Here is a 142,500-nt window from a genome sequence, read left to right on the forward strand (position 1 = left end):
TGTGTGTACGATATGGCTTTCCCTTGCCTCTTAATTCTATGGATTACAATCTTTCTAGTTAATTTGGGCACATTATGAACAGTGCTCTGGTGTACATGGGGGGGGGGATTATAAAATCAGATGGCTTATGAATATAAATTGGGTCTACACTGTTTGTCAAAAGCAGACGTTGATAAATGTGTGCAAGCTAATGATTTAGCAAATTCCTGGAGAGAGCTAGGATTCTCTTAGTATTCTGATTTATCACGATGGCCCAGGTATTAAGATCATGGCTTATTATAGCATAAATCATGTCTCTTTTCTGAATTATGTAGTAGAAAACCAACGGAAGATTTACATTTTTAAAAAGAATGCACATTTTTTTGGGAGGTGGGGAAGAGGTGACTCATGTCCTCTACTCTTTCCAGTGTATGAGCCACCAAAGGCCAATCTCCAGAGGTATCTGTCCTGGGCCCTTTTTTCTACTTGTCCCCAGGTGTAACCCATCTTTGTGATGTCTGCCTCAAGGTCGCATCACCAGGTTTCTTGGACGGCCTCTCTTCCGCTTCCCTTTGGGGTTTCTTCTGAGGGCCTTTCTGGTGATGCTAGTTGGTGGTTTGCGTAGCGTGTGCCTTATCCAACCTCAAGTTCTCTTCCAAGTGTGTGCTTCTATTGGAGGTTGACTGGTCTTTTCTCATAGGTTGGTGTTACTGATCGTGACAAGCCAGCAAATGTGGAGATTCTTTCTGAGACGGGTGTTAATGAACACCTTTCAGGTTACGGGCCACCAAAGGTCGATCTCCAGAGGTGTCTGTCCTGGGCCATTCTTTCTACTTTTCCCCAGATGTAACCTATCTTTGTGATGTCTGCCTCAAGGTCGCATCACCAGGTGTTTCTTGGATGGCCTCTCTTCTGCTTCCATTTGGGGTTCCATCTGAGGGCCTTTTTGCTGATGCTAGTTGGTGGTTTGCGAAGGGTGTGCCCTATCCAACCCCATCTTCTCTTCCAATTGTGTGCTTCTATTGGAGGTTGACAGGTTTTTTCTCATAGGTTGGTATTACTGATCGTGTCGGGCCAGCGAATGTGGAAAATATTTCTGAGACAGGTGTTGATGAACCCCTTCCAGGTTATGGGCCACCAAAGGTCAATCTCCAGAGGTGTCTGTCCTTGGCCATTCATTGTACTTGTCTCGAGGTGTAACCCATCCTTGTGATGTCTGCCTCAAGATCGCATCACCAGGTGTTTCTTGGACGGCCTCTCTTCCACTTCCATTTGGGGTTCCATCTAAGGGCCTTTCTGGTGATGCTAGTTGGTGATTTGCAAAGGGTGTGCCCTTTCCAACCCCATCTTCTTTTCCAGATTTCTGCTTCTATTGGAGGTTAACAGGTCCTTACTCATAGGTTTGTGTTCCTGATCTTGTCAGGCCAGCGAATGTGCAGAATCTTTCTGAGACCAGTGTTGATGAACCCCTTCCGGGGTATGTGCCACCAAAGGTCAATCTTCAGAGGTGTCTGTCTTGGGCCATTCTTTCTACTTGTCTCCAGGTGTAACCCTTACTTATGATGTCTGCCTCGAAGTTGTGTCGTCAGGTGTTTCTTGGACTGTCTCTCTTTTGCTTCCCTTCGAATCTTCTTTTCCAGAATTCTGCTTCTATTGGAGGTTGACAGGTTCTTCCTCATAGGTTGGTTTTATTGATCATGTCGGGTCAGCGAATGTGGAGAATTTTTAATGAACTCTCCTGCCGTCAGTTTTCTCTGCCCATCTTGTGTCCACCTGATTTCACTGATGCCCAGGATGACTAGGTTGTTCTTTTTCATCTCGGCAGCTACCTGTGCTGTCTTTTCAGTCTTGATCGTACATGATCCTGACATTCCATGTGCCTATGAGGATTTTACTGATCGAAACAGTTTATTCGGCTCGTCAGCTTCTTTTTGGCTTTCACCATCTAGCGTTATACATCTCCGGTTGGACAGAGGTCTCTGTTTTACAACAACATGGTTTAGTTGTAGACATTTGGTTGTAGATTTGTTTAAGCATACTTCATTACATTAAGTTATATCAAGGCAAACAAGTCTTAATACTCAGGGTTCCCTTTAAAGGGTTAGTTCTCCCCAAAATGAAAATGTTGTTATTAATTACCCACCCTCATGTCATTCCAATCCCCTGAGAACTTTGTTTTATCTTCAGAACACAAATATTTTAGATGAAATTCGGTGGCTCCTTTATACTTCATAAACACCAATGATTCCGAAAAGTTCAAAGTCCAGAAAAGGAACCAAAAACCCTCCAAAAATTCCATGTGACTTCAGTGGTTCATTTATTATCATACAAAACTTTTGAAACACTTTTGTGCACCAAAAACTGTTAATACGACTCTGTTTACCATGTCTTCTCTCCTATATCAGTTTTTAGGATGAGCGTTTCCTATAAGCAGTACAATGTCTAGTAAACATGCATTTTGTTGTGAAATGGAAGACATTTTTAAGCAAAGTTGTTTTTACAGTTTTTTTTTTTTTTTGGCTTCACAAAAGTGTTTATGGAGCTTTGTATAATAACATTTGAGTCGCCACCGAAGTCACATTTTGATAATGTTTTGGGTTCTTTGGTCGGGGCCATCGTTGTCTATAGAGGATAAGGGAGCTCTTAGATTTATTCTTAAATAGCTTAATTTGTGTTCTGAGGATAAATGAATGTCTCGGGATTGCAATAACATGAGGGCTAGCAATTCATTACATAATTTTACATATTGGTTGGTTAAAAAGATAGTACTCAAATGTCCTATAAAATAGTATTGAATTGTACGTTAAAGCTAATAAAGTTCTATCCACCTTATTACAATTAACAGTAAATCTACAGGGGATAAATAGTTTGGATTGATGCATGGGTTTAATGCTTAGCTGATGAAACTGTTTAGTTGTGTAAAGAAACATATTAGGATTGTCATAATTTTTAAATTAATTTAACCACAATTTATTCAACAAGGTAGACATGAAAGCATATAATGCCCTAGGTTTTATAAAGGCAAGGAGGTATATGAGCATCGATACTGGAAAGGGACAACTATTCCAAGAGGACATCAAGACAGCACGTTTAATGATATGATGGAGCACTCGGCTGATGAGCTGTGATGAAGGCGGGACTCCATCGAAGTTTCATCCGTCTAACATTTCTTTCAATTTAGCAGAGAGACGCAGGTCGTAAAACACATATTGATTATGTTTCAGGATGACTGAAGACGTGATGTTTCTACGCTTCTACCCCTCCAATTCTCTCTGGCAAACTTCACCTGACACCAGCTCATCCCTTTGCTGGTGCTGGCTGTGCGTCTTCACTGGAGTCTCTCTATCAGAATGATGGACGGTAGCTAATCGTTTCAGCGGCCTTGTTTGAATCCGTTAAGGTTCAAAAGTGCCGACTGCAGTTAAACGGTGCATTTGGTTGGTGATATAAGACTACAGGACCTCAGGGAGGTGCTTGGTCCAGTGGTTTGAGAGAGCTAGTGATGAGCTAGCAGCACCTGACGCCATTTAGCTGTATTTCCATGTGTTCAGCAGCTTGAGAGGGTGAAGACAGCTGTCAGGAGAAAGCTCCCACTGCTCTAGGGCAAAGGGACTCTGAAAATAGCCGGCACTCGCAACAGCAATGGAAACCCCCTGTTAGTGGCCAGTGTTTGGAAAAGTTCCGGGGTGAACTCCAGGAAAAGGCCAAGCTGCCAACGCTAGCACAGAACCACTATGGCAACTGGTGATTTTAACCCTCCTGCTCTGTGTAACACGTAACAGCTATGCAAGTGGCTGATATGAATAGAAGACAAAGAAAGAGGCCGGCACAAAGGATTATATATGATCTTGGAGATACATTTAGCTTTTATCCATTTATATGGGGCATTCGTGAAATTCACTTCACAATAGATGCAGATTCGCATCAGGGAAAGGGTGTCTGTCTGACTGGTGACACCAGTTTGTTGCTAAATGGCTGACATGGATAATATTGAGAGCATAGCTGTGCTTGATGTGCTTTAGGAAGAATGAAAAATGGCGTTCGCCGCCATCTCTGGGTCCCCCTGCTAAAAAATCCAGCTTAAACCACCCTAGGCTGGTTGGCTGGTTTTAGCTGGACGACCAGGCTGGTTTTAGAGGGGTTTTGGCCACTTCCAGGCTGGTTTCCAGCCATTTTCAGCCTGGTCTTAGCTGGTCAGGCTGGGAGATGACCAGCTAAAACCAGCCTGACCAGCCTAGCCAAGCTGGGAGTCCAGCCAAAACCAGCTATATCCAGCTTAAAACAGGATGGTCAAGCTGGTTTTAGCTGAATTTGGCTGGTCATTTTCCAGCCCGACCAGCTTAGACCAGGCTGGAAATGGCTGGAAACCAACCTGGAAATGGCCAAAACCCCTCTAAAACCAGGCTGGTCAACCAGCTAAAACCAGCCAACCAGCCTAGGCTGGTTTAAGCTGGATTTTTCAGCAGGGCCATCAGATCCTTCAGAGGCGCACCCAGCATTGTCAGTTCATCAACTCCTCCAGGAACTGCACCTGGATGACGAATGCTTTCAGCGATACTTCCATCTGAGCCGGTCCCAGTTTGATGAGCTGTTGTCTCCTGTCGGTAGGAGGATTTCCCTCGAGGACACCAACTACAGGCGCGATTTCATAATCATGCCCCTACTAGAGCAGGCTCCTGATTTGTTAACGTGGTGCGAATGCCCGGCAAGTTTAGCTTGGTTAGATTAGTTAAGCATTAAACGCATCAAACTGCTGAAGAACCATGCCATTCGCTCAAATCGCATCATTCGCACTGCCTCATTTACACAAATAGTGTTGCAAGCTGTCTAATTGCCTCTTTGCTTTGACTTAACATGTAAATTACGTGTGCTTGATGCTTCATTCGCATCTGGTTTGAGTGTACCATTACACAAACACACACACCTGGAGCAGTGGACTGCCCAGAGAGCAGTTGCCTTCAGTCATTTGCTCAAGGGACTCACCTCAGGCGGTGGTATTGAGTGCTGGTATTCACTCACAACCTACAAACTATGATGGAGCCATGACTTGAACCAACAACTTTTTGGCTAGATCATTGCCCTGTAAATGAAGCCTCAATTGAAGGAATAAGTCTCCAGGGGTCCGTTCTTCGTACGTGGATTACTCAGTTAGCTGGATTTGGATGTTGACGATTTGACACGATCCAGGATCGTTTCGTTCTTCAAAGCTGATCCGAGAGTTGTTGTCATGGCAACAGTTCTGCTAGCTTAAACCTGATCGGGAGCAGGTTCAAATTATATAAACAGGATTAGATCGGCTCAGTTCAAGCAAAGATAATACAGAAAGTATGTTCCGAATTCTGATATTTTCTTACAGTAGTAGTTATATACACTTGGGAAAATAATACATAATTTATATATATATATATATATATATATATATATATATATATATATATATATATATATATATATATATATATATATATATATATAAAGTTATAGTCATTAATAAAATAAATAAAGTTATACACATTAATAAAACGTATGCAATCTGCACCCTCGAAATTAAAGTACAAAGACTGCCACCTGGTGCAAAGAGAAAACTTATTGATATGAACTTTTTAGATCGCTTTAGAACAAATTGTGTATAATAGAAATGCACAATATGTGACTTTTTTTTAAAGCAATAATACATTTATGCAGTCATAAACATGTTTTGATAGTTAATATGTCAGTGATTTGATGCCTCATAAAAGTTGCAGACACCTTTACCAATATGAAAATGCTTTTGTAAACAACCAGTTATTCTTTATACACCGATTAAAAAATGGCTACTATAATAAAGCAAATCTTTTCTAAATGTAGAACTAAATAGCCTACATTGATTTGCATTGAAATACATGATAAATACTCTTGACACATGAAAGTGTAAAGCCTGCAGCTCACAACAAATGTGGAAGGTTATTGCGTGTCATATTTAACAAGCCGTTTACTGCTAATTTGACGTAATTTTGCTCACATGGATAATTGAATATTAATCAGATGATGTCATTACGCTGCTGTGCCGTCAGCCAATCGTTGCATTGCTGATCATGATTTCGAGGATCGATAGATCTGTCCTTCACAACACACGCAGCGATCTCAGATCAGTTTATCCAGACATTCTAATCTGATTCGCGAACTTGTTTGAAGAACCAAATTAGCGAGAGATCAGTTATCAAGATGAACAGATCCAGGATCTGCCAAATAATCTTAGATCATTTAAGCGAGGTACGAAGAACGGACCCCAGGTCAATCCCCCAATAACAAAACCAATCAAACCTTCCATCAGTGGTAGATCATTCATTTCTATAGCACTTTTCTGGCCACTCAATGTCCTTTACAGACTTAGGAAGAAATATCCTCAAACCGCCACCAGTGTGCAGCATATCCACCTTGATGATATGATGGCAGTCATTCTGCGCCAGACCACACTCTAGCTTATTTTGGAGAGGAGACAGAGTGATGAAGCCAATTAGATGATGTATGGATGGAAGGCTAGGAGGCCATGATGGACAGAGGCCAGTGGGCAAGTTTGGCCAGGATGCTGTGGACACAACCCTACACTTTTCCAAGATATCCTAGGATGACCACAGAAATTCAGGACCAAGTTTAAAGTCCCATCCGAAGGACGATGCTCATTGCCAGTATAGTGTAAGTAGTAACTGTTGTGAGATGATAAGTGAAACATGAGCACTGTTTGCATTTCCTTACAAAGATCAGCGGAAATGGAAAAGGTGAAGGGAAATCGGTCTTAAAATCTTTGTGTTGAATCACGTTGTATATAATAATGCCAATAGTTCAGCTCGATCGAAGCATTCCCATGGAGATGGTTTGGCCAGAGGGGTAATGAAGAAGTACAGAGATCTTGAAAAGATAATGGAGTCTATAATTTTCATCCATGGGTGATCTACAACAACATCTGTTTCTCCCTTTAAAAGGCAGCTTGTATTATGCATGCATGTTGTGTCCCGGGGTTTAATTTGCTTCATTTCAGAACTGAGGATTAATGGTTTGTTTTTTCCAACAGATGTCAATTTGTTAAATGATGGAGCCCATTTATCTTCAAACCAGGGCTTTCGGTTTAACACATTCATTTAGTGTGTCTAATTATAAAAATAAATAATGAAGTTAAAATGAACTCAATTAATCATACCTCCTGACCCTTATGTAAATCCTTACGAAATGAATTTTCTTTGGAGCAGTTCTATGGAGTGCACTGTAATGACCCAGCGTCTTGGGAATGGTCTGAGTCTCCGGGGCTTTGGTCCCTCTCTCCTACTCAGTAATCCAGTCTTGGTGCCAAAGAATGTTGGTTGCGTCAAAACCCTCGTCAGATTCGCTCTGCTTTCGCATCATTGCCCGACCAGGTCACAGGAAGTGGAACAAGCTTGTCTGAGGCAGTCTGTCAGATTTCTGAAATCCATGAGTTTGTGACATGTCCCCTGTTAACCTTTATTGTGGGAATGAAGTCACCACAGCCAACATTGCAGTGTTTGACAAACTGCGACTCGGAAAGCACATTGATTTCATTGATTAGGCTGTAGAAACAATATCTTATCAGTGTGATTGGATTCCGCACATCTGTTCAACCTCTAATGATTCATTGACCCTGAGCTTGCACTTGTATTTGAGTACAGCTGTTAACATGAGTGATAGTATGTTGGTGTTACAGAAGCTTTAAAGCTTTTAACCCACCCCGCCTCCTCCTAACATAATCAATACTGACACATCCCGTCAATTATCTCAGCACGCCCATCAGGACGTCTCTCTCCAATCCCGAATATTTGCTCCAGTTAGACGCATGTCAGCCACCTTTGTTTGAACTTCAGTTCTCACTTTTGTTAATGCTAATTCAGCCTGCAGGAAGGAAAGGGAGGGAAGCGTCTCCTGAGATGTGCTCCTGCAAATTCACCATCCTTGAGCATTCGAGGACGATTGACTCAGGCCCCGTTAACACTAGTGCGTTTTATTTTTAAAACGGCGTTTTAGATCAAAAACGATCTGCGTCCACACTAGCGTTTCACCTAGCGTTTCTAAACATATCTCCGTCCACACTACGCCACCAAAAACGTATATCACGTGACCATTCGCGCACTCTAGGCATGCGCGTTTTAGTATAAACAGAAAGCATGCATCTCGCTCAGCATGTGGTTATTGTTAGTCAACAATTGCCGGTTGTACATAAACGCGATGGCAAAGAAAGCAAGAAAGGTATTTTTGTGGACAGACAAGGAGGTCAAGTTGTTACTAAATGTATCAAATGAATAACTGCACAATGGCGCCTAAAACAGACAATAGTGCAAACAACGCTCCCATTTCTGTGTCCATGTTGTTGTTTACAGTACTGTCTTCCGGTAGCGATAAAGCCATGTGTTATAGGCTGCGTCTGAAACCGCATACTTCCATACTATATAGTACGCTAAAATCAGTATGCGAGCCGAGTAGCATGTCCGAATTCATAGAATTCGAAAATCAGTAGGCGAGAAGTACCCGGATGACTTACTACTTCCGGCAAGATTCTGAAGTGCGGATCCCATGCACGCTGCGCTTTCCCATAATGTCCCGTGAGAGAATTCATGAATGGAAGTGAAACGACGCAACTGACGCAGGTACGTCACGTGACCGTGACAAAATGGCGGATGTAGTACGTCCGAATTCCATTCATACTTTTCACATTCATACTGTATAGAACGTACTTTTCTAATGGCCGAGTAGTACGTTTAAATTCAAATGCAGTACCTACTGAGTAGTAGGCGGTTTCGGACGCAGCCATAGTCATGTTATAGGGACTTGACGAATAAGGGAAGGATACGCAATGACACAAAAGCCCCAATCAGGTAGGGAATCTCAGCAGTCCCGCCTCCGTTTTCAGATGTCTTTGTTTTTCCCCATCCACACTGAGACAGAGTAGCAGCGTTATAGAATGAAAATGGCCTCTCCAGCGTTTCCAAAATGCTCAGTTTTCGGCGCTCGAGAACTCCGCCGTAGTGTGGACGGATGGCGTAACCGTAGCAAAACTTATGCGTTTTAAAACGAAAAAAAAAGTGTGTGTTTTGACTCTGAAACTCGCGCGTGCCCAAATAGACACTCCCACACCATCCCACTTTAGTTCCTCCAACACTCCCCCCTATACAGAGCTGGACACGCCCACTTTTCTGACTTTTTCCAAAGTAGAGGTGTGAAAACACCCTGCTGAAACAAGGGGGTTTCATGGCCCTTTAAGACACCCCTCAGTGGAGGATAAGAAAATCTTACTAATATCTACCAATGAGATTAATACGAATTAGTCAATAAATCACAAACTTGCCGTGAGATTTTTTCTGGAAAATATGCAATGTGTTTTTATCGTTAGGTAACTTCCTTTACAGTATGTGCAAACATACTTTGATTCTCCATTTCATGAACCCAGCGACACATTTAATTCAGTCAGTGACAGTCTTTATATGCTAGTATATCATTTGAACCAGTGCAGTTTTCTCCGAGGAGACCTGAGCTCGGACTCACTGAACCTACAGAATCCCAGCGTCAGCAGCTCCGGCTCTATTGATCTCTCGTTTGGATTGAAAAGTTAATTGCACCTAACACTTTTTCACCGAGAATGTAATTTGCTCCGGTTTGCCGCAGGCACTGAAATTAATTGATTAAATGAAACTCAGAATAGGCATAGTCTGGGATTTGCGTTCCGCTGCAGAGAGAGAAAAATAAATAAATAAAAATAACACATACGCATCTGTTATGGGTAGATGGGTTCGTTTTCTTTGCCATTTTTTTTACTGAATGCTTTCAAAATAGTGTCTGAAAAGCCAGCGTGACTCATTTGAAATGCGGTCCTGCCTCAGGCTGTGTGTACGCTGAACTAAGATCAGCTTTCGCCTTTCATATCCCAACATGTAAGACTTATTTAGACCACAGAAAACTGATGCTAAATCAGGCCAAATCTCACATTATGTATGCTGAAAGATTACGAATATAAGCCTTTTTTTGTGTAGAATCTCTCAGAGGAGATTATATGGCTAAAGGGGAACATACTCCAGATTTGTACATCATATTTTTTCTGTGCACATACATCCTACATTCATCTGGGATTAGAGAGACTAAACACTTTAACCATCATAATGCATCATCAACATCTAACTCTGTTTGTATTCTGGCTCCGTTTAGACCTTGAGAGTCTAAAATGTGTATCATACACTCAAAAACAGTGTTGGGCAAGCTACTCGGAAAACATTGTGAGCTAAGCTAGTTACTCTGCTTGAAATGTAGCTTAACTACACTTAAAGCTACTCTAAAAGCTACATGGCAAAAGTAGCTTAGCTACATCTAAGCAATTTTTTTTATTATTATTTTCATATTTAAATCAAAGCAACTTCAATCCAAGTCAGTTCTATAGTGATAAATAAATTAAACATATGAGGCATAATTATTAAGTTCGGTTATTTACTGATTAATATGCTGTTCATTTAATATGCTGTTGCAAACGGAAACAAATGTTACTGTACAGCAAAAACAAATCAAGAAATCAGCTATTGACATTTAAAATACTGTGGTAATGTATAGCAAGTATATAGGAAAGTGTATTATAGAGAGTGTGTGTGTGTGTGTGTGTGTGTGTGTATACTCGCCGGCCACTTTATTAGGTACACCTGTCCAACTGCTCATTAACGAAAATTTCTAATCAGCCAATCAAATGGCATGTAATCATGGTCAAACCGAGTATCAGAATAGGGAAGAAAGGTGATATAAGTGACTTTGAACGTGGCATGGTTGTTAGTGCCAGACAGGCTGGTCCGAGTATTTCAGAAACTGCTGATCTACTGGGATTTTCACACACAACCATCTCTAGGTTTTACAAAGAGTAATCCGAAAAGAGATGATATCCATTGAGCGGCAGTTCTGTGAGCACAAATGCCTTGTTGATGCTAGAGGTCAGAGGAGAATGGCCAGACTGGTTCGAGCTGATAGAAAGGCAAAAGTAACACAAATAACCACTTGTTACAACTGAGGTATGCAGAAGAATATCTCTGAAAGCACAACATGTCTAACCTTGAGGCAGATGGGCTACAGCATCAGAAAACCACACTGGGTGCCACTCCTGTCAGCTAAGAACAGGAAACTGTGGCTAAAATATGCACAGGTTCACCAAAATTGACCAATAGAAGATTGGAAAAATGTTGGCTGGTCTGATGAGTGTTGATTTCTCCTGTGACATTCAGATGGCAGGGTCAGAATTTGGTGTCAACAACAGGAAATCATGGATCCATCCTGTCTTGTATCAATGGTTCAGGCTGGCGGTGGTGGTGTAATGGTGTTCGAGATATTTTCTTGGCACACTTTGAGCCCATTAGTCACAGTTGAGCATTGTGTCAACACCACAGCTTACCTGAGTATTGTTGCTGACCATGTCCATCTCTTTATGACCACAGTGTACCCATCTTCTGATGGCTACTTCCAGCAGGATAACACACCATGTCATAAAACACCAATCATCTCAGACTGGTTTCTTGAACATGACAATGAGTTCACTGTACTCAAATGGCCTCCACAGTCACCAGATCTCAATCCAATAGAGCACCTTTGGAATGTGGTGGAACAGGAGATTCGCATCATGGATGTGCAAATCTGCAGCATCTGCCTGATGCTTTCATGTCAATATGGACCAAAATCTGGGAGGAATATTTCCCGTACCTTGTTGAGTCTATGCCACAAAGGATTAAAGCAGCTCTGAAAGCAAAAGTGGATTCAAACCATAACTAGTAAGGTATACCTAATAAAGTGGCCAGCAAGTGTGTGTGTGTGTGTGTGTGTGTGTGTGTGTGTGTGTGTGTGTGTGTGTGTATATATATATATATATATATATATATATATATATATATATATATATATATATATATATATATATATATTATATTATTATTAATGTTTTCATGTAAGTGCACTTGGGCATATTTGCAGAACAAGTTGAATAACTATAAAACCAATTCTACTCTAACAAGAGCACAGCATCAGAATTAATTTTGAGTCGTGTACTTCAAGGTATGGTCCTGCTTCAGAAATAATTCCTCTACAGCAGGGGTGCTCAATCCTGTTCCTGGAGATCTACCTTCCTGCAGATTTCAGTTGCTACCCATATCAAACACACCTGCCTGTAATTATCAAGTGGTGTTCAGGTCCTAATTAATTGGTTCAGGTGTGTTTGATATTGGTAGCTGAAATCTGCAGGAAGGTAGATCTCCAGGAACAGGTTTGAGCACCCCTGCTCAAACAGTCTTTCCATCAGGCAAGTTTCTTGTGTCAGCCCAATGATTGATTGGCGATGACACCAACCAGAGCGAGAGGTTTGTTTGTTGAATTCACTATTCTCGCTATCATATGGATTTACAGTACTTTCATTAGCCAAACACTTGGTTTACAGCTCTGTGAACTGCTGTTGGGTCACTTAATGATCCGCGGTCGGTAAATGTAGCTTGTGTGGACGCTACTGCACTACTTGCTTAAAGTAATAGCTTCACCTCTGAAAAGCTATTTGATTTAGAAAGTAGCGACGCTTCCCCCACGCTACTGAGAAATGTAGCGTCACTACTTGTAGCCACGCTACTGCCCAACACTGTCATACAAATATTTTTGCTGCAGGTTCAAATTCCTTATTTAAAATGAGCTGAATCAACACAATTCTTGAGGGTTTTTGGGACAGCTTAATTGTTTTAAGTTCAATCAACTTAAAATTGTAAAAAAACTATAAAGTTAACTCAATCGATTTGTGTTGGGACGGCGTGAAGGAATTGTGTGGAGCCCAGCATTTCTTACACTCTTACTTATTCATTTTGGTGTACAGTAGATGCCAAAGCAAGTTCTAGCACTAATATTTCCTCTCTCTTTCTTTTTCTCTTTACAGAAAATCCTGGAAGTTGCGGAGACCTGAAATACGTGGATTGAGTGAGCTGTAACAGCATGACGGAAGTCCTCAATGTGTGGACATGCTGTAAAACATCTAGAGTTATATTTAACTGACTTTAAATATGCACTCCTTGCCAGGCTATTCAAAACAAATGGCTTGATTATATTCAGGACATGACAGGGTTATTTTAATATACATTTTTCCTGGTATTAGTTGCATGCATTGCTTTATGATTTCTCGGTCAATACAAATGTTACTGGTATAATGAGAGACGGGTGGGAATGTAGGAATCCGATCGTTGCATGTGTATTAAGGGTTGATACATGTATTGTCAAATGACTGGGTTGATTTGTTTATCAAAGTACACGGATATTTATTCTCGTCTAAAGCTGTAAAAGTATGTTGTATAAGACGTGTTTGGAAGGTTTTTAGTTTTCATTCACACCAACCAAAGATAGAGCAGTGCCTTTACACATCACTGTATCGCGTTCAAATGCTTTTGTTTACAGATGACAAGCCTGACTTTGCTCTGTACTGTACTTGAATTAAGCATATTCGTTATCTTGTACCTGAATATAAACATTTTAAATATACAGATCGCACGTTATTTGTTTTCGTCACGTCCTTTTGCACATCTTTACTTGGTTTTACCAAAACATGATGGTAATGCTGTACCTGTTATAGGTGTGGTTTTAGCCAAGTACGATGCAATCCTGGATTAACTTCTATGTTGATCCTGGAACATCAGTTTAACTCATCCTTATTTCCATAGCGCTTTTACAATGTAGATTCAATGTACCTGAAGAGCGGTGTGGGTGAGTTACGTGCGACGTACTTGAAGAGCTGGGAGGGATACAATAGAGAGGGGTGTGCACTTATTTAAGGACCAGGCGGGACACGCGCAAACTTCCAGGAGACTTGGGATGTCTGTTTTATTGAACAAAGTGAAGGAATTAAATATATTATACAAAATATTTATCAAAAATAATGTTAATTATGACAATTAGAACGGTCTCATGATCGTCATGTTTATGACAGATTTATGACAGTTATGTTATCTTAGTAATGACAGATTATAATGTATTTGTTTACTCCCAAGTTGTCATATTGGTAAATCAAACAAGGTCACCTTTGCATTTTAAATGCTATTACTGATGACATTTGATGTCATAAGCATGCTTAAAATATCCTTCATATTCATGACACATCATAATTATAAAGCTGCCATGACAGTCTTATGAACACCCCATCTTCAAGTTAAGTGTAACCCTCCATATACAGTTGAAGGCAGAATTATTAGCCCCCCTGTTTATTTTTATCCCCAATCTCTGTTTGACAGATTTTTCAACACAATTTCTAAACATAATCGTTTTAATAACTCATTTCTAATAACTGATTTATTTTATCTTTGTCATGATGACAGTAAATAATATTTAACTAGATATTTTAAGACACTTCTATACAGCTTAAAGTGACATTTAAAGGCTTAACTAGGTTAATTAGGTTAACTAGGCAGGTTAGGGTAATTAGGCAAGTTATTGTATAATGATGGTTTGTTTTGTAGACTATCGAAAACAAATGTAGCTTGAAGGAACTAATAATTTTGACATTAAAATGTTTTAAAAACATTTATTAAAATTAAAAACTTCTTTCATTCTAGCCGAAATAAAACAAATAAGACTTTCTCCACAAGAAAAAATATTATCAGACAGACTGTGAAAATGTCCTTGCTCTGTTAAACATCATCTGGGAAATATATATAAAAAAAAAATTAAATCAAAGGGGGGCTAAATAATTCTAACTTCAACTATATATTGTGAACCAAACATCTCATCACTTCACACTTGACATTTCCTGAAGACACAGACTTAAGGCAGTGTGACTATTCAACTTACAGTTCAGTCTAATTAAAGAACGGCTCGTCACACTTTCTGACACTGAAGTCATCTCAGCAGTTTCCACTGACCAGCGATGACACTGACAATATGCAGTGTCTGTGTGCTCGCAAGGTGCACAACACATACAGCCTGTTTGACCATTTGGCTCATATACTAGACATGTACTTGGATGAGAAGTGTGTGCTTGAGATACCCCTGAAAAGCTCTTGGTTACTGGAGACACCTTGGCAGCACAAGCAGGCAGTAAATTAGGAGCAAATGCCTTTCAGCAGCAGCAGCTAGTGGGAAGCGGTACTCTTATCAAGTTTAGCTTCTTTCTACTATATAGTGCTGGAGAAAAGACATTCATTGGACACATTGGCTGTATGTAAAACTGCCCCTTATACCTTTAGAGGTGCATTGATTCATTGATTCATTCATTTTCTTTTCGGCTTAGTCCCTTTATCAACCTGGGGTCGCCACTACGGAATGAACCCCCAACTTATCTAGCATGTTTTTATGCAGTGGATGCCCTTCTAGCCACAATCAATCTCTGGGAAGCATCCACACACACTCATTCACACTCATACACCACGGACAATTTAGCTTACCCAATTCACCTGTACTGCATGTCTTTGGACTTTGGAGAAAACCTGAAGCATTTGGAGGAAACCCACGCAAACGCAGGGAGAGCATGCAAACTCCACAGAGAAACGCCAACTGACCCAGCCGAGGCTCGAACCAGCAACTTTCTTGCTGTGAGGAGACAGCACTACCTACTGCGTCACCCCGTGCATTGATTCAACAAGTTCAATTGTTCTAATCTGATATTTACATGTAGCTTATAGCCCGCTTCCACTGAGTGGTACAGTGCGGTACACTTTTATGGCCGTTTCCACTGTCAAAAGGTACCAAAAAGCAAACAGTACCAAACCACTTTTTTGGTACCATTTCAATGGGGTACCTATCACAACAAAAGTGTACCAAAAGGCAAAGCTAGATGCGCAACATACCACTATTGGTTTACAGCGAAACGTCACTAGCTCGTGCACAAGCTACAAGAATGAAAACAAAGAAAGTGGCATTTCATCGTAATAATATATACATATAATAACAAGCCATAGTCGACTCGAGCTTAAACAAACCTTGTCGTCGTCTTGATGAACAGCCACAAAGCCAAGAAGAAGAGCAGAATCTACCCTGTGCACCGTGGTTGTTTACAAGGCCGTCTAAAGCATGAGCGGTTTCGCTTTCTTCAGAGAGCTCACGATCGCTCGCCGTATGTCTATATTTGAAATAACGAACTTCCTGAGCTGATGACAATAATGTGCGCGTGATTATTGAAGCACTTCTGATCTTCTGATCCTTTCAGAAACGGATAAAGGCGAGAGTGAAGTGCGAAAAAACAAAAGGAGAGGCCCGACAAAACAAAGGAGCAAATGATTCTTTCAGCAACCTAAACCATGAACAAACTGCCATGTTTAACTCTTATCATCACCTTTTAGACTATCATGAACTCGGAATGACGGAATTAAGGCTGATTTATACTTCTGACAAGAAGTACTTCCGTCAAGTGCACGCACATGCTATGGAGCAGCCTACGTGTGGACGCATAGCTCTCGCCGTGGCCGTGGCTGACACGCACCTCTCAAAAACTGTAACGACGTGTACAGCAAGCTCTGTGATTGGTCGGCTTGGTAGCGCTGACGAGTGTAAGCGGAACAGAGAGCCACGCAATCGATTGTTTACAAGTGTGGAGTCCCGTAAAGGATCTCCAGATGAAACGTTTTGTTTTGTGTTTACTCTATGGTTAAAGTTGTTCCACGTCCACCGGTTACTGCCTCAAAATGAGCGAGTTTAATATGCTTGGACATTAAGGAAGCATTCAGATAAAACAAAACACCAGCGAAGAAACTTGACATAGAGGAACGTAAACACTTCACTGCCAGCTAACGTGTCGGAAGTGTTATTGCAGAACAACAGAAACAGTGGGCAGAAGGATGAATGCACAGCTGCGCGCGTTCCATGCGCCGTGGGTCACGCCGATTACTTGACGCAGAAGTATAAACCAGGCTTTACTCTCTAACAGAGGTTGCATTTGCTGGTGACGATTAAAGATACAGTTGAGAGGTCTGCACTGATTGTAGGCTTTATGTTGAGTGTTGTTTTTGAACCCAAATAAGGACTAAATGTAAGCTGTGTGTAGTTTTTCAGTAATTGTTAACATATTGGAGACCGTAAGGGGCTGTATGTGTTTATATATGTTAAGTTTATTTATTTTATATAATTGCAGACGATACAGTAGGCTAGATCATTGGTCTGCAGTTACAAGCAAATTATGTTCATACGGTTAGTAATGAACATTTATACAGACGTATTTGTGTGTATAAAGCTTCTGTTTTGTGAGAAGTGCTTCTCATATAATGTGAATGACATGTCCCCTAGGGATGGCTGACGTGAAACTGACGTTTCGAGATCCCGAAGAGCAAGTGTTTCGAAACTGCACCGAAGCATGATCTGAAACGCCCAAGTGACTAAAGTGTTTTGAAACACCTGGTCACGTGACTAAAGCGATCCAAACTTAAAGCATCGATCAGTTTAGAAGTGTTACGGGACCTGGCGAATTTGCATGCGACTGCCAGGGTCAGAAATCTACTTCTGTTTCATATGGCCTAGTGGACTGTGTGTGTGCACGCTGATTCTGTGCTTCAACTGTCTTTTGGGTTCGAATCCCGACTTGTACAAATATTCCGAAATCATGATTTTCTGTATTTTAATCACGTTTCTGTTTTATGGTGTAGTGTAGATAGGATACAGCTGCGGATACACCATCAATTTAGCATTATTTTTGTAACACTGTAAAACAATAATTAATATTTCCACAGTACTGTGCTGGTTGAGTTAAGGGTTTGGGTAGACGTTAATAAAATACAATAAATGGGAAATTTAATTAATAATACAAATAATTGTTGTTAACTTCTGGCCACAACCACGTCTGATCTAGCAACAACCCTGTTTTATGACCAAAACAAGATAAATTTATTCACAGTGTTTCAAGAGTTCACACTTAACTGATGATTAATTATAAAAGCTGGTTTGGCATGCTGTCCCGGGAGAGAACCCTGAGCTCCTAAGATCCTCGAGCCCAGGGCTCCCTCCCGTTGCAAGGCTGGAGGGGAGTTTGAGCTCAGGTAGATCTCGAGAACTCCCCTGCTGTAGTAACCAATGAACAGTAAGTGATTGCTTTTGGAGATAACTACGTACTAGAAGCAATATCTATGGTGCCAATTTGGATTAGTCAATTAACTTAATTGCATGTTTTCAGGAGGTGGGAGGAAACCGGGGAACCCGGGGGAAACCCACTTGAGCACGGGGAGAAGTGCAAACTCCACACAGAAATGTCTGCTGGTTTGGTAAAGCCTGGAACCAGAGACATTCTTGCTGTGAGGCAACAGTCCTACGCACTGGGCCACCGTGTCACCCATCTAAGAAGGAGGAGTAGGGGTGGAAGGGGGGATCTTCAAAACGAAGATAGCAGTGGAATGAAACCCAGGGTATTTATAGTAGTTTAGGAGTCATCTGATTGGAGCGTAGTAAATTGTATAATGCGGATCGAGCTGCTAGCAATCATAAACACGTGATCCTCTCGAAATTAGTTTATACATAAACTTCACTTATTTGGATGTCAGACCAATGTTGAAACAAAACGATACAAGAACAAAGCATTACCAACTGGTATAATAGCATTTCAAAATGGCTTTATTAACCTGGATTTGAACCCATTATCCCCACATGGTAGTCAGGAACCCTAACCGCTCCACTAAATCACTTCAAAGTTTATATCACAAAGTGGGCTTTAATACCTCAATTTGTTCAACTGTTCTTTGCTGAAGCTGTTTCAGTGCAATCCATAAAAAATGACCTCTAGGTGTCACCGTAGAGTGGGGTTTCGAAACGTTTCGAAGCTTCGACACATTTGCTTCGACTGTTTCAGGGTTTCATGAAGCCTCGCTTTGCCCATCACTAATTTCCTCGAGCGAGAATGACGTTGACTGAAACATTCTGTTGTACACCTTGACCATTGTTCCATCAGTACCGTTTTGGCAGTGGAAACGCAAGCCTGATAAAAGTGACCCGTACCATACCACTCAGTGGAAATGTGCCAATATAGGCAAGTACAAAAAAATAAATAAATAAATAAAATATAAAACAGAAACTGTTATATACTTTTAATTTTAACATAAACGTAGATAAACAAAAATAAGGGAGAAAAATGATCATTGTTGTAATCTTGCTAAGAAACATTGCGGCCAATCAGACTCTGCCTGGGGAATGCATATTAATGATCCAATGTGCAACATATCAGTCGGTGTTTGAGAAGTGTGTATAAATGGAGGTTGAAGCCAGCTCCAAGTGGGCTGTATAAACCTGGATGTTTTTATTTGTTTAATGTCTGTACATTAGACGCAGTCCAATGATGTGCTTTATGAATGTCTACAGTAGGGCTGCTCAACCTTCTTCCTGGAGATCTACCTTCCTGCTGAGTTCAATATGAAGGTAATTCAATAGCAAAATTTGAGAGCTTGCAAATCTAAATGTGAGCACTTGTGATAATAATATTTGTATGTGTTGAAATGTACACTCACAGCTCTGATGTGAACAGCTGACTCCCTCGATTTGCACACACACACAACAATCAACACACTTTTGTTAAATATCATTAATTCTACGGAAATGTACATACCAGTAAAAGAGCAGCAAAGCCAGTTTATTGGCTAGAGCCAGTCAATAAGATGGGACGTTTCTGTACGTCAGGACACAAGGCAGCTCTCGTTGTTGCAGGAATCAAGCAATCGGAGGGTAAGTTATCATTTTTAATAATTATCTATGTTCAATACTGTCAGCTAAGCTAAGGACTGTGCTAGGTGCTTCTGTAGTTTTTTTATATATATATAAGAAACGGTTATGAGTTATTTAGGAGCTGCTTTCAGTGATGTTATATGGTTCTAAAGATACGATTCAACCCACATAAAATAAGTTGTAATATTATTTATAGTAAATAATATTACGTTTTTGAACCATACTTTAGTAAACTGTATTATACTGCATATGTTGCAGTATCTATAACTTTGTTAATGAATGCAACAGCACAATGTAGTATTAAATATCATGAACTTAGATTTGCAAGCTCTCGAGTTTTGCTACTGAATTACCTTCATAGAACAAACACACCTAAACAAATTAATTAGGACCTGAACAGCACTCGATATTTACTGGCAGGTGTGTTTGACAAGGGTGCAAGTGAAATCTGCTGGAAGGTAGATCTACAGGAAGAGGGTTGAGCACAACAGGTTACTTTGAGGTCACGTTTAAGGATGACCTTAAACCCAACCTCACAGTAACCTGTTGTTTTGTTCTACTCCACCTGTACCACCTAAACTCAGCCTACTTGTGGCTAAAGTACCTCCCATTTGGAGGTCAACCAACCAACTTGCTGTGTAACCCCTCCCACCTAGAGGTATCCGAGATGCAGCGATACCAACTTGCTTTGTTTTGCCTCCCTGCTGAAAAATCCAGCTTAAACCAGCCTAGGATGGTTGGCTGGTTTAAGCTGTTCAACCAGCCTGGTTTTAGAGGTGTTTTGGCCACTTCCAGGCTGGTTTCCAGCCATTTCCAGCCTGGTCTTAGCTGGTCAGGCTGGAAAATGACCAGCCAAAACCATCTAAAACCAGCTTGACCATCCTGGTTTAAGCTGGAAATAGTTGGTTTTGGCTGGGCTCCCAGCCTGGCTAGGCTGGTCAAGCTGGTTTTAGCTGGTCATCTCCCAGCCTGACTAACTAAAACCAGCCCGGAAGTGGCCAAAACCCCTCTAAAACCAGGCTGGTCAAACAGCTAAAACCAGCCAACCATGCTAGGCTGGTTTAAGCTGGATTTTTCAGCAAGGGCTGCTGAAGGTCTGATGACACGGCTGGTCATGCAGGTCCAACCAATGTAAAATGTGACCTAGAACATGCATGCTAATGATTAATGCAATCCTTTATATTGTGTTCTTATTGGGCCTTTTTTCTTCTGGAGGTTTACACTTGAGAATAAAAATAAATAAAAAATGGTGTTTGGCTCACGGTACGGCCATTTCCATTTACTGAACTCTTATTATTGGACTATACCTAGGCATACCTATATTTTCTTTATAGGACACTATTAAATGGTCGACTATTTGAGGGAGCAGTAATGTCCAAAACTTCAATCAATCCCCCAACGCATTGCAGTAACGAGTGCACAATCACCGCAAGACTCCACATCTAGATCAGGGGTGGCCAACTTTGTTCCTGGAGAGCCACCATCCTGCAGATTTCAGTTGCTACCCATATCAAACACACCTGAACCAATTAATTAGGACCTGAACACCACGTGATAATTACAGGCAGGTGTGTTTGATATGGGTTGCAACTGAAACCTGCAGGAAGGTGGCTCTCCAGGAACAGAGTTGGCTACCCCTGATCTAGAATACACCTACAATACTCTGTAGAGTTCACATGTCAAATAAACTCTGCATATGACCACAAGATGGCATCTACGGCAGAATCTTATCAGCATACGTTTCCCATAATAGATTTCTGAAGTGCAAATTATGAATCGAGTGAACCATATTGCCAATTTACTCCTTTAAGTAGACTGTATTAGTGGACAAATGTAGGGAATAGTGAATGAGGGTATAAGGGGTGATTCAGATACAGCCATTAATAAATGACCTGTTTTGATGAGTGTCTCTTTAAATTTTAATGAACAACTCTCTCTTCAAGGCTGACTCAAAGACTCAATTTTACCAAGAAACATCATCACTATTTTGTAATTACGTGGAAACAGAGCTTCGTAAACATACCGTAGGTCAGGGGTTCTCAACCACAGTCCTGGATAGCTGATGTCCTGCAGATTTTAGCTCTGACTTGCCTCAACACACCTGCAAGGAAGCTTCTAGAAAGCCTAGTGAGAGCTTGATTAGTTAGCCCAGGTGTGTCTGATTGTTTTCACTCCAAGTGCCATTTAGAGGATGATGTATTCAGTTTAAAACCGATCAATAGGGTATATGCCGAGCTAGTGCTGTTCCCATGCTGATACACTTCCGGTGACCTGTTATTGTGAATTTTTTTCCATTTTATACGGTTCCTTATACCGCATCGATGCTGTAATGTCATTAAAATACATTCAGTTCAATAAACTTTAGCATTTATTTGGTTGCTCAAGCGTAAAACGAGACAAAAAGCTGTTTACTCGCACGCGCCCGTCAGAATCGGCAGGCTAACGCAGAAGCTCCATTGAATATACTGGAGTAAAATTAATGCTCATATAATAAAGATATGGCGGGGGAAATGTAATTTAATGCAGTGCTTCTTATACAATCTGAGACCCACTTTAAATCGGATATCACTCAGCTAGTGGAGATCGCTGATTTTTAAAGAAAACAGCCCTTAAACGCACCGGATTTTACATTGGCATTCAATTCGCCGGAAGCGCTTAACCCAGGTTACTGGCAAATTAAAAGTCCTATTAGCATGCTTTGGCATATACCCCATTAATTCAATTAAGGCTGTGATGTGATTGTTTTCAAGTCACATGCGATCTTAGTTGGCTGTCATTGCTTAACTTTATGATTTGTTTTTCTTTGTGTTGAAGCCCTTACAGTAACAGCAGCCTAATATTTCTATTTTATATTTAAGTACTTGCTGATATAAAATTCTGTTGTTAAGAACCAATTTATTTCTAATTCAGATTGATTTAGGGTTTCATTTACAATTTAATTAAGCACCATCTGTATAGTTCCCGTACAGCCTTTAGGCTACTTTTGAATTCTAAACAATAGGAAACATTTTTGTATTCAGTTGAAGTCAGAATTATTAATTATAATAATAATAATAATAATAGATTTATAGATATATAAATCTATAAAATCTATAGATATATAAATAATATAATAATAGAATTATAATAATAATTATTATTGATTTTGTTTTTATTTTTTACATATTTCCCAATTGATGTTTAACAGAGCAAGGACATTTTTACAGTATATCTGATGAGATTTCTTTTCTTCTGGTGAAAGTCTTATTTTTATTTTTTTTGGCTAGAATTAAAGAAGTTTGAATTTTTTTTAACACCATTTTAAGGACAAAATTATTAGCCCCTTTAGGCTATATATATTCCGATAGCCTACAGAACAAACCATCATTATACAATAACTTGCCCAATTACCCTAACCTGCCTAGTTAACCTAATTAACCTAGTTAAGCCTTTAAATGTCACTTTAAGCTGTATAGAAGTGTCTTGAAAAATATCTAGTGTCATATTTATATAATATATAAAAATCTAATATTATTGACTGTCATCATGGCAGATGAAATAAATCAGTTATTAGAGATGAGTTATTAAAACTGTTATGTTTAAAAATGTGTTGAAAAAAATCTCAACTAAACAGAGATTGGGGAAAAAAATAAACTAATAATTCTGACTTCAACTGTGCGTCTTCTTGTTTGCATTCTTGTTCTCATTTTTAAAACTAACACATAATACTTCATCCCCATCTCCGGTGTCTAATGAAAGTAATAATAGTTTTACTTTCAGAACAAGATATTCGCAGAGACAAAAACGACAAAAGGACGATAAAAAAAAGTCCAGGTTTAAAGACAACATATTTCACATTTAATTTCGGACATCACCATAGCTATATGTAACTTTTAAAGACAAGTTTCAGCAACAGAACATTTATCCATTTTGCTTCTTCAAAGGTGTTTTTTTTTTCTTTTTCTTTTAACGTCAGTACATGGTTTGGTCCTGTAACATTTTTGTGGTGGTTCTTCTCCTCTGAACGAACGTGGATCAGTAATGTCAAACGCACAACACATGCACATGTCGTTTAGCTGTTTACATTAGGGTAGGACAAAGTCAGAGACTAACATTATGCATACAGCACTGGGTTTTTTTTTTTCCTTTTAAACCTGCTCTGTATTTGACACTCATATCTAATAAGGCTATATCACAGCTATGAACAAGAAGTCCAACACTGCATTTCTAAGTGTAGAGCACCATATTTACACCAATATTTACACACTTTTATTTTTAAAAACGAAAAAGACAAAAACAAACAGAAATACTTAAGATAAATTTGGGTCAAGTGAGCCATTTGAAGGATGTACAGGCTTGAAATATAAAAACAAAAACAAAACTGATATTTACATATAGCTGCAACTTATAGCTTAGCTTATTGCAAATGCCCTTAAAATCTCACAACCGATCACCTTTCACACTCGCAGTCCTGAAGAGCTTTATTTCTATGCCAAGTTGATGGTCACCCGACGGCCAACTCTTGAATAAAAAGACTGACCATCCGCTGAATAGAAGATAATCCATTTATGTTGTCAAAAAAAAAAAAAAAGCCCCGTTTCATTCCATCTAACGAGCCGGTTTAAGGCTCACATCCAAAACAGCATTTTAAAACAGCAGTCCTTTAAAAAAAATAAACTTTTAAAAAAATATATGTACATACTTATAAACAGACCCTAAGGCCAGTCGATTCTGAGACTGGTATATACAGTAACTCGAAGCTGAATTGTACAAGAACAACAGTGGTGAGAGAATAAACAACAACGATTTCTCAAGCCAAGGAATCACTTCTCTCCATTCAGATTTTATCTGTAATAACGACGTTAAGAAATAGGGCCACTGGCTTAACGATTCCCATTAAAATATTCAGAACTACACCAGCTGAATACTATCACTGTCTGCGGGTTTGATTTTACTCCGGCAGAGACAGCATTGTAAGGCTAATTACCCCCACTGAGCTTTGAATGGTGTTTAAAGTATCCTAATTGCAGACTCTACTTGCACCGTAGTGAATTTGTAAGTTTATAATTCGATAAGAACGCATTGCATTTACGTGTGGGTGTATCCACAGTGCTGTCTGGGATGCAAGTTTGGCAAAACATTATTACTTAAGAGGGCATTTCGCATGTGGGCTTGTTAAATTGACCAGCTTGACTATAAATTGCACTTAAATCCCAAACGTTTCCTCAAATATACAACCAAACCAAACCGTGATGTAGATTAAGAACATGTGGAACGTGTGAATGTCGTGATATTTTAAGAAACAAATACAAGATATCGGCAATAATCATAACCTCCTTTTGGAAATTCCCTATTAAACATTTCCCTTGTTATTGCAACTGATTGTCACGAACCTCAATGTTCATCTATACCAGGGGTCGCCAATCTCGGTTCTGGAGGGCAGGTGTCGCTGCAGGGTTTAGCTCCAACTTGCCTCAACACACCTGCCTGGATGTTTCAAGTACACCTAGCAAGACCTTGATTAGCTCGTTCGGGTGTGTTTGATTAGGGTTGGAGCTAAAATCTGCAGGACACCGGCCCTCCAGGAACAAGTTTGGTGACCACTGATCTATACTAAAGATTATCAACGGAAACAGTCAATAGCACTTTAAAAATGGTGAAGCAATCCCAAAATGGTCGTTGACTTTAAGACTGATCAGACAGCACTATGAATTAAAACAAGTTTCGTTCTCTACTCTCACTATTGCTTTTACTGTATAACCATGTCATTACATTCATATCGGGGCTTCCATTTACAAAATGACTTGTGGTATTTATAGGCTGAACTTCTTTTAAGTGCTTGTTTTAAAAATCGCCACATCTTGCTCGAACATCCTATTGGTCTTATTTAAATTCCAGTTTATTAAGGGTCATTTTACACACACGGCTTCCGCAAATCTTGATTGATTGAGTGGCGTTGGAAACATGGAATTCATGTTCAGAGCATTTCATTTCAAGGGCTATAAAAGGACAATAACCAGAAATAAATACCAAATTACACTAAAGTCTAATTGGGCAAAACAATAAAGACACAAAAAAAGTTCAGACTAGCAGCGTGCACTTCATTAAAAACCAATGGGTCCAAGAGAAGAAACTTAATAAATAAGTTGTGAGAATGATTAAGACAACATAGAAGGCAGGTTTAAAGGTCAAGTTGGGATCAAGAGAGGTCATATACAGCTACTGGTGGAGAACTCAAGTCATCATATGCTACAAATGTGGCAATAGGAACGATCCGACTCTGTGAACCAGCCGTGAGCCGTGCCGTCATATGACCTGGCAGCAGCTGGCCTGGGCTGAGGCACAGAGTAGCCCATCCCTGGGGCTTCGCTGGATGTTCACCGAGATGGTCTTTTCACACAGAGGTAGCTGGAGAACATTATTTTTCAAGTTCAGATTGTTCTCTTTGACCAGGCCAAGTTCATTTAACATGACTGCTGTTTGGTCTTGATAATGCTCCATTGCACCAACGCCACCATTCAAGGCAGGGTTGATAACTTTATCTAGACTGTTGTTGGAGCCAATGCACATCTTCCAGGAGGACTTCTCCTGGACTTTAACGCTGGACAGGCTCTGAGGATCAAGGATGAACCGTCCGCCACCACCTCCTCCAGAGCTGCGATGCTGAAACTGAGAACTTAAGCAGAGACTCATGAGTTTTAGACTCTCTACTAGTTCCCCTGCGCTTCGAGCTGCACTACGTGATGAGCCAGATGAAGCGTTGTTGTTGTTGCTGCTGCTGCGGGAGCAGCTGGAAGGGCCTCCCTGTCCTTTTGTACTTCCACCACCTCCACCGCCCCCTCCTGCACTACCACCACTGCCTCCCCCTGGAGGACTGCCCTTGTCTGGTCCTGAGTTACCTTCCCCAGGTGGTTTGCTTTGGCCTCCGCTACTGCCACCCCCATTACCCCCAGAGTTTCCAGGCGGACCCTCACTACTGTCCCTGCGGTTCCAGCTGTAGGTGAACCCCGTGTCTTTGTCTAGTCGTCGACGATGACTCTCTGAATCATCATCACTGGTTTCGGAGCTTGAGCAGCTGGAACCACGGCCCTGACTTTTGCGCCGGGGGTAGCGCTTCTGTGCTGTACCTGGAGATGTCATGTTCATCTTCAACCGGCTGAGCTTAGGTGGAAGACTCTCGTCCATGTCAAAGTCATCATCTGATTCTCCTTCCTCCTCAAAGATCTGATTAAGCACTGGGGCACTTTTTCTAGATGTCAGCCGGTTGGTGATGGACAGTGGTTTGCGCCGCAATACGACCTGTGTGGGCAACGGTGAAGGCTCCTGTTCTTCTTCCTCCTCCTCATCTTCTTCCACTCGAAAGAGGCAGGTTCGTTGCTTGGCTGAAGCAGATGCAAGTGGGGCCATGACCCCAGGCTTAAGGGGGTTTGGTGGCAGAGAAGCAGGTGCAGGAGAGCTGCTGGAAGCTTCGCAGATCTCCTCTCTGCGGCTCACTTCCAAAAGTCCTTTATTGCGATGACCATTCAGCAGGTTCTCTGCACTGCGAGCTGGAGACTGTGGACCCCCAGCATGACAAATAGATGAAGAAGCTAAGCTGTCCTCAATGTCCTGGTGCAAGTCATTTTTAGTTGGCCATGACTGCCTGCAAAATAGAAAGACATGCATATTAAAAACTTGCCTTAAATTTACTCCATTAGAGTAAGAAACCTAAAGTTTTAAATAAGAGCTGGTGAATATTAAGTCAAAGCCTTTAAAGCAGGGGTCACCAAATTGTTCCTAGATAGCTAGTATCCTAAAGAGTTTAGCTTCAACCCTAATTATACACACCTGAACATGCTAATCAAGCCCTTACTAGGTATAGGTAAAACTTCCAGGCAGGTGTCTTTGATTAAAGTTGGAGCTGAACTCTGCAGGGATACTAGGCCTCCAGGACTGGGGATTGGGGACTGCTGCTTTAAACTTCAAACTTGATTCCTGGAGGGCCACAGTTACGCACAGTTTAGCTTAAACCCTTATCTAACACACCTGGTCTAACTAATTAGGTGTTCAAGACTACTAGAAAATATTAAGGAGGTGTGAGTAGGAGCTGGTTGGAGCTAAACTCTGAATAGCTGTGGCCCTCCAGGAATTTTAAGACTGGTACTCTAAAGAATACCATAGGAACACAACTCAAATGTTAAAGGCAGCCAAACTTGCTTCGCAAGCCAAGCACTCAAATAAAGAACATAAGGTGATTCAAAATATCTCTGAATGAAGGTCTCTTGACCTTCCTGCTAGAGTATTATGTACGCAGTACAGTGTACTTTTATACAAGTCACTTTGGAATGACGTTCTCTAATAAGACGCTACTTGAAGCTTTTGAAAGAAAGCCAATTTGTGAAGCTCTGTTGGTCATGAATGGTTGTCATAACCACATTAACACTCCATAAACTTCATGTTGGTATGACGACACGCCAAACAGCGCAAACACAAATGTAGCAAATGCCTTGTCTGAATAAACAAAGGTATAATCACACTTCTGCGCAAACAAAATAGCAAAGACAATCAAGTTTAGTAAAATACTGTACAGCAAAGTCCGTTTATTTTTGGTAAATACTTTGTTACGATTTCAAGGAGACAACATAATAAACTTAGACCAAGTCTGGTTTATGAAACTATTGTCATATTTACAGGCTGGCTGAGAAAGAACTTTAAACATCTCCATATCTCTTCATCATTGAGAAATGAGAATTTCTAAAATTGCCTAAAAAAGCTGTAGCAAATAATGCTGTCAACATGTGAAAAATCACAGCATAGCTTCAAGATTTAACCTCATATACTGAAACAATGTTCTTCTAGACAGAATTCATAGTCTACTAAACTATATTCTCCATTAAGATCAATAATTACTATTCCATGTACATTTAACCTTTAAAATCTTTCTGTTTATAAAGGGTGTACTAATAAACGAGAACTAAAACAGTGAATCGGTTTACCTAAGGTTATAGTCAAATTACACAATTCTGTAAAGAATCTGAGAGGCTCAGTTTGTTATTAGATTCTTATTCCCACAAAAACACATGTCACCCTCTTAAGATCCTGATTGCATCCTGAGGACTCTTTCCCTTACATCTTCCCCACTACATCCTCTCATTTCTTCCACTCCCTGCTCCTATCAAAAAGCATCCACAGCCTCACTGCTTTTCTAGGTCAATCCAAAACAATTTCTTTTAAACACATTTGTCACCCGGTGCGGTGCTCAGAGGATGTGCCGGCTGTCCACACACAGAACAGACAGGGATCCTGACATTCAGCAGATCTGACCTCTCAAAACCTCTTACAATGAATCCTGCCCCTCTCTGAGCACAGAAACCTCATGAGAGACAACAAACCTGCAGTTAACCTGTCTGTGTACACTTGTAAACTGATTTGAAATATATTTGAACATTCAACAAAAACATGTATTCAAACTGTAAAGAATGACTTTTTCAAAGACTAATTAAAGCTGTACCCTATTGGGAGAGTATGTACTGTAAATTACATGGTTGTCTGGTACCAAACAATACAAGTTCGTTACCAGTATCAATATGCAAATGTTACGTTTTTACATTCTATTTGTTTTGTTACCATGTAACCATGCACCTGCATTCCTAAAGGTTCACTAGCACAACAGGATTCAGTCTGACCTTTCGAGAAATATAAATCTAACTAAAAGACCATGAGAATCTGCACCAAACGAAATCCAAATCTCATTTACTCCACCAATTTATTTTACATCCTGCTACAAAGAAAAAAAAAATGTGCCATGTCAAAATAGAATGCAAAATCAATTTTGGGGAACGGGTACATAAGTGACTAAAACAACTCAGTTTCCATTTTGCCTGTTGGCCTGGGTAACCCAGGAGGACTTAAATCTTAGTTCATAACAAAATTATATTAATAATTACTCCTCTCATGATGTTCCAATCCCCCTGAATCCTTTGATCATCTTCGTAAGATGAATTTAGATATTTTAGATGAAATCCTAGAGCTCTCTCTTCAATAAACAGTGACATCAAAACGTTCAAAGTCCTAAAACGGAACCAAAAACAGTCAATGTGACTTCAGTGGTTCATATGCAAGCAATCTTCCGTGTCAGAATAGGGTGCACATTCGCAATATGTTGTACCAAAAATGCAGGGTGAATGTGCGCCATAACCAGATGCAAAAATCAAAGATGAGCAAAGTCGTTTTTTAGGATAAACAAAACATTCTTGGAAGTAGAGGTCTGCACAGGACAATTTTTTTAGTCCTGCTCCCGTAAGGTTTTATTCCGCACCCGACTGTTCCTGCTGTTTATTTAGTCTTTGTTCACCCGCTGCCTGCTTAGAATAATTTTTTACCCAGCCTAACATTCATTCATTCATTCTCTATGTCGGCTTAGTCCCTTTATTATTCCGGGGTCACCACAGCGGAATGAACCATAAACTTAACCAGCAAGTTTTTACGCAGCGGATGCCCTTCCAGCCGCAACTCATCTCTGGGAAACATACACACACACATTCTCACAGACACAGTCACACAATATGGACAATTTATGCTACCCAATTCACCTGTACCACAAACCGGGAAACCGGAACACCCGGAGGATACCCAAGCAAACGGAGGGAGAACATGCAAACTCCACACAGAAACGCCAACTCAGACGAGGCTCGAATGACCTTCTTGCTGTGAGGCGACAGCACTACCTACTGCGCCACTGCTTCACCCCAGCCCAACATTTCCCGCTAAATTTAGATCTGGTTTCCAAATCTCACGTTGAAATTGGGTACTACCAAAAGAGAGAGACAACAGATAAAACCGTAGGTTGTGCATGGATTGTATGGATTGACTGAAATCACATTGAATGTTTCAACAATGTTTTTGGTTCCTTTTCTGGTGACCATTGCTGTCTATGGAGGATGAGGGAGCTCTAGAAATTCATCTAAAATATCTTAACTTGTGTTCCAAAGATGAACGAATATTTCATGGGGTTAAATTGACATGAGGGTGAGTAATTAATAACAAAATGTTTATTTGGGGTGAACTATCCTTTTAACAATACAATAAGGAACTAATGCCGAGTTCAGACTGCATGATCTTAGCCCCGATTTTGACTCGCTGACAGGTTTGGAGAAATTGCAGACAAATACCTGAAATCACAGGCAAAACTGTGCTCGTTCACGCGAGTCACAATCACACAGTATGAAGTTTCAAAGACGCGATCTGAGAAAAACGCTGATGAGTCGCCGAGGCCCGTGGGATATGTCATCAAATCACCAGGCTTTCTCTGATCATGCTGTGCGAATGAGTTTTGACTAAAAATAACATTAGCGATTACATACAGCCAACGAGAGAGAAGCATCCACAAGTGTGGGTATCTGCAAGTCAGCTGGAGCTTGGGGGAGAAGTTAAAAGTGCTTATTTTCAGATTATTTGGCCTCACGAAATTAGGGAAAAACTAGTGTAAATTTGGCAGGAGCACCCGTGTCTGTTTGACGTGTCATTTTAGCAATACCACAACTGGGTCAAAACAAAAAGTTAAGGAGAAATTGCTAATTCCCCTGAAAAGCCAAATGAGCAAATATGTCCATTTTCTACCTCATTAAAGGCTTCTTTCTCATTATGTAGGTAATATCAAAATATATACCATGTGTTTTTGGTTGTGGGATGTAGTTTGGACAAAGTTGTTAGCATATCTCCCTATTGTAAAGTCACGCAGTGTGAAACCCCTTTGTCGGTGATCGATCTTGCAGTTTAAACAAAGCAGTGACAAAACGCTAGCTCAGACAGTCATGCAGTATGAAAACATCCGTGACACGATTACTTTGAAAATCATGCAGTCTGAACTCGGCATAAGTAACATTAAATGGAGTTGCAGAGGAGAAATGGAAGTACCTGAATTGGGCCTTGATGTTGCTGGGACTGGAAGAACGAGGTTGCACCTCTTTCTCCTGCTTTTCCCTCAGGATCCGTTCAGCCAACAAGAAGTAAGTAGCAGTGATGTGGTTGTACTTGTTTGTCTCCAGGGCTCTGGGGGGGGGCGGTAAAGAAAAGTGAACGGACAAGTGAGGAGGGGATACAGGCAGTGTGTGAGAGAGAAACAGCTGTTTAGGTTTTGGTAGCTTGTAGAACTCCAGGATTCTAACTAGAGAGCCATGTTCAAAAGGTCTTGAGTAGTGCCCTACATTTTGAATACCTGAAACTAAAATAACTATGAAGAATCTCAGAAAGCACACTGCAGGTGGGACTATCGCCGTCCAACTTTTCGAGACGGTGAGTCTGGACATGTTAGGATAGACTACATTGCTTCTTAAGGGATTACAGGCAAGTTTAAAAAATGAGTTAATATCACACCAACAGTGTTGGGTATGTTACTTAAAAAAAATTATTACATCATTTAAATTGTATTAGAATTATGTTCTAATTGCTGAAAAGTATACAAATTAAACCCTTATAAGTATTGAACAGCCTTGTAGATTTATTAAAAAAACATGAACAGGGCAAACATCATTTGTTCTGAAACCAATTGAGAGTTTCCTTGGCTGTTTTGGATAATTGTCTTGCTGATAAGTCCACCATTTTGGTGTCTTCATCATCTAGTAATGTATATGTTTGGACTAAAGCAGCTAATATTAATCTACATTGAGAAGGGGCAGAATTTCAAAAAACTACTAAGATATTTCAGCTGCTGTCTGAGCTTTCCATGCCTTTTTACACCTCCCTTTCTTCATGTGTTCAATGCTTTTTAGCCCCATCATTTCATTTCATTACATCTAACTTCATTTCTAAACTAATTAGTTTTGTTCTCTTTGTATGACCCGTGCTCATTGATTGGTTCAGCACTTTATATACTGTACATATACACTAACGCCCCATTTACACGGGGCTTCAGCGTCAACGCTTGACTGAAGGCGTCTTCATAGCAGCGTCAGCCAATAAAATTCTGTCAGCAATAGGCCACTGTCTAGCTGGTGTATTTGCATACAGAGATTTGATTGGCTGACGGATTCACAATGCTGTTCAGCAACGCCTGACCTCACCCATTCAAAGTGAATGGGAAGCGTTGACGCCCCGTATGAATGGGGCGTAAGGATTTAACATGAGCTTCTGTTTTGAGTTAACTAACTTTTTTTGTTTGTGAATCGAGAACATTTTGAAATATGAAATCTCTATTTTAATGCAATCAGCCGGTACACCATCGTGAGGGTCTCTTTAAGGTGAATCGACTGCAGTTTCTCATAGTGGGGTTCCTCAGCTGCCGGGGAGCGCGATATAAAGACATAAAGCAAAGACTGATGGCGGCTTTATACTGTCACCCAGCATGATTCTTTCTACAAGACTGTACAGCAGAGTCTTACTATATTGGCTTCGTGCTTACTATATTGGCTTTGTGACAGTGGGATGAACTTCTTTTTGTACCCTGCTAATAATAAAATCATTTTATTTTACAATAGCCTACATGGTCACAAGACAGCAATATGAAACATTAAGTTTGAGATTAAAGATTGCAGTGTTACACATTTTACTGATATATTGAAATAAATTTAACCTCATCCAAAACTTTTAACCTTAAACCAAATGTTTAATTCAGTCAAAATCTCCTAAGGTCGGTGATTAAATCAAAACAAGAAATAGAGTTGTTTAAAAGTTCAGATTAAATGATTATACATGTATTTTTGCACCCGAATCTTAAAGTATTTTGTTAGATTAGTTTCGGGTTTAACTTTGGCACTGACTAATCTATGGTATATGCATATTAAATATAATATTGTTAAGCATCCTATAGAAAAAATTCATTTAAAAGAGAGATCTGCGAGAGGTGTACTGTACTAAAATCATAGCTTTAATCAAAAATGTGTATTTATTTAGGGGTCTAAGAGTTTCTGAAATGTAAATGCATCACTAACCTTACAATATCCTTTATACATCATTATTAAGCTCTCAGTTTACTGTATTCAAGTTATAATTCTATTCACATTTTTATGCTTTAGTGCCCTTTGTTGCAATGCTGAAAAATGTAAGAATTCATAGCATAACTGTGCTGCATAATTAACTGCATCTTGACATGTTTTAGTCAATGCGAAAATGTGTGGAATAAACTTGCTTCGAAGTTTTCATTTTTGACATATGTAAAGTATTTCTCAGGCCTAAGATTTTGGCTAAGAAATATTATTCGAGAGTTGTAAACTGCATTAACTCATGTTGACTTCTACAATTGTCCCATCTAGCTTCCAGCAAAGAGATTGGAAACCTTTTACACCAAAATCTTAAATCTGATTACATAAGCCAAAAATACTAGTCTGTGAATTTTCTTTTCTTTTTCCAATATTTCTAAAATGATCAGCAAAATAAAGTCCAAGGCACTCGAAAATTTTGAAAAAAAAAATTAAAAAGCCTTTGTTTGACATGGCTATTCCTTAAAACTGTGCCTACGCGTTTCGGCAAACACTTGCTTTCATTAACGATTACGATGGTTACCTGGATGAAGGCAAGTGTTTGCTAAAACGCGTAAGAACAGTCTTAAGGAATCAATAGCCTTTTCCCTTAGATGAATCCCTTATCCAAAAAGCACCGATACATTAATTAGGCTAACCCTGAGTACTTTTTGTTTGATTTCAGATTTTCACAAATGATGTTTAACAGATTTTTCACAGTATTTCCTACAATATTCTTTCTTGTAGAGAAAGTTAAATTTGTTTTCCTTCGGGTAGAATAAAAGCAGTTTTTTGTATATACATTTTATTTATAAAATATATTTTTAAAATCCTATTTCAAAATGACTTATAATATTGACCTTAAAATAGAAGTCTGTATTTTAATGCAATCAGTCAGCACACCATTATGAGGGTCCATTTAAGGTGAATCGACTGCAGTTTCTCATAGTGGGGTTACTCAGCTGCTGTGGAGCGCGATCAAAGACATGAAGCAAAGACTGATGGGTGCTTTATGATGTCACCCAGCATGATACTTTCTACAAGACTGTACAGCAGCACAATCTTACAAAAGTGTTTGCCGAAACAAGTAGGCAGTTTTACGGAATAAACATGTCAGTAAAGGCTTTTTAATATTTTTTCTAATTTTTCGAGTGTCTTGGACTTTCTTTTGCTGTTTATTTAGATGAATCCCTTACCCAAAGAGCATTGATACATTAATTAAGCTACCCCTGAGCACTCTTTGATTGATTTCGGATTTCCCAAATGATGTTTAACAGAGCAAGAAATGTTTCACAGTATTTCCTGCTATATTCTTTTTTCTACAGAAGTTTTATTTGTTTTATTTCGACTAAATTAAAAGCATTTTTTTAAAAACCATTTTAATGCCAATATTTTTAGCCCTCCTAAAGGTTCATGAAACCCTCGAGAACTTTTTTTGAGATTTTAACAGATTTGTATGTGTTGAGAATTAGTTAGGACAACGTTAGCACCTTTTAGCTTTAATTGTGAGGAAAACTGGATAATTTTGAGCTTTTGTCAGCTAATTTCAGCTTCCGGGTTTAAAATGATTTTTAGGACGGGATCAAAATGATGTGTCAGTTTCTCATTGTTATTCATAGTGAAGTTTTCTTATCCTATAAGAAGACCCGACTTCTTAATTATTCATGAGAGCATGTGCTTTCTGAAGGCAAGGCAGACCTGCCAAGCTGTGAGACCCAATGACTGGGTGAGACCTCGTCCACGGACTCCACATGCGGTTTCCATGATCCACGGGGTTTGTTGCATGTTTTTTCCCGCGATGCTGTCAGGGCCGACACAGCAAAGCTGTTTGTCTGCAGCAAGCATTTTTGTTGGGAGATCAGTACGAAGAATGGCGGACTGTCTTTATTAGTTGAGTTTATTACCATTTACACATCGCCTATCCGTGCTGCTGTGTTCGCCTATGTTTAAAACCCTCCAGATTACCGGCAGGGTTAGCGGTTGGAATAGACAGGGCAAGAGACCTGCTACACTGCTGTCCACGGTGTCTACATTCAGACCTGGGGATTTAGGAGGAGAGAAGTCCTCATTTATAGTGTTTATATAAACACACTTATCTTTATAATGATATAAATTGTGGTTATCTGTATATGAAATTACGCATAACATATGTAGCAGGACATTAAACTACTGTTTATTTCTTTGCATTTTAACTTTGTAAACTATAAAATTCATGGGTCTCCTCACGGTTTCTGTCTCATTTTGTGAGCTAACTGACAACAGTTGTTCGCCACCCTCTTTCTCCCCTGCTCTGCCAGCCATGCTCAGTCCTCCCTCTGCTCGCAGTGCTTCACGCTCATCATGATGCATCTTTTGAAAATATTCGGAGGTAGATTTAAACTGAAAGAGGAAGGTTTCATGACCTTTCAAGCTATATTTCTTTCTCGATAGTCTACAGAACAAACTATCGCTATACAATAACTTGTCCAACTACCCTAGTTCATACCTGTCAACCCTCCTGTTTTTCCCGGGATTCTCTCGTATTTTACTGTTCTATCCCGCGATCATCCCGTAAAAATATTTTCTCGTATTTTCAGTTCTTATCTAAACAGCCGAGCCTCTTTATACGCAACCCATACCGCCGAACCACCAGGGGTCGCCCCATGCTCTAAAACGTGAGTCTTCTGTGCTTTCGCTTTGTTTAGGAATGAAAACACTTATAAATAAATAATAAAAACAGCGTGATTCCATTTCCTTTTGATTACAGGTGCCGTCGCCCATCCTATACAATCCTCAAAACTGTCATATAATGGTGCATGACTGTCAGCTGACGTGCACCACAGTGATAAACAGATGCTGTTTCCCAAACGGATTCTATACACGCGATTTGAAGCAGAGAGAAAAAAAGTCTGGCTTTCGGGTGCGTGTTTAAACAGACATACAAAGATAATTAATAATTATAAAAACATATTAGGATACCGATGGTGTTTTTTTTTTTTCAAACACAACTAATTTCGTCTTAAATGAGCATAAAATGTAAGGAAAGCAGTCGAATGCTTTTATTATAACATTAGATGTGTGCATTTTTAAAGTGACACCTGTTATTTAATGTAATAAAAATCTTAATAAATGAGATTCATTCTTTGCTCTTTAATCAGAATGTATAAGTTATACAGTGGAGAAATGGCTAATGAGATTTGATAGCTTGATTCCATGTCATAATAGCTATTAATTTCAATAAGCTGAACTGTTTGCTAATGTATTTGCTGCTAATCTATATATTTATTTTTCTTTTGTTAATAATAATTTTAAAACATATTACTGACTATTTAACTGTTTATTTACAATGAAACAGCTCCAAATAAACTTTAGTAATTTGGGTATTTTTTTTAAAAGGGTCACAAAACACCAAAACACATTTTTTATATTTCGCACATTCACTTATATTTCGCTAAGAAAGTGTAACTTGGTTGTTTTTGCGTTATTTCAAGCAAATTCGTACTTTCGGTTTGAAACAAATTTTTAATGCTGCGTCATGGTCATGACATAATAGCATATATTTCAGTGTGCAGACTGGACGTCTGTGCCAGAGTATGTCTTATTACGTCTTACAGTGTGATGCATTAATGCATGAGTAAGGCTTGGTTCAAACCAATCAGCGCGCTCTATTGTGCAACTTCATTAATATTCATTACTGTCATAGTGTTAGACGACAGAGACGCCACATTGTGTTGGCAAAACAAGCGTGAAGTGTTGCTTTTATAGTTTGCTGCAGTTAAGTTTTGTTTTCATTTTCTCTCAGTGAGAGCTCAGAGTCACGTGTGGATTAACAGAGTACGCGACGCTCGACAACAATAACTTACGTGTCTAAGGAGGATTATTGTTTACCTGAGAGCTGTTCTCATCTGCAAACGCTGAGATCCGGATTCGCTTGTAGTCTTCTCTTAATAAAGACGCGGCTCTAGTTGCTGGTGATTGTCCTGTCTCTACAGATTTGGTAAGTGAGCGACCAGTGCTCTTTGTTTTTTTCAGTTTGTTCGTATCGAACTAAGTTAACTATTGCACCGAGTGTAAACATGTTAGCACTACAACCATACTTTAACCTCGTGTAGGATTTTCTCCCGTGTTTGTGTGTGTGTGTGTGTGTGTTTTGACTCTGAAACTCGCGCATCCAAATAGACACTCCCACACCATCCCACTTTAGTTCCTCCGACACTCCCCCCTAAACAGAGCTGGACACGCCCACTTTTCTGACTTTTTCCAAAGTAGAGGTGTGAAAACATCCTGCTGAAAAAAGGGGGTTTCATGGCCCTTTAAGGAGGGAGGGGGGGATCCCTTATTATGGTGGGCATATCCCTTATTTTCACACCCCAATGTTGACAGGTATGCCCTAGTTAACTGAATTAACCCAGTTAAGCCTCTAAATTGCACTTAAAAGCTGAATACTAGTATCTGGTAAAATATCAAGTAAAATATTGTGTACTGTCTTCAAGGCAAAGATAAAAGAAATCAGTTATTAGAAATGAGTTATTAAAACTTATGTTTAGAAATATAAAAAAATATTCCTTCCGTTAAACAGAATTTGGAGAGAAAAATATACAGGGGGCTAATAATTCTGATTTCAACTGTAAATCTGAAGACCCTTTCTTTAATTTCAGTAAAGTCTTGCTCAAGTAATATAAAAAAATAACAAAAAGCTATTGTATCTGCAAAACATTGGCCCTAGGGCATCAGAAATCTGTTTCATAAATCTGGATCGCAATACTACAACAATTCCTTACTCGACGATGGCTTCTCTATCTGCGATATCTCCCAGGACCATGCGCTGGATGATGCTGTTGTGTTCCTCTTCAGACAGATTCTTATGAGACACCAGAGGAGTGTTGTATTTGGTGGCTGGAGATGGATCCACCCCTTGAAGCCACGCGTGGCTCTCGATCTCCTCCAGCGATGCTCGCCTCTTTGGATCCCTTTGAAGCATTCGGTTTATCAGGCTGTGAAGAGACGAGGATGCACATTAGTTTGAGTTATTATGAAGGTGAAGATTTGATTACATCACCATTTTTCCTGATAAATACATTTCTAAAGATACTGCTAACATGAAATCACACCAGATAATTATAAAAACAAACTATCCGAACTGGAGATTGGTGATGATAATAGTGATGATAATAGTTAAAAATGGCAGTCTGTTCATGTTTAGGCTGCAGACGCATCATTTGCTGCTGTTTTTTCCGACTTCCCTTTTGTTTTTTTCGCGATTCACTCTCGCGTTTGTTCTTTTCTGACAGGATCAGATATCAAATCGCTTCAATGATCACAAGCAGGTTATTAATATGAGCTCAAGTAGTTTGTTATTTCAAGTATACACAAGACCGCGAGCTCTTTAAACAAAGCGAAACCGCTCGCACATTTAGACGGGCTCATAAAACAACAACAGGGCACAGCAGATTTTGAGCTCGGGTCGACCATGCGATTTCGATTTCGGCTTCTAACGATTATGAAAAACCATTAATCGAGATAAACGATTATTGCATCATATACCAAAAGCGCGAAAGACTGGGTGCTTATGTGTGTGTGCAACATGCGCACACGCATAAGCACAAGGTCAGCATTCGGTCTCATTCGCACACTGAGGGCCTACTCACACTATGCCATCTGTACCGTGCCCCGGCCCGTTTCCCGGATCGTTAGAGAAGTGTGAGTGCGCTGAATTGGGCTCAAGCACGGTTCACTTGGCCGGCCCTGGCCCGGTTGAAAAAGGTGTGCCTGAGCGCGGATCACTTGGGCTTTGGCGCAGTACGCTTGTGTGTGAGTGCAAAACGCGCCAAAGCCCAAAACTGAAAGCGAGACATGACTTTTAAGGGGTTGTTTCATATGGATTTTTTAATCATTCTTACTGTTCAGTGAACGCAAACTGCTGTAGTTTATTAAAGACGCAAACTCCTCACAGCACGCCAGCTGCGCGCCTTCAGCAGACCTCCTCATTCCTGCAGCACGAGAGCTTTATGATCGTTTATGAGCGCAAAAAGTGGCGGATCTGTTCGGCGAAATATCTGACTGCATGTCACCGCATCCCTAAGGACTGTTTGGCGAAATATCTGACTGCATGTCAATGCATGACAAACGACTGAAAGGACATAACTAGAGAAATCTCCACTGTGCTACTGGGTGAGAGCGTATGGTAAGCCGTTTTAGCATTTAAACCTTGTTCTGACTATCCATAAATATATTTAGAGATATCTCTAATTATATTTTGACTATTCATAATTTTAATTCGACTAGTCAGAATGACAATTAGAGATATCTGCAATTACAATTGTACTAGTACGAATTCAGATTGGAGATATCTGCAAATATATTATGACTAGTCATATTCCTCCATTGACTTCCATTGAAAAATATTTGCAGATATCTCTAAATGAATTTACAGTAGCTAACAGTATGTAGTACAGTATGACAGTAGCTAAAAGACCAGCCTCCTTCAACCTCCTGGTATCTGAACGTGTAGAAAGAACTTTTTATAATAGTTTTCTTTACTATTGATTTGTAAGCAATCAGCATTATTCTTTACATCCTATTGTGAACCTTTATTTCATTATTATTTGCACAGGCCTACGCTCTTTTGATGTATGTTTTTGTTTCATTTAAATAATATTGTTATTTGAGGATTAATATATCCTAATTGAGTAAACACCTACAATTTAGTACGTCTGTGTTTTTTTTCTTTCATGGTTATTGGACATTAATAGTGTTAATATACATACTGAGACGATTGGCACCGTAACAGTTACCAGTGCAACCCAGTTCTTCATAACACCTTTTATGAATTTTTATTACTTATTATTGAATATGGTTGATGAATATCATGATTATTATTATTATTATTATAATTGATATCAGCTGTATGTACCAGCAATAGACAGTTGTATTGCTTGATTAGTATGGTGTATGGATCTTTTATTGGTACCTTCTCTTGTCGATTAGCACCACACTTGTCTCACTTAAGTAAAAATTGAAACCATACTAAAACATTTTTGTTATGCTGAAACATTTCAGATACTCATAATTTGGGCATACCAAAACAGTACCCTTTGCATGGGTGTCGAAAAAGTGGTAAGGTACCGTACACCTTTTGACAGTGGAAACAGCCATAAAGGCTTTTCGAACCGTACCGTACCACTCAGTGGAAACGGGCCAATACTAAACTGTAAATAGTTTGTACCGTTGCACGCCTAGTGACACCCCTGACAATCAAATCAACCGAATGCTAAGCTAGCCATCTTGCATGGTTCTTCACAGTAAAAGTGAACAGAGATTGCAACATGCTTGCGATGTAGCCACAGAGGGCTTTTCTATCTTCAGCTGAGGAGAAGCCAATAACACTTGTATTAGCCGACTGAAAATGACTGGAGTTGCTGCTGTTGTTGCGAGTAGCCGCTGAGAGAAAGTTCGACCGGAGCGCATCAGCATTCAGCACACGTACATGACAAAATTACAGCCCAACCACCATGAAAGAGCCGGGGAGATTCAGTGGGCTTACAGCGGCAGTCTGAAAATCATCACCGCTGAGCTGCAGAGGCAGTCAGCCTGCTCTACTGATTATCTCTATGCAAGAAATTTGTTAAGGCAGAGAGAGAATAAATAGATACGAGAGAATCTGCCCGTTTGTCTCTCCTTGAATATGCTGCCAGGCTCTTATCGACTGCCGTTACATCTGAAATTTCCATTCTGGAGCCTAAAAAAAAAGAGGGGAATCGGAACAACAGGACGCTTTTAGAGCAGAACCGAACTGATTAAAGCCACCATTTCTCCCAGTCACAATATGATAGGAGGGATGAGACTGCAAACTGTCATGATGACGTCTCCTCTGCAGCGTCGCAGGAATAACCACAGTCATTGGGTATTCTGGCAAGAGTGGCTGTCATTAAAGTAACATAATGAGAGGGCAATTATCAAAGGCTGTGGGACAAAATAATGAAGTCCAGATGTAACCTTTCAATGTCAATAGGGCTGTGCAATACAGCGATACATATATTGTATGGACAAGATAAAAAGTCTATTGTTTCATATCATGTTCAATCGTTTATATATTGCGGTGTCACAAAATACATTGATTATGGTAATACTTTTTCAAAGCACAATATTCTACGCCATTTAGGTTTGTCACGATACAGGAATTCGGTACTAATCAATACTGGAATTTTAAAAACGTCCATTTCTGTCTAATATTGTAGCACGTTCTTAAACGTCACTGTTTTGCCGTAGTGTTCACGTGCTCAACAGAAACGACTGTGATTGGCCGGGAAGGTCATCAGTTAACCGAACTCACCACTGTTCACTGCGTGTAACCACAGATACAGGGACACTGGAGCATTTTAAAGCCGCGATTCATCAGCGGATCACTCATATGTCAACTCATAGACAAACCAGCTGATCAACCTGACTTTAAAAAGCTCCAGTTTCCCTGTATCTGTGTTCACTCAGTAAACAGCGGTGAATTCCGTGAACCGATGACTTTCACGCCCAATCACTTTCATTTCCGTTGAGCACATGAACACAATGGCAAATTAGCACTGTTTACGAACGTGCTCAATAGCGCTCAAATGTTCGCAGGAAATGGACGTTTTTACACATTTCAGTATCATCACCGCATCACATTATTGTGGGTCCTATTTTATTATGGGTCTATTTTTATTTGAGTCCTATTTTAATGTCAGAAATTTAAAAAAAAAGAGACTTGTTTATACCTACACACAGTTCTGTCCAAACAGCTTACAAAAGATGATTTTCGTCATAGGTGCCCTTTAAACTTGATTTAATCGGTCGACGATAACATCGAGATAATCATTGTGTGATTAGGACAGCGGTTTGTGTCAGATCTCAATGAACTTCGGCTGAATGTAAAAGCAGTGTGTGAAACTACGACGTAACATGAAGAACGTTTGGAGGTAAAACACCTCCACACTTCCCTCATAACAAGTCAAATGTTGGAAATAAATCTTGAATCAATGAAAGCAGTTAAATCTTCTGTTTATTCAGCAACCGCTATTTTCTCTAGGGGATTGCCTGGGTTTCTTTACGTGTATTTGAACAGGTTTGTGGGTTTTTGAGAGAGCGCCCTCTGGTCTTCGGAGGGAATTTACACCATATCACATCATGTTTCCTTGAGAAAATGTGCAAGCATTTGCGATTTCAATTCGATGAAGTGAAAGTTAAATGAGCCTAGTAAAGTATGGTTTTACCCTCGGTCCTTACTTTTACTCGTTGCCGTTCTGATGTATCGCCTGCGTTACATAGCATGTTTATTGGGAAAAATTGTAAAATATCGTCAGCTTAGAATTTTAAGGTTCTATCTGGCATTTTTGTCAAAATTTAATTATTGACATTCTAATTAAATGACAACTTATTCAAATTATGATTTATGAAAATATTTTTTTCATAAGTTCTTTACATTTTAAAGACAGTTTATAAAAAAAAAACAAAAACAAATGTTACACTCATATTGTCAGTTGTATGCAATGCCACATCTTTGAAGCTCAATATCTCAAAATCATTCAGAACGCAGATAAAACCATATAATTCCAAGGTGACGATATAACGGCTTCCCACAAAAAGACTTAACATGTCATATATCCTTTAAAAGCTGAGATTCTTGTGATTAAAAATATTACAACCATCTGCTGCTATTTGGGGATTTCCGCCTGGATTTTGCCTACCCAAATTTAAAAGCTTCCCAAATCCACATATAGAGGTGTAAATGCAAATATTTCGTATCATTGTAAAGAAAACCCTTTTACTTATGCACATCACCTCAAAAACAGAGGAGAATGGCCCTGAAGGGCACAGCATAAGGTAAGAGATGACAGCTGTCTGTGCTATCTGGGGCTGCTTATTGATCATGAATGTATTGTTTACATTTCTGCACCATGGAAAACCCACAATTCATTCAACAACTGTTTGATATGTGAATATAATTCAGTAAAAAGAATGCTAGAACTGTATGAGCACCGGCAAGAGCCTTCATTTGAGCTATAACTTGTACATGTGTCATATAAAAAAATATGAAAATGAACAACGTAAAATACCTAGCTCGGGTATCCAAAATACTGTGTATTTAAGTGTAAATAACTTTCATACAGTAGAATAAAAACCAAAGTGACGCATATGTGCATAAAATATAGATTCTACACTTTCAAACGACACCACTTACGGGGGTCTGGTGCAACGCTAGCCCTTTAAATCTGAAAGCGAAAGTCGATGACGTCACGGACCTGCTACTGGGTCCGCAGAGTTTAAGTGGTTAAGACACAATAAACATAGCAGACACAATTTGTGTATTTTTCAAACTGCAGATAACCGCAGAAACAATAAAAAAACTGAACAAACTCACATTTTATGCCTCCTGTCTTTCCACAGATCTATAACATTTTACCAAACAGGGTGTATTTACACTGAAACGGGTCGACCCCATCCAATTGAGTAAATATTAAGTCCACAACCTATTAATATGCCAATAAACATCCAAGGAATGCACCGCTATCATTTCAAACTAGTTGCCAGAGCAATCAAATCTATCCATGATGTATTCGGTAGTGTTGCGTCTTTTTACATATAAACATTACTACTATTTTGAAAGGAAGATGGCCGCTGACCCTTTTACCCTTTTGATTAACGTATCATTTGAACCAATAGTTGCTTCTAATAAGTGTCAATAGTCGTCAACATCCAAGGAGCGCATAGCATAAGAACTGGTTCCGTCCTCGCTTTGACGGTCAATAGATCAATCCAGTTACAAAGGACTTTGAAAACCGCTGCCTTATCTGATAGCCAACAAGCATCTGAAAAGATTAATATGCAGCTTTAGTAGGAAAATTCAACCTACCCAGCACAGAAGTCTGTTTGTAAAGCGCCTTAGTGACTGGTGCGTTCCTGTGTAAAGAGTGTCGCAAGAGAGTTCACATTGGTTGGAGGTGAAAATGGCAAAGAAAACGGGCAAAACAAAGTTCTCGTGTGATAAAAGTTGTTGAAAATTGTACTCTGGCGTCAGTGATGAATCAGAGGAGAATGTTTCTGATGAATGGAGTGATGTTTCATCCATTGACTTGGTTGCAGATATATTTATGAGTGTTTGCACACACACATTTTGAGTGCGTGAGAGCGCTCACACACACAGTAGGCATCTATTGCTTCCAGCATCCAGGGAGCAATTAGAGGTTAGGTGCCTTGCTCAGGGGCAGCTCAGCTAGGCATCGAAGATGGAGAGAGTCCGGTTCATTTATGCCTCCCATCTTACATTCCTGCCAGGACTGGGAGTTGTACCTACAATCTTTCAATTACAAATCTCTAACCATTAGCCTACAACTGCCACAAATGAATCACCCAGCCCTACATTTGGGTAAACGGTCTTTTGCGCAACAATTTCTACAGACAGTAACTCCACATTCAAAACTGATAAGTGGTGCTGGAAACATTGCTTTCCCCTTGCCAATCTGCAGTTCTCTTCAGTGCTGCTAATGTCGCACCATTGTTAAGCTGTTCAGTCAAACTCCCTGTTTATTACGACAAAAGAAGCAAACAATCTACTTCCTCCAAACAGAATCTGTCACCAGGAAAAAGGGCACTCCTTAGATTCATGGCCAGCTATTTACGTTCAGCGCATCATCGCTTTTAACACGTTCGTCTATGAAAAATTCATGATACACTACAGCTTTCCAATCCTGCCATCCACGATAGCAAACCATTTCTGCTGCAGAAAGAAAAGGCTACAGGGCTTTATCAAAAACACTCATTACTACTCTGTGAGGATTTCCGCTCTTGCCTCAATATGGAAATGACAATAACGTCTAGTTGCAAACTAGGTCTGTGGCCCCTCTTAGAAGGTCATTGCGCTACTTCACTACTAATGTACTTATATCTACTAAAGACAAGCTTTTATATAAGGCACTAGTTCGAGTAGTCTGTGGCTGGAGAGGTGGAGGGCTGCCTTTCAGTTCAATAGTTTGAATTTCACATGCAAATCGAATGTGTGAAAACAGAGGTAGTTGTTTAATGAGAGTGAGAATATTATGCAAGCAGGCAGTGACTAAATTAATCTGCCTGACACGGTCGCCTTAAAATACCCAGTCTGAAAATCCCTGAAGATAAAAACCAAATCCAGACAAAAAAAAAGAGAGAGCTTAAAATGGAAATGAGAGACTATGAAAAGCTGAAAGTTAAAATGATGAATGAATCAAATCAAATGTTTAAAACTGTGAAATATAAAATGAGAAAAGGCTGTCAACATTGGAAGAGTACAATATACCCAAGTGAGGTATAGAAGTTTAAATATCAATTTAGTTAGACAAGTATTTCGAGTTCTACCTGATTTCTTCCAATATCTACTGACCTGGTATAAGTCTAAGAGATTTGTAAGAACAAATAACATCATTATTTGTACTTATGGAAAGGAAAAGTGTCTCAATTTTCAGTAAAAAAAATCAGACAAAAAACAAAAACAACTTTAGTATAAAAAGTAGGATTTCAACGATATCGATAACCGATAACTCTTCCGATTTGGTGGCCGATAACCGATATATATAGGCCGATAAATATAAATATTTAAAATAGTTTTTTTTACAGTGAACGAATGATTTTATTTTAAAAACGTCATCAAAGTTTGAATGATTTTATGAACAGCCTACTCAAAGCAAAAAAATGCTATAACTTCTAAACTGCAAGGTGATTATAGAGACTATATTCACGATTTCACATAAATCAGCATGCCAAAAATAAACTATTTATTTATCTTCACATAGCAAACTAACATGCAACTTGACTAATGCATAAAAATAATAGGTTAAATACAGTGGTGGAAACTACTTGCTTAAAAATGTAGTGCGAGAACAGTAAAAGTATCTGTTGTAAATATTACTCAAAGTATGAGTAAAAAGAAGCCCTTTCAAAATGACTCAATAGAAGCGAGTATTACGCTGTTAAAAGCTGATGTATTTACATGTAATTTGTGGATGTGTGTAAACGTAACATTCTGTAGTGCATTTAGTTATTGCCCAGCAGGCAAACAATATGATAAGACGTTAATAGGTTAAATGTAGGTTATGATGTCAGGTGAACAAAATTCAAGTCTAGCCAGTGTCTAACGACAACATTATTTTGACGCCTAATAACGATGTCAAATGACGTTAATATTTGCTTTATTTTAGGTTGCGTTAGAAAGTCGCACATCGAGCCAACATCTTAAACTACAGTCACATTGATGATCAATACTGACATTTATTCGTCAGGTATGGCAACCAAAATCAAACGTCTGATAGACGTCATAGTTGTAACTTCCACACATTGTCAAGCTGTAACAGCTGTAATCAGATGTTGATATTTGGTTGACTTTAGGTTGGACATTGGAGATTGACATCGGCCTGACGCTGGGTTCTGTTGTCAACCTGATTTTCAGTTCTAAACAAAATGCAACATCCCCACAACATTGGGGTACAATATCATTCTGACGTCATGGTGATGTCTTATGCCTGCTGGGTGTTAAAGACCATTTCGGTCATCATCAAGTAAACACACGTCCTCTTCTCATGAGTGCATCTTAAGGGTGCTTTCACATCTGTAGTTTGCTTCATTTGGTCCGGACCAAGGGCAATAAATGATACATTGTTGCATTTTCTGCCGTCTTCGGGTCGTTTCACACCACACTGCTGGCTTTGGTCCGAACCAGTTGAAACGAACCAAAATGCAGTCATCTGACAAAATCCACATCTCTCGTTGGCCAGATGTTGTTGAACATATTTCATAAACTGCTTATTGATTGGTTAGAATTCACACGCGGGAAAATGCCAATAAACTCACAAAAGTAAACAAAACAAAATGTCGTTTTTAATCTGGACGTTTTTACTGCGCTGACGGATTGTATGCCTGCTTTAGACAAACTATACATTTCGAGAATGAAGCATGGCTGCGGCTGGAAAACAGTGTTTTAATGCATCGCTCGTCACTTCAGGAGGAGGCTTGTATTAATTTAGCTAAACTGCGACATGCTCGGCTTGCAAAAATATTACCAACGATCCATCAGGTAATGTTTTCCCCTCTCTCTCTCTCTCTCTCTGTTGGTAAAACGCTGTCAACAAATATTTTTCCTCTATATCCCATAATGCACAGCGCATCGGCCTATGGCAGCAGGATTAGTCCAAAAGGCGCAGTACTTTTTGCGGTTGGACCTGTTTTAGTATGGATCATATTCTCACCACAAACGAACCGCTCCAGGGTTCGTTTGAAAGCGTACCGAGACCACCTCTTCAAGCAGGTCTTGGTACGCTTATTTGGTCCGCTTTTGGTGCGCACTCGAGTACGATTGCTGCATTCTCACCTGCCCAAACGACCCGCACCAAATGGGAAAACGAACTCTAGTGTGATTCAATCGAACTAAATAAGGCAGGTGTGAAAGCACCCTTGAGAGTCTCAGCGTCAATGCGTGTAAAGATTTTGGACATCTTTCTTGACACTTTAATGCTTCTAAACAGTTTGCTGCAATTTTAAACTGGCCAAGTCTTGAGGTAGTTCATTATGATGCTTTATATTGAGTGGACAGTTCCTGTGGAGTTACCATACAAGTACACTGGTATCACAAGGTGAAACCTAATGCAGCATTAGTTCTGCCATATAATGTACACAATGCACTTACATAATTATTGTTACAGATGTGTACTTTCTTAGAGTTTTTACCAATGTCCTGTTACACATTTGAACTTACACATCCTATTCAGTGGGTTGTCACATGTGTGTGGTTACACCAGTACTACACAAGTAAATACTTTAAACCAGTGTGTACATACACTGTAGTTACATATTACTTACACACCTAGTTCCCATGTAAGTTCACAGATATAAGCGACTATATAAAGTGGGACCAAAATGACGTTTATCGGCCGATAAGGATAAGGCCACCGACATATCGTGCATTTCTAATAATAAGTCTCTATTTTTGCAGTTTGATCCTGGATAACAGTGACAAAAAAATAGCACCACAGACTAATATTAATTTCATTAGTTCTAGTTTTTAAAAACCAAATCAATCAATCAATCAATGGTGTGATTTGTCACATTCCTGCAGTGGATTCAGGTGTGTGGAAGCTGAAAGTGCTGGATTGAAGGATTGACTCCAACTCTCTCTCCAATGCCAGACTGCTGTCAGCAAGCACTTCCCCAGAGACTCCACACACCGCCAGGATCTCCAGCATGGCAGCGAGCCCTGATAAGACTCCTACTCAAACCTAATAATCACTCCATCGCTGCTGAACGCTCCAAAACACTGAAGCAGACCACTGCTACCGTCCAACCACACATACTAAGCATTTTACTTGCAACAAAAAGTGCATGCATACTCTATACAAAGGCTAAATATACAGAGAGGAGAAGCATAAGTTAATGTTTTGACTAAAATATGACTATACATATGCCAATATACAATACATCAATATATCGTGATAACGAACATGCACAATAATAATAGTAATATCATGGACACTTCAAAATACTGTGAATAATTATATATCATTTAATCTTTTGGTGTGGGTTTTAAGAATATTTATATTTTTGTATTAGCAGTGGTAGTTCATCACAGCAGCAAATATTTGCAGACTTGATACACCTTAATATCTCTTAAATAACCGGAATTCTATACATTCAGTATTTAGTGATTCTGTTTATTTACGGTTGTGAACTGCATTATGGGATGTTGATCTCTGCTCTGTCGACTTTTGATGTTGAACTTTTAAATCTACAATTTAACAAAGTGACTTTTATTAAAATTTGAGCAGTTTGAAATAATATAATGTATAAAGAATCATATATAGAGAAACAAGTTGGTAAAATAACAGAAAATGTACAGGCAGTATGTTACAAGATTTTTGTAGTGTAATATACAACACCAACTCAAACAATATATCACTTTAAACCAGGGGTTCTCAACCTTTTTTGCTTTGAGGACCACATCTTTTTCCAATCAATTTTTAAAGGTCCATCTGTCCATATACAGTTGAAGTCAGAATTATTAGCCCCCCTGAATTATTATCGCCCCTGTTTATTTTTTCCCCAAACTCTGTTTAATGATGGGAAGATTGTTTTTAGCACATTTCAAAGCATAATAGTTTTAAAGACCTATTTCTAATAACTGATTTATTTTATTTTTGCCATGATGACGGTAAATAATATTTTACTAGATATTTTTCAAGACACTTCTATACAGCTTAAAGAGAGATTTAAAGGCTTAACTAGGTTAATAAGGTGAACTAGGCAGGTTAGGGTAATTAGGCAAGTTATTCTTTAATGATGGTTTGTTCTGTAGAGAAAAAAAAAAAAAAAAACGATAAAAAAATTAGCTTAATGGGGCTAATAATTTTGTCCCAAAAATAGTTTTTACAAAAAATTCAAAACTGCTTTAACTCCAGTCGAAATAAAACAAATAAGACTTTTTCTAGAAAAAAAAATATTATCAGACATACTGTGAAAATTTCCTTTGCTCTGTCAAACATCATTTGGGAAATATTTAAAAAAGAAAAAAAAATCAAAAGGGGGCTAATAACTCTGACTTCGACTGTATATGATCCTTATATATACATATATATATATATATATATATATATATATATATATATATATATATATATATATATATATATATATATATATATATATATATAAATAAATAAATAAATAATTATATAATTATATAAATATTTGCCAAAAATGAGACAATGACACTGAGTGAATGTTTTAGGCACGTATTATACCATCAACAAATAGATTTGCTTCTAATCATCCAAACCCAGTGTCAGGGCATTCAGAAATAACAGTTTGTTGTTGGCAAAAGCCGCTAAATGCCACTTGCCTATGACAACAAAAGCCGCTATATCCCGAGAACCAATCAGGAGGCGCGATTCAAGTCATATGATTTCAATGTAGCAGCATACTGATATACCGGCTTTTATGGGGAGACTGTAAATAAGAAATTCTCCTGAGAAAACAAAATATTATAGGAAATACTGTGAAAACTTCTCTGCTCTGCTTATCATCATTTGGAAATTATTATTATAAAAAAAAAAAAAACTAATTAAAGTGATTTACCGGAGGACGAATAGTTTTGACTTTACCTGTATATGTAATAGGGATGTCACAATACTCAATATAATACGGTATGGTACAACCTCTACAGTTCAATATGGATATACCACACTGTACCAAATCCATGACCCTAAAACTGAAAACAATGAGCAATCTGTATTGTATGTCATTTTTTTGCCGCTTGGGTCAAGAATCCATATTGTCACGATAAAAGCTTCAGGACTTAATCACAACAAGAAAAATTTGAGACCGGTACAAGCAAAGATGTTCCTCCCTTGAGCCGTGAAATGAGCACTTTCGATTGTTTGGTCAAAATTTATCTCCAGCTTCTCTCTGCCAGCGGAAAAGGCCTGTAATGTTTACATGGTTTCCTGAGGCTTGCCAATGATAACAATTACAGATATCACAGCATGTCAAATTGCCAACATTTAAAAGCACAAACAAAGACAGAAATTATGAAGAAATCCAAATGAAATTCAACAACACCTACTACTTCCTCAAAGAACATGAAGTACATATGTAGGTAAAAGTGGCCAGATAATGGTGAATGATTCATGTTAATGATGATTGAAATAAAAATGGTGGCAGATGGATGCACAGCGACGTTGATGAGCCAACCGCTGCTTGAACATGCATTACCCACATGGTGCGCCGTGATGTCTATCAAACTCCATGTTGCTGAGAGATAAAGCAACCTGACAGTGGTCGCAGGGGAATAGAGGGCTAAATCAGACAGCTGGCTCTTTTTGGGGACAAAATATACCCTGACAGCGCATGTCAGTGGTAAACACTGGAAGTATGTGCTTCTTGAGCCAAACAAAACAAAGAAACGGGGAGGAAAAGGGTCATGGGAGAAATTTGCAGAAGTGCCCAGCAGGGTTGAACTTAGAGCGGGGCACACCCTGATGACAACAGATATTAAAAGAGAGAGAGAGAGAGAGAGAGAGAGAGAGAGAGAGAGAGAGAGAGAGAGAGAGAGAGAGAGAGAGGGGAGAGGGAGAGGGAGAGGGAGAGGGAGAGAGAGAGAGAGAGAGAGAGAGAGAGAGAGAGAGAGAGACCAAAATACACTAAATTTTGTATCTCTAATATGATGCATATATATATATATATATATATATATATATATATATATATATATATATATATATATATATATATATATATATATGTTTTTATGTTTATGATATCTATCTATATATATATATATATATATATATATATATATATATATATATATATATATATATATATATGTATATATATATATATATGTATATATGTATGTATGTATATATATATGTGTATATATATGTATGTATATATATATATATATATATATATATATATATATATATATTTATATATATATATATACATACATATATACACATATATATACATGCATACATATATACATATATATATACACACATATATTTATATATATATATATATATATATATATATATATATATATATATATATATATATATATATATATATATATATATATATATTAGAGATGCGCGGTTGGCGGTTATAGCCGCGGACTCCGCGGATAAACCGCGGATCGGGCGGATGACGTTACGAAAAAATTATATTTTAATTAAATTCGGGCGGGTGGCGGGCGGTTGTACTGTTTTTATATACATAGCTGGCGCACCAACGAAAAAGCCTAGGACTGACTTCACAGAATGGGAGGAGGAATTGGATACACTAATTCTGGATGAAGTGTACAGAAGTATTCCTCTACAAACTTCCGTATAGACGGATATTCAGAGCAAAATCTACTTTCCTTTTGGGAGAAATAAGGCAGACATTCCCACGACTACAGCACCTTTCCAAGAGAATTCTATGCATTTCAGCAACAAGTGCTGCGAGCGAGCGCTCCTTCAGTGCAGCAGGGTGCATTATAGTGGCTATGCAGGCGCTCCCGTCTGAATCCTGACACTGTAGCTATTTTATTCCTGCATTGTGCCAAGAAAAAAATCGAACTAGACCTAAGGTCAGGCATATTAAACCAATTAGCCTATGTTATTTAGGCTACACATATGTTCAATATAAACTTTTGAGTTCGGTCAGCTGATAATTTTACGTTCATATTGGTTTAGCCTATTCTATTCTAGACATGTTGGCCTCGCTGTTACGTTCCGAGGCTAAGGTTATTTTGCCAGAATTTCTTTGTCGCAACTTTAATGGCGTAGTATTTCGTTATGCTTCAAGTTTGAGGGGAATGGGGATAATCCTAAGTCTATTATTGGGGCACTTGTCATACATGCACTTTAGCCTGGTCAGACTATGTTCGCTCAAAGAGGGATGGCATATCTATTTTTCTAATTTAATTTCTAATTGTGGGGGTGACTGAGCCTACAAGGCTTAGGCACGATATGACGTTTTTATTAAAAAATTTTCAACTGTTTGCCAAAGCATGCCACTATAGCCTATGCCTACATTAAGATATTTATGTTAATATTTTTTTTTACTGCCTGTTGTTTCTTTTGGCATATAAAATAGGTATTGTCTGATAGAGATATCAATAAAGGTTTATCTGTGTCGCAGAACTGTGTTGTTTCCGATTTCTACAAGCTCAATAACATCCACAGCCAAAAATAAAAAATAGTCGAAAAACTGTGCCCATTAATTAGATGTCGAAGGCAAGCAGGTACGTTTTTGGGGTTGCTATGGACAACTACAAATGTAAACATTATTAGGCTATAATGTAAATGACTTATTATTCTATCTATTTATTAAAAAATTAAGTGAAATAGGCATTTATTAGTAGGCTAAATAGCAGCATGTTGAAATGATGTGTCAATGCGTTTTCTATTAGGCTACAATAAAAAAAAAAAGTTGTATAGTACAGTGCGTTTAATTTAGGCTATTTATTTACTTTTGTCTCTGTGCGCCGATTGGAGACGGAGTTCACTGCTGATATTCTGAGAGCTCGGGTGCTTCTCATTTCTTATTTGTGCATCCTCGTTTCCTTTCCTTGCTTTCTTTCCTCGTGTTTCCACCCCACCGGGATAACTTTACGAGGGAAGGACGCAAGGAAAAGACTGAAGGACCGAGGAATCGAATCAAGTGAAAAGACACGTCCTCGTATCTTTAGCGTAACTTCAAAGCATCGTCAATTAATGACTTGCACGTTTGGATTAACTGCATGTCTACATTAAAGTCATTCTCTATTATATAATGATTAATAAAGAAACATTCATTTAATAAAAAAAGGAATAAGCCATTCAAATAAAGAGCTCAGTCAGCAGATGGCGGGCGGGTGCGGTTTTAAAAATTGGTCAAAAATGTTAGTGCGGATGGATGGCGGACGGATGATGAATTTCGTCATGCGGTTGCGGATGAAATAATAGCCCATCCGCGCATCTCTAATATATATATATATATATAAACATATATATAAATATAAACATATATATATAAACATATATATATATAAACATATATATATATATATATATATATATATATATAAACATATATATATATATATATATATATATATATATATATATATATATATATGTATACACACACACACACGCACGCACGCACGCACACACGCACACACACACACATATATATATATATATATATATATATATATATATATATATATATATATATATATATATATATATATATATATATATATATATATATATATATATATATATAGTATATTTTTCACCACATTTTAAAACATAATATTAATAATAACTCATTTCTAATAACTGCTTTATTTTATCTTTGCCATGATGACAGCAAATAATATTTTACTAGATATTTCAATTCTATACAGCTTAAAGTGGCATTTAAAGGCTTAACTAGGTTAATTAGGTTAACTAGGCAGGTTAGAGTAATTAAGCAAGTTATTGTATAATGATGGTTTGTTCTGTAGAAAATATATTTAAAAAAATAAATAAAAAAGCTTAAAGGGGCTAATAATTTTGTCCCTAAAATGTTTAAAAAAAAAATAAAAACTGCTTTGATTCTAGCCGAAACAAATAAGACTTTCTCCAGGAGAAAAAATATTATCAGATATACTGTGAAAATTTCCGTGTTCTGTTAAACATAATTTTGAAAATATTTTTAAAAAGAAAAGAAAACTCATAGGGGGCTAATAATTTTGACTTCAACTGTATGTATATATATATATATATATAACCCATCTACTACTAAATCTACTAAATGAAGGCTGCCTAGATGTACTCCATAAACAAAGCACTACAGTAAGCTAAAGAGAATCCCTCAAGAATGTAGTGTAATATTAGTTTTAATGAAGACCGTTCGCTGATAAAGCTGCAAAAATCACATTACAAAACTGCATTGCATTACATACATCCCATTACAGAGATCATGCTTGTGGAGCAGATGTTGTTTCACATATCAATGACCCAGGCCAAAAGCATAGTAGGAGAAAAAAAAAAAAAAAAAAAAAAAAACAAGAACAAAAATAGCAAACTAATTGAGGATAAAAAAATGAAGCGGAGCAAAAACGACTAATGGAAGGCTCTGATTTTGTTCATGCATCACTCGCTCGCATTTGAACACGCTGAGAAAGCGGCACATTAAATGATAATCCTCCAAAATTACCATATTTATTAAACTCCCACCGAATAACAAAAAGACGAGAAAATGCAAATAATCCCAAATTATTAATACACAAAATGAATTCATCATGTGCGATATGGCAAAATGAAAAAGAAATGAAAACAACCTTGACTGGGGCACCAAGAGAACTCATAAAAATGAGATCCAGGGGCTGTTTTTTTTTTCTGCTACTGCTTTTCTTGCTGACTGAAAGAGATTCAACTCAGTGAACATTTGGAGCTGACTGGACCCCCGTCGAAAGTTCAATCACATGCCAACAGCCAATTAGCCCAGTGCTCGCCACTTGAATGTTTCCGCAGCTTACCGTGTTAACCTTATTAACATTTACATATGTTGGATCTACAGGTGGAAGTTGTGTAGTTGCTCTAACATGTGCTTAAACAAATACAGTTGACGTCAAAATTATTAGCCCTCCTATTTTTTTTTTCTATTTAAAATATTTCCGAAATGTCGTCTAATGCTGTGTTTACACCAGACGCACCACGCACGAATAAATCACACTTTTCATGGGTAAATAGATGCGTGAACATCGAGTTTACTTGCTTCATTCATGCATCAAATTCACTTCATTTGCACGTCAAATTCTGTCTCCCCAGTACGCAATCTCAATAATTATTTTCCACATTGGCACGATAATGATAAATATTTTAAAATAAGTTATCCCAAAAATGACTGATGCCACAAAAATGAGAGAATCTATTAAACGGCATAACATATTTCCGGCTGATAAATTTTCGGTGGCCGAAAAAACTTCTCTAACACCAACACACTTCTAGATTCCTATTGTTAGACATTTCTGCTGATGATTGGCTCCTAGATCAATATAGAGTAATAAAAGTCAAGAGTTTATTGTTGTTATTGACAAATTTTTTCACAATATGATATAATATCGTAACATGGATTTTATTGAGATAATAGCTGTGCTTTATAAAGGCTGAAAAACAGCATAGATTTGTTTGGCGCCATGTCTGAGTCCCCTAGATCCTATCAAGGGTACACCCAGCTCTGTGAGTTCATTAACTCCTCCAGAAACTTTACCCGGATGGAGGCTTTCAGCAGTGCTTGAGACTGAGTCGAACCCAGATTGATGAGCTGTTGTCTGGTGTGGGCAAAAGGATTTCCCCTCGGGACGCTAACAACAGAAACTACGTCATAATCACGCCCCTACAATAGAAAGCTCCTGATTAGTTAACGCAGCGCGACTGTCCGTTGAAGTTCAGATTTTCCGACTCATGCAATTTGTGAGTTAATCGAACCCTTAACTCGTTCAACCTTCATTCTCACAAAGAGCGTCATTTGCCCGAATTGCGCCACATGATGTCTTTTGGCATCCTTGCATTGACTTAACACCTAAATCACTCGCGCTTGATGTTTCATCCACGTCTGGTGTAAAAGCACCATAACAGTGCAAGGAATTTTTCACAGTATTTCCTATAATGTTTTTTCTTCTGGAGAAAGCCGTATTTGATCTATTTCAGCTAGAATAAAAGCAGTTTTACATTTTTTTTTAAGCCATTTTAAGTTACATTTTATTATCCCCCTTAAGCAATATATATGTTTACTGTCTACAGAACAAATCATTATTATATTGATTAGCCTAATTACCCTAACATGCCTAATTAAGCCTTTAAATTGCACTTTAGTATCTTTAAAAAACATCTAGTAAAATATTATTTGCTGTCATCATGGCAAAGATAAAATAAATGAGTAAATGGAAATCAGTTATTAAAACTATTATGTTTAGAAATGTGTTGGACAAATTTTCCCGGTTATGGGAAATTGGAGAAAAATATACAGGGGAACTAATTATTCAGGAGGGCTTATAATTCTGACTTTAACTATATATCCTACTTTTTTTTTTACAGCATGTTTACATCGCATCTATCTACAATAACAACAACAATGCTGTGCATAATCACACCACATAATTACAGCTAAATATAATCTTATGCTTAAGGCAGGGTGGGTGATTTGGTTCAAACATATGCTTTTGTTATGCTGGTTATGAGATCCTAATAGCAGTCGTTAAGTTAAAGACACTGTGTAATTTTGGCCACTAGAGGGTGCATATTCACAACAAACAAAGGCGTAGCTTTGATGATGATGTGCCTTGAGTGTTGAGGTTGTTGTCTTAATAGACTTGAGTCTGAAATTTGTGTATGTGCATTTTCACACATGCATACATGCAGTACAGACAGACTGACTTTTTTTTTTTGCTTGATGGATCGCTGTTTGCAAATAAAAAAAAACCTAGGACACATTTAACATACTAAAAAAAACATACAAAAATAAATAAATAAATTAATTAATTAAATAAAGAAATTACAAATATATAAATAAATGCACATACATAAACATACAATATAAAGGTAGTTCTAGTGTGTTTAGAGCTTTTTTTAAGAGTACAGTAAAAATATGTCTTGATTTGTGTCATTATATTTTAAATAACTACCTTTTTTAAAGAATCTTACTAATATGATAAAACTATAAAGAATTGCAGCATGATTACTGTGTACTGTTTCTACCTATTCCTACATTAATCTGTTAGTTGTTATGAACTGATTAAGATCAACTGTTGTAATTTGACTGTTGTACTCAATTGTCAAAATAAAATAATGTTAAAATAAAACTTGCAATTAACTCAATATTTGTGTGTCTGAATTTAAAAAAATAAAAGTTTACTTTTTTTATGCGACAAAGAGAAAGAAAACATCACTCACTTGCATGCATCAATGACACAATAAAAGATATGAATATTAAGCAAGGCAAGGTTCACAAAAGTTTGTTTTCAAGTTCCTTATGAGCAGCACTGCTGCTGTATGAAATATATCTTACTCATTCACTAAACTGGCGAAACTATGCTACTCCAATGTCACCCTGATGCAGCTTTGAACAACTGACTCAACACCTTTGTAATAGGTCACAATCTGTCACCTTTACAAAGACAACACCTAACATTCATTTCATTCCAAGAGTTCTTTGCATACAAGAATAACTGATCTTTACGCACATAAAGTTGAAGTCAAAATTATTAGAACTGTTTTCTTTCAAATATTTCCCAAATGATGTTTAACAGAGCAAGATTTTTTTTCACAGCATTCTTATTCCTGTTTAAAACCATTTTGAAATCTTATTTTCGTCTTATTCTTATTTTAAACCATTTTAAGGTCAATATTATTAGTCAATATTAGGTCAATATTAACCCCTTAAGCAACATTTTTTTTTTGATAGTCTACAGAACAAATCTTAGTTATACAATGACTTGTCTAACTCCTAGTTAATCTAATAGAGCAGTGGTTCTCAAACTTTTTTCATCAAGTACCACCTCAGAAAAAAATAGTCTCTCCAAGTACCACCATAATGAGCAGTATTGAAATACAGAGGCGTAGTGAGCCCAGTAAAGCAGCTACAGCTCTGCAGTTGTAAAATGTGGCAGATTAATTTCTATTATTAAGAAAATGTATTATTGTCAGCCATTTAAAACATTATAAATCGCCTGAATGTTAAAACTGTACTTTGCTTACATGAAAAAAAAAAACAAACAAACTAAAAACGTCAACATTCAAATTAAAATGTGCTTTTAAAAGTTGAAAATGGTAGGCTGAGGTTCTTAAAAAGTAAAAAGAAAAGTGCTGTACTTAAATGTAAAGTATTAACACATAGTAGCCAATTCATTAACACCTGGAAATGTTGCCTGGACCTCAGAAATATAGGCTATATGTAGGCCCACATGGAATCTGCGCATGTAAAATTCAGCAGATTTTTCCGCAGAATTCCGCAGATTTCTGCTGATTTTTAGCCCATTATTAATTCTGTTTATTTACTTGAGTAAATGTGTAAATCTGAATTTACTTTGAATTTGAAATTACTTTTTATTTAATATATTAAGGTTTTAGTGAGTAAAACCAAAATAATTCCGCAGAAATCCGCAAATTTTTACCAAAATTCTCCGCAGAAGTAGCAAAAAACGTCCGCAGATTCCGTCTGGCCCTGGCTATATCTCATATAATAAATAATATTATATATCACATTCATAAATAAGTCATTTTTATCAATTTTGAAATATATGTAGCAAGTACACATGACATATTTGATATCTCCGCGTACCACTTAAAGGAAGCCCGCGTACCACTAGTGGTACTCGTACCACAGTTTAAGAACCACTGTAATAGAGCCTTTAAATGCCACTTTAAGCTGAATATTAGGATCTTGAAAAATACCTAGCAAAATATTATTTTCTGTCATCATGGTAAAGATAAAAGAATGAGTTATAAATCTATCATGTTTAGAAACGTGTTGAAAAAATCCATTAAACAGAAAACGGGGAAATAATAATTTAGGAGAGCTAATAATTCAACTGTATGTTCAGAAATATTTACCACTGGTTAAACAGGTTTAGTCTTTGTGCCTAAACCATTCATCTAATTTCCAGCCGAGCATTGTGATACTTTTAAGAGGCCAACAATGGCGTCCTGCAGAGAAACAGCGTCACGACCCAACACATTTCCTTACCCTGCTGCACAGTTTCCACCTGGCTCTCCCTGAAAGTGATAATGACAGGAAGTCTGCAGCAACAGAATCACACATCCTAACTTTGCTGAAGTGTTTTGGTGCTTGAGATTACGATAGACTGTGATAATCAGGAAACTATTTCTGTAAATATCAAAAGGAAGCACGAAAGGCGTGCAAATGACAGTCATACAGAGACTAGAGCTAAGTGGTAAAACTAAATTCTAAAGTACATCCATGATTGGCAGGATTGAGGCTTATGTTGAACTATATGTTGCTCTATTGGATTGAGATATGGTGACTGTGGGGGCCATTTGAGTACAGTGAACTCATTGTCATGTTCAAGAAACCAGTGTTAGATGATTTGTGCTTTATGACATGGTGCGTTATCCTGTTGCCATATTCTGACCCTACCATCCAAATGTTGCAGCAGAAATCGAGTCGGCAATGTTTTTCCAATCTTCTACTGTTCAATTTTGGTGAGCTTGTGTGAATTGTAGCCTCAGTTTTTAGCTGACAGGAGTGACACCCGGTGTGGTTTTCTGCTGCTGTACCCCATCTGCCTCAGGGTTCAATGTGTTGTGTGTTCTCTTCTGCATACCTTATGGCTCGTTTCCACTGACTGGTACAGTACGGTACGGTTTGGGTCGGTATGGGTCACCTTTATCAGGCTTGCGTTTCCACTATCAAGGGTACCCTTTTGGTGGGCGTGGTGTATGACAAAGTTTCAGTCGACGTCATTTTCGCTCGAGAAAATGTCTACAATAAAGCTGCACAGGTCGCTCACATATCATATGAAAAGCACTTCTCACAAAGCAGATGCTTTACACACATAAATACTTGTGTATAAATGTTTATTACTAACTTTTCTATAAACAGGAGTTGATTATAACTGCAGATCAATGACGGTGCGAAATAGCCGACTGTAACGTCTATAATTATATTAAATAAATAAATGAACATATATGAACACATACAGACCCTTACAGTCTCCGATATGTTACCAACTACAGAAGAACTACACACAGCAGACATTTCGTCATTAATTAGGTTCAAAACAACACAAAGTATAGCCTACAGTCAGTGAAAACCTCTTATGTGTGTCTATAATCTTCAGCAGCACATGAAGCCTCTGTTAAAGATTCATTCCATCATTCCCAGTTCATATTAGTCCAAAAGTGATAATAAAGATTAAAACAAGGCAGTTTGTTCACGTTTGCTGAAGAAATAACGTGCTCATAGGTTCGCCTTTTTTTCGCGCTCCACTCTCGCGTTTGTCCTTTTCTTTCTGAATGTGTCACTCGCGTTTGTCAGCTTCTCACAGGATCGGGTTTCCAAAGCTTGTCAATAATCAAGTGCATGTTATTATTATCAGATCAAGAAGTTTGTTATTTAAGATAGAGACTCGCGGCGAGCGCAAGAAAGCGAAACCACTCGGGCTTCAGACTGGCTCATTAAAAACTACGCGGCACAGGGTGAATCCGCTCTTCTCCATGGCTTTGTGGCTGTTCATCATGATGACGACAGGGTTTGTTTGCAGGATCGACCATGGCTGCATATGTATTTATAATTCCGCTGTAATCTCTCGCTGTGTATTTTAAACATGGCGGGTCCTTTGTTTACATTCTGGCTTGTTGAGTCTACGAATGACGTATGAAAACCAATAGCGTTCAGCTGCGCGTGTAGCTCCACCTTTTGGGACCCTTTCTGCAGTTTGGGACCCTTTCGAAAGGGTCCCGAAAAAGTGGTACAGTACTGTTTGGTTCGGTACGCCTTTTGACAGTGGAAACGGCCATAAAAGCGTACCAAACCAAACCGTACCGTACCACTCAGTGGAAACGGGCCATTTGTTGCACCTTTCGGTTATTTAAGTTGCCTTTCTATCAGTTAGAACTGGCCATGCTGACATCAACAAGGCATTTGCGGCCAGAGAACTGCGGGTAAATTCATTCCGGCTATTTTCCGGAAAGAGAAGTTGTAACATTACCGTTATTTGTCGGAATGCTGCGCTGTGTGAACGCAGAAGGAAGATTGCCAGAAAGAGTGTGTTCACGTCTAAAACGCGCTGAGACGTCTACTTTAGCCAATCAGAACACTCCACGCATTCACATCCACACTGTTTATAAAAAAATAGCAGCTTTGAATTTTTTTCCAGACACAGTTAGCTGCTAGATGTTAGTCAGATAACATTTCTAAGTTCTTTCTTAATGCCAACTGTGTAAATAATTATCAATAAAATGCTTTTGATAAACCGCTGTTTGTTTACCTTCAAGCTCTGCTTCAGCTGTGTGCGCACGTGAAAGAGCTGGTGAGCGCCAGCACACACACATGAACATCTCAACATGTGAAAGTGTTCCTCTAAACATGTTTTCATATTAGTTGTTCACAATACTTATCCATCCTCATAATTTGTAATGTAGTCAAGTGTGTAAACATTTAGCTGCGGTCTGCGTTTCTGCCTTCAGATGCGTCACAAAGCAGCTGCATGAATGCTAAAGCTTTAAATAAAAGTGAACCCATCAAGAAAAGCCTGACTATGTTTACAAATACAAGCGCTGCTGTTTAAAGGTAATTTCTCATTAATTATGTCAGAATTTACTGGTATTTTGGAATGGATGTGTGAATGGTCTTTTCCGGAAAAATTACGGAACGTCCGTGCCTGTGTGATCACATTTTTATGAATTTACCAGTAAAGTTGTTTTGGTAATTTTACGGATATTTACCAATATCACTGTGTGAAAGGGGCATATGAGTTGCTGCCATGTGATTGGTTAATTTGCGTTAACAAGTAGTTGGACAGGTTTACCTAATAAAGTGGCCGGCGAGTGTATATCGCAGCAAAACAAATTATTGCAATTTTATGTTTTTCCAATATTGTGCAGACCTACGCCTTGTAAAAATGATTGTGAAAACTCCTGTCAAAATCCTGTCAAAAAGTCTGATATTATACAAAAATATGACATTAGACAAACGATAAATGTGGCTTCAGCTCTACACATAAAACTAACCATTAGGGATGTAACAATATTGTAAATACCGTCATACGCCTATGGGTATGACGGTATTTTTGTCAATATTACCGTAGGCGCATGACTCAATAAAACTATATTTCTGAGAAAAGTTTGCTCAGGCGAATGAAGCGAACGGGAGGTAGCGGGAACTACAATTCCCTTCAGCCTAGGCGTGGCCATCATCCTTTGCGGTCTGTTGTCGCTACAGATCCAGTAATGCGGAAATGGAGGGTGTTGCTAGTAGCGGGGAAGAAAAAGAGCTGGAAATGATCGAACCTAAAGTGGGTTTTAAATCGGATGTGTGGAAGCATTTCGGTTTCTTTCTAAAAAGATACGAAAAAGGAGAAAAGGTGACAGACAAAGAAAAAAACATTATGCAGGCACTGCCAGACTGTGGTGAAATATAAGTCGGAGAATATGACTAAAAACAGTCATGGATACTGCAGAACACAGCACACTTGTTAGATTGATGCAGACATTGACTTGTACCGCAAAGAGACCTCTATCTCTCTCATGGCTTGTCCTCTCAAGTGGTAAAAAGACAATGCACAACGTTACCCACTGCTGTCAACCTTGGTTAAATCATATCTCTCTGTCCCAGAAACCTCAGTCCCAAATGAAAGGTTTTTTTTCTGTTGCAGGGGACATGCCCAGAGATCCCAGCTTTTACCAGATTATAGTTATATGATAATTTTCCTTAAAAAGCCCATCTCTATCTGAGTGAGAGAGTGATTAAATGTTGAATGTGATGAGTTTTCAACAATACTAAACTGAAACTTTATTTTTTTTATATGGTTTAATAGTTTTTTGTTATTAAAATTGAAAAATTGAAGTTCCTGTTTCGAAACTTACAGATAGATGGCTAATTTATATGTCATTGATATGTTCAATGCTAAGGTAAATAAACACTTTTGGCACTTTTTTCGAGTCTTTTCATTAGTTTTGTTTTTCCTGTAAATTATTCAATAAATACCGTACCGTGCCATTCATACCGAGGTATTATCGTACCGTGAAATTCTGATACCGTTACATCTCTACTAGCCATGTTTAATCATCATGAGATGTAGTCAATTTCACCCTGCACCCGAATTCCCCACGCAAAAACTAAAAATATTAATAAAAATAAAAGTTGAAGAGATTGATACAAACAACAAATTACAAATAAATGTCTGTAAAAACGATGACAAGTCTTTTTGCGGCAGATTGCATGAATGTGTGTGCGTGTTCCGCGCCGTTTCTTTTGTGAACAGACTTCCTATTTGAGCAGGGATTTAAGCAGAGTCTAATTTTAGCTGCTGGCAGTAGTTCTGAAAGATGTTAACGCTAAACATGTGTGCTCACAAAGCCTGGACAAAGAAACACACACTGGCCTGACATGCAAGTTCCCGAGGACAAACCGCGAGAGACAGCTAGCAGCGTGAACTAAATGACACAGTTTGGAGTAGCAGGAGAGGGAGAAAAAAAAACGGTGAACGAATGAGAGAGGGTTAGTACTGGCTTTTGTAAAGACGCCTGAAGCTTATCGGTTACATAACCGTGTTGTTTGACACCATTTGGTCAGTCTGGCCACAGCAGGCTTTATCGCATTTAACACAAACTCTGACTCCTGGTAAACTAAGCACTTTGGCACCTTAAGGACACATCAGATCTCCCGTTACATTGAACTTCAGTGTGATGAAATGCACGTCACGTTAAAAAAAAAAAGAGTCACGATTATCAATTGATCTGCATTATTAATTCCTACCAGATGTCAAATTGGCCACATTTAAATGGCTCCTATTTGACCCCTTTTACAAAATGCAAGATAAGTCTTTGGGGGTCTCCGGAATGTTTTTGTGAGGTTTTAGCTCAAAATATGCATCAGATTATTTATTTTTACTGTCTTTAAACCTGTTCAACTCATCCTTGAGATGCAGCTAATCACCAAGAGTTGAAAGAGATCTTTTATTCACAGTTTCTTAGAAGATCCACTTAAAAAGAATGATTCATAAAATCCATGATAGAGCACAAATGTGTTATTACAGGGCACCTATGGTGAAAAATCTACTTTTTAAGCTGTTTGGACAAAAGCTGTTTGGTGTGTAAGTATAGTGTATAGACCGTTAGGGGTGTAACGATTTATCGTTGTACGATTTATTGCGATGCAAAAATGTCACAATATGCATCGTGGCGTTATGACGATTTGATTACGATATGACGTCCGTTTTCTCTTATTAGTTGAGCTGTTTGCACGTGAGCTACGTTCCACCTGCTGTCGCACGCGAGTTCAGATTGCAGCAGCAGTAATGTTAGCAGACCAAGATGAGTGGAGCTGAAATAGAGGATGGCCCATCCTCTCAAAATCAGACGTCTGGTAACATGTCAGTTGTACAGTCATTGCTTTAGACTCGTCCGCTTTTTGACAAGCATACTGGGTCAAACATCCTAAGTTTTAAAGTCTTCACAGTGATTTACATACTTTGCACAGCGACATGGATACCTCCTAATGGTGTTGAAAGATTCACATACTGTATTTATAAGGTACAATTCACCCTAAAATATCATTCTGTCTTCATATAATGATGTATTGGCGGCCGCAAAATCACACATGACGTGAGCTGACCGTGAGCTGTTACTACAGAGGGCGGAATATGATAGACGTGCGCGTATGGCAAGCCGTTTTAGCATTTAAACCTTTGTTCTGACTATCCATAAATATATTTAGAGATATCTCTAATTCTATTTTGACTAGTCATAATTATAATTCGACTAGTCAGAATGACAATTAGAGATATCTGCAATTACAATTGTACTAGTACGAAATCAGATTGGAGATATCGGCAAATATACTATGACTAGTCATATTCCTCCATTGACTTCCATTGAAAAATATTTGCAGATATCTCTAAATGAGTTTTGACTAGTCACAATTGTAATTAGAGATATCTCTAAATGAATTTAATTAAATATGAATTAAATACCTGGAAATGTGGATTTTTTTTTTTTGCACACATAAAAAACGCAAGTGACCAAGCAAAGCCTTAAGCTCTGACTGTTAAATTCAATTCAATAGAAAGCTTTTTTTTTTTGCACCTTTACGTAAATTGTTCCTTAATTTTGTCTCTGTCATTTCAATAATATTTTTAAGAAGTTTTTAAATTGTTTTATTTTCCCTTAGACAGGCCTGTTTAATTTATTTTCTTAAAGAAGCTTCAGTTTAACAAGTTTAAACAAAAGAAATACATAAAAAATAGTTTACTTGGTAAAATTTGCATTTCAGTTTAATTTTCAATTTTTATTCCAAATACCATGATACATATAGAATCGTGAACATTATATCGTGATACACACCGTATCGTGAGCTGAGTGTATCGTTACACCCCTATAGACCGTCATATTGGGGTGATATAAACACACACAGACATTTTTTTTTTTGTCAATTTAACAACATAAAAGCGGTAGACCAATTGGAGAGGTTTTCAGACCGACCACAACTTTAGGAGAGCGGTCCCCCCGCCCACCAATATTGATTGACAGCCTCTCGTCACAATCATATCCTCAGTTTCATGTTGCACGTCTGCTATTTTCAGCATGTGAGTCAGCAATATCACTAAAGGAATACCCTTGCTATTTTTAGATGCAAAGCTCATTGGGCTCAACACAAGATTAATATTCTCCACATTATCGCTGAAATCGGAATTATTGCTTGTACCTTTTGCGTGGCGCCGTGCATTTCAGAATTCTGGGCATGGGTTTCTGTCGGGGTGCACGCGGCGGAGCTTCGGGTCAGCGGCCGCAGCGCCGTTGTGTTTGCCCTGGTGGAGGCTTGTGTTTGGAGTTCTGGAATGTGTGGCGCGACGATTCGTGATGCTTCATGTTTCTGCCGCGTCACTGAGTGTCTGGTGTCCCGTGTTGTGGCGTATTCGGTGCTTCATTCAAAGATAATTCAGTGTGTGTGGTTATTAGTCTCGGTGTACAAGCTCGGCACTTGTACACAGAGACTATGCAGAGACACAAATGATTTTGTACTCTCTGCTTGGTCTGTGTCCGGGTCGAACATGTACGGCTGAATGCTCATCCTAGCCTAGCTTAGCTTTTCTCTCTCTGTCTGTTGCAAACAGAGCGTAGAAGCTCTTGGCTCCTCCCCCTTGTTACGGTGGGCGGGAAGCCGAATCTGTGAAGCATCACGCCCCTAAAAAAGCAAACTGTGTAAACGCCCCCAACATGACACTTTTTAACACATTATAATAAAAACATATGAACTGTGTGTTGAAGTGAACCTAAACTGGCACACTCAAAAGAACCATAATATTAATATTAAATCATAAAAAAGGGGTAAATTAAGTGCCCTTTAATATTTTTAAGTGTCTGCTCGGGTCATGTTTCACCATGACACTGTCATGTCCAGCCGTTGTTTTGGTCACGGGAGTAACAGCGAGGATGACTAGAGGAGAATCGGCTTGATCTGACTAAGGGGATCAGGATTACAGACGCTGAGGTGCCACACGGGTCAAACACCTGCTGTAAAACTGCAAGAGCAAAGTAAATAGATTTACTTCTAAAAGGCTTTCAGTATATATTAAATACATCTACAAAGACGAAAACGAAGGATGTTTTTGCTATGATTTAGTTTCAGTTAGTTCTATAATATACACAATACAGTTTGTTTTGTTGTCCAAACTAGGGAAGATTGTCAAAAAAAGTTCAGTTCACGTTAAAGATCCAAACTTCCCATCACTACTGTGTATCTAACCTCATAAGCAGCCTTGCACACTTATTGTACTTAAGGCTGCTGTCTTGTGGGCTGTTGTATTTGAATTTAAGGATGGGTAGATGGTTGTGTTCTTGTGTCAAAACAAAATGTAGCCTATCCTTAGTTGAGTTTTTATTATACCATATTTATTCTGATGATTTTGATTCTTGCCCCTAACGAACATCCAAAAAAAAAAAAAAAAAAAGAAAAAGAAAAAAGAAAAAAAAAGAAAACAGCAAGCTAAAAACAATAACAAACTTAACACTGAAACTAATAAAAACTAAACTAAAACTAAGCAATTAAAAAATAATAATAATAATATTAAAACTAGTAAATCCCCCTCTAAAAAATTAATAAAACTAGTAAATCTACCACTAAAAAATAATTGAAACTAACTAAAATTGAAAACTAAAGGTCAAAATGAAATAAAATCTAAACTAAAACTAATGAAAAATCCAAAACTATTATAACCTTGAGCCATAGTTGCAAAGACGCATTTAGGAAAACAGCTGTAACATGACAGTGCTGTTTTTCCTGTACAATGAATTGATTGGCCAGCACATATTAACATGTCTCCGTATTAACACGTATGTATACGAACAGGATTTGCAAAGAAACTGGGACTAAAAAATCTTTTCCAACTCTCTGTGATTAGCTGCACCTCAAATATGAGTTGAACAGGTTTAAAACATTTTTAAAACACTGCATGTTTGTAAAGTAAAGACAATGAAAATAAATAATCTGATGCATTTTTAGGCTTAAACTTTACAGACACATTCCAGAGACACCAAAGACATCTTGTAAAAGGGGTTAATATAAAGCCCTTTAAATGTAGCCAATTTGATACCTATATTAGTTCTAGTTTTTAAAAAAGCTCTTGTTTTTATTTTATTTCAGTTAGCGAAAATGTTTTTTTAATTCTAGTTTTTGTTTTATCGTTCATTTTCGTTAACTATAACAAACTTGATGCAGTGAATATTTTGAGGTGAAAACAGGTTGCATAGCAACAATTTGTGCACTCGCACAAATGCCACCAAATATATTTTGTGGTTGCATGCATAAAATTTTGTGAGCATATGTGACTAAAACGGTTACAATTTTGAGCCCTGCATTTATAATGTACAGTGATCCCATGAAGTGACATGATAGTAGCCACTTTTTGATTGACACATTAAAACTCTTGTCTGGTTTGTTTTTGGAGAAAGAAAAAAAAATGTAAGAGTTAAATATTCTTGACGTTAATGCCACAAACTATGCCACAAATGTAGTCAAATTTGTTTGACTTCCACTGTGTATGTCTTTAACATACGGAAACATAAATAAATAGTTAACTATAATTGTTTTAACGACACATTAATAGCCTGCCAGAAAAAAAAAAAAAACAGCCAAAGTTACCTTTTAAAACAAGTGACAAAAAGCAAAGTCAAGTATGACAGATATTTAGATTCCAGGAAGGTCAACCTGATTCTGTCTGAGGCGGCTTATTAACATCCATGTCAACAGTACTGTGTCTGGCTTTCTAGATAATGATTGAACGGTGAAAGGCTCCATAAAGCCATTGTGTCTCAATAGCCTTAAGACAAAAAGTCAACATTCAAGCTGCAGGAAATGCCAGAGATGAACGACTAGGGCTGAGGTTAAAGCAGCGACTTACTCTTTGCAAGCATTTGAGACGTGGGCAGGTACAGTGTATTTGCAGTCCATAATCATAGTGAGGGTCTCGCTGTCATTGGCCTCCTGGAAGGGGGGTTGACCGCACACCAGCATGAAGAGGATGACCCCGAGACTCCAGATATCTGCAGGAAAGTGGGTTAAACACTCCATCATTTTCACAACACTTTTTAATTCAATAAAATGCTCAAGAAACATCACTGTGTCTTAACAGGGGCTCAGAAAAATCAGAATAAAACGAGCTCAAATGTAATACATAAAGCAGATTTTTGTGGTTGACATCTTAAACTGCTTCAAGGTAAGCGTGTGTGCGTGTCAAAGTCTACAGAGCTTCACAGAGAAGCACGAATTTGGCAAAAGAGCAACATCTGGCACATTGTTTGTGTCTCAGATTTAGGCTTCTCGATTAATCAGTTGTGTCTGCTTATTTTACCCCCTATGGTGCTGGGAAACTTTCAGGCAAGTGGTTTTGTCGCGGATATAACTTCAAACAAACGTAACGTTTTTGGTTGTTTTGATTCGCCTGAAAGCTAACATCTAAATGTGGTTGCAAACACAAGTTCTTGATTGTTTTTCAAACAGAGCCTTCTGACAGAAAAATATGGACAGTTTAGTCATACAGTAGGTTGGAATCTGAACTGATTTAGAAGACAAACGTTTGACAAATAAATTCATTATTGAAGATGCACACATACAAAACCTGATTCAGTTTGAAAATAGTGCTCATATTCTAATTTGTTTGCACAATGTACCATTTATGAACGTAATTTTAAAGGATTAGTTCATCTCAAATTAAACTTATAGTAGACCCTTTTCATAGCCAAATCACCAAGAGAGGTTACTCGATGAAGCTAAGCAAAGCTTAGCCAGGTCAGTACCTGGATGAGAGACCACAGGGGAAAACTAGGCTGCTATTGGAAGCAGAGCTAGTAAGGCCAGCAGGGGGTGCTTAACCTGTGGTCTTTGTGGGTCCTAATGCCCCAGTATAGTGAAGGAGACACTATAGCATATTTCAGGTGAGATGTTAAACCTAGGGTCTGACTCTCTGTGGTCATTAAAATCCCATGGCACTTCTCGTAAAGAGCAGGGGTTTTAGCCCAGTGTCCTGGCCAAATTCCCTCCATCGGCCCTTAACCATCATGGCCTCCCAATAATCCCCATCCACCGAATTGATTCTATCACTGTCTCTCCACTCCACTAATAGCTGGTGTGTGGTGAGCGCACTGGCGCTGTTGTCCTATGGCTGCCGTCACATCATCCAAGTAGATGCTGCACACCCTACCCCCCTCATGATTGTGAAGTGCTTTAGGTGTATGGCCATACATGATAAATGCCCTGTATAAATACACATTACATTTCCAGATTTCTCTGGAAGTCGTCATTGTTGGGTGAACTTAGACCACAGTTAATGGGAGAGTACAGCAAATTATACAATTCCATATGCTGAAATAATAAAAGAAAAACTCCACGATCGTTTTATTAAGACTTTCAGAAAAAAAAAAATATTAGAGACTGATAACAGCAGCCAGCAGTAATTCGTTTTTGGTAATTTGATGCAAAGATAATATTATACATAAGTAAATACATATAAATGTTCATACGTTTTTAAAAACTTTAAAGAATATTACGATTTTGATGACAGTTAAACACGTAATAACAGTCCTGTGAAAAAGGTCCATTAGCATTTCTTTTGTATTAGGCAAAAAAAATAATACATTTAAATATTTGTCGATAATATTCCTTTATTTTTTTCTTTATATATGTTTTTGAGTAATTCTGAGAACTGTTTCTAAACACAAGGTAAATGTTAGAAATATATTACTGAAATTACACATTACACATTACAGTACTGTACTGAATTGAGCTCACGCATCAGTCCAGTGCAGTCTTCGCGCAGTCGCAGAACCCTCACGGTGGCAGACGCTAACGTGCACCGTTTTAAAAAATTGTACACATCGTGACGATGCAGACTTGAATTTTTCTGAATCGATTTAATCAATTCGAAAATTGTATTATGTTACCGTTAATTGATAACATGTTGACTAAAGGGAATGCAAAAGTGTAGCGGATGGACAGTATGCGCCCTAGGGTAGGACAGGACAGTAGAAGCCTCTGGAATAAGAAGCATATTCAGAGTAATAAAAAACACAATGATGTGGCTTTTAATTAGCAATTAAAATAATTATTAGTAATGTAAACATTAGCTGAGCAGCATACCCTGTAACAATGTCTTAATGCAACAAGATTCACATAAATCCAAAAGATATCCCATAATCAGTACCTGAGGTGACCGTTATGCTGCTGTTCAGAAACCCATTTCTAAAATAGAAATTTCAGGTGATAGTTTAGACAAAAACTTCTGTTCATTGCGTGTAGTGTAGGCTCACTAATCAGGCATGCCAGTTCCTATTGGTGCTGCAATCTGGCAACCTAAGCATTCTTGGAATCTTCGAAGGAGGGGCCGGGTGAAGAAGTGTTTTGAATTAGGAGTGCAATACCTAGTTCAACCACTGAGTGTCAATCTTACATACTGCACTTTTAAAATCAAGTGTATGGAAGGAGTTTTGCTTCAATTTCACTAAAGAGTGGCCAGAGGGAATGATGTAGAATGTGCAATCAATTTGCTCAATAACTCAACTCAAGAAAAAGAATATGCGAGGTAAAAAAAAAAAAAGTGGCACGTGTAAACTAGAGCGGGTGACAAGGTAAAATCCAACATATTGAACCTTTAAGACAATCTCAAATCAATCAAATTTTGTGTTCACCTTGTTGTTCTTAAATACACTAAACTTTCAATGATATTTGAGTGAAAGGAACATTGAATTGCACTGCTCGAATTTATAAAAGAACCTGCTAGGCTAAGCATTTTGAAAGCAATGCAGTGTATAAAATCACTGGAAACATTTCTCTGGTTAACTACACCAGACTGCAAAGTCAGTAAGCAACTCATACATTGCTGTGTTTTAATTTTGTCAGTGATCAAGCTCTGAGGTGTATTAAGTTGGCATGACTGGAGAAAGCCCAGAAACATGGATATCCCTAGACATCTTGGAACATTTTATTAATCACAAAACACCTTAGGCATAGAGGCAAGAGCGCCGCTAGGGGGAAAAGTTAGGATGATTCTAAGTAAGAGCCAACAAAGATACTAATTCCCCCAAACCCCCTCGTGAAGTTTCCCAAACTAATTTCGAGAGGAGCACGTGATAGAATTGACTACAGCTGATCCCTATCACTAATCACTAACTAGCCAATCGGATCACTCTAAATTCAATATAAATATACAGCCTAAACTTCATTCCTCATCTTTGTTTTTGGAAAACCCCCCATCCTTCCCTTCTCCCTCCTCCTCAGTTCGGGCGACACGGTGGCTTGGTGGCTAGCACTGTTGCCCCACAGCAAGGAGGTCATTGGTTCAAACACTAGCTGAGCCAACCGATACTCTCTGTGCGGAGTTTGCATGTTCTCCCCGTGTTCGCATGGGTTTTCCCCGGGTACTCCGGTTTCCTCCCACACTCAAAAACTATGCAAAAGTTAAAGTCACAAGCACATACTACAAATTAGCGCCAATACTGATTTATTTGGGGAGCTATCGAGAACTACCTGGGGGCTGTTCCAGAAAGCAGGTTATGTGACATACCCGGTTTGAGAGTAAGTAGGTAGATAACCTCAGCTTTGGTTCCAAAATCGGAGGTAATTTCTGGGTATGTAAAGAAGCCATAGCAACTTACTCTCTGAAGATAACCTGCTCCGGAGCAGGTTATCTTCAGAGAGTAAGTTGCTATGTTCCAGAGTTTGCAGAGTCTAGCTCCAAAAAAGATTACAATTTCTATAAGCCTTATTAGTCAATACACATATTGTGGCCTTAAGAAATTAATGGCAATAAAAATAAATGCATGAATGGTTACACAACATACTCAAAAGGATGTTAAAGAGAAGTTTAATTGTTCATTACAATGAATAAAATGGAGGGTGGCATGTGTAATTTAATGAACTAACAAACTTTCTTATTATTTATTTTTTTCTTTTCTTATCTATTTCTTATTCTATATTTCTTTCCTTCGTTGAAGCAGATCTCTGTGTTTAAAACCTCCAGCTCTACCTCTGTAAAGTGCGCTGCTCTTTTTTTCTCACCGGGATTTTCTATGGTGACTCGTGAATTCGGCAATCTACTGAAAATGCCTTCAGGTGTGGGCCGTGCACGCGCATTAACAGGCGGTTATCTTCAGGAGGTTGATTTAACTAACTCTTATCACCTGTTTTGGAACCAACATACTCGCGGTAAGCAGGTTTTGGGTAAATCAACCGAGAGTTTAGGGTTTAGCAGATGGTAAGTTAAACCAGCTTTCTGGAATACCCCCGTGATCTCATATCCCTCTTAATGCTTATTGACCAGGCGGGAGCCTTGGGCTCATCTATCACCGAGCTCAGGGTTCTCTCCTGGGACAGCACGCCAAACTAGCTTAAATAGTCAAGCAGTATCTAAGTGGGAACTCTTGAATTAATTTTCGTCCGCAACATCCATGATGCGGCACCCCTGCATAGAAATGTGTTATGACTTTCACCGATTACAGCTTTTCTGTAATAATGCAGCAAAGTACGAGTTGCTTACCGATTTTGCACTACGGTGGTGAGCAGCAGAGTAAAGTTTAGGAGAAGTGGCTGAGCCCATTAGCAGACATTAAATCAATCGAGCAGTGTGGGTGGCCCACAGACTGAGAAAAATTAGCTTGTCGCAGCCAAAATCTGCCCCGTGAGCCCTGATTGTCAAAACACATGGGAAGTAATTACCAAGTGCTACATAACGTTCGATAACCAGACAGCATTAAAATAAGCCACTGCATGAGCAGTTCGCAGTGGCATGCACTACTTAATCTTAAATCAGAACTTGTAAGTACAGCTGTAACTGACAGGAGAGAGAAAAAAAGTTTAAGCAAAACTTCCATTAGCCTTTCAGTCTCTGGGGATGGAACCACAACTATGGTTTCCAGTGACAAGAAGCAAACCTCTTTAACAGTGCCATTTTATGAAATTGACAACACGCTTGAGAAAATGGAAGAGGCATGATTTCTTGTTCGAGCTCGCACAGATGGCAGGGGTGCATTTCTTGGAGGTAATGGGAGATGTTTTATCTGATAATGGCCCCTCGGAGAGCTTCAATCTGCTGTGGAGTGTGCAGCTGTACACCTGAGGCATCGAGCAGACGTGGATATGCACCGTGCCAGTGGCTCTGGACCGCTTTTCTCCCTGCTGGGACTATTCGGCTGTAATGACCTGTACACCCACGGGCCAAGGGTTCTGCTCTGACCACTGACAGGCTGATGGATCGGAAACAAATCTAGCCCAGCAAGAAGACACAGTATAGCCAGAGATCCTGCAGTAAGGCAACCTCTACACTCCACACCAGGGCAAACACACAGCATGATGCTAAATCATCTGACATGCTTGTGCGACCTTTGTCATCTCTGATCTTTAGGTTTGTATTATAGAACTAATTTACAGGGGCACTTAAAAGTTATATTACAGATTGCAGACTTTTTTGATGACTCTTAAAAATTTGCTCTTACTTTATTCACCCTCATGCCATCCAAGAATTAGGCTAATTATTTGTCGTTAATAACCTAGGGTCACCAAACGTGTTCCTTGGGGATTGTTTTATTGCAGAGTTTAGCTCCAACCCTAATTAAACACAACTGAACAAGAGCAAGCAGACGTGGATATGCACTGTGCCAGTGGCTCTAGACTATTTGTTTCCCTGCTGGGACTATTCAGCTGTAATGACCTGTGCACCTATGGGCTGCGAGATCTGCTCTGACCACTGATAGGCTGATGGATCGGAAACAAATCTAGCCCAGCAAGAAGACATAGTACAGGCAGAAATCCTGCAGTAAGTCAACCTCTAAAACAGGGGTTTTTCAAACTGTGGGTCGCGACCCACTAGTGGGTTGCACGGTGAAAAAAGGTGGGTCGCGCAACGTCACATAGCTGCAGCTATATTTACATTGCGGTGAATCAAAACCAGTAGGATTGACGGCAATAACTTAAAAACCTCTAACCCTAAAAATATCTAAAGTTTGTTTCCTACAAGAAGACAAAGCTGGTTATGTTTCACAGCTGTCTTTTTTTTTGTTTTGTATTTTTTTCGCTCAACATTACGAGCACTGCTTCGTTTGAGCTCTCGCAATCTGCGTTTAGCCGGTAGAGCTCGCGCAGAGCGGAGCTCTCAGTAAGGGACCGTTAGAAACGTCCTTAGTTTTTTCGGGTTTTTTTTTGCTCCGTCCTGCATGTTTTATTTTAAACAGTACTAACTTTCTCTTAAATGAGCACAAACAGTTATTAATCGAATGCTTCATTATAGATCTGTGCATTCTTACATTAACACCTTCGTTATCAAACAAATCACAATGAGAGATTTACTAGCTGCTCTTCACTAAATAACTATAGTAACTTTAATCAATATGCAAATACAATCAAAAGTGAAATAGATTTTATAGCTTTATTTAATTTCTGGTTAGGCCATTGATTTTAATAGGTTAAACCTTTTATTTTATTGTCAAGATTTTCTAATGTTTGCTATGTATTCTATCATTTGAAGCTATTTGTTGTCCCGTATTTTTTACATCCCAACGTTGACAGATCGCTAATCAATAAACAGCTATAGTGCTATCTGTTAGTTTTGACATCAGCTAATGTTATGGAAGGGCATAGATGTTATGGAAAATAGTAATAGTAATGTAACTACCCCCATCATTCCTTTCTCAAGCAAATGCGTTAATATTAGATCTATTCACGTTCATTGCATTGGCATATTTATCTGGTGTTTTCCCAGCTTGTAGTAGTCGATCAAAAAGCTATTTAGTTTCTTATGACTATTCACTTGCAGTGGAATTTACTGCGATGGGACGGGGCTTGAAAAAAAGAAGAGTATCTTTTTCAACAAAAAAAATGATCACAGTTACAGCCAGCATCCCACAAAAAGCTCATCGAGCCTTATTTTGTGCATATCAAATCGCAAAATCCAAAAAGCCGCACACTATATATTTTTGACTGCTTTGAATGGATACATTTTTTTTTACCCATTTTTCCATAATAAAATATTATGGTGGGTCTTGAGATATAATTACTTGCATAGGTGGGTCCTGGAATAAAAAAGTTTGGGAATCCCTGCTCTAAAACACCAGGGAAACACACAGCATGATGCTAAATCATGCTTGTGCGACCTTTGTCATCTCTGATCCTTAAGATTGTAGTAAATGACTAATTAATAGGGGTACTTGAAAATTAAATTACAGATTTTTTTGATCACAACTAATAATTTGCTTTTACTTTATTCACCCTCAGGCCATCCAAGAATTAGGCTAGGCTAATTGTTTGTCTTTATAAACCAAGAGTAACCAAACTCGTACCTGGGGGCTGGGGTTCTGCAGAGTTTAGCTCCAACCCTAGTCAACCACAACTAAACAAGTGCGAGCAGACATAGATATGCACCATGCCAGTGGTTCTGGACAACTAGTCTCCCTGCTAGGACTATTCTGCTGTCATGACCTGTACACCCACGGGCCGTGGGATCTGCTCTGACCACTGACAGGCTGATGGATCGGAAACAAATCTAGCCCAGCAAGAAGACATACTGTAGTATAGCTGGAGATCCTGCAGTAAGGCAACCTCTACAATTCAAACCAGGGCAAACACACAGCATGACGCTAAATCATGCTTGTGCAACCTTTGTCATCTCTGATCCTTAAGATTGTAGTAAATGACTAATAGATAAGGGTACATTAAAGTTATATTACAGATTTTTTTGATCACAACTGAAACTTTGTATTTTCTCTATTCACCCTCAGGCTATTTAAAAATTAGGCTAGGCTATTTATCTGTTGTTATAAACCAAGGGTCACCCAACTTGTTCCTAGGGGGCCGGTGTTCTGCAGAGTTGAACTCCAACCCTATTTAAACACAGTGAACAAGATTGAGCAGACGTGAATTAGCACCACGCTAGTGGCTCTGGACTATTTGTCTCCCTTCTGGGACTATTCATTGGTGGGCGTAATGACCTGTACACCCATAGGCCGAGGGTTCTGCTCTGACCACTGGAAGGCAGATGGATAGAAACAAATCTAGCCCAGCATGAAGACATAGTATAGCCAGAGACCCTGCAGTAAGGCAACCTCTACAATTCACACCAGGGCAAACACAGCATGAGGCTTAATCATCTGACGTGTGTGTGCAACTTTGCAAAGAACTAATTGATAGGGGCACTTCAAAATTATATTACAGATTGCAGATTTTTTTATTACAGCTAAAATTTGCTTTTACTGCGGCACTGATATGGTTTCTCTTTCTCGTGTCTTTTGATTCTTAATTTGTTAGTTTATTACACAAATGAGGGTTAATATGAATAATCACTAAACACCGCGCTCTGACACAAATGTGCATGTATTTGACCATTAAAGCGCTCACATTAATATCGCGTTAGATGTGTGTGTGCTCTGCTGTCTGAGGCTAAGCACGGCGCGCGCGCAAACACACACATACGCTACCTGTCCGAGGCTAAGCACGGCGCGCACACACACACAACAGCACGTGCACTTTTGCGCTTTTAAAAACATGAATGATGCGCATCCCGTGCTGCAAAAGTTACATTACAGCACATGCTTTTAGTCATTTTCACGTGGAACTGAGCTTTGCAGAGGCAAAGAGTTTTCACACGTGTACAACTGGAAAGGGGGCGATACATGATGAAATAATCGTTTATCTCGATTAACGATTTTTCATAATCGTTAAAAGCCAAAATCAAAATCGGATTTTCGATTAATTGCACAGCCCTACCCTACTATGCCTTCAAAAAAGATTTTATTTGTGAATTTTTGTTTTAAACTTTAACAGCTACTAAGCACTGACCTAAATATCGCCACCATTGTATTATAAAAAATTCTACTTATATTTGACGAGGTTTGCATTGCCAGTTAGACTTGTTATTTCTTTCAACGCTTTGAAATGATCTTATATTACAGATTGCAGATTTTTTTATTACAGCTAAAATTTGCTTTTACTGTATTCACCCTGGGTGACGCAGTGCTGTCGCCTTACAGCAAGAAGGTCGCTGGTTTGAGCCTCGGCTGTGTCCGTTGGCGTTTCTATGTGGAGTTTGCCTGTTCTCGCTGCGTTCGCGTGGGTTTTACCCCACAGTCCAAAGACATGTGGTAGAGGTGAATTGGCTAAATTGTCCGTAGTGTATGAGTGTAAATGAGTGTGTATGGATATTTCCCAGTGATGGGTTGCAGCTGGAAGGGCATCCACTGTGTAAAACATGTGCTGGATAAGTTGGTGGTCATTCTGCTGTGGCGACCGCAGATCAATAAAGGGACTAAACTGAAAAGAAAATGAATGAAACCAAGGGTCACCAAACTAGTTTCTGCCTGGGGTTCTGCAGCGCTTAGCTACAACCCTAGTCAACCACAACTGAACTGGCCCATTTCTTAGGGGTAAATTTTGAAGCCCTTCCCCTTAGAACTCTGTTTCAAGGGCCAAGGAGAAGGGGTACAAAAACAGAATTGAGATTGGGCCTAAGTGTCCCTTCAAAAAAAATTAAATAAAAAAACTGTCCAGCAGAAAACTGCTGTATCTGTAGCACAGAGAAAAAGCATTAATGTTTCAATGGATGAGTCTGATGCTCAACTCATCAAATCCAGAGCAATTCAATCTTTACATGATGTGAAAAGGCCTTTATTTAGCTGATGGCTTAATTCTGCCACTCAACACAGGATTATTATCACAGTAATCACCAAGTTATCGATAAACCATGCCTTTGCCTATTCGTCTGAGAGAGAAAATGTGGCAAATGTTGATCACAAACAAAGACAACAAAACTCTCATCGAAAAACTGACATCGCAACAACAAAAAAGACTTTTAACGTCTCATTTTTACGACATCAAAAGGATCAATCTGAACAAAATAAATCAAACAACTAATTTCACCGTCTGAGCACTTCAAATGTGAATGCGACAGGACAATGCCTCAAACACACTCTGTCCAGACAAAGACTAATGGGGTTATGGCCAAACAAAGAGCCGCTTTAGAGTAAGAATACATCTGTGGCTCTCTGTCTGTCAGCTGTGGATGAACTTCAAATGCAATTCCCTTATAAAGAAACAATGGCTCTGCACATGAAGTCTGCAGTAGCGCTGTTGCAAGTCATTAACAGATGCTGTGACTGGAGTGCTTGACTTTGCGTCAGGCCCGCAGATGCAACTCTATCCGCGGTTTCTTGTCACATTGCATTTGACAGCAGGGCTCTCCAGGTCATTATGCAAAACTAGGCTTATTTTAACCTCGGGGCTGGACAATAGTCAAGCTTGGATGCATCTAAGACTATTACACAACCTTGGAGCTAGAAAACGGCTGCAATGAACATCAAATATTTACAACATAATGTAATCCAAGATCAATTCGCGAGTGTGGTGTGCACACATACACAGTAATCTCAAATGGTTAATGTTATTTACTCACTCTTCACTTGTGCCAAAATCATTTGAGTTTCTTTCTTCTGTTGAACACCAAACAAGATATTTTGATGAAAGGTGGGAATCTGTTACCATTGACTGCAAATAATATTTGTTTTCCCTACTATGAAAATCAATGGTTACAAGTTCTAGCTTCATACAAAATATCTTCTTTTGTGTAGAAAGAATAGACAAAGAAAGTCATTAAAAAAGTAAAGACAATCATAAATGTTGTATGACAGTACCGGGTCCGTGACGTCATCGACTTTCGCTTTCAGATTTAAAGGGCTAGCGTTGCACCAGACCCCCACAAGTGGTGTCGTTTGAAAGTGTAGAATCTATATTTTATGCACATATGCATCACTTTGGTTTTATTCTACTGTATAAAAGTTATTTACACTTAAATACACAGTATTTTGGATACCCGAGCTAGGTATTTTACATTGGTTCATTTTCACATTTTTTTATATGACACATGTACAAGTTATAGCTCAAATGAAAGCTCTTGCCGGTGCTCATACAGTTCTAGCATTCTTTTTACTGAATTATATTCATATGCCAAACAGTTGTTGAATGAATTGTGGGTTTTCCATGGCGCAGAAATGTAAACAATACATTCATGATCAATAAGCAGCCCCAGATAGCACAGACAGCTGTCATTTCTTACCCTATGCTGTGCCCTTCAGGGCCATTCTCCTCTGTTTTTGAGGTGATGTGCATAAGTAATCCTTTTATATGTCTGATGTGGTCCAAACACAGTGAATTATGTTTGATCAAACAAAAGAATAGTGAAAAATGTAAACAAGGATCGGTCCCTGTGGCTTGTACAGCACCTCTCATCAGTTGGAATGCAATAACTTTTGCATAGATTACGGTAGAGACCTTTTTTCTTTTTTCCTATGATTACAGACATGTGCAGGAACCACCAAAATGAATTACAGCACGCTAGAACACACAGAACCTAAAAAGTACACTTTCAAACTTGAGTTTATAAAAAAAATACAAAAAGCGCCTCTTTTTTTAGGTGTTTATTATAACACAGACAACATTTACAACTATTTCAAACACTTTCAATAGTGTTTTATGAAAATTCAAAGGGTTTTCTTTAAAATGACACCAAATTTTTGCATTTACACCTCTGCATGTGGATTTGGGAAGCTTTTAAATTTGGGTAGGCAAAATCCAGGTGGAAGTCCCCAAATAGCAGCAGAGTTTAAGTGGTTAACTTGAGAGCAAGAAAAGTCATTAAATATAACATTTAATGAACTATGCCTTCAAAAAAGATTTTATTTGTGAATTTTTGTTTTAAACTTTAACAGCTACTAAGCACTGACCTAAATATCGCCACCATTGTATTATAAAAATTCTACTTATATTTGACGAGGTTTGCATTGCCAGTTAGACTTGTTATTTCTTTTAAGGCTTTGAAATAATCTGCATTGAAAAAAAGGCCAATCCTTAGTGTATACTACTTGACAAAAGTCTCATTTTTAGGAACAACAAATAATAACTTGACTTCTAGTTAATCATTTGGTATCAGAAGTGGCTTATATGAAAGGCAAAGGCCTCTAGATTACGCTTCATTCATTCATTCACTTACTTTTCGGCTTAGTCTCTTTATTAATCTAGGATCGCCACAGCGGAATGAACCGGCAACTTATCCAGCACATTTTTACGCAGCGGATGCCCTTCCAGCCACAACCTCCACACAAAAATGCCAAATGACCCAGCCGAGGCTTGAACCTGTGACCTTCTTGTGGTGAGGCGACAGCACTACCTACTTCGACACTTCGAGACTACGACACGCTTAGATTATTTTACCAAAATAAAATATGATCACACCTCGATTTTTTATTATTTAATTAGGACAGTAAAGTCTGACTTTGCTTAGACAAAAGTCTTGTCACTGAACAGAAATAATGTACAGTATACATGCATGCGCCGTGGGTTACGCCGGTCACTTGACGCAGAAGTATAAACCAGGCTTGAGCCGAGCCCAGTTTGATGAACTGTTGTCTGGTGTTGGCAGGAGGATTTCCCCCCTTAGGGAGACCAACAATTACATCATAATCACGTCCCCACAAGCACAAGCTTCTGAATATGGTTAACGAGGCACAAATGTCCACTAAAGTTCAGATTTTCCAACTAGAGCAATTATCGCAAAACGCTCAATTTGTGGGAATTCAGTCACGTGAATCGCGTCGTTCATGACCCTTTGCTCTGACTTAACATGATAATCACTAGCGCTTGACGCTTCATCCACGTCTGGTGTAAACACACCATTACTATTCGTCTTTGTGGTGGGAATTGAGCTTTAAGGATTAGGTTCCCTAAAAGTTTTAATTGTGTTATTAATTACTCACCCTCACATTGTTCCAAAGCCCTGAGACTTTCATTCTTCTCCATAACCCAAATTAAGATATTTTAGGAGAATCTGAATACTATTAAGCTAAAAAACACTTTTGTGAGCATATAAAACAACCTAACGTAATGAGAACGTGCCCTATACTGACACTAAGAAGAACAAACTGAAGAATAAAGTTATTTTTGTTTCATATGAAACAATTATTTGTGTAATATTCCAATTGAACCACTGAAAACAAAAGCCGTTTTGATCACTTTTTAGGTGTCTTTCTAGACTTGAATGGCATCTGGAATGGAATCACTGGAATGAGTCGGGACCATTGCTGTTTATAGAGAACCAAGGAGCTCTCGTATTTTAAAACGTATGATTCGATTCACACTTCGGTTTGTTTCTCGGGATATAGTGGCTTTTGCTGTAAAAGGCAAGTGCCGTTTAGCGGCTTTTGCAAACAAACTGTTATTTCTGAATGCGCTGATGCTGGGATTAAGATGATTTGAAGCAAATCTATTTGTTGATGGTGTAGTACGTGTCTAAAGCATTGACTCAGTGCCATTATCTCATTTTGTTCGGAAGTAGCGTCTAGCGGCTTTTGCATCTGAACTCTTCATATGTTCTTTGTGAGCGATAGATATTTATTTATGGCTGTGGTAAAAATACAAAAAAAGTTCCCGTCAATCCACTTAAAAATCTCCATAAATTCAAAATGATGTCACTACAGCTATCGAATGCTCTAGGACGTCTTTCAGAATGTATGAAGAGTTTCAATCTTTCATCTGTGTGAAAGTGTAAGCCTGCTTCGCTCATCCACATCCTTGATGTCTCCCAGTTTTTTTTTTTTTTTTTTTCTCCGCATGCTGCTCTCCTGACTGCTGCTTACATGCATAATGCGAGTGGAAATCAGCATGCTAGACCTCTGGGGTTTTGTTGTAAACTAGAGCTGTCTATAATTCAGCTCACATGGAAAACTGCAGTGACCTAATATTCTCAACAATGAATCTGATTACAACAAGAAGGTTGTCAGGCTTTATGGTGTGCAAAAAATAAACTGATTTAAAAGTAGATCCGGCACAGTACCTCCGCTGTGGGAGCTTTTAGGAGTAACGTTCATTCTGTCATGTTGAATGTGATAGATGAGTTGTTTTTAATCAGCACACAGTGATGATAACATGTGTGACATAGAGTGAGGGGTGCGATTTACATATTGATGTACATACACTCACCGGCCACTTTATTAGGTACACCTTACTAGTATGGTTGGACCCAATGTGGCCTTCAGAACTGCCTTAGTCCTTCGTGGCATAGATTCAAACAGGTACTGGAAATATAAAGTTCAGCACACTTCTGCCTTCTATTTGCGTTGCTCTGCAATAACACTTCTGAAATGCTATCTGGCAGTGGGGTTTCAGTGTTTCTCTTGAGTTGTTTCTTCGCGGGTGTTTAAAGTTTACACTGGAATAGCAAGAAATGTTAACTTACAGTAGAAGTAGCCCAAACCCACTCATTCAAGCAAGAAAGAGGCGGGAACCGGCGGACGTACAACCACTTTGATTATAAAACAAACAAAACTATCCATCTGGAGCTCTTCCATGGGCATAGATACTTGTTAAACCAGCCTGATCTCACAAGGAAACGTAACTATTTTACATTTTGTCAATTTAGTGGCGGCTCAGCATTGTGTTTTCTATTGGCCATCGGCGATGTACGATGGCATTGTGTATCGGCCCAACCGTAGTAAACACAAAAGTTTCCATCTGGAGCTCCTTCACGGGACTTGACACTTAATTGCTCCATCGGGACTCGAAGCACTCAGCACCGCCCATGCTGGTCACCGCTACCAAGCTGACCAATCCATAGCTTGTGCTACGCATTGTTAGGACATGTAGTCGAGTTTTTTGAGAGGTGCGCGTTAGCATCAGCGACTGAAGGCTGTGCCCGACCATACACATGTGCCTGATGCAGAAGTATAATCAGCCTTTACTCCACCATCTACCGGAAGCCCCCCACTATAATGTTTCTTAAATGTAAAACTATAAAGATGGCGCTCCATCCTTGGTGCGGTGCGAATTTGATGAACAGTGTCCTACCTGGCCAAAATATGGGAGAAATCTGTGGAAATTGAAAAAAAAAAATCCACAAAATAGCTTGCTTTCGCGTAGAGGTGTGAACCTATACTGGTCTCACGGTTCGGTTACGATTATCATGCCTTCGATTCGGTTCAATTCGATATCTCGGTGCATCGACGATGCTTTCCATATACAGTGTTATATTTTAGGGGGGAGGCTTTAACAAGTTGTCTGTATAAACACACAGACATACAGTACCACACTGTCTCTCATTCAAACACATACACAAACATAGACAGCACCAAAGAAACAAACACACACACACACTTAAGCCCTCGCAACAGTGAGAGCTCGCGCTGAGCTGAGCAGAAAAACGAAAAAAACGAAGCACTTTTCCGACGGTCCCTTACTAAGAGCTCCTCTCAGCGCGAGCTCTCCCGGCTAAACACATATTGCGAGGGCTTAAACGGAGCAGTGCTCGTAATGCCGAGCGAAAAAAAAGAAAGACAGCTATGAAACATAACCAGCTTTGTCTTTTTGTAGGAAACACACTTTAGATCTTTTTAGGGTAAGAGGTTTTTGAGTTATTGCCGTCTATAACTGAATGTGTGTCAGGAAAATCGAAAACAAAACTAACTGAACCGCGCTCCTTTCTGGCGCTCCCCTGGATATACAGCACCCTTAGAATTTGCCTATGGTACCTATGCCACGGACCGGCCCTGAGTTGGCTGAGTGTTGTAAATACTCGCGCTCACCTCCCTCGCGGCATAGGAGATAAATGACGACAGTACATAATAACCGGTTATGATTATTACTGAACCGATACCTTATTGTCCGCGTCTGCATCGCGATGCACCGAAGAAACAATTAATTTTGACCCCTACTTTCTCGTTTAATTTAGCAATCGTCACAAAATCCTGGAAGTTCTGATATTATACTTGCATTTATGGAGATTGGGCCAGGGAAAACATTGGATGAGCACACACAAACTGGCCTATTTTTGTCTCACTGAGCCTGGCAGCAAAACAACATTTCCTAATAGAGTGGGACACATCAGTACCCCTACACCTGGAGTCTTGTTCTTGTGTGCCGATGTCAAGTCAGATGAGGGATCTGAACGAGGGCACATGGTTTCCGGAAAACCAGACACACCTGGTTCAACAGCGGCAGCAGGTGTTACCATAGCGACCAATGAACTGTATTAATAGCCCTCTGGGTGGACTTCGCCATTGTACACCTGTCTTAAAAAACGAAAAGAAGGCAATCTAAGAATAGTTCCTTCATTTCCTTTAATCCATCTCTCAAATTCAGTTCACTCTCTCTCCAATGTATAGCGCCAGCACTAAAACTGAAGACTGCGAAATGGGAGGAGAAGAGGAGGTAGAAGAGACAGCCCACAGCCTCCCCCTTGTTGTGAAGCCTCTGCAGCAGAAGTGACGGGACTCACATAAGCGTGCAGGCAGCATATGTGCCTCGCTGGTGCTTTAATTAGTGATTGGGGATTAGTCACTTGGCAACTTTCACTGGTGAAATAACTGCACCAGTTCTCTCCAGTCGCCAGCTTCAGACGTCCCATAGAGGAGCAGCGTGGTGCTCCAAAAAAAAAAGTATGCACCATTTACTCTTCAAATCCATTTGTAAAGAGTCCTTCATTGCTGACTAGCCTAATGCAGACGAACAATTCTCCAAGGTTTTCAAAGTCATTTTTTTAAGTAAACAGTCAACAAAGAAAAATAAATTAAAAGCACTGAGTGGTTATCCTTTTCTTATACCAACATAGTTTCTTTATTAATTAATGACATAACAGACAAGGGGACACGTCTGTTAGCTTAATGCACTGTCAGGCCTAATGCAGTGATCCGTTTTGACAGTTCACATGGATACCTCACAAGATAAGAATTTGTATTTGACTGTGTTCACACGCACCGCCGTAAGGCATACCATAAAGCTACAGGCAGTCTTCATGAAGCAGGAACTGATAGCTTGAATGCAGCCGCCTGACAGACAGACAGTAGCTCAAATGTCTGTATTCTGAACTTCCTGTGGAAGAACTGGTATTGTTACTTTTACTATAAACAGTATAAAGACTAAACCTAGATGAACATTTTTCTGCAATAATGGATGATATTTTTAATACAATAACAGTAAACAGCTGAACTGCAACAAACTCTTTTTACATTGATAAAGTTTGGTATTTTGATGGTTGGTGGGATTTCACCAAACAGGACACGTTACTGGATCAATAACCATCAGCATTAAGGGATACGTTTAAAAATTATTTGGTTGGTTGTTCATTTATTCGATTAGTTGGTTGGTTTTTTATTTGGCTGGTTGGTAAGTTGGTTGTTTGGTTGTTTATTTGGTTGGATAATTGGTTGGTTGTTTACTTGGTTGATTGATTGTTTGTTTGGTTAGTTGGTTGGTTGTTAATTTGATTGGCTGGTTGTTTATTTGGTTGGATGTTTATTTGGTTTGTTGGTTTTTGTTTGTTTATTTGTTTGGTTGGTTGTTAATTTGATTGGTTGGTTGGTCGGTTGTTCATGTGGTTGGCTTTATGTTAAGTTTGGGCTCACAATAAGGTGTGGATTACATTTTCAAACAAAAATGGTGTATCAGGATCAATATGGTAATCTAGCATTGCAAGATACTCTTCTACATAGAAAAGAGGGTCTTACAGTTTAAAAATTATGACTTTATTAGTCATTTGGCTAGTTGTTTATTTGGTTGGTTGCTTGTTAAATTGTTTGTTTGGTTGGTTGTTTAGTTGTTTATTTTGTTGGTTGGTTGTTTATTCGATTGGTTAGTTGGTTGTTTATTTGTGTACTTGTTTATTTGTTTATTCGGTTGGTTGGTTGTTTGGTAATTTGTTTGGTTGGTTGGTTGTTTATTCGTTTGGTTGGTTGATGGTTCTTTATTCGTTTGGTTGGCTGGTTGTTTATTCGTTTGATTGGTTGATGGTTGGTTGTTTATTTGTTTAGTTGGTTGGTTGTGTATTCGTTTCTTCTTTTGGTCAGTTGGATGTTTATTCGTTTGGTTGTTTATTCATTTTGTTGGCTGTTTATTTGGTTGGCTGTTTATTCGTGTATTTGTTTGGTTGGTTGGTTGGTTGGTTGTTTTTTAGTTTGGTTAGTTGTTTATTCATTTATTTGTTTGGTTGGTTGTTTATTCATTTATTTGTTTGATTGGTTGTTTAATCATTTATTTGTTTGATTGGTTGTTTAATCATTTATTTGTTTGGTTGGTTGTTTATTCATTTATTTGTTTGGTTGGTTGTTTATTCATTTATTTGTTTGATTGGTTGTTTAATCATTTATTTGTTTGGTTGGTTGTTTATTCATTTATTTGTTTGGTTGTTGGGTTGTCTATTCGTTTGGCTGGTTGGTTGGTTAGTTGTTTATTCGTTTGGTTGGTTAGTTGGCTGGTTGGTTGGTTGGTTAGTTGTTTATTTATTTGGTTAGTTGGCTGGTTGGCTGGTTGGTTGGTTAGTTGTTTATTCGTTTGGTTGGTTGGCTGGTTGGCTGGTTGGTGGGTTGGTTGGTTAGTTGTTTATTTGTTTGGTTGGTTGGTTGTCTATTTGTTTGATTGGTTGGTTGAACTAGATTTTAAAACTATTATATTTAGAAATGTGTTGAAAAAAAACAGAAAATCAGGAAGAAAAATGTACAGGGGGCTAATATTTCAAAAGGGCTAACAATTCTGCTGAAAAAAATATACTTTAGTTTTTTTTTTATTTATCCAATTATTTTTTACTTAAATTGTTATACTCTGTTTCAGCTTAATCACAAACACTGATTGTTAATAAATAAATAAAAATAGCTCTATTCAATGACTTTTCCTGTTTTTGTTTTTAATGCTGTAGCATCAATTTAGTATTGGTATCGTTTTAAAGCCAAAATGTTGGTTTCGTGACAACAATAATATAGTGTACGTGCCATTTCATGATGCTCTGATGAAAGACAGCTCAAGATAAAGTCATTTATAGCAGGTGTGAGACGCTCTAGGAGGTAAACCTGAAATCGGAGAACATTCACACACAAGCTGCACTTCAGCCATCAGCCTTTATACGTGTCTGTGGCTCATTTATTTCCTTTGGTGTTGGTTTCAGATGACTGAATGGCCAGAGATGTAGATAGCCACACATGCACACACAGAAGACCAATACAAGCTGGAAAAAACAAAAGACTTTCCTCTTTTATCTAATCAAGGGGAACAAGTGGTGATGCAGCACTTTTTAAGTACTCTGGTGAAATATTGCCTACACTCAAAAAAAAAAAAAAAAAGACGTTTGCTGTTTGTTCAAACTACCTAATTAATTCTGAGTCTTTTTAGCTGGACAACTTAATTGTTTTATGTTTAATTCACTTAATTCCTTCACGTTGTCCCAATCGATTGTGTGAAACCATGCATATTTTTACATTGTAGTTGCTCAGACTTAAGCAATCAACCAAAGCCAAGATTGAATTTACACACATCCTTCTCCATGGTACTAGAATTCAGCTTGTGTTTCCGGTGTTTAGATGATCATGCAACAAATGGAACAAATGTCAACATTGCAGAGCCGAAGGAAAACACGGAAAATTTGAGCTTTGCAGTAAATAATAAATATTTAAGATTACAAGGACATGATGTAGATGCAACTAAGTCACTAGTATACGGAGAACACTTAATTAAAAACAACTTGTTATACATGCTTCTGTGATCCCATTTAATTAGAAGAGGACAAAAACTAAATCCGATATTTTATACAGAAGCGCTTATTTGTTTAGTCAGAGGAATGTAAGTGGCTCCTGCACCCTGGAATAAAAGCCCTGGGATTACATAAGAGCATAAAAAAATGAATGCATGCAACTAATATTTTAAAAACTGGTTAAGCAAACAGAGCTAGACAAATATTACAATCTATTCTTGGCATTAGAGGGTGTCTGTAGACATTCCATAGTACTCTTTAATCAACAGAATAAAAAAGAATTAAACAAATTAAACTAGAATTTAATATATATATATTTTCAACATTTTTATTGCACTTTTTCCAGATAATGTAGAAACTTATTAACATATATGAAAAATATAAGTCCTATCAGCAAAGAGATTACATGAAACAAGGCTCGAAATTGCGAAAAAAAAATATTAGACCAATAGTTAATTTTGAACATGACCAAAACACAAGGTCATGAACTGCTTACATCTGTTACAGGCATCACTTCTGATCAAGGTGAAGTCTAATATTTATTTTAACTGCTATCATTTCAAACTTTACAGGGCACCTACGGTGAAAAACCTACTTTTCAAGCTGTTGGACAAACATATGTGTATATATAGTGTATAGACCTTCATATTGGGGTGATATAAACACACCCAGTCCTTTTTTCAATTTAACAACATAAAAAGGGTGAACCAATTAGAGCGACTGCAACTTTACGTAGGAGTGCGGTTCCCCCGCCCACCGAATTGATTGACAGTAGCGTATAACATGTCCCGGTAGTCACGTGTATAATCATATCAACAAGAGAAGACGAGCGCAAAACAAACGGGAATAAAAGATCTGTTCAGTTTTAATTTTTTTTATTAGTTTTTAATCAGCACAGCTGCGTGTCAGAACAATTATAAAAGAAGACGCTTCAATCCCGGTTTGTGGATGTTAAATCAGGTTTATTTTGTACATTAACATAACAGATATCCATACAACAGTGGAGATTAACCTGTATCCTGTCACATATGCATGCAAAAAGAGTGCAAAGCTAAACGCGCGCAGTCTGTCTGTCTGTGTGATCATGTGTATCGGTGTGTGTGCGGGTGAACTTTGTAACGACATTGTGTGTGACTCATTGTTAAGTTGACTCATCTTAACACAACAAATGCATCAAATACTCATTGGTAAAGTTTTTACCGTAGTATTTCTCACAAACGCGACATGATATCTGCTTCCTTTATGTCTGTTTGTTGTCTGACGCAGCCGAGGAAGGACATTAAGGGACGCTGAAAGGCACGTAATAACGGTGGGCGGAGAGGACTAGCCTTAAAGGTGCAGTACAACAAAACAGCCTCCTGGTGCAAAAATGTATAAAATAGAATCTTATAAAAGGTATAATAAAAAATCTGAAACCTAACCTAGGTGTCCTTTAACAAACCGGTTATTCTCTGTAGTACAAGTGTTCAATTGATTTCAAGTAAATGGCTTAAATAATACAATAAAAATAAATTAGTCAAAGATAAATTTGATGAGGCCGAAATCATGCTCAAACCGGTCAAATAAGAAAGATAAAAGATGTTCAATAATTATATATCCATGAAAAAAATAAATCACAGGATTACATACATCTCAGTGATTTATATTTAGACCTATGTGAAGTATAAAAATTAAATATAAGGAAAATGTATTAAGTTGGGTCACTTTCAAGAGTCTCCAAATAAACCCTGTAGATGATTTAATTATGCTGAACATGAATTCCACTTCTCATCAATTTTATGAAGACGGCGAGGCCAAGGTTAGGACATCTTGGCATGTGTTTCCATTACTGCACAGAGCTCTGCATCCATTATACTTGGGCATGCTCTGTATTTCCCCCGTTTTTAAGTAATTGCCAAATGAGCAATTCAATATTTCAAGCCATTGCAGCTATTAGTAGCAATGCTAGTAGACCAATTCATTCAACCTGAATTAATGAAGAACAAAATAACATTGTCATATTAGAATACATTTACGCTCTTGCCGCCTTCGGTGTCCATGCACATTTATATTATATTATAATATATTACATTACATTACATTACATTATATTATATTATATTATATTATATTATATTAAATTATATTATATTAAATTATATTAAATTATATTATATTATATTATATTAATTATATTATATTAATTATATTATATTAATTATATTATATTAATTATATTATATTATATTATATTATACTATATTATATTATATTATATTATATTATATTATATTATATTATATTAATTATATTATATTATATTAATTATATTAATTATATTATATTATATTAAATTATATTATATTATATTATATAAAATTAAATTATATTATATTATATTATATTATATTATATTATATTAATTATTTTATATTAAATTATATTATATTATATTATATTATATTAATTATATTATATTAATTATATTATATTAAATTATATTATATTATATTAATTATATTATATTATATTATATTATACTATATTATATTATATTAATTATATTATATTATATTAAATTATATTATATTAATTATATTATATTATATTAATTATATTATATTAATTATATTATATTATATTATACTATATTATATTAATTATATTATATTAAATTATATTATATTTTATTATATTATATTATATTATATTATATTATATTATATTAATTATATTAATTATATTATATTATATTATATTATATTATATTATATTATATTATATTATATTATATTATATTATATCATTCAATCATTTTCTTGTTGGTTTAGTCCAACTTATCCAGCACATTTTTACACAGCGGCTGCCCTTCCAACTGCAACCCATCTCTACGAAACATCCACACACATATTCACACACACACTCATACACTACGGACAATTTAGCCTACCTAATTCACCTGTACCGCATGTCTCTGGACTGTGGGGGAAACCGGAGCACCCAGAGGAAACCCATGCGAACACAGGGAGAACATGCAAACTACACACAGAAATCCCAACTGAGAAAAGGATCGAACCAGCGACCTTCTTGCTGTGAGGCTGTGAGCCTTACCAATAATTTATTATATTATATCATATCATATTATATTACCAAAGAATTTGGTTACAAATAGGATGAAGCAAATAGAAGTATGCATAGGTGATACATCAAGTTGCAGTACAATAAAAATGTTCTACTTTTTTAGGCTAACTTTTAACGTATTACAGTCTGTGTAAATTGAATTAATGTAGATTTAACCTAAATGCCATTGCAAAATAAACGCTTTATTGTAGCACTTATTAGAGATTATTTGCTATTTAGTTGTCCACATTAAAAAATCCCTGATTTTTTGCTGAAGTGACTGCTGTAGCAAACAATCCAATGATCAATTCAATTCTAGAAGGATAAACGTCAAGTCCAACCTAGATGATGATTTCTGAAGCACAGCGAAGAGGTTTTCTGAACTCTGTCATCTTAGCACAAAGAGAAGTGCTGATACTGAAAATATTTCCTTACAGATGTATTTAACAGCAACAATAAAAAAAAAGATCACTCCAAAATACACCCCGCTCAAGGGTCAGTCTTTGTTTTACAGAGGTGCGTCTTTTCCAGAAGCACAACGAAGAATTAAACCGGTTGCCCAGCCAAACTCTGAACAAATTATTATCGATTAGGAAACGTAACCAGAAATCACCTCAGCAGAGAACCCACCGGCATCAGAGCCTATTTGATCACACTGACAGTGTCAATAAAGAGTGTTTAATCAGGGCTCCAGCAGGGAAAGCTCGGCTCAAACAAAGAGCGGATTAACTGTGCCACCACCTGCCTGTATAAGGGCTGGAAATACAATTAACCAAAGACGATGTGTCCATGACTGCTGTGTTGTGACAGTTACCATTCAAATGTGTACAGAGATACAGAGACAACAAAGCTAAAGCAAAAGAGCCTTCTCCTCTAGAATAACACTGCACCATGGATGTAGAAATTAAAGCTTATTAGGACAAACGTACCTCTTATCCATAGATATAATGTATAGATGAAGTCAGAATTATTAGCCCCCTTTTGATTTTGATTTTCTATTTTAAATATTTCCCAAATGATGTTTGACAGAGCAATGAAATGTTCACAGTATGTCTGATAATATTTTTTCTTCTGGAGAAAGTCTTATTTGTTTTATTTCAGCTAGAATAAAAGCAGTTATTAATTTTTTAAAACCATTTTTGGGACAAAATTATTAGCCCATTTAAGCTATTTTTTTTCCCGATAATCTACAGAACAAACCATCATTATACAATAACTGGCCTAATTACCCTAACCTGCCTAGTTCACCTAATTAACCTAGTTAAGCATTTAAATGTCACTTTAAGCTGTATAGAAGTGTCTTGAAAAATATCTAGTAAAATATTATTTAGTGTCATCATGACAAAGAGAAAATAAATCAGTTATTAGAAATACGTTTTTAAACTATTATGATTAGAAATGTGCTGAAACAATCTTCCCTCCATTAAACAGAAATTGGGGAAAAAATAAACAGTGGTGCTAATAATTCAAGGGTGCTAATAATTCTGACTTCAACTGTATATGCAACATTATCAGATTTGCATTTCAAATTAAAGTCGAAACAAGCTATTGGCTGTTTTTGAGAATGAGGAGGAGCTACTCTATGTCTCACCCTGTCTCACCCTGTCTTCCACCCTGTCTTCCTGTTATGCAATACTTTTTTCCAGTATGTGCTAGATTGAAAACTACCTAAAATGGCATCATTTTGAAGAAAATATACATAGGTATTTGTTTTATTGCTCGGAAATGGTACACAGTGACTCAGCCTTTTTAAACTTTTATTTTTGCCATCAAACTAAGAACTAAAGAGAACTTCCTTGAGGTATACCGAGGCCTTAAGAGGGACATGGTTAATAATATTGTGGCTGAAGCAGTTAAACTGTCTTCATAGAAGGATCGCCACTCCAAATGGTCAGACTTTGAAGATTGAAAAAAAAAAAACTTCTTTTTATTAATTGTTCACCTAAAGAATATTATGTAAATAGATCTACAGAAATCAATTTCATTTTCGTCATGTATTGTCCAGATGTTGGACTGAAGCTTTGCCTGCCTTAACATGCCTAGCACAACTACCACTTCTTACTCTTGGGAAGGTTACCCAACCTGCATCAACTTGCATGATTGTGTTCATTAACTCAAGGAGCTAACATGCAATGATGAAAGGAATTCCGCCAACGCACTTCAATAATCCATAACCTAATGATCCAGAACTTGAAGCTCAAATGACAGTTGTTCTTCATAACTGAAGAGCAGAACCACAACTGCTAGTATCTCTGGTTAACAAGGGATTGTTCTGACACATTTCCTGATAATGAGGTTAAGCTATGTTTGACAGCTGTAGAAGATGCCTTACAGCAACAGATAATACTAGAAAATCAATATAGGAATCTATTAAATCAATTATGCTGCAGTTAAATCACTTGTTACACAGCAAATGTCCAGTAAAGTGGTAACAACACTCATAGTTTTTATGCAGTTTGAAGTCTGATGTTTGAAAAAAATATAAGGGGTCACTAACTTAATAGACTCTTTTACTTTGAGAACATATTTAAGCATTTTTCTAAATCTAACTTATGGCCCGTTTCCACTTAATGCTACAGTGTGGTACGGTTCAGAATGATTTTATGACCATTACCACTGTCAAAAGGTACCCAAAAGCAAACCGTACCGTACCACTTTTTGGATACCCTTTGCAAAGGCGAATGAAAACAAGGGAACCGCCATTTTTAAATACACAGCCAAGACATTATACCAAGTGTAGAATCTATTCTATTACGACATCACAAATGACGTCAGAACATAATAATCGGTAATGAGTATTACTAAACCGATATCGAATTGTCCCCGTCTGCATCTCGGTGCACCGTAGAAATATTTAAATTTGACAACCCTAGTGAACAAACCGTTCAGCTTTACTTTAGACATTTCCTCGAGCGAAAATGATGTCGACTGAAACTTTCTGTCGTACACCACGCCCACCAAGAGTACCACTGGTCCCCGTTTAGCAGTGGAAACACAAGGCTGATAAATGTAACCTGTACTGAGCTGTATTGTACCATAGTGTACCACTTAGTGGAATGGGGCCATTAAATAAGTCCTATAGTGACTAGGGCTGGGCGATATGACAATGATCTTAATATTTATTTTCCATTTTGAACTATAACAATATATTTTTCGATATATATTTATTTATAAATTGTTAGTTCTTCCAAATTAAAAAAAAAAAAAAAAAAAAAAAAAAAGTACCCTAACTGTGACTGAAGCAACAAAAATTAGAGGATACATTAAATAGCACAACATATTTTTAACCGATAAATTTTCGGTGGCCGAAAATTTGGAACCTTTCTAACACTTTTCGAATCCTATTGTTGCAAATTTCTGCTATGTGATTGGCTCTTGGATCAACATAGAGTAAAAAGGTCTGGAGCTTATTGTTATTGACATAAATTTTATTAACACCATTTATTGGCCCAGCCTTAATGGTGACATTGCAAAAAATAAGATAACAACTTTTAATAACACAACAAGATAGCAATTTATTTTCATCGTTAGATACTTATCTCAATTTATTTCACCATGATTGTTTGACATTTTCAATAAACTGGGATCAGACCAAAATATTAACGAAAACAGATGAAAATCACAGAACTTAAATTACATTTACAATATTTACATGAGAAATGTTTTATTACCAATTTATTTTTATAATCAATTATAGTTAGTTAGCATAGTACGTTGAGCATTTAGCAAGTTTTTTACTGCAAAGTTTTGGATTCAGGCTGAATTATACTTCTGCGTCGAGTGATTGCCGTAACCTACGGCACATTCCTTGTCATGCATTTATACTTCTGCATGCTGTTTGTGTTGCTTTGCTATAACACTTCCGAAATGCTAGCTGGCAGTAGGTTATGTTTCTCGGTGTCTGGCTTTTTCGTTGGTGTTTTGTTTTTTATGATTGCTACCTTAATGTACAAGTTGCTGAAACTCGCTCATTCAGAGGCGGGAACCGGCAGACGTGCAACAACTTTAATTATAAGGTAAACACAAAACAAAAGTTTCCCTCTAGAGCTCCTTCACAGGAATAGACACTTGTAAAGACTCACTTTATCAGGCTCATGGCTCTCAGCACCGCCCACACATCACCGATACCAAGCCGACCAATCAGAGCTTGCGCTATGTGTCCTTGTGATGTGTAGTTACAGTTTTTGAGAATTACGTATCGGCGTAAGCCAGAGTAAGGGCTATGCAATACTTCGAAGGCTGCGTCGGACCATACACGTGTGCTTGACGTAGAAGTATAAACCTTTAGTTTATACCTTTAGTTTCAGTTACCAATAATAATCCAAATACAACTTATTTTTGTGTGTAGAATACTGTTTTCTTAACTCCTTACAAACTATGTGCCACAAAACATGATTGACACTGTTTACTTGTGAATGTACCACAAATAATCTTGCACTACTTGCTTTTACAACCTTAAAATACCTATTCTTGCGAACAAAACTACTTGCCAGATAATATAATTCATTGTAATGCTGAACCAGTTTTGAGAAACTAACAGGAAATACACAGTACTTAATAAACGCCTCAGGCATACTGAATATTTGTAATGTACTTTGGAGTGTGAATGAATTACACACACACTTACCCACAGCAGGTGCATCGTACTCATCTCCCAGCAAGATCTCAGGGGCAGAATAAGCCAGCGAGCCACAGCTGGTGGTCAGCTTCTTTCCTGGCTGGAACTTATTACTGAAGCCGAAGTCGGTGAGCTTGACCAGGCCCTGTTTCTCAAAGAACACCACATTCTCTGGCTTTAGGTCACGATGAACCACGTGTAAGCGGTGACAGTATGAGATGGCGTGCACAATCTGCGCAAAATATTTCTTGGCCAGTTCTTCGTTCAGTCCCTCTTCGTGCTTCATGATGTAATCGAACATGTCGCCACCATCGCCGAGCTCTAAGATCAGGTAGAGTTTGGTCTGTGTGTCGATGACCTCATAGAGCCGAACGATGTTGGGATGTTGGACCAGTTTCATACAGCGGACTTCCTGGAAGAGGTGACCGGTCGCGACCGTGTCAAGCTTGGTCTTGTCTATTACCTTGACTGCCACTTTTTCACCGGTGAAGACATGACGTGCTAGTTTGACGACGGCGAAATGCCCGCGGCCCAATGTCTTGTCCAGGTCATACAGTCCGGCGATCTTCCCGTCATACCCGCGCTTGATTCCTGCCATGATTGCTGGTCCTCCGGTGGGATGGAGGGGGAGTGGCCCCTGGGGGAGGGGCGGGGCTTAAACTGGAGGAAAAATCCAGCTCACTTCAGCACATTGGCTGGTAATTGCAATCCCATGATGGCAGGTTTCTGTCAGAGAGAGACCAGAACACAATTAGTTATTAGAACCATTAATAGGTATTTCAATTTTTAAATTTGTAATCTTCACATTGAAGTCCTTTATCACATCAAGCTCTGTATTTGCCAAGAGTTTGTCCAGGGACATTAAAAATTAAAGAGTTAGTCCACATAAAACTGCAGCACAACACAAATTCAGATATTTTAAGATGATATCCATGAACTCTCTTAGGTTGTTATCACACTTTGTACAGTTACAAAGCACGCTTGTCCCCCCTCCCGTCTTCCCCAACGGCCTGCACTCATATTACATTCGGGCCTGGGCATGCTCACGTCATCGATGATGCGCTGTTCAGTAAGCGCTTTCGCTCAGCACAGTGGAGATTTCTTTAGTTAAATTGTTTTAGTCATTTGGGATGCGGTGACATGCAGTCAAATATTTCGCTGAACAGATCCGCCACTTTTGACGCTCATAAACAATCATAAAGTCCTTGTGCTGCAGGAATTAGGAGGTTTGCTGAAGGTGCGCAGCTTTCGTGCCTAGTGACGGGTTTGCATCTTCAATAACCTACGATAGTTTGCGTTTATTGAACAGTAAGAATGATTAATAAATCCATATGAAACAGTCCCTTAACAGTCACGTCTCGCTTTCAGTTTTGGGCTCTGGTGCATTTTGCACTCACATACAAGCGTACCGCGCCAAAGCCCAAGTGAACCGCGCCTGAGCCCGATTCAGAGCACTCACACTTCTCAAACGATTCGGGAAATGGGCCTGGGCACGGTTCGGATAGCATAGTGTGAGTAGGCCCTTCATATACAACAGTGGTCGTCAACACGTCGATCGTGACTCTACAGCAGGGGTTTCAAACTCAAACTGGTGAGGGGCCATTTTAGTGACTGGCAATTCATAGCAGGGCCATTTTAACATTTAAGCACCAGAAAAAAAGTGTAAACCTGATATAACTGATGCATCTTAGGACAACAGACATGATGTTTGTATTTCAAGCATTAGCTGTCACTGGTGATAATGCAAATGTGCACATTTATCGTGTCACACATCAGCTGCTGAAATATATCTGTGGTGGTTGTGTGTATGGCCGAGCGTTGTGTGAAGGGGGATATATCGAATATTGAAGGGGAAATTAAACTGATATGAAAATACTACAAATAATAGGCATAATAATTTTCATTCTGTCCCAGCCAATTGTTTTATCCCAGTAGCGCAAGAAGAGCAGAAAGCAGTTTGGGTAACTTAAATTTCTTTACTGGCAATTGTTCTCAAATTCCTTATTTTTTATAAAACTATAACTGAGAGGGGACAAGTATGTATGTAGTCACAATTACTTCAGTTCCAATTCAATCAGCAGTACAATTCTACTAATGTGTATGTTTTTATGCAAATCTTAATAATCATGAGGAGAAGTTATTAAATGAGACTATTTGAATCAAATATTCGCAAAATTATCATATTTGTTACACCACCAGCATAACGTGTAAACCATGAAGAAGTGTTTGTACAACAAAATACAGATGGTATAAAACTGATAATAAAACAACGCTTGAATATTTACAAAAATAGAGCTTTAGTAAAAATAGAGAACTTGCGAACATATATTTTAACGTTTAAATCAGCCACAGAACAAAACGAATGTGTGTTACTCTCGGACCGCAAACTGAGAGAAAATAATGTTAAAATTAATCTGAGTGCAGGACTTAAATGATGACTAGGTGGCGGGTGAAAACCACAAGTAACTAGACGCGACGGCAAAACAATAATAGTGGTTAAAAAACATATGTTTTGGCGGGGCCGAATCTTGTTCATTTTTGACGTCAGTCGCAGGCCATAGGGAGGAGGAGGGCGGGTAGTTTGAGACCCCTGCTCTACAGGTATCAGAAGGTAAGTGGAAGAAACTAGATCCCGGTACAAAAGGTTTTTTTTAGATTCTCCGTGTTTAATTTTCTTTTTTAAATACAGTATATTGTGCCGTCAAACTGATGAATAAAGCAATACCAAACTCGTAGCAGTGAGATAGGGCTGTATATCGTCACTGGTGGGACACTAAAGGCTGATTTATACTTCTGCATCGAGTGATTGGCTTGACCCATGGCACATTCTTTGTGCATAGCTCTGCATTTATACTTCTGTTCTGCACGCTGTTTGTATTGCTCTGCAATAACACTCCAAAACTCTAGCTGGCGGTTGGTTTTTATGTTCCTCTGTGTCGAGTTTCTTTGCAGGTTTTTTGTTTTTTTCTACATGCTATAAGTAGCTCAAACTTGGTCATTTAGAGGCGGGAACCGGCGGATGTGCAACAACTTTAATCATGAGGTAAACACAAAACAAAAGTTTCCATCTGCATCTCCTTCACGGGACTCAACACTTGTAAACACTCGCGGCTCTCAGCAACGGCCACGCTCGTAACCAAGAGGAACAATAACAGAGTTTGCACTACGCATCATTGTGACATGTAGTTACATTAGTGCCTTGATATACGTTTAAAACCCCCTGAAGAATGTAACAGGGTTCAACGCTAAGGACATTTTCTACTGGCCCGACTGGACCAGCAGTTCAGATTTTTACTTGCCCTGCCAAAATTTTTACTGGCCCCACCAAAATAAATAAATAAATAGCTTTTTTTTAGCCATATATTTTAAATAAAGTGTCAAAAATATTGTCTTTGAATCTAGAATTTAAATATTTTTAAAATGTTAAAATATTTAGCAGTAAAATACAGCAGTATGGAAAATGTGCAGGTATTTTATTGGCAAACAAAAAGTGGATGACTTAAAAGTGATGAAAAACTATGCAAAACATCACTTCATTTTTTTCGTTGTGTTGTACCCATGTAAATATCTTTTCCCACAACGTTGGAAACAGACGTTTTCTTTTAGCCTCATAATTTGATGTTGCCGTCTCATCACTGTTCTGGTTTTTACCAGGTTGTGGAAAAAAATAACGTGCTGCTCACAACAACCAATTAGATAAAAGGAACCAAAAAGCAATATGGTGTTTATGACTTTACAGAAAACGTAGCATTCTGAGACTTAAAAGCACAAATTGTTTCTCGATTCTAAGACTGTATTTGTACTCAATTGACAAATAGTAGCAGACAAATTAAAATTGAATGACAAGACAGTACTGGCCTGATCGGGCCAGTAACGATTCTCTCTACTGTCCTGAACATCTCTCATGCTGGCCCGGGGCCATCGGGCAGTCCTTATTGTTGAGCCCTGAATGTGTATTTATTGCTTCTTCAGTTATATAAAAGCTCAAACATACAGTTAATGCAATCTTAATCAAGTGTTTCAGATTTAAGATGAGCTTTCAATTCTAGTTTCAGTAATACGGGATTCTCATGCTTGTATGGCCATAACAGCTATATATCAGAAATATTTCCATCATCCCAGGCTATAGAGAGAGGTTGCACCGCCACAGGCTTCAACGAGGACCATCATAGATTTGTATTGATTTCTTCTTGTTAGTGAAAAAATAAAAGCCACGAGTATGGCTTGTAAGCCTGTGCTCCAGAGGAGACGCTGCCTCCTAAAAGGGCTGATTCAATTTTAGTGGCATTAACCTCAGGCCAGTGTTGGAGATGACTACCATGACTTTCACATGTTCGTAGCATATTTATAATCCATTTGTTCCAAAGAAAAAAAAAATTGTATATGATACAGTATACACTGTATAATATATATATATATATATATATATATATATATATATATATATATATATATATATATATATATATATATATATATATATATATTAGTTAAACGATTAAAAATATTATTTTATATATTTATAGTTGGCTGCAGGGGCCGATTGAATGCGATTTTGTGTTAAAAGGGGCATCTTTTGAATGGTTTACAAATAGTTTACTACATTCATAAATATTCCTAGCAAATCTAATAAATGTTGGAGACATAATCACTACATAAACGAGCTAAATCGCATTTCAGCAGTGCTTATTTAAGAGCGCACAAGAAGATCTGCGCTTGATCCGCCTATATTTGGGGGCGTGCGAGAGGTTTTGTGCATAAGCAGAGGAAATCGTTGTGCAAGCAAAGAGTACTACACTTAAATATGATCTTGACTTGTAATACTGCGTTTATAACATTTCTCTATTTGTCGTTGAAATAACGCCATAGGTAGTTAGATTTGTGTAAAAGGTCTGCCACCACAGCTGGAAAAACTCCTAGAGGAAACACTGAAGATGTAGGAGACTAGTGCTCACTGTTTAAGTTATACAGAGCTGTATGAATTTACAAATCTTGAATATTCACAATATTATTTATCATTAATTAATCAACCTTATAATTCCAAGGTGACGATATGTTTGAGAATTAACAATAATAATAGGCTACTCATATTAACCTTTATTTTATTTTTAAAAAATTGTGAGAAAGAATCGAGATCTTGATTTAAAGCAAAAAAAATTGTGATTCACATTTTAGCCAGAATTCGCCCTAATACAGAGTGTCAATTTAAAAATGAGACGAGTATTTTTTTCTAAGTTACTGAGGCATGCCGAGGATAACTCTCACAGTACCTCTAGACTTTGAGTTGCACATTATGAATTACTAAACACAATTATAGTTCAGCTAAAAATATTTTATCTTAATTCATTAACATTCTGAATGGCTTGAGGGTAAATAACTTAACAGCCACTTTTAATTCTTAGATGAACTATCCTTTTAGTTGGTCACATTTCTTTAGAATTGGGTGTAACACAAAATTTCCTTTTGTTAACACCAGAATAGCACAAATGAACACAACAGGAAGCAGTGTTCATAGGCAAATGAAGTTCACATTTTAATGTGTTGTTTGGGCATTATTTATTTAACTCTTAAATAGCGGACACTCATACTTAAGTCAAATGCCTCACATGCTAATAGTTTGCTGTGGATGTAAACAAGCAATTCCAAACTTACACCAAGTAAAATTAGGCTGTTTATAAGTTATCATTTGTACATTCCAAAAGAGAGTTTATGAATCAATGGCATAAAAGAATAATTTTTGGTTCCCCAGAAGAATTAAACACACACACACTTTTCTTAAGATCTTTCGTGGCATCTATTCAATCAATCAAGCCTTTATCAATCAATCAAAGATTTAACAAGGTACTGGAAATATTCCTCAGAGATTTTGATCCATATTGACAAAATAGCATCATGCAATTGCTGTGGATTTGTTGGCTGCACATCTATGATGCAAATCTTCCATTCGACAAAATTCCAAAGTAGAGCTGCAACAACGAATCAATTAAAAACGATTAAAATCAATTACTAAAAGCAATGGCAAGAAATTGATTCGTCATGTCACGCGACGCAGAGACGTTTGATTATTAAAAAAATTTTAAGTTGTGCACGGAGCGAAGTGAATCCACTCTGCCTCTCTCGCGGACCGATGCCAGCAGAGTTCAGTGCCTCATAGACAGGACAAAGCAGAAAAACGAGCAGAGGTAATATTAGATAAAAGATACATGGCCAAGGCAGAGAAATCTGTGTGACCCTAGTCATTCAAGCTGTGGGAGCATTTCACACTAAATAAACAAAAGAAGCATGACATGAAAAATTCAAACTGAGCTTTGATGCGATAGCTGGCGCTGAGCCAGATAAAGACTTGTCGTTTTATCACAATTATGCAGTGTTTTTAACCACCCAATGCTTATTTTATGTTTTAGACATGTAAATACTAAGTGTGTCACGATTTCGATTTTAAATCAAATTTGATCGAAATTCATGCTCAATTTTGATTATCGAATCAAAAAATGGAATCGTTGATGCTGCCACGCCCCCATGTCACGACAGCTTGGCTTGCCAAGCGGAAAAAAAGGTTGTTGAAGTGATTTTTGAACTGCAGAGGCAGGAGACCTGTCGACATAACTTAAACCCTCTCCTCTTTCAATGAAGTCGCCGGTGTGAAGTGTTTCGGATTTCCAATGAGTTATGTTGACAACTTTCGTGTTGTCAACAAAAAAAAACAAAAAAACAAAACACAGTTTGCAAGCTCTGCTTTGTAATTATTAGAGTTGGGCTGTTAGACAAATGCAGGCATTGCGATCTTCCGCCCCGCCCCCGTTGCACATCCGCTTGCGAAAAATACACACTCAGGCCCTGTTTACACTAATAGGTCTTAGTTTTTAAATGTCATTTTAAATATTCACGAGTCCCGCGGAAAAAGTGATTGACAGGTGGCAATTATGTGTGTAACTTATTATCCATTAACTGTATGATTTATGATTTTGTCTCATTTTTCTTGTTTTAAACCGAACATCGAATCGAACCATGACTTTAGAATCGAAAATGTAATTGAATCAAGGATTTGGAGGATCGTGACACCCTTAATATTTTGGCTACACATTTACGAATTTCACAAACTTTTGCAATGATTAAGTTGAGCAAATCATGAGGGAATTTTTTTTTGTGATGACTTCTGGATTCATGGAGACATCTAAACCTAAGTATGAGAATCAGCAGTATGCTAGCCCTGGCAAACAACATTAATTTGCCTGCAAGGTCCATTAATTTTCCATAGTGCTTTTATAGTACGCAAATAATGGCTTGGTTCATTAACAATGAACACTACAGGCCACTACGCCAGCTTTTGTTCAACCAAAAGAAATGGCCTTCCCTTTTCATAAAAAAACAGCTTGTTGTGGCTTAAGAGGAGCGATTGCTCGAGGATTTGGGCCATTGTTCAGCCCCTTCCACTAGTAATTATGTTGTCATCATAAACAGCTGATTATTACTGATATTAACACCAAAGCCCACACTGAAGTGGTGAGAATTTCCATGGATAATATTAGTATGCATTCAACAAATCTGGACTTCTTCCAAACAACAGGGCCCAGATGCTCCAAGCCCAGTTGTACACAACCCAAGTGGGAGATTAGCGCAAACAGCATTTCAGATTTTAGCTTTGCCTATTGAGCGGCCTACAGCAAAGCTTAAATAAATCACGTCCCAGTTGTAATGCCCAATACTGGCCGACGACCAATTACTGTGCAGTCATAATGGATTCAAATGACCCCAGCTGCACAACCAACCCCTATCTTGAAGGCTCCAAACGCTGAAATCAGAACATATTTACAATCCTTTTACAACTACACGCCAACAGCTCCACCTTTTTTTTTTTAGAGAATTCCTGATACATCAGCAAATGAGCTAACAATCTGCAAGTCAATGACTCTTAATTGCCTGGAATGTACTGTAACTGTTGTGCAATACTACACAGTATAATTACTCAGGTAAGGTCATGGTTCAACCAGGAGCATCTTATATTCTAAAAATATTTAGATTTGTTTATAGAAAATTAAAGAAAACATTTGTACACAACATTGACATTTGTGACACTAATTTGCATGTTTAAAATAGATACGTATCTGCACGTTACTTTGACTTTAACAATCCTTTCATTTAGTGTACAGTAGAGCTGCACGATTCTGGCTAAAATGAGAATCGCGATTTTTTTTGCTTAAAATAAAGATCACGATTTTCTCACGATTGTGTAGATGTAAAATAAAGGTATGGTAAAAACAAACATATGGCACAACATCGATAATAATAATATGTGTAGGTCTACTGGTTTCTATAAATAATTCTATTCTACTTATAATAATTCTGATGTTGAATTATTATGTTTGAGATATATGCTATTATGCTTGCAATCTGTCATATTAGACAATTTAATTCACTGGTAAAATCAGACATTTGCCATTATCAGATTAGATTCAACAATATATAGGCTAGAGTAGTTATACTGACATTGTAAACATTTATTTTCATGCACAACTGTGGGTTCGCAATGAAAGAAAAAACATACCAAATGCTTGCCGTAATCATAACTCTAAAATGCGATATGATCATTTAAACGAAGTGCTCACTTTCGGTTTCATTCTGACTGCTAAGTACTTGTACATACTTCACGCGCGACTCCCAAACGATCACTCTGCGACACAAACTAAATATTATTTGCAACTGTATTACCTGTTATTCGCAACATATGCAGATTCTGTTCACTAAAGTAGGCGCGCGCGTCTATCATTAAGCACGCCCTCTCTGTGATAACAGCTAACGGTCAGCAGCTCATGTCACGTGTGATTTCCCGATCGCGAAAACATCATTGTTAAGAAAAAAAAAAAACATTTTTAGGTGAATTATACCTTATAAATATAGTACTTGACTCATTCAACATCATTTGGAGGTGTCAATGTCACTGAGCAACGTGTGTGAAACAATGAAAAGACTTGTGCAGCCGCCTTTTCTTCTCTCCTGAACTTGAAAATAAGATTGGCAGAATCGTAGAAATGCTAGATTAAGATCGTCTAGGGGTCGAATCAAGATTGCAATCTTTTAACGATTAATTGTGCAGCTCTAGTGTACAGTATTTTACATTTACATTTACCTTTTTTTTTTTTTTTAAATAATCAAACCTTCTAAAAGTTCAGAAAATTCTACTGGGATTTTAACACACAGTCATCTCTAGAGTTTACAGAGAATGATCTGAAAAAGAGAAAATATACAGTGAGCCAACTTCAGTGGGTGCAAATGCCTTGTTGATGCCAGAGGTTAGAGGAGAATGGCCAAACTGGTTCCAGCAGATAAAAAGGCAACAGTAATTCAAATAACCACTTGTTACAACTGAAGTATGCAGAAGAGAGTCAAACCCTGAGGCAGATGGGCTACAGCAGCAGAAGACCACACCGGGTGCCATTCCTGTCATTAAGAACAGGAAACTGAGGCTACAATTCGCACAGGCTCACCAAAATTGGACAATAGAAGATTGGAAAAACATTGCCTGGTCTGATTAGTCTCGATTTGTGCTGCGACATTTGGATGGTAGGGTCAGAATTTGGCATCAACAACATTAAAGCATGGATCCATCCTGCCTTGTATCAATGGTTCAGGCTGAAGCCTGGTTTATACTCGGCGCGTTTGCTAGTTCGCTTGAGTACGTACAATGAATGTGACGTCATCGATGTGTTTGCGGAGATTCACTTTGGGTGCTCACGACATGATTTCAGCTGGCGGAGAGCATGATTTTTTTTTTGAGACTTTAGTCTAAAACGCACGACCAATAATTCTTGGCTAGAAATTGCAACAGCAGTGGAAAAGGAGGAAAGTTGTTGTAAAAAAAAAGATTGGAAAAACTTGAGGAATAAGTTTGTTACAACCAAAAAAAAGAGGCAATGGCAAAAATGGAGACCAGGGTGGTTTTAATAAACAATTAAAGAACATGTTTTTCCACCATTCATAAGGTTAACACAGATGTATATATTACAATTTTAAACTTAAAACATGTAATAGATACAAAACTGAAATGTAGTGCCACAATATCTCTTTGATATCTGGAAATATTTGAACCTATCGGTTTACAATATACTGATGCCTGTTTTTCTAGGCTTTATTGGTAATAATGTTGGACCATTATTGCGTTTTTAGCATATCAGTAGAGGACAAACTAGCCAAACAGTAATGTGTGAATTGTTGAGTGGGTTAAATAAAAAAGGCAGTATTTTTTAGAAAGTGTCGTTTTTTTTTTTTTGCTTTTATTCTTTACCATAATAAAAAATATATTTGTAGAGTAGCCCATGTTCTGTTATTAATAACATTTGAAAAAACTTTAATAGGTAGAACTGTCCGAGATATGAACAAAAGCAAGTAATGCATCAAAGTTTGATTTAAAAAAAATCATGAATAGTTATAAAAATCTTTATAATCATTAAATTAATCTATAAAAATAATACACAACTTGAACGATATTAATGATATTACAGAGTTTCGGAAACTTCCTACTTTTCTGTTTATCCGCTCTACTTTACAGTGGGTTTTTTGTTTTAAAGAATATCACAACGGCAAACACGTCAAGTATAAAAGCCTCGTCCGTTTTGTGAAATGTGCATGCAGCCAGCGGAGGTGCGCGATGAGGCACTAGGTATACATCCAGCTTGATGGTGGTGGTGTAATGGTGTGGGGGAGTTTCTTGGCACACTTTGGGCCCATTAGTACCAATTGACCATTGTGCCAACGCCACCACAACCTACTCAAGTATTGTTGCTGACCATGTCCATCCCTTTCACACGACAGTGTACCCATCTTCTGATGGTTACTTCCAGCAGGATAACACACCAAGTCATAAAGCGCAAATAATCTCAGACTGGTGTCTTGAACATGACAATGAGTTCACTTTACTCAAACGGCCTCCACAGTCAGATATCAATACAATAGAGCACCTTTGGGATGTGCTGGAATGAGAGATTCACATCATGGATGTGCAGCCGAAAATCTGCGGCAACTGTGTGATGCTATCATGTCAATATGGAGCAAAATCTCAGAAAAACATTTCCAGCACTTTGTGGAATCTATGCCACGGAGGATTAAGGCAGTTCTGAAAGCAAAAGGGGGTCCAACCAGGTACTAACAAAGTGGCTGGTGAGATCAGCTTAGCAGTGTCTTTGATTTTGTGTCCTGAAAATCAATGTAATGTAGACCAACAATGACTGAATGATACAGAATTCGTTCCCCCAAAATGCCTTTTGTAGCATATTCGATCCTTGACTTGGAAGGTTTCGTAAATATTCACATTAAATTATTACCAACACATTTATTCATATGTCTGCTTTTTTATCTTTAAATGGTGTACAACATTTCATTTTTTCTCCAAATCATGCTAGCAATTTAGAGGCCTTGCATGTTTCAAATTCAGTACAGGGTTACAGGGATAGTTCACCCATAAAATGTAAATTTACTCCCAAACAGGTTTAGAAACCACCGGAGGGTGTTTCTTCCTCACAAAGTCAGTTAAGAAAATGTTATGACCAAGAAATACTATGGAAGTCAGTGGTTACAGCTCTTACATTTCTTTCTTTTTTAACCTTCTTTGTGTTCGTCAGAAGAAAGAAACTCAAACAGGTTTGTGACAAGTGAATGAGTAAATGATGACAGTTTTCAGTTTTGAGTGAGCTGTCCCTTTAAGGCATGTGTCGCTGTTTTAAACCACTAAGTTAGTCCAAAAGTTATGGTTATTACTCATATAAACAGTACAATCAAATGGCCAGCAGTCATGGGCCCAGGTTTACCTTCTAGGTTGCGTAACAACAAGATTACAGTACAGCAGGCTGAAGGAACGTGCTCCACACCTTACACATTCCACTGTGACATGAGATATATTGATCAAGTCTACAGCACTACAACTGAACCTGATCTCCTGAACTCTACTTGCCTCTGCAATTAAGTCCGAAAGGACTAATGAACAATTAATGCTCTAAGTCAGTGGTTCTCAAACTGTGGTACGTGTACCACTAGTGGTACGCGGGCTTCCTTCTAGTGGTACATGGAGGAATGAAATATGTCATGTACATGCTAAATACATTTCAAAATTTATCAAAAATGATGTATTCAATATGCCATATATGACATATAGCCTATATTTCTGAGGTAATCTGCCACGTTTTTTTTAACTGTGCAGAGTTGTAGCTGCTTTACTGAGCCTACTACACTACTGAATTTCAATACTGCTCATTTAGGTGGTACTTGGAGAGAGAATTTTTTTCTGAGGTGGTACTTGATGAAAAAAGTTTGAGTACCACTGCTCTAAGTGAAGACTTTAAGGCACCAAATCCAGCAAATATCAGCGTTTTAGTGTCCATAACACCATTAGACTAAAACGAAACCTGCAAACACAGACAAGCAGTAATGTGATCACAACAAATGGATATAACCTTTAATGCTGAGAGCTTCAAACCACAGTTACCAAGATACACACTCAACAACATCAGTCTTCTTGATGGGATGCAATTAGGAATGTACATCCTGGAACAAAACAGACTAGTTAACGTCCACCATCACGAAACAATTTCCTAGCGTCGATGCTAACAAATCTACACGTACAAAGAGAGGGAAAGCATCCATGTTTGGTGATGTGCACATAATGTGAAAGCAAACCTCATATGCCCATGCATGCCAGGCCTGATCTGGCCCATAAGCTCCTTACGAGCTCCATGCATCCATAGAGGAAGGGGATATAAATAATAGCTAACTGGCTACACGCTCCTGACACAGTCGGTGATGACCACACATACGCTGAAACCAGGCCGATCCAGCATCGTTTGCTCCCACAGATCATGCATACAGCTGTCAAGAACACAACCGCATTAATGGATGCTGTGTAGCCCACGGTAATATTGTCCTAAACAGATGCTAACCGGCTAACCGTGTTAGCATTCTAACGCACTATCACACAAAGCTTTGACTTACCGCTCGCTCTGGCGAACATTAAAACCACTTGAAATTCCCAAATGTTCAGGCGGCTGTGGAGCCGAAGACGGCAATGGTAAGACCCGGCTGATTGTGAGTCCAGCCCCGTGTGTGTGTGCGTGTGTGTGTGAGGTTTAGTACTGATCAGTGTGTGTGTATGTGTGGAGAGACTGCTGGTGGAAGTGCGACTCTCAGCGCTTCTCGCTCTCCGCCCTGAAAACCCGTGAACTGCACAGAAGCGTTGGATGAGACACATTGCGCTGAGCTGCACTGACAAAATACCACCAACAGGTGGCGCGACGTGGCCAAGCCCGTGTTTTCGCAATTTTCCAGGGTGCAAATTTCTCCTTCATGTTAAAACAACGTTAGGAGTCGGTGTTTCATTTGCAAACATAGTATTTAGTATATTTAAACAATGCTGCAAATGAAGAGAATGAGAATTGTTACATTGCAATGCATTCTGGGAATTTTGGATGAGGGAACCTGGATCCCATTTAATTTTATGGTATCTATACTCTGAATTGCAGTAAACTGTAAGCGCTGACATTTCAAATAAAGCAGAAAGTCGTATATGAAAAGGATTACAGACATTACAAATAAGCCTGTTCATTAATTTAATATGTTACCGGCAGCTAGCTCTCTGCAACTCTTACATGGTCACCCACTGAGCTAAGCAGGGCTGCGCCTGGTCAGTACCTGCAGGGGAGACCACATGGGAAAGCTAGGTTGCTGCTGGAAGTGGTGTTAGTGAGGCTGGCAGGGTCTGCAGTCTGTGTGGGTCCTAATGCCCCAGTATAGTGATGGGGACTCTATTGACCTTATTCTCCGCAGACGAGCGGGCGCTGCCATTTGAATCTTTTTAGAACGAGACTTCCGGTCTCATTCACTTCCATTCATTTTTAGACATTAAAAACTGCTCGTTTCGCTGTTTGATCTTGCAAACTGATATTTCCTTGTTATATTATTCTACTTGGTCTGTATAGTCATGCAAACATTTGTTTGTAGAGCAAGTAGTTTGACCGTTTTTTGCCGTTTATTATTCCTTGTCATTTCCCCCATAGGCGACTGAAACGGAAGTTCTAAGACAATCGCGAAAACAGGCGCACTTCCACATTTTAGAATAAGGTCAATACTCTATCCGCTTGTTAAGTGTGACGTCACGCGAAGCGGCTTCCGGGCCCAAGCGCTCTATTCAACTAAATGGGGAGACTCATGAAATTGTAATAATAAACGTTTACAAAGCGATTTAATGCTTTCGAAAATCACGATCGCAGTATATATATGTCCATGCCTAATATCCGATGGCCAGAAAGTGATACATTTTTTATAAATTGTAAAATTTTGGTATTTGTTATGCAGCAAGCCCAGAGATTGTTGTGTACACTATGACTTTATGTAAAATTAACTTTAATTTGTGATAGGAATACAACGTGATCATAAACGAATGATTTCTCCACTCAAATGAATGGCGGCTTGGACCCGGCAACAGTATTACATACGTCACAAACATGTCACCACTTAACAAGCGGATACTCAATGAGCGCTGTCTTTTGGATGAGAGGTTAAACCGAGGTCCTGACTCTCTGTGGTCATTAAAAATCCCAGGATGTCTTTTGAAAAAGAGCAGGGGTTTAACCCTGGCATCCTGGCCAAATCTGCCCACTGGCCTCTGTCCATCATGGCCTCTTAACCAACTCTGTCTCCTCCACCAATCTGCTAGTGTGTGGTGTGCGGTCTGGCGCAAAATGGCTGCTGTCGCGTCATCCATGTGGATGCTGCACACTGGTGGTGGATGAGGAGATTCCCCCCTATGTGTAAAGCGCTTTGAGACCCAAGAAAAGCGCTATATAAATGTAAGGAACCTCTGCATTGCATCTGTGCTTGGACACATAATATTATGAAATGCAAAAATATTCAGCTTCTCAGACACCAAAAGAGCATTTATAAAGAACCAACGGTGTTTGTTAGATGTTTTTCAAGAATGTATTACTATATAAAACAGTCTGCTTTTACTGTGGTGATTTGTAATGTTTTACATTGTGCGCTCTGAGCATGCCTGTAGCCTAAACATGGCGGAATACAACTTCACCATGGTATAGATTCATAGATTCCCAAAGTGGCTTGTTTGAAAATTATATTCAAACTTTTCTTCAAAGACAAATAAACAGCTATTGTACTTTGCTTCTGTCTAAAAGGGTTAATGCTGTTTAAATACGGATGTGTCTAGTGCACATTAATGGTCCAGTGCAGCCTTCACACAGTCGCATGCCCTTTACTGTGGCTGACACCAGCTGCACATCCACAGGTTCACGCCTCTGAATGAGCAAGTTTCATCCACTTGTACAGTAATTAGCATTACAGGAATTTCTGGTGTAAACAAAACACCCGCAAAGAAACACGACAGAAAACACTGAAACAGAAACCCCACTGTCAGCTTCGAAGGGATTATTGACAGAGCAAGACAAACAGAATGCAGAAGTATAAATGCACAGCTACGTGCAAGTCATGCATTGTGGGTTACGTTACTCATTCAACGCGGAAGTACAAGGCTTGGACAATGAAACTGAAACGACTGCTTTTAGACCACAGTAATTGATTAGTATTGTGTTGGACCTCCTTTAACTTTATATTTCAACTTACTTGACCGGAAATAAAAAGAATGAACATGAATGTTGTCAAGATTCTTGTTCCTGAAATCCTGGCTCAGTTTGAAAAACTACAAATACCTTTTGTTCCTGAGTCTGTAGTAGGTACTCTAGATGTTTTTTACTGGTCTGATCAATTAGCACAACCCAGCCCTGGAGTTTCAAGCCTCAGACCGGCCCACCTCAGTTCACGACTGACTACATTAAAATAAGGTCATTTCCAATTCAGTTTCTAATTACACTATCACGTCTTTTTTTGAGAAAAAAGCTGCTTTAGAACTTCAAATATTCAACAACCCAAACAGTATTATATGTCTCAACAATAAAAATGAAAATAATAACATAGTCAGACGAAGATTAAACCCGGGTCGGCGGCGTTGTAATATAACATGCTAACCACTGGGCCACAACGGTTGTATGGTGAAAGGTGACTTATAACATTATGAACCTGCAGGCTGGTTATATATAAAAAGAGCAGAGCTGCAGTAAAATAATGAATAAGAAGACTGTGGTCAAGTAAATAAATAAATTAATTTAAAAAGTGTGACTGCTGAGAGCAACAGATTCTGGAGCTAGGGACACCGGCCCTCGCGGCCAAAAAAACGGACCGGCCCACCGGGAATTCTCCCTGTCCTCCCGATTAGCCAATCCGGGCCTGTAAGTATGCGATTTTATGCAGCTTATATCTATGGTTTGGATAGCTACATTCTTCCTCATTCCTCATTTAAATTAAACAGAGGAATTCTATTCATACAGTTAATATTTTTGGAACAACACAAGAGGGAGTAAAGATTGACAGATTTATTTATTTATTGATGAACTGTCCCTTTAAGAAGATAAATAAAACCATCATTTTTTTCATTTGCATTTAAAGATTTCTAAGAAACATTTAAATGTATTTTGTAATATATGACTATATATTTTGTAATATTTGGTAATATATGAAAATTTATTTTGTAATAAATGAATATTTATAGGCGGCACAGTGGCTCAGGGGTTAGCGCTGTCGACTCACAGCAAGAAGGTGGCTTGGCGTGGGTTTCCTCTGGGTGCTCCAGTTTGCCCTACAGTCCAAAGACAAGCAGTACAGGTAAATTGAATACACTAAATTGTCTCTGTATGAGTGTGTGTAAATTGGTGTGTATGAGTGTTTCTCAATACTGGGTCGTGGCTTTTCCAGTACATAAAACATATGCTGGAAAAGTTGGCGATTCATTCCGTTGTGGTGACCTCAGAAATAGAGACTGAGCTGAAGGAAAATAAATGCATATTTTTTTTTATATAAAACTTGTCAACAGTTTTTTTTTCCAAACAGCAAAGCATCAGTGTTAATTAATTATTAGATGAGCAAACAAATTGAATATCCATTTAAGTGTAAGCATTACACAGCTTTGGTTTCTGATAAGAGTAATCGTTTTCTAACTGTAACTCGCACTTTATCAGTCATCTTTCATTGCTTACGTCAGCATGTTTAGAGTACTGAGGCAGTCACAAAAATTTTTTGCTTCTAATAAAACAAATAATACACACAAAATAAATTTGCTTCCATTTGTTTGTCCTACTATGGAAGCAGATTTTCAGTTTTCTTCAAAATAACTTATTTTGTGTTCAACAAAAGAAAGAAACTGAGAATTTTAAAATTTTTTTGTGTACTATCTCTTTAAACTTTAGAATTTCCATATTGGCCTGTGCAATTTTATTTTACAGCCTATATATATATATATATATATATATATATATATATATATATATATATATATATATATATATATATATATATAGTTCACCTTCATTATAACACTTTTAGGCCTATTCAAAAATTATTTTCTTATTTCATTGAATCTTATTTTATTAGATTGTATTTTGTTGGAAGGGAAACATCCATTCTAATATGGACTTTACATTGAAGCATTATTGTTATATAATATGAGGCTATCATAGTGCAAACATACAACAGCAATCAGCAATGTGGAACATCTGATAGTGCTAAATACAGATTAGTCACAGAACAGTCATATATCCAGGTTCTTGACCCAAGAGACATGGATTTGCAATGGCTCTTATCAAAGTTGTAATAAAACTGAAATTCACTGAGGAGAAATGCAGGTAACTGTGTCCTATGAGTGTAAAATAGAAACCTTTACTGTATAAAACAGAAAACTGTGCTGCATTCGTATTAAATTCAGCAATTATTTTTTCCATTAAACTCATTAAATTGATAGTTCACCCCAAATCCTTCAAATTGTCATCATTTACTCACCTTTCACTTGACATAAATTTGAACACACAAAAAAAATATTTTTAAAAATTTTGAAAATCTGTTTTCACTGACTTCTGTTTGTTTTTCCTACTATGGATGTCAATGGTTTCAACAGGCCCGTAGCCAGGCGGGGGTTTCTGTGGTTTGGAAGACCCACCCCTAACTAATAAAGGTCCAGAATTTGACCTATAGATGAGCTCATTTGTTCTATTTTGACTGCTATGCAGCCATAAATAGTAAAAACAACCCTTCGAAAAAGGTTTCAACACCAAGCGGAATCCTGGTTTTGACCAATGAATCAGTTTTGGCCAATGCAAACAGTTATTTTTCATGAATGCAACATCCAGCTGTGCAAGAAAGCATCTGACATAAGCAAAGTCATATTTCGCTACAGTGTTAAAAAGAGAAAACACTTGACAAGTAACTTTTATTTCTAAATCTTGGATCTTATTTTTGAAAGAAAACATGACCAATAGGGTTGGCGGTTCATTCCGCTGGGCGACCCGAAAGGAAAATGAATGAAAGACTGAAGAACAAAACAGCTATCGACTGCTACCTGCTGGTCAATAGTGGCACTCTTTGTATTTAAAGAGCTAAGGTTTACCTCAGAATAAATCCTTATTAAAGTGGTAACATTACTTTTTATGTTTACTATGACACAGAGTGGCATTAATAAGTCACATTAGTCATTAAAATATTAAATCATATTGTTTTTCACCACATTTTTAAGCGCCCTTTAAAATATTTGTTGCTCCACAAATGAACCCTAGAGGGCGTCGTGTTACCATTAAAGAGACGATTACAATTGCTATTCATTTTGATGACTTGATTGTAAGACAAATAAATCTTTTTTGAAACACGAGATGATTAAAATTCTAGCACGAGTAATGTCACAGTGTGTGTGTTTTTTTAAGATAAAAAGATATTCGGGTCACGTTGTTATCTGCGTTCACAAGAGATGTATTACAATTTCATTTTCCCTTAGGCAGTGTAAAATCTATAACGTTATGGTAATAAGCTGGCTGCTGAAATCAAATTCTGTAAATTCAGAAGTCTATAAACTGTGTTCATTCAATCAAATATGCAGGAAACCTGCAAAAACAATAAATAAATACACAAATATATAAATAAATGAGTAATAAACTTCTTGCAATAAATAAAGTAATAAATAAATAAACAAATAATAAATAAATACATGTATATACAAATCCACAAACTCCTACATAAATAAATATATAAATAATGAATAGTGTGGGCAGGTAAATAATTAATAAATAGGTCTAAGTAATTCATTAAATGAATGTTGGGGGGAATAGGGAAATGCTAAACTAAAGGTTTATTTTCCCTCCTTTCAAATGCTTATTCATAATTTTTTTATTAGCATGATGACCTGAGGAAAAGTAAACACGGAACTACGTTCAAGAAATTAATAAATGTTTGAAAGGGGGGAAATAAACTTATAGTTTAGCATTTTATTATCCCCCCCCCCCCCCCCCCCCCCAACATTCATGTAATTTTGTATACATATTTTAATTTAATTGCAGATTATTTAATGTTTTATTTATGCAGGAATTTATGGATTTATTTACTCATTTATCTATGTATTTGCGTATTTATTTATTTATTGTTTTTGAAGGTTTCTTCCTCTAACCAAACACTGTACATACTCTATAAATTGATGTAACTTTACACTTACATTTACCTAAATGAGTTAATCATCAAACATCAATCATCAAACATCCTAATGGCAATCTGTGCCAAAGTTAGTTAGCTAAAAAAAAAAGGCTTTTTCAGTGAATTTGTGGAGACTCTGTTTATCTGTCTATATTTATGATGTAATATTTTAAGAAAATACTGAATTTATTTGAAATAAATGGTATTACTAGAAAATTAATGTGATATTAGTCTTCATTGAACGCTCTCATTTGGGAGTCTCAATTGTGCTGCGATTCTCTCGCGATAACACAGAGTGCAAACGTCAGACTGATTAGCGGCGATAAGATATCGCGAGGTTTTCTCATCTGAGCTCGGTCATCGCTGTGGGTGGAGACTTCTCCGGCAGCTGGGTTAACGCTGGTAGAATACGCGCGACTGGGTCGAATTTGCGCTACGTAACGGTAAAATTAAGCCGATATTCAATCGTTGAACCACATTGTTGAATGAACACTTCGCGGGATTAACACAGTAAGCTCAGAAATGCCGCGTTTGTCCGCTGTAAAGTTGTAAATGGTCACAGCCACTGATTTGCTGGAGCTGCTGTAGAAACAGTGTATCCGCAGTGAATTCACACCGTTTCGTCCTGTCTCACCTTTCCCACAGGTATGATATGTGATTGCTTTTTGACATGGCTTATGCATTATTATATGTCTGTTTTGGGAAACTTAATGCAAGAAGTTTTTTTTTCCAACTAGCCGTCGTCAGGAAAAGAGATGCTTACTTACTGATCAACCGAACAATTTACTCTGTAAATCACAGATCAAACCTCACTTTTTGATTTAACTACTGTAATATATACCTATAAAACATTACACGAGACAATAATAACTTGCTACCATTTGTGTTGGACAGGAAAATTTATTTAGCATACTACAGTATTTATTTTTTATTTTGAATAGCTTGTGTTATGATTATGAATGATATTTACTCAAATGTGCTTGAGTCATCAGGTCAGCATTATTTCTGCTTCATGTCATCTCTGCTGGACTGCAAAAAGTTATTACTATTATTTTTCTTATATTAATGGATATTATTAGAAATAAAATGCAATGCAAAGGGTAAATCTGGAAGGACGGCTTTGGATGTGATGCCACCACTATATTAATGAGCATTTGACATTTATAAACAGTCCTTGGGTGGAAGCTGCAAATGCAAGTTTTGCTGATGTAATTGAATTTTGACTGACTGTTACATTGGAGCAACTTTCTCTTTTTATATAGTCAAGGACAGAAATGCCTGCGAGGTGTCACTCTCCAAAGCACACAGTGTGCAATGTCTTGGTGCAAAGTAAAATACAAAAATGAAATATTTTTCAGGGTGCCTCACACAACAGTTAAGTTAAAATTGTGCGTAAAAAATCAGATATTTCAATTAAAATGTAATTACTGTCTGTTTTCAAACCAGCAGGCTTTATAAGGGATTCCTGTAATAAATGGAGATGCCTAATAGCTATTAGTTATTAACTGCATTCATCTAAATTATCATCCTATGATGCTTTCCCTGTCAAGTATTAATACATAAATTATATCATACATTGGATAAAAATACTGTTAAACATTTTAGAACGGCATTTACAATCTTAAATTTTCAATTCCCCCCAAAGCTAAATAAATACAATTTTAAATATTTAATTATATATACCCTATAAAAATACAGTTGAAGTCAGAAATATTAATGAATTATTAGCCCCCCTGTTTATTGTTTTCCCCAATTTCTGTTTAACGGAGAGAAGATTTTTTCAACACATTTCTAAACATAATATTTTATTAACTCATTTCTAATAACTGATTTATTTATCTTTGCCATGATGACAGTAAATAATATTTGACTAGATATTTTTCAAGACACTTCTATACAGCCTAAAGTGACATTTAAAGGCAGGTTAGGGTAATTAGGCAAGTTATTGTATAACAAATGGTTTGTTCTGTATCGAAAATAAATATAGGTTAAAAGGGCTAATAATTTTGAAACTAAAATGGTTTAAAAATAATAAAAACTGCTTTTACTCTAGTCAAAATAAAACAAATAAGACTTTCTCCAGAAGAAAAAATATTATCAGACATACTGTAAAAATTTCCTTGCTCTGTTAAACATCATTTAAGAAATATTTAAAAAAAGAAAGAATAAAAAAAAACTAAAGGGCGCTAATAACTTAAATGTATATCTATATATTTTGAAAATTCAACATGCTATTTATGCAAACACTTAATTGAAGACACAGAACACATATTTTTACTTGCGGTTTTGCTCATTCGTTTTGGAAAATAGTGCAAGACTGGATGATAATAAAGTAGGTGGTTGCTGAAGGTTTGACTTTCACATTACAAGATTTACTATATGGAACTACTAAAGATTGCTCTGTTTTTCACGGTTTGATAAAAAATAGCATTGTATTAGCCAAATATTTTATTTATAAATGCCGATTTTTCAAAAATTCTCTACTACTCATTGTCTTTTTTAAAAGAATTAAAAACTTTTTCGGATTGCCTGGCTGAAATGAAATGCCTTAAAAAATGTTTAATTTATTTCTATTATAAAACTTGCTATAGCCAGTATCTGTTTTGTTGTTTTGTAAAATTTTAGTTTGGACTATTTTTGTAACTTTACACTCTTTGTACTTATCTTTTTGTCTTTTGTGTACTCTTTTTCTTGACTTAATATTGTGTTGAGCCTTCCATATTCATTAATTTTTTTTTTCTCGGCTTAGTCCCTTTGTTAATCAGGGGCCGCCACAGCAGAATGAACCGCCAACTTATATCCAGCACATGTTTTACGCAGTGGATGCCCTTCCAGCCGCAACCCAACACTGGGAAACACTCGTACACACTCATACATCCGCACATACACTACGGCCAATTTAGCTTTTTCAATTAACTTACATGTTAACTTGCATGTTCTCCCACGCAAACACGGGGAGAACATGCAAACTCCACGCAGAAATGCCAACTGACCCAGCCGGGGCTCAAACCAGCAACCTTCTTGCTGTAAGGCGATTGTGGTACCCACTGTGTCACCGTGCTACCTCGCCTTCCATATATGATACATAATTTGTAAAGTATAATGTCATTTTGTTGTATTTAGATTTTGTATTTCCAGTTAAAAAAATGAACTCTAGTCATCTAAATGGGAGTTCCTAGGCTGATGCGGGAATCTTGGTTGGCACTGGGTAAAAAAGAACTAGTAGAAGACCTAAATGTCAGTTATGCACCAGTTTTAGCAAAGCCTGATATTCTCCTGCAAGTTTTGAAGCAGAATAAACTAAACCGTCTGAGGCCAGTTTTAATAAACATTCCCTCGCCTAAACTCGCAGCGAGTGACATTAAAAAAACTGAAATCATGTCTGAATTTTTTTTTTTGTCTGAAAAATTATCTTTTTTTTAAACTAATTTAGTTTGGTATAATTTGTTGGTTGTTTTAATGTATTTTTGTTGGTCAGTTATCTACACAATAAACAAGAATATTTGAAGTTCAAAACAAGGTCCGCTTATAGCCCTATGCTTCAGCGCACAAACTGACAAACAGACCTGTTAAATAAAATATTAATGTATACAATTACAGTGAAATATTCACAGTAAGCTATATTATAAATTTTAAATAATTTTCTGTTAATGACGATTCATGTGCTCCGGGTCGTCAGTTTCACTTTTATTAATTTAATCAACTACTTTGACCACAATGAGCCAGGCTTTACAAACTATTCGCACCACTTAAAGTATTCCCTTCAGAAGAATAAACTCAGTTGGAAGGATGAGAGAACAGAAACTTATTGTAAGAATAATCTTACGAAGTGGCGCATGTTACATCTGTGCAGTCGGTGTCTGAATGAAGAGACACAACGCGCAGCCCTCCGGTATACGGACACTACTAAAACAGTAGCACAAAGGGGAGAAATCAGTGCGTTGAAGATCTGTCCAATGTATTATTGAGCCTTTTCTCATTTAAAGTGTTAGGTAGGCCTACTTTGTGTGTGAAGAGCAGGTAATAACCCTCTCTACTCCAGTGTTGTAAATGCGATCTGCTGATCTAACAGACACAGCGCAGCATGATTTAAACAGCAATGATCTCCATGTTGCAGGTCAAAATGAACCCATTTAATGCTAAACTAAATGCATTTCTCCACTGATTACTTATATTAACAGGAACAATCAGTCCTGGAGAAAGTTTTTCGTGTTGTCATGAGTGCGACACGCAGTTTGAATTGTTAATGAATGGAGAATGATTGACTGGCGCAGTGGCGGGAAGCTCATAACTCAACATGAGTTTAACCACTTTATTATTTGTCTGTACTTCACATAAAATGGCTTCAAAACATTTCGGATAAAGTAGGCCTACATGACAACTTTCTAGTGCCTTATAATAGGCTACATTCGTGACTTTTGTTGGCTTATAAATTACACAGAATATAGCGCACATGCGAGATCGGATTTGGATTGAAACCATTTGGCCGATACCCGATCCAGCAAAAATATGTGGTATCAAACCGATATCCGATCGAAGTATCGGTGCATCCCTATAGTGACAAGTACTGGTAATGCTGGCTATAATGGTACTAAATGTTGCTTTGCTTACTCTTTGGGCATATTTTATGCACCGGTTTCCCTTTGTGGAATGAAAAAACAGTCTACTGCCATCTACTGGTGTGCACTTTCATTTCAGTCAAACGCCATTTATTTGTTGTGTTCACACGCAGCTTTTTGGTCCAGATGGGAACAGATGCGAGTTGGCGTGAGCCGACAAACACAGTTGGATTTAGTCTGCGCTAGTTTTTTGGCATCAGTTTGCTGTCTCTCGGCCTTAAGATTACGGTCAATGATGAACAAGTAATATTGCACACATTCATAAAGGGAACACAAAGTTAAGAAAACAGCACCTGCTTCTGTTCATTAGAAAGTCAATAACTTTTAAAAAAATTATTAAAAAGTCGTAAACGATACTGAAAGACATGAGGATGACCATCAATGGTTACTCGGAGGCGCGCTGGAAAAATGAATCCATAGATCAGTCTTTTAGCTCACAGCTTCTTTTTTACTTAGCTTTCTGATTTTTGAAATAGTACCTCTTTCTTTGCTCTGGCGGCATGCAACACGTGCTCCTTGTCTCTGTAATCCAGAAACTACGCGATCATCGCTCTCGGAGTTGCTTTCGTGTCCACTGCAGTTTTGCACATATAACCGATCCTGTGGGCACTTGTAGTGTTTGGAGACAGAATCTTCAGTTTGTGAGATGCGTTCCTCTGCCTGCGCTCGTCTTTTGAAAGATTCAATATATTGAATAAATCCGAATAGGACACAATATTTACATACCTAATAAAAAAATAAACTGTGTAGTACTATTGGGTACTTTTTATTTAAGTAAATTTTTGATGCCATACTTCTTTACTTTTACTTGAGTACAGAAGTGTAGTCAGTACTTCAACTTTTACCAGAGTCATTTTAAACATGAGTATCTGTACTTCTACCTAAGTAAAGGGTTTGTGTACTTTTGCCATCTCTGACTCCCGACAAAAATGCTTGCTGCACACAAACAGCTTTGCTGTATCGGCCCTTACAGCATCGCGGGGAAAAACATGCAACAAACTCGTTGGATCTTGGAAACAAACACATACGACCCTTCATGAACAGCTACTGTGTGTCGTGGGTCCGTGTCTCACAGCCTTGCTTACGGAAAGCATGCGCAGTCATGAATAATTAAGAAGCCGGCTCTTCTCATAGGATAAGAAAACTATGCTATGAATAATAATGAGAAACTGATCTTTGCACTTGCAGTTTTGCACTACGTTGCCGATTTTGATCCCGCCCCAAAAATCATTTTAAACCCGGAAGCTTAAATTAGCTGACAAAAGCTCAAAATTATCCAGTTTTTCCCACAATTAAAGCTAACAGATGCTAACATTGACTTAACTGATGCTCAACACACACAAATCTGTTAAAATCTCCAAAAAAAAGTACTGAGGGTTTTGTGAACCTTTAAATTGCACTTCTAAGCTAAATGCTTGTCTCTTGAAAAAATATCTAGTAAATTATAATGTACTGTCGTTAAGGGTGTCACGATCCTCCAAATCCTCGATTCGATTACATTTTCGATTCTAAAGGCACGATTCGATTCGATTTTCAATTATGAATAATTAATTAATTAATGACCAATTAATTATTTGTAGCCTACCATTTAAACTACCTGACCTGGATGGTCTTTGTTTTAGCCATAAACAAATCATACAGTAAATTAATAAAAGCAAGATACACACATAATTACCACCTGTCAATCACTTTTTCTGCGGGACTCGTGAATAGGCAGTGATTTGTGTCGTTATAATGGCGTCGGTAAAAAAGACGCACAACCAACAGGAACCAGCCAACAGTATCTGAGGTGTTCGCTAAAATGACTAAGTACAAGTGAGTGAAAAATTGAAGCAGGCCTCTGACTGCCTGAACCTGCTGTCTCGAGCGCATGGCTGTGAGTGTGTCTGTGTCTTTGTGGTCACGTTATGTGCATTTTCAGAGGTAGAGAGGAAGGAGGGCTGCTCAGAAATGCTACACGCCACTGTGGATGTCAAATCGTTGTCGTTCTAAAATGCCATTTTAAAAAAAAAAGACAGTGTAAACAGGGCCTGAGTGTGTACTTTTCGCGAGCGGATTTGCAACGGGAGCGGGCGGAGGATCACGATGCCAGTGTTGTCTATCGGACAAACTGTACGTAATACGTACATAGCAGAGCTTGCAAAACTGTGTTTTTTTTGTCGACAACACGAATGTTGTCAACATAACTCACTGGAAATCCAAAATGCTTAAACACCGGCGACTTCATTGAAAGAGGAGAGGGTTTCAGTTCCGTCGACGGGTCTCCTGCTTCTGCAGTTTAACAAACACTTCAACAAGCCTGTTATTTTCCCGCTTGGCAAGCCAAGCTGACGTGATATGGGGGCGTGGCAGCATCGACGATTCTATTTTTGGATTCAATAATCGAAATTGAGCATAAACTTCGATCGATTTCGATTAAAAAACGAAATCGTGACACCCCTAACTGTCGTCATGACAAAGATAAAAGAATTTAGTTATTAGAAATGAGTTATTTAAACTATTATGTTTAGAAATGTGTTGAATAAATCTTTTTCTGTTGAACAGAAATTGGGGGGGGGGGGGATATACTAGCTTCAACTGTATATTGTCATATTGCAGCTCTACTCCTTATTGCCTTTTTATGTTGGAACAGAAATCTCTGACCTCAGCTTCCACACGCAGACTCGTTCTTATGCATGGTTCTGCTTTTTTGATTTGCACCCTGTGCTTTTCCCGCTCTGGTGTTTTGTCATTTTGCTGTCCTCAACCCAGCTCTGCAGTGTTACGTAGAGTCCTGCTCCCGGGAGGCAGAGTGACATTGTTTCCTGTAACCCCCGCTGAAAAGCTCTTTCAGACCAATTCTTCATCTGTCCCCAAGGAACAGAGGGACGCTGAATATGTTTGCCTGCTTCAGCGCTTACTATATCAATCAGCATGCAATCTATTAAGGAGAATACCAGGGTAATAACAGTAGTGCGTTTTTGAGGAATCACTATAAAAATGTATAGACATCGATATAAGACATTTGCATTTTTATTGTGTGTTCTCACATGTTTTTTTCCCATTCTATTTTCGGTGTCTTTTAAGTATTACAGGTTTGCATTAAAAACATAATTCTTGGGATGTGTTCACACTTGACAGGTTTGGTGCAGTTCAGATTAAATATAAACTCAGTACTAGACACGCATATCTAAACGGAATTAAGCTTAACACATTTTGGGGGGAATCTCCTCATCCACCACCAGTGTGCAACATCAACTTGGATGACGTGACAGCAGCCATATTGCGCCAGACCGCACACCGGCTGATTTGTGGAGAGGAGACAAAGTGATAAAGCCAGTTATGATATGGGGGAGGATGGACAGAGGGCAAATTTGGCCAGGATGACAGGGTTAAACTCGAAGGACATCCTGGGATTTTTAACAACCACAGAGAGTCATGATCTCGGTTTAACATCTCATTCGAAAGACGGCGCTCTCTGAGCAGTATAGAGTCCTTATCAATATTACGGGGCATTAAGCTGGATTTATACTTTCGCCTGGTGCGTATTGTGCACCTGGCGAAACGGACGAGGCTTTTATACTTGCCGCATTCGCCCGTGTGATATTCTTTAAAATGGCAGGGGGCGGTCAGAAGAAACTGACTGTAAAATTAGACGGATAAACAAAGTAGTAGGAAGTTTCCGGAACAACATCACATCATTAATATCATTCAATATTTTTAAACTAATAATTTTTATTGTTTTTCTAAACTATTTGAATGATTCTAAAGATTTAAATGACCATTCAAGATTTTTTTTAAAAATCAAACTTTAATGCATCACTTGCTTTGTTCATATCTCAGACAGTTCTACCTATTATAATATATTAAAATATTAATGACAATAGAGCATGGGTTGCTCTACAAATATATTTTTATTATGGCAAGAATAACATCAAAACAAAGTACTTACTAAAAAAGACAGATTTTTTTATTTTTTATTTTTTTTTATTTAACCAGGTCCCCAATTCACACATTACTGTCTGACTAGTTTTTGTTCTATACTTATTCTAAGCGTAGAGTTGCTGAAGTTTGCCTGCACGCTTGCGTTTTTTTTTAGGAACTTCTTTGGTTTGGTGCATCAATCTTGTCAATGCTATTATTCAAAAAAGTTAATGATTCACACTCAAGTAATTGCTTCGTACTGTTTTTTTTATTTTACCTACATTCTACGGGTGATTAAAAGACACAGACGTTTCGACACAATGCCTTCCTTAGTGTGTGACGTGTTTCACGCCCCTAAAGCGAACCTCCGCAAACTCTACGATGATGTCACACTCGTTGTGTACACTCAAGCGAACTAGCGGACAGGTCGAGTATAAACTAAGTTGACAGCCCCTGCTGGTCTTACTAACACCACTTCCAGCAGCAACCTTGCTTTCCCATGTGGTCTTTCATCCAGGTACTCACCAGGCGCAGCCCTACTTAGATTCAGTGTGCGACCATGTGAGAGTTGCAAAGAGCAAGCTGAACTAATGAACTAATACTTGTTCATCATTTGGATGACCACAATCCTCTAAACCAATGCCAAACAACTACAGCCAATGAAAACCAACTTTGTTTTTGGTTCAAGGACAGGATGCAATCATGTAAAGGACAGAATGCTTAAGCTAAGAAACATCTTTACTTACTGTAGATCTCCATTTGTGTCAATTTCTGGCTCACACTATTAACTAGTGGCTTATTACTTGCCTATTATTGAAATATTGGCTGTTTATTAGTACTTATAAAGTACATAATCTGCATGAACTTTTTCTACATTCCAATAATTAAACTCAGCTACTACCTTAATAACTGTTAATAAGAACCAAATTAGGAGTTATTTGAGGCAAAATTCATAGTTGATGGTTTTTTAATAGTGAGAGTTGTACCTTAAAATAAAGTGTGACCAAATAAAATAAAAATAAACAAATAGCAGGAGACGTTATTGAAAGGACAGGCAGTCCGGCAGGAGAATCGAAGAGGCATAATGATTGTGTCTCTTTAACCTGAGAGTTTGCTGTCGTGGGCAGGGAGCCGAGTAGGGAATCTCCTTGGTTATCCTGAAGGGACTCATCGGAGAAGAAAGCCACTGAAAGACTGAGAGCCGTGTCTTTCCAGGAGCCTTATTAAAATGCATTAGAAGCACTAGGCTGCCTTCCCCCATCATTGTGGTGCTTATCATCCACATAGCAAACAGCCCAGCGGTACACAAGGGAGCCGGGCAAGCCCTGTCAGCCAGGGCCGTATTCCCATTCAGTTATAAACACACGGAACCAGCCTCTTCGAAAAATCCTCTCTCAGTCGCATGATGTGACCCCCTGCTTGCTTGCTTCATATGCACAAAAAGGACAGCTTTTCAAGGGCATGAGGTCTGCCTGCTCTTGTGGAGATATTTATATCTGGACAGCCCAGATAGATCAAGACTCCTAAGTGCCATTATTTCCTAATCTTTATGCTCTTTAGCAAATGCGACAACAGTCATATGTGTCATTTTTTGGAAATGTGTGTGTGTGTGTGTGTGTGTGTGTATGTATATATATATATGTGTGTGTGTGTGTGTATATATATATATATATATATATATATATATATATATATATATTTATATATATATATATATATATATATATATATATATATATATATATATATATATATATATATATATATATATATATATATACAGGCCTCGAAATTGCGACCATTTTGGTTGCATATGCGCCCGAAAATGACCACGGGAAATGCAAACGGCTGATAAGTGAAAACTTAAAGCACACAGGTTTGCAAACCCTACCTAAAGTTGAGGCGCAGATGAGAGCGATCATGACACGTCACGTGGTGAATAATGATCCGCCAGCTGAGATCAATCGAGTACGCGCTTCTTGGAGAAGGTGCCCGAATCTCCATGCGTTGCATTCACTGCGTATTCAGCGCAAATGTCCGCTAAAAGTCAAATCTAATACTGTACATTTCATCGCCAAAGAAGCTCGCCTTTACTAAGTTTACACTGAAACTGCGGCTCATAACAAAGACCGGTATTGCGCCGATGGTTAGCGCAAGAATCCTGCTCTGCCTGCTCATAAATTGGGTCGGCTGACTCGCCAGCTTTCCACTAACACAGAAAAAGGAAGATCATTTCAGACTGAACCTTTAAATTGACACAAACTGAAACCAAATCTTTTAAAGAGTGATAGAAGTAAGACTTTACTTTCTTTCTTTTGTCTATTCTTTTTTGAGGTGTATATTATTTTTATTTTTTATTTATTTACTGATGACTGCTTTGCAGCTTTCATCATTGAATTGAATGATTTATTATAATCTTTTGTTTGTTTTGTAGCAGAAATATTATTTATTAAATTGACATGCATATATAAAAAGCAGTACAAAATCAATATTTCTTACTGCAATGCTTCATTTTTGTTTGATGCAAACTATACATTTATTTTTCACAAAGTAACAGACTTTTTATAGCAGATAACCTACATTCATGCACATTCAAGGCAGTATCATAATGAGAAATGTAATTCATTGTTACTATTATTGTCATTTTCATCATCACTAATATTCTATAGCCTAATTATTAGACATTCATTTTGGAATTATTGCACACAAATATCAATGTCTTCGCAGCATTAGTTAGATAGTTGTTTCTGGTTTTTGTCAGTCCTATTGATGTTGTTTTAAAATACAATAAATCCCTTAAAAAGCAATTTGCAGCGGTGCTCATTCATTTTTGGTGGGTGCTTTTCTGGTGCTCCTAAATTTATTTTGGTGCTCCTAAATATTTGAAGTTGGGAGCACCGGAGCTACCAAGTAAAAAAGTTAATTTCGAGCCCTGATATATATATATATATATATATATATATATATATATATATATATATATATATATATATATATATATATATATGCATTATTGGAAATGTTATTAAGCTTTCCAGTGATGTACACTGTTAACGATTTTTGTAAATTACATCAACTATCAATAACTGTATTTTACCGTAGGACAGTTATGCAGTATGTTACTGTATTTTAAAGTTGCATTGTGAAAATCACTGCAGGTTTTACAGTAAAGAATACAATAGTGTAAATGCATGTATAGCAAAATAAATGGTGCTGTATGTAAATACAGTATTCTTTCTTATTTACAGAAAATTATTGCTGAACTGCTGCCAGTAAGTTACTGTAGATTCTACAGGAAATTGTTAGCGGTGTTTACTTTGTGATGTTAGGACACTGAGTACGTTTTAGTGATGGGTCGTTCATGAACGATTCGTTCTTTTTGAACGAATCTTCAATATGACTCGGGAACTACGAGTCCTCTCAAGGAGTGATTCGTTCATCCGCGCGTGCGCACATTTGTGCAGGTAGTATCGTTAATTTCAAGTCTTCATCACATTGGCAGAAGCCAATCATATGCGTTTAGAGCCAGAAAAAGAATTGATCCGCTCACCTCTCGAGTCCTCTATCGGGTCTGAGTCACTCGTTCATCACGAGCCAATCATATGCATTTAGAGCCGGAAAAAGAATTGATCCGTTCATCTCTCGAGTCCTCTATCGGGTCTAAGTCACTCTTTCCTCACGGGCCAATCATACGCGTTTGGAGCCGGAAAAAGAATTGATCTGCTCACCTCTCGAGTCCTCTATCGGGTCTGAGTCACTCGTTCATCACGGGCCAATCATATGCATTCAGAGCCGGAAAAAGAATTGATCCGCTCACCTCTCGAGTCCTCTATCGGGTCTGAGTCACTCGTTCATCACGAGCCAATCATATGCATTTAGAGCCGGAAAAAGAATTGATCCGTTCATCTCTCGAGTCCTCTATCGGGTCTAAGTCACTCTTTCCTCACGGGCCAATCATACGCATTTGGAGCTGGAAAAAGAATTGATCTGCTCACCTCTCGAGTCCTCTATCGGGTCTGAGTCACTCGTTCATCACAGGCCAATCATATGCATTTAGAGCCGGAAAAAGAATTGAACGGTTCATCTCTCGAATCCTCAGGTTTGAGTCATTCTGTCACGTGATGAACGAACGATCATGGCTCCTTTCGGCTTAGATTATATGTGACTGTCAGTGTAACGTGAATGAACCCCTGACATTTGAAGACATGAGGTGAGCTGAGCAAACAGACAATAATACCTTCATAGACAGAAGAGTAGGTAAACATTGAATTATTATTTTCTCCTTGTTATATTCTACTTTTGACTTATTTGTCGTGCAATCAACCTTTTGGGCTAGTTGTAGATGTGTTTGGAAGCAATTGGTAACATTTTAATAATATTTTGGCAAATTGAACCAAATGTACGAAATGACTCGAAAAAAGATTCGTTCATCTTGATGAACGAGACACTAAGATCCGAGTCAGTAAAATGATCCGGACTTCCCATCACTAGTACGTTTACATGGACACCAATAATCTGATTTTTATACGATTAAGACAATACTCTGATTAAGTGTTTACCATGTAAAACGATTTATTTTTATTTTTATTAATTTAAAGAAAAAGAAAATCACTTTTAAAAACTCAGCGATGCATATTACTAATTAAAACAGTTAATTAAAACAAAAAATATATATTTTTAATATATTTATGGTAGGAAATGTACAAAATATTTTCATAAAACATCTTAATATTCTAATAATTTTTGGCATAAAGGCAGAATCAATAATTTTGACCCATACAACAGTGAACATTCATACATTCATTTTCTTTTCAGCTTAGTCCCTTTATTAATCTGGGGTCACCACAGAGGAATGACCCGGCAACTTATCTAGCACATGTTTTACACTGCGGATGCCCTTCCAGCTGCAACCCATCTCTGGGAAACATCCATACAAACTCATTCACACTCATACACTACGGACAATTTAGCCTACCCAATTCACCTGTACCACACTGAAATCATTCGAATTTGTACGTATTAGCCACTAAACGGACAAAAACCTAAAACATTTATGTTTCCTCGTAAGATCAGGCTGGTGTGACCAATCACGTCTGGTATCTTTTAAAATACTGTGCACGTTACTGCTCCATTTATAAGACGCCATATAAAGTTAAAAGAACTTTAAATTTCACATGTAGTGCTGCTCATCACTGTCAGTTCTAAAGCAGTGAACCAATCAAATCAAACTGGAAACTTTCCATTGGAATTAATTGGGAATATATGAGAATAAATGGGGAATACGTTTAGAAATGCAATAATTACAATGCAAAAAAAAATGCTTTTCTTGCTTTTTGTCTTGTTTCATGTCGAAACATAAAAAAAAAACTTAGACCAAGTATATATATTGTTTAGTTTTCACCGTCAGTTTTAATTTTTTTTAATACATCATATAAATTCTATATAAATAAAGACAGTGATTAAATACAACTCTGTAGCTGCTGGTTAATTATAATTCAAACTGGATGTTGCATTTCTTTGCGATGTGCAGATTGCGATATCTATGCTAAAACTAATTGTGCAGCCCTAGTATTTAATGTACTAGTGAAGATAGCATCCATACTGCTAGTTACTATACATCAAGGTCATTTGAGTTTGCGGGTACACTGAGAAGTAGAGAAAGATCAGGTAAGTTATTCGTAAATTTGTCTTTAGTGGACGGAATGTTAGTTCTACAGGTCGATACATCTGTGCAGATCGGCTAATCTCAGAAATAAACAGCTTGTATAATAGAAAAAGAAAAGATGCATTCAGTGTGAATGACTGGTTTTGTGGACCAGGGTCACATTATTTACCACTGTGACTCTTTAATGTGTTTGCATACCGCTTTTCCTGACAAATCAGTTTTCAATCCTTTTCCCCATGAAAAACGCTCTGATTTAGCTTGGAATTTTTTCCCCTCATTGTAGCAGTGAATGAATCTTCCATAATCTGATCTATATCACAGTGCATTACATCCAAGCAGTTCAACATCCTCCCTCTGGGTATTGTCGTCAGTTCTGCTCATAGCATCAGCAAACACATGCAAGATCTCAGTGATAGCAAAGCAATCAAGCATGTGAAGCACATGGACTTGCACGTAATCTTAAGATCGGATCCTCGCTCGCATGCTCAATGCTCATACTAGAATTTACCACTTGGCAGAGTTAAACAGCTGGATAGGCTGTTTGTTATTGGGAATCGGGATGTTCTAAATATTAAATGATGTTTAAGATAACTATTTATATTATATATTTATATTATATATATATATATATATATATATATATATATATATATATATATATATATATATATATTTAAATTATATTATATATATATATATATATAAATATATTTTATATAAATAAAAAGATTTTTGAGAGTATAGTTACTAATAACTGAACACACATAAAAAAATATATGTGTATATATATATATATATATATATATATATATATATATATATATTTATTTATTTATTTATTTTATGTGTGTTCAGTTATTAGTAACTATACTCTCAAAAATATTTAGCATATCATCTTATATAATAACTGTATAATTATATATTAATCCCTATTTATATATATTAAAATTTAAAATAAATCTGCTGCTGACTGCCTGGAGTTTGACATTTTTTCGCGCTATCCTTATACATAAACTGCCAATTTGACTTTAAAAATAACTATATTCTCACTTGGAAAAACACTTAAAACTAAATTTTGTGACACAATTGATGAGTATTTTTTAAATTTTGTTGATATTCCGTCCGCCATTAACTGCAATTAAATATTTGTGATAAGTTTTATTTTGAACTTTGATCAGAACTGACTGAAACTACATGGGTATTTCAACGTAAATCAAGAATTTCAACTGACCATGGAATAAATATCTATTTATATTTATACAACAGTTTCGCTGGTTCTTGAATCTGTGGCTGATGGCTGTGCGATATTCTGCAATATCGGAACTTGTACAGCCTCTTCACTTTTGTGTATTACTCCGCCTACTTAATGACAACGGATCAATAAACGTAATGAACATTAACCAAATACAAAACACAATCGTGCAATTTATAATAAAAAGCACAGAATAAAATATGTAAATGTATAGATTAATAAGTATAAATAAAATGTAGATCCTTATGTCAGTGACAGAAATGGAAACTTTTTTGCATACTATTATCCCGCATTGTTGCCATGTGAATTAAAATATATAGTTATTCATAACTAAATCTTGGTGTGGAAACAAGGATTTTTGTCATTCTGGTCAAATAATGGGTTAAATTAGACTTAAAAGCCAATGAGACAATGTATTAAAGTATTATTATGTTTTACATTGAACATGCTGATCTTCTGGATATTTCATGCATGCCGAAATCTTGCACAGTTTGTACATTCTTCAGAAATTTAAATGGAAGAAAGTGGAGTATCAAAGGGATATTAGTTCCAAACCTTTCTAAGTTTATTAGAAAGGTTAACCGAGTCTGGTTTCTCTCAAGGTTTTTTTTCTTCACTCTCCTATCGGTGAAGTTTTTTTTTCCCTCTCCGCTGTCGCCTCTGGCTTGCATGGTTCAGGATCTGCAGGGCTACGCATAGATGAACTTGCTCTTCAGTGTTTGGATTCTCAGTTATGACTTTAAACCGCACTGAACTGAGCTAAACGGAACTGAACTTAAACACTAAAAACTGAACTACCCTGATCCAGTTACTATGACCATTTATGTGAAGCTGCTTTGACACAATCTACATTGTAAAAGCGCTATACAAATAAAGCTGAATTGAGTTGAATATTTCTTCTGTTCAACACAGAACATATTTTAAACAAGGCTAAAAACCTGTAACCTGTACCTGTAGGAAAAACAAATATTGAAATCACAGTTTTCCAGCTTTCTACAAAATATCTTCTTTTTTCAACATAATGAAGAAAGTAAAACCAATTTTGAACAAGTAAACTGAGTAAATTTTCATTCTTGAGTGAAGTTTAAGTCTTTTTTTATGAGAGCTTGCTACATCTATACTACATATCTGTACGTCTGAACATAATTTTGTTGGTTTGTGTTTGATCAAGGCTTTACTTGAGAGCGATTTATTGTGCAGAGTCATTGAGTGGAGTTATTTGAATTAATCACTAGCAGAATGGCGTAGGCGAAACCGTTCTGAAGTGTTGTGGGTGTTGAGTCCCAGGAGGGAGAACTCTGAAACGGATGTAAATGTAACCTGAAACCAAAATAGACTAAATTAGAAACGGACTCGCTTGGAGCCCATGACAGTTTTTACTTTATTAAAAACCTCTTTTCAGTATACACGCCTCTCCTTGCCGTTTTTTTTACAATTATTTTGTTTTAGAGAAATGAAGTACAAGATAGAGTTCACTATTTTGATTATCACCTATATTATAGAGCCAGATACTTTTGCCAATACTGCGCATTTGGATTCAATTAAATTTAAGCCCGTCTTGAATTATCACAGACTTATTCAATTTTATTTTATATAAATGAATGGTTTATTATGAATTCATAATATTATTGAAGTGTTTCCCAGTGTTGGGGGTGTGGCTGGATGGGCATCCGCCTCATAAAATCTATGCCAATTGGCGGTTCATTCCACTGTGGTGACCCCTGATAAATCAGGGACTAAGCCGAAGGATAGAGAGTGAGTGAATATGATGGAAGTCATTTTGTAAAAACTTATTGCAATTTTAAATAAACCCAGGGGAGCCCAAGCAATATAACAAGCAATAAAACGTATGCCAATTGGCGGTTCATTCCACTGTGGTGATCCCTGATAAATCAGGGACTAAGCCGAAGGATAGAGAGTGAGTGAATATGATGGAAGTCTAAAATACTAAATAAAAACATATTGCAATTTTAAATCAACCCAGGGGAGCCCAAGCAATATGCAATATAAAACCATTCATTGTGTTTATGGCTTATTCCCACGCCGACATCAAAGACATTTCAGGTTTAAACAGTTATATTAACGGAGATGCTTCCTGCCACTATGGGTTTGCTCGGTTATTTCAATGTGAAGCTGACATTTTGCAGGCGTTTGTCTGTTGGCAAAAGCCTTTTTATGTTTCCCTCCGAGCTGTCTATGTAGTAAAGGGAATTAAACGCACAAGTGGTGACACTGTCGTTTCTGCTGCTGTTGGAGGGTAATGCTGCTGAAATCTCAAAACATGAAATTCTATGGATGAAAAGCAAGGAATACTGTGATTCACATCATGCAAATTAGCATTTATTTTATCCACAATATGTGACAACAACCCTGCCAGTCTCTTCTTCTTCTTTTTTTGTACTACTGATTAGCCTTTAACACAGCAAGAATGTTGTCGTTCTCATTTTGATTTAGTCATTGTCACTACTTTTGTAGATGACTGAAGCTTTTCCGTTGTCTATCCTCAAACATTTTTTTATCACCACCTAAAAGATGTTTGTTTGTTGTCCTGAGGCAACAGTCACAGTTAAAGCATTAGCTTATAGGCGGTTGCGAACATAGCCCTTTGAGAACACACACGCGTCATTTTAGTGCCAAGTTCTGTAAATGCGTGGAGGCAGGTGGACATTTTTAACCACTCTATGGATTCCGTGGCTTTGCTGGCAAGCCTAGAATGCCAGCAGCACAAAGCAGATTGTGTCAAGTTCTTTCTTTTTTTAAATTCTTTTTTTTTTTTTTTTTTTTTTTTTTTAACATTTTGATTTTGAACAAAGCCCGAAATCCACCCAACAAAAGGTGTAAAATAAAATAAAAACAGTATTATTGTATTAATAAGTACAAAATCTGGATTAAGACATGAATCATACAGTCTCTCATATTTAACCAAAATTGTACAGTTTTTGTACTGGCACCATTTATTTTGGCTGTGGTGTATTCTGAACTAATAATGTCCAGTAGATAGAGCCTTCAGGATAGATCAATTGGAGCAGATGAATCCAGTTGTAGTTTCAGGATTTTTTTTTTTTTTTTTGCAGGAGTCAGAACAATTGACACATTGTTTCTTTTGTTGATGGATTAGGAGAGTGATGAATCGTCCACATGAGAAAAAGCAATGGGTCGCAATCACATTGGATCTGAGTTTCTATTAGTTATGACAAAAAGTCTCGTACTTTGGTCCAGAATAATGCAATTTGGGGACATTCCCAGAACATAAGTATATAAGTACCTTGTGTAGAGTTGTTACATACAGTTGAAGTCAGAATTATTAGCCCCCTTGAATTATTATTATTAGCCCCATTGACAGCTTGTTTATTTTTTCCCCAATTTGTGTTTAACGGAGAAAAGATTTTTTTCAACACATTTCTAAATATAATAGTTTTATTAACTCATTTCTAATAATGGATTCATTTAATCTTTGCCATGATGACAGTAAATAATATTTGACTAGATATTTTTCAAGACACTTCTATACAGCTTAAAGTGACATTTAAAGGCTTAACTAGGTTTATTAGGCGGGTTAGGGTAATTAGGCAAGTTATTGGATATTGATGGTTTGTTCTGTAGACTATCGGAAAAAAATTTGCTTAAAGGGGCTAATAATTTTGTCCTTAAAATAGTGTTTAAAAAAATTTAAAACTGCTTTTATTCTAGCCGAAATATAACAAATCAGACTTTCTCCAGAAGAAAAAATATTATCAGACACACTGTGAAAATTTCCTTGCATTGTTAAACATTAATTGAGAAATATGTAAAAAAGAATAAAAAAAATTCAAAGGGGGCTAATAATTCTGACTTCAACTGTATGTGACAAAATGGGTCTGATTTTTCTTTTCATTTTAAATAAGAAGGTGGCATTGAAGATGAATCCAAAGAATTTTGATGAACCTTTGAGGGAGGCCATAATGCTTAAGTGGCCCTCTAAAAATTAAAAACCTTTACATGAAACTGTCTTATCAGAAGGATTCACATTAATTAATGCCCTTCTTGCTACTTCTTGCCCCCAGTGTTTATACTGTAATGTATGTTAATGATGAATTAGTGTTAGCAATGCAAACACAAACCTTCTTGTTGATCTTGGTTTTCTGACTGTTTCAGGTGGAGCATGAGTGTGGGGTCGGAGTTCTGCTGTGATGCGTGCTATCGGGTGTAGGATGAACCTGCCGGCAGTGCTGAATGGCCTGCTGGTGTCAGTGGTGGCAGCCTTGCTTTGGAAATACGTTCGTCTGGTTGAACACACATCACAGCTGGAAGAGGAGCTACAGCTTACACGCCAGTCACAAGAATTTTCACAGGTGCACAGGGTTATGATAACTTTGCTTGTTGAGATTAATTGTGAAGGCTTTTATCGCGATATAAAGTAAAATATAGCTGCAAAAAAGTCACTTTTGATAGGCATAATAAAAAAAGCTTGCTGTATTGTTCACATGCATAGAATAAACAAATGTTTTAACCTAATTAAATTATGAAATGATGATATAATGGGTATAATCGGTAACACTTTTCAATACAGTATCATTAGTAAATGTTAGGTAATTGATTAAAATCAATAGTAAGTAAAATCTAATTTATTACCATTACTATGTTAATAGTTTAATAAAAATAAAAAAAGTTTTTTGTTATTAACACATTTAATTAAATGATCAGATTATGACTGAAATTTTAATCCACTATCGTATTAATGTATTAAGGTTTAATAAAAGCTTTTGTACTTTTCATTGTGAGTTTTGTTAAATTTGCTAATGTTTAATATAGGAGCGTCATTACACAGTGTTAAATAGTCTTAAATTAGCCCTAAATAGTCACTGAGTTTTCAAACAATATTTCAGCTTGTAGTAAGCTAGATTGTAAAAATGTTAATGTGTGAATTATTAAACAAATTAACCTATTAAGTCTCAAAGCATTTGACATTGTTATGAACACCACTGAAAGTGCAGTGTGAATAATCTTAATAAGCACTCTTACGGGGCGTTCCCACCAGATGCGGCTTTCGCTATTCGCGAGTAAATAGACACTTGAAGATTTTGAGTTGACTCCCTTCATTCTCATGTAAAGTTCAATTTACAATAGATGCAGATTTGCATCATGGACGGTGCTTCTGTCAGCCCGGTGATTCTAGTTTTGGTGCTAAATGGCTGTGCTTTAGGAAGTCTAAAAAACAGCGTAGATTTGTTTGGTGCCGTGTCTTGAGTCCATTAGAATCTTTCTAAGGTGCATCCAGCTCTGTGAGTTCACAAACTCCTCCAGAAACTATTTCTGAATGCTGGAAGTGCTGACGACTGAGCCAAGCCCGGTTTGATGAGCTGTTGTCCTGTGTCAGCAGGAGGATTTCCCATCTGAACACCAACAACAGGCGTTACGTCATAATCACACCCATACTAGAGCAAGCTCCTGATTGGTTAAACGCTCAATTCGTGCCAATCCTGTTTTTCACGCCGCCTCATTCGTGCGAATAGCTCCGCATGATGCCTATTCACATCTTTGCATTGACTTAGCTTGTAAATCACTCACTCCGGATGCTTCATCTGTGTCTGGTGTGAACGCAACAAAAGTTTTAATAATAAGTAATTATTCACTGTATTTTGAAGTGTATATCAATATTGTGCATGCTATTTATCATGATATATTGAATAACTGAATATTGGCATATGTTCACAGGTGCGTATCGATTACCATGGTGCCTTGTTGGCACTCCAAGAGCATGGGACCAGAATGGTCTGCACCGGCAAGATGCACACTGATCGCATCTGCCGTTTTGACTACCTCTGCTACTGCACAGAAGCTGAGGAGTTTGTATTCTTCCACAGTAATGCCTCTGTGATGTTGCCCAACCTTGGCTCTCGCCGTTTCCAACCAGCCCTGCTGGACCTCTCATCTGTAGAAGATCACAACACGCAATATTTTAACTTTCTCGAGCTTCCAGCGGCGGCTCTGAAATTTATGCCAAAACCTGTGTTTGTGCCAGACGTCACTCTTATTCTGAATCGATTTAATCCAGACAACCTCATGCACATTTTCCACGATGATCTTTTGCCGGTCTACTACACCATGCAGCAGTATTCAGACTTGGACGATGAAGCCAGACTCGTCTTCATGGAGGGTTGGGGTGAAGGGGCTCACTTCGACCTCTATCGCTTGCTAAGCAGCAAGCAACCACTTCTCAAGGACCAGTTGAAGACCTTCGGCAAGCTCATGTGCTTCACCAAGTCCTACGTAGGACTGTCAAAGATGACCACATGGTACCAGTATGGCTTTGTGCAACCCCAAGGACCCAAAGCCAACATTCTGATATCAGGTAACGAGATCCGTCAGTTTGCTTCATTTCTGATGGAGAGGCTGAACATCACAAGAGAGGAGGAGGAGGAGGATGATGACTACATTGTAGTTTTTAAACGTACCACGAACAGGCTCATCCTGAACGAGGCCGAGCTGCTTCTGGCTTTAGCTCAAGAGTTTCAGATGAGGACGGTCACTGTGTCTTTGGAGGAGCAGTCGTTTGATAACATCATCCAAATTATTAGCAGAGCAGCCATGCTGGTCAGCATGCACGGAGCCCAGATGATCACCTCCATGTTTTTGCCCCGTGGTGCAGCTGTGGTCGAACTCTTCCCTTATGGTGTGAACCCGGAACAGTACACTCCCTACAAAACCTTGGCCTCCTTACCTGGCATGGACTTACAGTATGTTGCCTGGAGAAATACCATGGAAGAGAACACTGTCACTTTCCCTGACCGCCCTTGGGATCAGGGTGGCATCGTTCATTTGGAGAAGGAGGAGCAAGAACGTATCCTTGCCAGCAAGGAGGTGCCAAGACATCTTTGTTGTCGTAATCCAGAATGGCTTTTTCGCATTTACCAGGACACCACTGTAGATCTTGCCTCTTTCCTGGACGTACTCAGAGATGGTCTGAAAAAGCTTAACCTCAAAAAGGCTAAGGTGGCTAGCACTGTACATCCCGGTCGAGTCCGAGAGCCCAAGTGCCAGACTTCAGTGCAGGCCACCAATGAAGCAAAGCTCTCGGTTTCATGGCAGATCCCTTGGAACCTGAAGTACCTGAAGGTCAAAGAGGTGAAATATGAGGTGTGGATCCAGGAACAGGGAGAGAACACGTATATGCCTTACATTCTGCCCCACCAGAACTACACCTTTTCAGAGAACATCAAACCATTCACCACGTATTTAGTGTGGGTGCGCTGCATCTTTAACAAGAACCTCTTGGGCCCATTTGCAGATGTTCTTATATGTAAAACTTGATTCAGCAATCCGGTTAAATGTACCACTACATTGTAGTCAGCTAGTGGAGAATTAATTGGAAGGTTCGTTCTCAGGAGCTGTCCTGAAATTGACATGATGTGACACGGGTGAATTGTTTCTTTGAACCTTGATTGTCGCTGATTGCTCTTCGTGGTACTTGTGGAGTGTCACGAACTAATTGAGAATCATGACCGCGGTGAAGGCTGGCCATGAATGCAGTTTTCAGAACTGCTAGACCTTTTAATACATCACAGTTCAAGCAAAGTTCTTAACTTTATTTATCAGAAATGTATTGCATAACTTAAATTCGTATTTATAAGTCCAAGACACTGGTTTTGTCGACACCTGTTTCTGTTAACTGAAATACTACACACTTTTCTGTGGCTTAAACGAGCTTTGTGACTTCGTGAGTGTGCCCTTAAGTTTTTGTTATGATGAAGCCTTTTGGAGGTTTAGAAATCTTATATGAAGTAACTACAAAACAAACTGGAAGTGAATATTAATATATAAAAAGTAGGCTGCTGTTTACTAGCTTGGATTGACTGTAATTTGTCAACAGTGTTGGTGTTTTCTTTCTTTTTATTATTTAACTGTCTTCAAAAAACACTGATTATTATTTATTTCTTCAATAGAAAGCATTTGAATTGGTTTGCCCATGAGATATTCAAATTCAGGTCATCTTTGTACATTTTATAGAATCACTTCACAGAGAGAATACATAGATTTTCAATTTGACAGTACGATTGTGGTGAAATAATTTAAGCTGATGTCCTTTGTTGATGGCATGTCTGTAGTTCTCTTTTCATTTATTATATTAGTGAGGTAGCTTGTGTTTGGTGGTAGTGGGCCAGTAGCACAAATTAAATGGGTTCAATCTTTTGTAGCTCGAACTGTAAACTAACAGAATAAGAGGAAAAGCAGTTTCTCTGTTTTTCACTAAAGAAGTAACAGTACTTCAGATGTTTTGTGACTGTGTAAGCCTTACAGAATGCAATATTTAAGGCGGGCTATTATGCAGAATTCACTTTCACATCATGTTTAAACATTCATGTGTCTGTGTGTGTGTGTGTAAACAGCAAGCCTATAATAGTAAAAAATCCACCCACTACATTATATAAATAAAGTAAGCAGATGCAATGTCTGAAAATACACTGTTCTTGCTCATGACTGGTGATGAAGAGCCACTGCAGTCATAAAGAAATGTATTTGGTCCCGCTTTATATTAAGTGTCCTTAACTACTATGTACTTGCATCAGAAAATAAATACAATGTACTTACTGTGTTTATAATGTATTTGAGAACACTTGTGGTGCTTTTGAGTTAGGATAGAGGTTGGGTTATGGACAGGTTTGGTGGTATGGGTAGGTTTAAGGGTGGGTTAAGGTGTAAGGGATGTTCAACAGTAGAGCTGCACAATTAATCGTTAAAAGATCGCGATCTCGATTCGACCTCCTAGACAATCTTAATCCAGCATTTCTACGATTCTGCCAATCATATTTTCAAGTTCAGGAGAGAAGAAAAGGCGGCCGCACGAGTCTTTTCATTGTTTCACATACGATGCTCAGTGACACTGACACCAAGTCATTTTTGTCTTCATATAATGATGTTTTCGCGGCCGGGAAATCACACGTGACGTGAGCTGCTGATCATGGGAGTGCTTATTGATAGACGTGCGCGCGTCTACTTTTAGTGAACAGAATCTGCATATGTTGCGAGTAACAGGTAATACAGTTGTAAATAATATTCTCTTTGTGTCACAGAGTGATTGTTTGGGAGCCGCCCGCAAAGTATGAACAAGCACTTAGCAGTCAAAATGAAACCGAAAGTGAGCACTTCATTTAAATGATCATATCGCATTTTAGAGTTATGATTACGACAAGCATTTGATATGTTTTTCTTTATAGCGAACCCACAGTTGTGCATGAAAATAAATGTTTACAATGTTAGTATAACTACTCTAGCCTATATATTGTTGAATATAATCTGATAATGGCAAATGTCTGATTTTACCAGTAAATAAATGTCTAATATAACAGATTGCAAGCATATATCTCAAACATAATAATTTAACATCATAATTATTATAAGCAGAATAGAATTATTTATAGAAACCAGTAGACCTACACATATTATTATTATCGATGTTGTGCCATATGTTCGTTTTTACCATACTTTTATTTTACATCTACAGAATCATGAGAAAATCTTTATTTTAAGCAAAAAAATTGCAATTCTCATTTTAGCCAGAATCATGCAGCTCTAGTCAACAGTGTATTTATAAATGTAATGACAAAAGTTAATTACAGATGTAATTACATACATGTATTTAATCAAGCGTGCACAGTAAATACATGTATTTACACTATAAGTACATTGTAACAAACTATTAATTCCTGTGTAAGTACTTATTAGTTAGGGCACAATATAAAGTGGGACCATGTATTTTTATTCCCATTTAATCAATTAGAAGCAATGAGTGAGTGATTTTATTTTTGTTTTCTAGTTTGTAGATTTAGATTACTGTTTATTACTGCCGTCACAGATCTAATATATACAATAGACAAGATTTGTTTCCCTGCTTGAAGTAAAAAGTCACCTACATCTTTGGCTGACCTTGGGGTGAGTAAATTGACAGGAAATGATAATTTTTGGGTGTACTTTCCTATTAAAGATTCCAAAGGGGACTTAAGTTTCAATTAGACAGCCGTCTTACTGCGTGTGTGCTTCAGATTTGTGTTTAAACTGACAAGGGTTGAATACATGTTCATAATGAAATGTTATGATGATGAACTGATGTCACACAAGCACAATAGACATGATATACACCAAACATGAGGAGCAGAAGCTCATTTCTATTTAAATTATTAGTTCACCCCAAAATGAAAATTCTGTTGTTAATCATTCACCCTCATTTCATTCCAATCCCCTAAGAGCTTTGTTCATCTCCAGAACCAGCACAATCTCACAGCAATTCGTATCTTTTTTGATTTAGTGGCTAATTCATATGAATTTGTAAGATCTCATTCAGACAATTTAGTGCAATCTACTTATCCCCCAATGACGGTTGGCTTTAGGGGCGGGGTTGGGAGCCACACCTTCTTTTTAAAACCGTACATTTAAACTTGTATAAACTGGTTTGGATTAGCCACTAAACTGTCAAAACATGGGGTCAAAACGTTGGGTCACTGAGTCAACATTTTGTGGAACCCTCTTTTGCTGCAATTACAGCTTCAAGTCTTTTGGGGTATGTCTCTACCAGCTTTGCACATCTAGAAAGTGAAATCTTTGCCCATTCTTCCTTGTAAATCGATTCAAGCTGAGTCAGATTAGATGGAGAGCCTTGGTGTATCTGCGTTAAAGAAGGACAGTGCCACTTTTCTTTCTTTCTATCTTTCTTTTTTTAAGGGATGTCTTTATGTCTCATCTGCAAAGATAACCTGTTATTTATTGAAGGAATCTCAAATGTTCAAATGTTGTACATCTCTGTTTTTTTAATGTGTTCGCTCTGATAATTCAACAGCCATGGAAAATGAAAAAAAAAAATACTAATATTTTGGTGAGGTTTTAGTCTGTCCTTTGCATAGATGTTATAATGCATCATATGGAATAGGATTTAAATGAGGCTAAAACGGATTAAACCATGAACATTTCTAATTGAAATTCGGAAACCGCAAAGTTCAGC

The 142,500-nt window shown here is 37.8% G+C and overlaps 3 protein-coding genes and 1 long non-coding RNA gene across 5 annotated transcripts in view; 3 read left to right on the plus strand and 1 right to left on the minus strand.

The window, feature by feature from the left end:
• The window catches only part of ano10a (anoctamin 10a), a 58,190-nt gene extending 44,685 nt beyond the window's left edge, over window positions 1-13,505 (plus strand). Inside the window, exon 15 of one of the 2 annotated variants that reach the window (XM_073925182.1) lies at window positions 12,896-13,505. In XM_073925182.1, coding sequence (XP_073781283.1) covers window positions 12,896-12,947 — 52 coding nt within the window. In that variant the 3' untranslated portion in view covers window positions 12,948-13,505. 2 annotated transcript variants of the gene reach the window in all.
• On the plus strand, window positions 2,498-8,269 carry LOC141378165 (uncharacterized). Its single transcript, XR_012392000.1, has 3 exons — window positions 2,498-4,036; window positions 4,446-5,099; window positions 6,252-8,269. It is a non-coding gene; the product is annotated as an uncharacterized lncRNA (long non-coding RNA).
• Window positions 13,506-23,449: 9,944 nt separating the features above from the next.
• Window positions 23,450-109,667, minus strand: snrka (SNF related kinase a). Its single transcript, NM_001193327.2, is given in 6 exon segments — window positions 23,450-27,256; window positions 31,510-31,644; window positions 38,309-38,521; window positions 69,181-69,322; window positions 96,542-97,258; window positions 109,511-109,667. Coding segments are annotated over 5 exon segments (2,415 nt in total). The 5' UTR covers window positions 97,131-97,258; window positions 109,511-109,667; the 3' UTR covers window positions 23,450-25,920.
• A 6,771-nt stretch (window positions 109,668-116,438) lies between these two features.
• pomgnt2 (protein O-linked mannose N-acetylglucosaminyltransferase 2 (beta 1,4-)) lies at window positions 116,439-139,346 on the plus strand. The gene is made up of 3 exons (NM_001012384.2): window positions 116,439-116,734; window positions 135,663-135,859; window positions 137,223-139,346. Exons 2-3 carry the CDS (start codon window positions 135,698-135,700, stop codon window positions 138,816-138,818), a joined length of 1,758 nt encoding a protein of 585 aa, NP_001012384.2. The 5' UTR covers window positions 116,439-116,734; window positions 135,663-135,697; the 3' UTR covers window positions 138,819-139,346.
• Window positions 139,347-142,500: the final 3,154 nt, after the last annotated feature.

The sequence above is a fragment of the Danio rerio genome, chromosome 16 (assembly GCF_049306965.1).
Source record: "Danio rerio strain Tuebingen ecotype United States chromosome 16, GRCz12tu, whole genome shotgun sequence".
Lineage (NCBI taxonomy): Eukaryota > Metazoa > Chordata > Actinopteri > Cypriniformes > Danionidae > Danio > Danio rerio.

Bases quoted from the DNA above. Each gene is read 5' to 3' on its own strand.
- pomgnt2 (NM_001012384.2), top strand. From the start codon at position 135,698: ATGCGTGCTATCGGGTGTAGGATGAACCTGCCGGCAGTGCTGAATGGC. The intron at 135,860-137,222 runs GTGCACAGGGTT...ATATGTTCACAG, and splicing joins AGTCACAAGAATTTTCACAG to GTGCGTATCGATTACCATGG.